This window comes from Dermacentor silvarum, chromosome 4 (genome assembly GCF_013339745.2).
Source record: "Dermacentor silvarum isolate Dsil-2018 chromosome 4, BIME_Dsil_1.4, whole genome shotgun sequence".
Taxonomy (NCBI): Eukaryota; Metazoa; Arthropoda; class Arachnida; order Ixodida; family Ixodidae; genus Dermacentor; species Dermacentor silvarum.
In genome coordinates, this window is record NC_051157.2 from 45910279 (window position 1) to 46054457 (window position 144179).

Sequence of the window (144179 nt, forward strand, 5' to 3'; positions counted from 1 at the left end):
AAGAAAAAGAAAACGTGGCTGTACTTGGAGAAGAATGCTTCGCGCTAAAGGGGTACAGTGCGTTCAGAAACATCCTTGGGTTATGTGTGCGTCATGATAACGGCGCCGTGGTTATCTTTTTCACACTCTGATAAAATGCAGCGTCACGCGGCGTCAATTTTTCGAGATGGCTAGCATGGTGGACATGTGCGGGCATACTGATCCGAGCCTATCCGTGGCCGACAGCAGTTTCTACCCTGCGCATTGTGCAAGGTTAGGTTTCGCTATACAAGTGATTGAGCATTCAGGCTGAAAACATAACTTTTGATTCCCTCTGGCTCCAGCAGGTACAAATGCGTCCAGTGTGTGAGGCGGCGTGGTCCTTCGAGAGCGAATCTTCAATCTGATATTGGTCATATTGGTCATTTCGACACAACCTGGGAGATTGTACGCCTTATCCGAGAGCTGCGTGCGCCGTCTGCCGTAACGTCTCGCTCGAGATTCTCAGCCTCATCCAGTCGGTGGCCTCGTGACAATGGACAGCTGGGTATACTCGGACAAAATGAAGTGCAAGAGATACCCGCGGAAAACGTCTCGCTTCATGCAGATGTGCGCGAACTGCGTCAATCTGTCTCAAGACAATCGGAATTTTTTTTTCCCACTCCGAGGTGCCGATCATCCGCCATAACCAGTGCAAGGATTCGCGTGTATTGCGGCAGTGGACACTCGTGGTTAGAGCGAGAGCACGCTACTACATTCTGCAGTTGGTCGTGTGCGCACATTTCCGCCTCGGTCCAGCAAGCCCGGTAAGCCAGCTACAAAAGCCGCCAGTGTGCTTTCCGTACCGCTAAGGTGTGTACACCTTTGCGACGTATTAATAATATCGCGCGAGCATCGACCGCGGCCTTGTATAGCTGCGAGAGGTGGCGGAATCGGCGACAGTATGCGAGGGCGTGCAAGCCGACTTCCACTTCGAATGTATTCTGCTGCTCTGTTCGCTTCAGAAGTGTCCCTATAGCCACATCAAGGCCGCTGGCACCGTGCGGTCTACGCTCGAGCAATATTATTTAAAAAATGCAAATGTGTAATTTCACACTCTCATCTTAAGCGCCGCACCACCCTCCTGAGTGGTCGAATGTGGAGGAACTACGTATTTGTGCTTCACTGGTGCGAACAGGGCGGTGACGTGTGCTAGGCACGAAACGGAGTACTAGACATATAGCTCTTTTCACTTTGTTCTAGAATTACGAAGTCATTGAAATTGTAAACAAGCCAGAAGTGTGGCCTGTCGGATGCGTTTCCCGCCCGTTTTATGGCACCTTGTCAATTTCCAGGCATTTGAAAACTGCAGCGGGCCACAAAGAAGTCTCAATCGCGTCAAAGAAAGTTAGTATGTATTATCAAAACGCGAGGTAACTCAAACCGAAAATGTTAAGCGTTCCCCGCAAGCGCCTGGGACAACGAGTTAACATATTTGCGTGACTGCCTTATACAGCTCGCACGAATAGTCACACTCGCACGAATAGTAGATGAATATTCCTTCTTCAGAGGAGATTGTGGTTATACACATAAAAAAAAAAGGTCGGTGTCCTTATAGCATGAAAATCCACACTTTACGCGTCCAGGATCGATGAACGATCTTGAGACTTGAATGCGTGTGGATTAAAATATCAAATCCCGTGCGTAAACCTTCTTGCTAAGCGCTTATACTTTCTACCAATGTCGGACACCTCAGGTTTTATAGAATATTTTGCTGATTTAGAGTGGGAAACTTGATGTTTGAAGCTACAAATTGGATATTTATATTGACAATTTAACCTGCCTAATTGAACCACTGGTCCTTATTCAAAGCTGCACCTTAGGTGCATGCGAAAAAACAGCGGGCCTGACTGAGTTGGTAAATCTTAACGGGATTTCACCAGTTAAACACAATCCAACATTACCCGCATAAGGCAATGTTTTAATATTCTTAACGCTCCAATTATATATATATATATATATATATATATATATATATATATATATGGGAACAGCATTTTCTGTGCGAGCAGCTTTTTTCTCGATCGCAGCTCGACAGGCCAGAAAGTAGTTGATCTGAATTCGCGAGAACTAAGAATAGATCCCATAAGTTGTCGGTGGACAAGCTCGGTATCGACTCGAGAAACGCACATCTATGATAGCATCACTAAGGCCGTCGTCGCCATAAGAAGGTAGCTATGCCTTGACACGTGTGCGAGCAATCACCTTACAGCAAAACCTGTTCAAAGCGTTCCTTCATTATCACTGTCATTCGCTAGAACACGTAGCCTAATGTGCAAGCGCGATCGCACTTCGTGTTTTATTTATGATAGCAGTTCTGATGCTATCGCTTTCACCGAGACTTGGCTACACCCTGCTATATCTGACAACAAAATGTATGCCTTAGCAAGTATTTACAATAAATACAGATACGATCGAACTTGCAAGAGGGATGACGGTGTCTTGCTGAGCATTAAAACAAGTCTGACGCTATTCGTCGTAAATACTGATCCCGATATTGAAATTGCTTGTGTTGCCTGCAAACTATCTTCCATGAAGATATTGATCGTCTAGTTTTACTGCCTACCAGATCTGAATAGCTCTTTTAATAATGAATTACGCATTAGCATAAACAAGGCATCTGAGCTTTTTCCGGCTTATATTACGAGGTGTGTTCAAAAAGAAACCGAACTTTTGCTATAACATCTATATTGCTTATTGAACAACAATTAAGGCACTGTCGCCCTAAAAGTAGTTACATCTACTGGCGATACACTGTTCCCCCTGTTTCTTCTATTTTTGGTACGCCTCCCAGAACGCACTTTCTAGGATGGCGCGCAGGACTCTTGTCGTATTGTCCTGAATCTCCTCCATAATTTGGAAACGACGTCCTTCAACGTGGTTTTAAGTTTGGGAAACAGGAAAAAGTCTGCTTGGGCGAGGTCCGGAGAATACGGCGGATGGGGCACAACGGGAGTGGGATGTTTCGCTATATAGCTGCGCACAAGAAACGAAGCGCGAGTCGGCGCATTGTTATGATGCAACATACAAGTCTGGTTTTCCCACAATTCAGGCTTCTTACTGCACACATCATGCTTAAAACAGGCTTGACTTCCTTGGTAGACTTTCTTGTTTACCATCTGACCACGTGGTACACATTCCTGATGAAAAATGTCTTTGCAGTAAAAAAAAAAAAAAAAAAAAAAAAAGTTAGAGCCCTACCACTACTGTGAAGCCCGCGAAGCTGTGACTATGGTGGGTCTGCTATAGTGAATATTGCTATAGTGAATTTATATATTATCATTATTGACTATATTGAGCATCTTCGGCGTGTTCGTCAAAGAGCAAGGGCACCGGCGTCTTGTTTTCGCCCGGCGCGATGGCCAAGTAGTGCGTTTGCTGCGCAAAGTCCGCGCCATCGTCATAGACTAGCGTATGAGCCACAGCGTTCATAGCCACGGCACACTGCACGGCATCGTCAGGATAGACGTCAGGATCCTGGAAGACGTGGTTAAACGAGCGTCCGTCCATAAGCGAGTCCAAAGGGCAACTGCTGATAATAGTGCTAGCGCGATCTCTACGACACGAGACAAAGGGGTACAACGATTGGTGGGACGTGCCGCCGCCAAGTATCGCGACACCTGTGAAAGAGGCATCGGCGGTGGCGAGGGGTATAACAATAGGCCATCCATCATCCGTTTTGACACCTGTGCTAAGGCACAACTGGCGGGAAACCGCCACGCACAGGAAGTAAAACCGCCACGCACATGGAGCCAAACCACCACGCCCACCAGAGCCGAAAATTGTTGTATCAAGGCTGTTTCACATGATGCGATTTTCATCGCACCGGAAGTGCGATTTCTGTCGCCTGCGAGGAAAATCGCAGTCGCAGTGCCATATCCCCGCAATTTTCGGCTGCGACCAACCGGTTGGTCGCAGAGTTGCAACGTCGCAGCGATCGCTGCGATTTTCCGAGAGCTATTTCGCGGCTTGTTTTGGGAAATGGCGTCGGTCGCTCAACACAACGTTTAATAGATACTTTTTTGTCTACAAATGTTGGCTCAACAAGCCTCGAACAGTGCAACTAATTGAGTGGAGCCGTGGATCGCGCAAGCGGTACGTACCATCAGCACCGACACGCGAACAAGGCAGATAAAAACTCGTAGGTATAGTAGCCCTGAGAATCCAATACGTTTAAACTAGTTCGCTCGGTCGTATACAGCTAAGGCGCCTATAAAATTTTGTCCGATGTTGACTCTGAGCTTCAGAAATTCAGATATATAATTGTATGCATCACCGACCACTGCCCCTTCCTTTATCCGCAGGGTTATATAGTTATGTCTTCGCATCTTGCCAACATTTCAATCACCTCATCCTCTTGAACGTCCAGGTTCCGACTGAGCGTCGATCATGATTTATCTACGCTTACTCTGCACAGCTGTTATTTATAAGCGGAGACGTTTATCACGCTCGGTAGGAGAAGGGCAGTGTTTACCAGAAGGCAACGAACAAATTGTGTGTTAAGATGATGGACGGTCGTAGAAGTACTAACACAGTAGCACGTTTCTTTCAAAGTTATAAGCGTCCTTACAAAGCTGAAATTCGTTGCAACCTCCGGTTGCCGGACAAGAGTCAAGTGCTCGCGACAAAACACTGCATTCCGCGCTTGACAAGCTTGACTCTAAATGACAAGTGTGACAGGTATGACTCGATATGTTTACTATCGGTTGTTGGTAGCGAGTCAGGATTTGGCATTTCAGGGCCAGCTAGACTCATGTTCAGCTAATCATCGAAGGCGCTGTGCATATTCTCACGAATTAGTTTCTTCCGCTTGATATCGTAAACTTCACGCAACATTTTTTGCGTGTATAAATAAAGTGCGTTGTTCTTATCGCTACTAAGCGGCACGAGCGACACGCAGTTCCTCGTTAGCCAAGACTTTTGTTGACGCGTGGCTCGAAACAATAGTCAGTAATGACACGGAAGCTTATGCTAGCGTGTTATTCCATCTTGACAAATGGCTGTTTGACATTCTTGACGGGGCAGGTTGCAGGATAAGGCGTAATTTCTTAGGCGCGGTGGAAGCAGCAACTCACATTTTCAGAATCGAAACGTGTAATTCCCAGCGAGTACTTTTTTTAATTACCTTTCGAATTTTCACTGCAGTATTGCGAGGCGCCGTGGAATAATTCTTACCGTACCGAGTGATTCTATAAGAATGTAGCATGTACTTTGGTTGAGACGTCATTGTATACTGTTTGACAATGTAGGCGCTGGGTTGCTAAGCAATGCTTTTCGTGTCGGCTGTTCACTCGATGTTAAATATAAATTAAATGACATTTTATTAACACTAATCGAAACTACAAGGAATACTCATAACCTTGTTTGACCTATCTACAACAAGGCCAGTACCGTGTCCAAGACCGATATGGACATTGAAAATATCAGCTTGTAGCAGCGTATCAATATAGTTCACTCAGTTGTTCAGTGTTTTCATAACTAGACACCAATACCTTAGTGTATATGTATAACAGCGTTTTTAAGCATCACACCTAGAAAATATCAAACAAAAACTTATTCGGAGACTGCAGAAAACTGTGTGACACTTTCATTGGTCAATGTTTTTTAAGCTTATGGCAGCTGCGCGCGTGTTCGGCTGTTGGGTGCCACTGTATTGACGGTCATCCATGGAGGAGGCGGTGCACCAGAAAGACTCTTACCGGTAGGGCAGCTTGCGCCTGATGTCTGCTGTGGCAACAGTCAACACACAACGACCATAATGCATCCATTTTTCATGCAGAACTGGAGAATATGGCATGCTACCAGTGCGACACGGAAAACAAGTGTGCAGATATCGAGAGAGATAGTAAAAGAAGAAAGCTCTTTTACGGAAAAACCACAGAGCTCGAGAGGAAAGTTATTTTGAGATCTTTAGTTGCTCGGTGAACTGTGTACTGTGATCGAGTAAATTCTATAAAGGCGTGCATTGTCACATTTTGCAGGTAACCGGCGCTCTTTATGTTGTATGATGGTAGCATGGAATTTCTCGTTTTTTGAACATTGTGGTCATTTTTAATGAATACTTAAGGTACTGTAGGTTTTATTAAAGTTTACAGGACCACTTTCCGCGCAACTCTAGCGTCAAACGTTCTGTTATGCACAGGCTGTGACACGAAAAGTTGGTGTCAAAGCTACCTGTGGTGCGCTTTTGTAAAATTTACGCTGTTATCAGTTTATAGGCAGGATCAACAGCATTCGAACTATTCAAAAAATTCATAATTGGGCAAGTAATATCATTATTGAAGTAAGGAACGCTGGATACCTCCAAATCTACCTTTATCTTAGCTTTAAATGTATGGAGGGTATGTACTGGGTGTCCCATCTATCATGCACCAAGATTTAAATATATGCAAATGCCACGAAGCACGACATAACCAAGGTAATGTCATTTGCCGTCGCTTGGAGATACTCAGATTATTTTTTTCATTCTGCCTAATTTCATATTTAGTCTTAATTAATTAACTTCTCAAATATTACGATTAGATGAAAAGCGCCAATGAGAAAATTGTAGAGCCACATGACAAACTCACGATACAGCTATCTGTTGCTCATACGTGCTACATAAGTGTTTTTCCGAGCGTGAAAGAAGCCCGCGAATTCACGCAAAATTACCGCGCGACTCGACGCTCAAAGTGCTTCGCAAAGTACTTTGCAATTTCTGGGGAAGCAAAGGCTCCTGTTGATATTGTGAATGAAAATTCACAATATTCACAGGAGTCTTTGTTTTAACGTGTCAAGTTGTCACACTCAAGTTTAACGAAGGGTAGCGTTCGTGACGACATTAATACCGACAAAACTTGGCTCCTTCCGTGTCGCTGCTATAAATATGCATAAAAATATTAAAAAAGAACCACACCGACAATGGGTCACGTTATCCATTCGCAAATATTGGCCAGCGTTGTAATAAATCCTATGTGACGGGACTTCCGGTACACGAGTCAAAAGAGACTCACTGTCACGCTTTCGTAAACGATCCCGTAACTTATTGCTTTCAATCCCGACATTCGCATGGTGTTTCTGTGGATAACGGCCTTAATAAACAAGGCTTAATCGCTCATTGATATAGGATACATGCTAGAAATAAAACGATTACCTGCTTGCTCAGGTCTAACAGGCTCAAGCTCTACGGAGTTACATAACCGCCCTTTGAGGAACATGTTCAACAAAGATGCAACTTCTACTTTGCTTCTCAATCTGTGATGAAACACTGCTATGCAACCTGTAGTATCATGTCCCTGTATGGCGCGGATGTTCAGAGAGGAAGAGAGAGAGAGACAGACAAAGTAAGGGTAGGAAAGGCAGGAACACTGTAAACCGATTCGCACCCTTTTTGCCTCTGAAGGGGGCTTTACTGTCCCACACCCTGAAAGAGTATAAGTTATAGACGGAAAAAACCCCTTAGGGGACAATTTGGTTTACAGTAAAAAAGAGGTCAACCAGTCAATTTTTCTGTTTGCTACCCTACGCTGGGGCAAAGGATAATAGAAAGAAAAGAGTGAGATAGTGAGGTTGCAAGATAGGACTATGAATGGTCACTCAGGCCGGTGAACTTCAAGAAGTGCGCTAGTGCGCGAATAGCTTTTTGTGCCAGCGACGGATGGGGCAGTGCAGTCATAGTACCCGACTGTTAGACTCAGAAGATGATTTGGAGTCAAGCCGGTCCCAAGTGGTGTGGAGAGAGAGGCGATGGACGAGGTGCTGAGGACAGGTGTACAGAAAATGTGCGTGGTTGGCTCCTGACATCTACAGGATTCGCACGACGGATAACCGGCCATTTAAATACGGAAGGAATGGGCGTTCGTAAACGCCACTCTCCGCCACAAGCGATACAGCGAAGTTGCTTCGCAGCGGCAGAGGCCAGTTCTCACTTGTAGCCGTAACAGTGGTTACATTTTCAATTTCATACTGTAAACTTAATTTTCACATTGTCATCTTTCAGTACAATGAACTAACGTGCACTGCACCGGTAAATAAAAGTTATATATTGTTACAGATGAACACACCTCGTTCACTAGGTGTACATACTGAAAATCACTCCCGACTGTAATGTAACGTAGACTAGTAGTTTGCCATCTTACCATCCGTAACGAGAAAGCGAGATGTCACGCAGCGTCACACTCACTCTCTTTATTCTGTTTCTCACAGCACATATGCTACTGTCATACCCATACATGTCGACTGATTGTGTGGCACTTCATTTCATCCGTATATACTTAGTTTCGCGCGCAACCTTCTACTACGTAATTTTTCTTTTTTGCTCGCTTACTCGTGATCGCGTAAATCTCGTTGAATCGCATTAGGCCGGCTCGTGAACGGAACGCCAGGAGCCGGTCGTGATGAGCAACTTGCTCTCGGAGCTGCGCGCGCAATATATGGATGCCCGCACAGGTCAGCGCCGGGATGCACTGACGGCTTCCGCGGAGCGCCGCGCCGAGACACGCCAGATAGCGGTGACGTTGACGCAAACTTACGGCCGCCCTCTCCGGCTCGTTAACCTGGCGGGAAGACGCTAATTGCCCAATGCCGGCCTTTGATCCCCGACTGTACAGTTAATGGACCTACGGCGCCTATATTTACGACGATACAGCCCCTATACCCCGCGCCCTTTGGTAAGACGCATTGCGCCCCCATATCCGGTGTTTGCGTATTCACACGCGGCCGACTCCAAACGGCGGTCGATCGTTTGAAGGGAACGCAGCCTCGTCGCACCGAAGACGTCGTAAAAGTTGTCACTGTTTATTACCCTTCGTCAACTTGTGCGGCGTCGCTCTGTCAGCTCTGCGTCAAATAGCGGCGGGCTGCCATTGGCATTTGCTCTTCCTTTATTTACTTCAACAAAGTGCTTCGAATGACCCCTTCTGACATTATACAGGAGTCGCACAACGGATTATCGGCCATTTGAATATGGAAGGAGTGGGATTTCGTAAACGCCACTCTCAGCCATAAGCGATACAGCGACGATACATACGAAAATGATGCATTTAGAGTGCTTTAGTCACCCCAGTTGAATATTATCAGATTTTCGGATCATAATTTACGGAAAAGAAGTGCTTAAGCACTGCACGGGCACAGCTGTACGATTCTGAAGGGGACCCCCGGGCAGCTTACGGTGACGAAAGCATCTGTTTTTCACTCTGTAGCTGTGCGAGTAGCTTTATAACGACGACGTCACCTGATGCCGCAGCACTCACAATGCCAAGCCAGTGCCATTTGGGCCGATTTCTTTCACTATGTGTTCTCTCTTCCTTATATACGTATGTATTTTTCACTGACATGCGGATATCCCGGATGCAGCTAAAAGAATACCTGGGGCAGAACGAGGAGCGCGCTTTAATTTCTCTTTAGTATGTTCGACATTCGCTGATCTTGTAAAGATAGTTGGCGGCTTTGTGTTGGCGGTTGCACCTTATTGCATGAAATGAAATCGCGCAAATTGGCACTGATAAACACTCGTGATAGTCTTAAAGTAAAGTACATTCTAAGTTCCGTACACTAGTAAAGCAATTAAGGCATTGAAGAGAAAGTGCAAGGACGCGCATGGAAATGCACAGTCCCATGGACAAATGAAAACGTTGAATAGTGTCCGAGGGCGAATAAGTTTGCGGTATTGCAGGCGAAATGAACAATGCAACTACGTGTACCAACATGAACCTGATAACACATGTTTTCACTGCAACAAACATGGGGAGATGTTTGGTTTCTCCACGTATACGAAGGTGCCGCCTATGGCATCTAAAAAAAAAGAGAAAAAAACATTATTTTCATGTTAGTAAGACACCAGTCGGTAAAAGCCGACCTGAAAACCGATTATTACCCTGCGCTCTTCTGGTCTTATGAGGATGACAAACTTAAACATGCATGACGCATATATTGCCTGCTCTATTAGACATTCGCGAGAGTGAGCTAAAACACGGAGATTTAATACAAATCTGAGATCCTTGTATTTGCCATAAAATATTTTGGGACTCTGCTGTTGGTCATGGGCCAGTGTTTCTTTTTATCGGCGAAAGTGGTTGACGGTATAACATCTTTGCAAACAGGACTCTTTGGTGGGCTAATGAACATTTATATGGCATTCTAGAATGTGTATGGTCATCAGCCCCTTGAAATGTTTGTTATCACCAGTGTTTTAGCTCCGCCGCTGTCTTGCTTGCTGAGCTAAACATGCTTGATTTACTTTCACTCATGTATAGTGTTGGTTACAAGTTTCAAGGCAGTCCTCGATTATCGAAACCTGTCACCTGGCCGAAGTTGCTGTGCGTCTGGCGCTGCAACGGTTATGAAAAATTACGGTGCTGCTTGCCATGTCCGAGAACTTGGTGCAAATGGATCGCGCAGGAGCTTCAGTATGCGTAGCACGACACCATTCCCGGTTGCACGCACAATGACGACAGAACTCTTGACAAATGCTGTACACGCCATATTGGCCGTCCAACCTATGCGCCCTTCCCCGGTAATTGACTTTTCCTTTAACGAGCTTTGAATCTCGTAGAAACAGCCTTGCCACACAATACCCAAGTCTCTCTGCGGGAGAATATTTACAAAAGAGCAGAATAGTCCCTATTCTGGGTGATCTTTATTGACAAAGTACCGCTTGGTGACAGCATCGCGTGCTCAAGTAGCCATCCGAGACCCAACAATATCTTCCATAATCACTTCGCCCGCATTGACGAACTCTGCGGGAGAAAAAGAAAAAAAAAAAACAGAACATATATTACGTGGAAAGGGTGAAAAACGCGGAAAATTACAAGGGCGGAGAAGCGTGGCGAGATGAGAAGTTCTAATTGAGGAAAGAATAAGTATATAGCCAAGTGAGCTTGGATGAATATGTGTTTAGGTGTGGGGATGAGTGTCAGAGAATAAATGAGGGTTTGGTAAGAAAAAGATAGGCTGACGAGGTCCGCTATATCCCTCAAACTGCTATGGGCTACTTTGATGGTAATGGTGCAGGATGTAGTTGTGAAATGAGTGTAGACTTCAACGAAAACTAGACATTACCAAATTGAATTACTGCCTTGAGATAGTTTTGTTTTACTGCGGATAAGACTTGCATTAAACCATAATGTGTGGTTGTGTATTATTAAATGTGTGCTTTATTATATGTGACCCAACAACAACAGCATGTCTCTAAATAACAAAAACAAGAACACTACTTCGAGATATGTTGTCGTTGGATCTGCTCTAGTTATATTCATGGCGAATGCTTATATCTGAAAGTCTCGCACAAAAGAACCATGATCTCTTGTACGATGTTGAACGAGCCTGAAAAATTGATATTTGTTGGAAACAGCAACCCTGTGGCCGTGACCAGAACGTTAACGGGGTCGCCTATTTCTAAACGCTTTCTTGAAGTTCGTAGATGGCATTGGGCTAAATTTGATCCTGCAAGTCGAGCTCTCGTGCTTCATGTACACAAGTTCAAACCATCGTGTTCACCTCAGCCAACATTACCTTTCTATCTTTAACTTATAATCTCATTCCTCTGTGCTGAGTAGCTGGCCAGAACATTTCAAGTCTTCTTTATTAATAAACTCTCTCCTTAAAAACAGCGCTAATAAGCACGATACAGTGGTACTGTCGCGCATACAACTTCTATAATGTGCTAGTGTAGGAGATAGTGCTGCGAGCAACTTACAATCTGAACACAGCTCTGCCTTCTCCGGGAACGCAGGCAGCTTCATAGCATCGTCCATCTTTCAGCGTCAGGTAGCCTTGCTTCAAGTCGCTGCCACGGAAATGACATTCACCTGCGTGCATTTGAGAAAATTCGCTGTCATGAAAGGCTGCTAAACACTGATCGTCTGAACGCTCGCGGCTTGTATTTCACCAGACTTGATCAGCAAGGCTTTTTAATGCCTATACTTGGTAAGTGCCGGAAGTGCTTGTAGACATTTGGTTGAATTTGGAGTTAACATGTGCAGTATGACTGACCGGGGTGTCTGTATCGGGGATTCGCCAGCTAAATTAACGGTGGTCATTACGAGAGAACACACACTACTGTCGTCTTTTTTTTGTTTGTGGACGGATTGACATTTCACGCGCTGTAAACATACTCGTTTGCGTCTTTTGGAGTTGTAATTCTTCTTGCACTTGTTGTACAGTAGCAGGTAACTTATCAGCCTTCGTTATAACATGCCATGGAGTGTTTAGTTGTAAGGTCCTCTGAACCGACAGAGCTAATAAGGTTTTTCTTACAGTTTGAGAAAAAGGGGGCGCGTTGACAGTGAGAAGATAATCACTGTGGTGCTTTGTAGGGTACTCTTAAGGTAACGTGACCATGATGCTTGAGCGTGCTTGTACTTCTCAGGCGTTTGCTGCTATTTCGCGTACTCGCTGTCAAGTGCAGTGCGCAGCTCATCATGAGAAAGTCACCGCAGCATCTTCATCGTTGCAAATCGCGGAGCCAAATAGCCACTATATTACAACAAAAAATACCGGAGAGCTCAAATGGAACTTGTTAGTTAAAAAAAACTAGAAAAGTTCGGAAATTGTCCAAAAGTGGTTGGTGTTTACTACAACTTCTTTTGACGGACATGAGCTGGGAAATGTGGCTGAGCGAGATTCTTCACTCCAAGAACAATCAGCCTAGCGCGCTTGCTTTTGCACAATTCCTGTTGTCCATGCATGCACGGCATGAAATGGGGTGACTCTGAGTTGGGTGTTTTGAAGAGGGTTCTGAACGTTGCTAAAACAGAATAATGAGTATTGATTTGATGGTGTGTGACTACGTTAACAGTCCTTGACTTTTAGCGAAGGCTTACGGACCCTTTAAGGTCTTGTACGTTCTGTGTGACGATTACTGGCATGAATGGCAGGCGCCAAAGTAGACATTCGTTTCTCGGTGTTCTATTCATTGAACTAGTAAGGTCGTGCAGATTTCCCACTGCAGTATTGTTAAATTGAGTCCTTTCAGATATTTCACTTACAAATATTAATGCTTTCAAATTTTATGTTTCAACGTAGGGCACTAGTGCACGGATAAAGCAATCTAAACACACATCAACATGCGTGCTTGGCGTTTCTTTTCTCTTTGCCCGTGGGTTTCTGATGCGCGAAATTAGAACACCCAGTAATGTCCTATTAACGAAGCGAGTTGGCTGCTTTTTGAAAAGTATGCCAAAAGCGATAACTTCATTTGAAAGGGTCATTTGCGTATGATGAGCACGTATAGCAGGACTTCTTCCTGGTTGCAACCGGTCTTAATAGAAAAAAAAAATCATTTTCCACATCTCGGAACATGGCGCCTAGGAATAAGCTCACAATTGTTTAATAAGGATGACAATTCCAGCCACTTAGCTCACGGGGTTGTCTGACATTTCTGCAGCTTCAGGAGGCAGCTTTATCAACAGAACCCTCCTCATCGATAACTAGAACATTTTGGGGCTTTTATGCTGTTCATAAAATTGGTTTCGTTGTTGCTTCTGCGGTGAATTCATGGTTTACAGCAACCGAATCGAGACCTTTGCTACAATTAATAAGTGAGAGGTGATGTTCTCTAATATGTAACTGAGAGTGATAGCCTAAAAAATGCTACTGACTTCACAATCCTAGTTCTTGAGGGGGCAACTAATTTGAGCTGGATGTTTTCGTGGACACTCTATGATGTTATCTCAGGTCAATGGAAGCGTGTGTTAAGTTTGGAAGTATCACTCACCATTTACTATGCGCACTTGGGAATGGAGCGACCGAATAGCTAGACCGAAATCAGCAAGCATGGTGAATACAAGGAAGGCTTCGACGACGCAGCGTCGATTGACCATGCTTGGACGCAAGGGCTTTCCTCTATTCCTCACGTGAAGAACAAAGAAGCTCTTTCCGTTGTTATATATGGAGAACGGTGCGTGCGCAACGTGTGCCAGGAGGTGAATTAAGCGCGGTGTTAGACTGTAGCTGTGATTGCAGCGTGCGCACGAGGTGAGGCAATCGAGTGTTTCTCGTGTGCCACATTCATCATCACACCGTCATGGCCAAGCGGTGGCTCGCACTGTTTCTCTATGGGCGTGGATGACATTTACATATTTCGTCATAAAATATGGCCGAACGTAGATGTAGCCCTTCAAATGTGCAAATGAGCTCGACGAGAACATGGGCAGTTCAGCGCGACGCTGAAATGGCGAGGGGTCAAGCGCGGTGTTCTAACGCGCGAAGGTTGTCACTCTCAAAAAGTGTTGAGCTTTAGGGGCTGCGTGGTGACGGGTCGTCGCACCTCGTTCGTTAGTTCACATCGACAGAGCTAAGCGATAGATGCTCACTGAGGTCTATTCATATCTAGCGGATTCGAAAACCGCCCCTTGTAACAACCATGCTTGGCTGTTATTGTGTGGCTTTCCCTTTCTCCTGACTATAAAATTAAACAACCATACTGACGAAACAAACAGATCCTGCAGCGGAAGGACCGATGCTGCCTGGGCAATGCTTCTTGTCCAATACTTCTTGGTCTTCTCTCGTTAAAAGCAAATACGTTGCACTTTCTATATGTTGACGTTCTTAAATCTGAGAGCATTGTGACAGTGCAGTTTAACCAAGGAATTTCGCAGCAGGTTAAGATAAATAAAGTACGGTGGTAAATTTTAGTACTTCTTTTGTCTTTTAAGCCTTTCATCAGAAAATTGTTCACCTAACAGAGGTATTTGCCATAAGAATGAAGCTCTTTTATCGAGTAATGCCGCTTTGTACAGGGAAGGTATAGTGCTTCTTGACGGGTAATCTAGCGGCTATAGGCATCGATATCGAGCCTCGACAATGTCTTTCTTAGAGGTGATGAATTACATGTTTGTAAAATAATGTCACAAAAAAGCCAGCCGCGACATTTCGGCATCCCCGTAGTTTCTCTGATCCAAAGCAACCACATTGTGTTACCTGCCTCTCGCTGTTGAATTCATCAACGGTTTCTCGTTGACCAAAATGGCGGAGAGCGTTGATTGCAGCGTGTGTGGTTACGATGAAACTCCAGTACAACCTACATATCTAGGCACCCACTTTTCGTACTGCCTGAAGTCGATTAGGCTGTTTTTCGAAAGGGCCGAAACGTCGTTGATGTTCACAGCTGCCCGAGTTAGCCTACACCCCTAGTCAACTGGCGTGAATGACTGCAGTTGAGTGATGGAGTATCGCACGCATGTATACATCTTGCAGCTATCTATCTTATTTATCCATTATTTCTCAAGCATTTGTTAACCTCGTTGCTTTTTGTTTGTCCTGTTGGTCCTGTCTTCGTGCAGTTTTAATTGATATTCTTTTGACCACGTGCTTAACAGTGATAGATTTGGAGAGACTCTCATGACTTTCCTGTGTAGTACCAAACTGCGTAAAAATGAAAAGAATATACACATTACCTCATGTCTGTGTCTTCTGTTCTCGCGGTTCTCTGCTCAGCCGTGTTTACTTGATTATTCAAGTAGGGCATGGCTATTAAGACTCATCTTGCTGCATTTGAAATGACTCTCGTCTTAGAAATAACATGCATAGCAGTAAATCAGATGCGTCTGCCATCCAATAACTACAAGCAGAAAGTAGTCAGCTGACATGCCTATTAAATTATGCATATGCAAGTAAGTGTGGTTCGGTCAGCATATCTGCCAAAAATGAACTATTGTCTTCATGCCATTGAGAAGGCATTGGTTCAGACGAGGATAGAAACGACTATTTTAGGTAACTCGGCGAAATTAGAAACGGCTGTCCAACGAATCGTTTATTTTTCTGTTTTGGTAAGTACGAAGCACAGACTACGAGGGCACAGGGCACCCATTATTTGGGGCTTGTAGCTAATAGCAGATTATGCTCGGCTTGCAGCACTGTTGTTCCAAGAGTCCGTCCTCGTAGAAACATCCCCTGCCAGCAGCTGGGAGCATACATTCCTTCATCCTAGAGGAAAATAAGTGACAAAAAATAAATAAAAGGTCACCATTGTGGCGGTTCTTCACGATATCATGAACATAATCCGAATAAATTTGGTAGTCACAACGTGAAACATTTTTCTTTTATCATTCATATTCAAAACAGGGAAAACGCAGATATGTTACTGCTGAATTGATGATAATAAATCAGGCTGGTTCTAAAGAAAAAAAATGTAATACTAGCAAAATTGAGGCTTTCTTGCAAAACTGACCACCCTTCGATTGCACGTCACGTTAGGTCACGCTCGTTTCTTAAACTCACGATCAAGACGCCTTGGCATGAAATAATCTATTTATAGGGCTTTCTATGGGAGCTTCGGATACTGTACCTACATATAACTCTGTTAATCTGCTACTCGCTCGCTACGGTAGAAAATCTTGTAGCACATTGTTTTATTTGCGAGATATGGGATCGACGGAAGGGGCAGCTTGATTGTGTTGGCTTTTATTAGCTAAACATTCACGAATTGAAAATTATTAGCTGATCTGCTGTTCTCAACGGCAGCAAAGCGCCAATTTGCCATTGTCATATTTATATGTATTGACAGATCCAGGTGCAATTGTTAGATTTGGTGTCATTTATGCTCACAGGGACGTGCGTAACTAATTGGTGCGTCGCATTTTGACCGCATTGGAACTGGGGTGTCTGGGTGGCGTTTGCGCTGCACATTATCATGGCAATTCAGCTACATATAATTAGACGTACAGTGAACGTCTGCATCAAGGGTTGAAATATTAGTGTGCCTGGTGTATAAGTACTCTGGAACACAGTTGTGGCAGCTGATAGTTAAGGTGCGTATCATGGCAGTCGTTGCTATGAAGCTTTCATTTTTTTTTACTGTCATACACAGAGCAGTATAGATGATGTGAATGTCCTACGAGTCGTTCCAAAGCAGAACTTAAAAAAAGGAGAGAAAAGCTTCTGACTTGAGAACTCAAACTGTATGCCGTAACTCTTCGTTTGCATTGTTATTTCTGGAATATATTTAGATAGCGTTTTTTTTTTTCAATATAACCCTCGCTCAGTGCATAATTTTTTTTTCTAAATCTGCCGTACATAATATGTTTTGTGGCTGGCTCCCGCAGTACGGAAAAAAAAAACTTATTCACAAACCAGCAGAGTGGCTTGTAATTCGCATTTCATTTGCAGCTCATATGTCGCAATTTTCTTACGGAATGAAGTGCAGCAGGCGTTCCTTGGGCTTGCATTTGGCTTTCACGCACTTCCCGTCTGCAAGGGTGATGTAAGCTTCCCATACTGATCTGCCACGGTAGACGCACCTTCCTGAATTGACAGATCGAGAGAAAAGGAAATAAGAAAAATAACACATGTCGGCTACTGAACTTTTATAGTTTATCTTGCCACATCACTCATCTCCTCTCGTCGCGTTCCAAGATGACACACGATTTCAAGGCGAGTGCTCCATAACAGGAAACATGCACCTTTTCTCTTTTAAGACCGTGATTGAATTGGTCATTAAGGCGCCAGTGTCAAACTACGCGAAAAGCGGACAGAGCTCTCCGATAACCTAGGGAAACTAAGAGCTTTATTTTTGGCTGTCTGCCTTTAATCATCGTTCACCTTTCATTTGTCAAATGTACTGCAATAGTGCGTCACTAGCAGTTCAGACCATCACCCATGGGGCGGATTGAGTGCAATCGAAATATTTCTGAGGTTCGACTGATGACGCTACATGTAATTGAGCGATGTTTCTAATTCTTTGTGTGAAGAACCAGTGGACTCGAGCTACCCGGCAACTTCCATCCCCACACCATGCTCCATACATGCCTACCGTGTTCAGTGGCCCTACCGTTTTTCGTGTGGAAACGAAAATTTCCATGCTTTGCAATTTTGCCTTGTGCAACTTCCGTTTTTTCGCCTCTATTTTTCTCCTCGCCATACGCTGCACCACAGAAATATGCTAACAGGAACATAAACAACATCGGGCCTGTTTTCGGGATGTTACATTCATCACCATAAAAAGAACTTACCGTTGCGAACGGGTACTTTTATGGGACCATTAGGCGGCGTAATTGCTCCAACCGACATGACTACCGCGTGCAAGAGAACAAGCAGCGCGGCCGCGACGTAGCCACAACGAATGAGCATGGCCGTGCTGCGCTTCTGGCGGACCTAGATTCACTGTGCTGGCTTAGCCGGCTTTGAATACGAGATGCTAGCGGCTATATTATATGCGCGTCAGGGCCGCGAAAGCTCCGACGTTGTCTGGCGAGAAGGAAGCAGCAGGAAGCAGCAGCAGCAGCGACGGCTCCTGCCTAGCGCTGTCCGAACTCTTCAAGATTCACGAACGGCCTCGTGTTTCTTGCGGTCGTGAATGAACTATATTTTCTTTTCTCAGCGTCTGTCTCTGAAGACGACTTCGCGTCAACTTCAAAAGAAGCGCCGTTAACAGGTGCCTTTCGCAAGTGTTTCTTTCTCTTGACTACTTGAGTTTCGACCCGGCCGTCTGGACTGCCGGGACGCCGAGGCCATGCTTTCGCCCTTTTCTTTTTTTTATTATATTCCGATGTGAGGTACGGAAGAGTCGGACCCCGTCTAGCATTCCGCTGTGCAAGACTTGAAGGATTCACTTTCCTGGCCACTCTGCATGGCCTGGGCGGTACCAGCGTTTCGGTAGGCATTTTTATTTTTGTGCATCGAAGGCGGGGGATAGCGTCATCATCTTCAACGTTTCTGTACACAGGTAAGAGTGCTCAGGCATTTTAATCTCTTAAGGGCCTGGGCCCGATTAACAAAAAAAAAAAAAAAAAAACCCTGCGCTAGAATAAATTCCACCTGATCCTGATGGTAAACTTACAATTAATAAAGGCAGCCAGCTTTGCGAATTCAGCCCCTGATGCCGCGGAGGAAAGAAATCAATGAAGAAGTGCTGGTATACAAACCGTAAGGCTATCACATATTTTTCAGCTTACACCAGGAGCAGGATTCGATGGCGAAGAAAAATGAAAAGGGTGAAGCATCGAAGAAACGTAAATCAATAAGTGCCGTTAAGCGCATGTAGAAAAATAAAATAAGGGGCGAGGCAGTTGCACGGCCTCATGTGCATCAGTGCGTTTCACCTCCAGCCGTAGGCAACCCATGGCTGAAACGGCCGAACCATGGAGCAAGGTGCCTCACCGGCATCCGTCTCCATTACTAGCAGTGCATTTGAACACTTTGCTGAAAACAGCTTCGGAATATCGTTAGACAATGTCCGACATTCGCTCAATCTCATCCTTGAACAGATTACGGTCAGGTACAGTGCCGTCCACTGCTGTGTAGAGCGCACGAGCGGCCGACTTTGCTCTGCAGGGCTACACCTGACGGCAGTTGCTGGGTCCGAGATACTGCGTCCAGGAGCATGCGCGGCGTAATAGACATGCCGAAATGCTTTTGACGAGTGGCAACGCTGAAAAGCACCTTTGTTTACCCTAATACGTACTCGGTCTGAGGGCGCTTGCGGCACCGCAAATGCTATAGAATGAAGCGTATGGGCTGATAACGGACGCCCGTCCTTTCGCAACAAATGAAGCGCGCTCACCCGACTGTTCGAGATAACAAAGGTGCTTACGAACGTCACCACTGGTTAAGTGCAGCACGCGCAAGTTTGCATGTTTATTAGGCCGCGCATGCTCCTGGGCACGCTATCTCAGACCCAGCAACCGCCGCCAGGTGCCGTCTCGCAGAGCAAGGCCGGCCATTCGCGCCCTCTACACATCAGTGGTTGGCACTGTACGCTGCAAGTAAGTCTGAATAGATCATCTAGAAGCGCTGAGGACATTTTGCAGTCTACCTCCTAGTGGTCTATTTCATTCACACTATCCTTGAAATCTTTACAGACTCTCGACTATGGTCGCGACAGCACGTAGTGCAAGGTTTGCTAGATATTGCTGTGGGCAAGGATGTGTAGGCGCCGGAGTTTGACTCTCATTTATAAATAAAAAAAATGTATTGACGTTATGCGTAATATCCAGAATGTCGACTAGGTATCGTATTTTGTACGATTTCTAAATAAGATCGACTGGGTCGAGTAGCTTGCACTGTGCTGCGTGGTGCACCACTTTCGATATCTGCTCATTTCACGTCTTCTATGCGTGGGGACATACGTTTTAGAAGGCTGCTAAGTAGGTGCACGTACACGCGTTGGTATGTTTCGTAAGAACCAGATTTTAGGCGCACGTTCTAATGCGTAAAAATTTTTTTTTCATTGTGGGCCATTTTATCACAGCCAGAACGCTTTCCTTGTCCTGTCTCGTTTAGAAACACAGCCAAGAGTTATAACAGACGACGTCAAAATGTATTCTGCTGTTTTCCTGGTGTCACTAGCATAGAAATGTGTCGCGCTATATCAAGCCACTGCAGACATCTGGCTATTTTATGAAACTAGGCATAGAAATTAAGAAAAAACACTTCTCAGGAATGAGTGCATGGTTATGCACGTAACGCTCACACAAATGCAGTGACACTCTAAAGGCCGACGTAATTTTATTCTGGCTTTTGCCCGTCTTCTTTTTTCGCTCCCACCATCATCTTTTCCTCTATTTCGTTCGGTCGCTTAAAATGTACACTTATAACAAATCTATCTGCCACGCGTTATAGCTATAATGTGACATAGCTAGGGCAAGTAGTTGATGAAAGTGGTGATTTCCCATGCCTGACTTTTTGATTGATTCCTAACGATGCTTTAGCGTATAGCTCCTGCAGTATTACACATATCAAGTAAAATCATGCAGGTCTAACGCACATCATGGAATCTATGAAGCGAAGCCTTCGTGAAGTGGTTAATCAAATCCTATAAATATGCCTATTTCATTCCTGCATCTTTGGTGTAAAGGTAACTGGCAGGCGCGCATGTGCTCTGCGCACCCATGCTATGCAATATAACGAACGTGGCGATCATCTCAAAGAGCCAGTTGCCGTTGGCACAATAGAAGTGTAGGTGCGATTGGAGCCTAATAGTTAGAACCTGGTTAGAGCCGTCGTTATGGTTAGTATCGACAGACAAAAGAGGACATCGGTTTGCTGTGGATATTGATGACCAACTACCCAAGTGTGGCTCAATTAAGGGGAGATTATTGAAAGTTTCGGCGTCCCAAAAGCGTTGTCAATAGCTCCTTAGTTTTTTTTACGAATGAAGGGCTTCAAAAGATGATAAAGACAGCGGAGGGTGCAGTGTCCTTTTCTACGCAATCAAATAACTAATATTTTCTTCACACAGCAGAAAATCGCTGTATGGATTATTCGTTTGGTTCCTGAACCGAAGATTAGTCGTGTACTCGGAAATATATGCGCACTCGATCGTTTATCAAACCCGCTTCTGAAGAGCTAGTCGCATAACATGTTTAACTTGTAACTGAACGGAACATGTAGGTATGACGTTCCGATAAGAACAACGAGATACACATTGTCTGCAGAGTGAATTTTTCTGTACTCGCGAACCCCCGCAAAAATTCCTTCGGACTCTTACCTTTGACTACGCCAACATTCCTTCTACTTGTGATCGCGTCTTTGCACCTCACTGCAACTATCATGCCTTTCCAATGTAATGTGTGCGACACAGCAGCGCACAGCCGATGTAATTTGAGGTGCTCACGCACAGCTCGTTATATAAAATATTTACGATTTACAGCGCTAAGCAAATTGGTTGCCATTGCCGAGAAAGGAGAGAGAGAAAGAGAGAACTGAGATGCGGTAGGTGGGGAGATAACCGCAAGCTAACTACACAATTTGCTACCCTGCACTGGGGAAGAGGTAAGGGGAGTATATATAGTCTAAGGCGCTCACTTCCTAACAGAGATGATTTTGATCACAGGGGCGCGGCAAGTTTTCTTCTTTTGTCGTTTACTTCACATCATTCACTTTAATAGCTATTCTGAAGTGGGCATAGAAGGAACACTGACGTGGTCAAGGGTAAGAGACCGGATGAATGCCTGCAGAGTTCGCGGTGTTGCTTGGACCGCACACCGCGTAAAAAGAATAGCTTATAATCAAATCAAACGCGGTACAAAGCGAACCACCGGAGACTCCTTACCGTTGAAAACGCGCACATGCTTTGCCCGCAGTGACCGCAGCATCGGAGCGACGTCGGTCAGCAGAGCGCACAGTAGCAGGGTGGCGTAGATGATGCTGCGTCGATTGAACATCTCGCGACGGAAATGCCGCCCTCTTGATCGCCGGCGAGAAACAAGACCTTGTGTCCGGCGGGTGTACACACGAATGCCAGGCAACGATTATGACCGGATATATATCACATATGCGGCAGGCGGCAATAGTATATCTGTCTTGGCTGCCGGCATCTACTGGGGCGAGGCAAGTGTCGGAATGCGCCGAGATCCATCCCACCGGCGCAGTCATGGCGCTGAACGCGCGGTTACCTAATCGCTACTGCGACGGAAGCGGTGACAAAGACATTTCCGCATTCAAAACAAAGAGCGATTCAGGAAAAATTGGGTGAACTTGATGCATAATCACAATGAACACATAGCCAGCGGAGTGTTCTCGGCGTTGACAGCGTGTAGGGGGATTCGAGCTTCGCGCGTACGGAGCATATGAAGGTACATACGAATCAACTCGACACTAATAAGGCCTAGAGACGCTCTTAAGAAGAACAGTGAGTCTCGTTCGCTCATTTTCATCTATTGAGGCGCCTGAAGGGGAATGACAGCTTAACTGTACTCTTTTTCTTTACTATTCGCATATTTAGCGCTATACGCGTGACGAGGAAGCCAAAATTATTAAACAAAAATTCATTACCCAGCCAAAAAGGGTTTTGGTTCTACAATCCATGCGTAAGTTTACACCGCATCCGGCAGACCTGCTTTAGGCTCACAACGGCGGCTCGCTGAGCCAAGTGAACACATAGCACTGAGGGGCAACGCAGAAACCGAAGTTGCAAGAGTTGCTTTAAATCTGTCATGAGTGCGAGTTGTTCTGTTGCATTTCTTTAGGTCTACTTTTTTTCCCTGCAGCTGTCGGTGTCACGAGCTTATCGAGTTCACTTGTTCTCTGAATTCTAGAGAACGCGTGCTAATTAGGGAAAACAATACAGGTAGCCCGGTGCGAATCAATCGCCGACTCAGGTATGCTTATAGATTTTGCTGCTCTTCAGCAAGCATGTTTCTGTTTTGAAGTAGTCGTTTGAAGGCAGCAAGCATGCCGAGGTGTTGAAAGAAACGACTGACGCGCGTGCTAGCTGATGATATACACGCATGTTTTATTCAGCACGTGTCTAAACGAAACTGTTTAGAGAGAATTGGGCACTGTGCTTAGGGTGCATGGATTAGTGGGTTGAGTAGCAGACATACGTTTAACTAGGAAACCGCTGCAAATGAACCCACTAATAATCAGTACGGCTTGCGTAAATTGTGAGCTTCAAGATAGCAGTGTTTCGAAAAAAAAAAAAAAGAAAAGCTGAGCTTAATTTACTTGTAAGGGCAGGTGTAGCAACATTTCAAATTTCGAATGCCACTTGTATGTAGTCTCCTCGCTTCGATTCGTAATCGATTGGAAAATTTACTGTTTGAAGTTCATCGGGAAAAACGCAATTCATCAATAGCACTGCCTGTATAAACTTGGATAGCCGGCAACGCGCATGTTGTTGCTTCGCTCAAAATCAGCGGAGCCTCCGTGCCGTTCGCGGCAGCAATATATGGTGATTGTAAAGGAGGAACGAGACGCCTGCAGCCCTTAAGTTTGTTCTACTAAAGAGCACTCGCACACAGCGTTCGGCTCTTTCAGCAGGAACCTCATAGTGTCCATCTATCTCGGAACTGAGCAGCAACTGGTGTCTATAAGCAGCAACCGCGGCTCCCTAGCAGCATAATCTCTCGGAAGAGCGTCCACTTGCATCTGCCTTCTCCATTTAGTCTTTCATAAGTGTTCTTATCCCTAATATTCTAACAGAAAGAAAGAGTCTTCCAAAGACTATTTGTTTCTGTTCGAATATTAGAGATAACACTTTAGGCTGTGGTGGAAATGAGAATATTGTTTGTTACATTGACGGAAACGAGCAGGTTTTATTCTGCAGACACAGCACTATATCTTTAATTTGACGAAATTTGTCGTTGCACCATTGACTGAAAAGGTAATATTGGGACCTTTGCCTGATCCTTGTCATCAGCCTGATTGTCTGAAGGCTCTCAACAAATTTTTGCATGACAGCGGACCGGACAAGAGACTTTGAAAAGTCTTGGACCGTGCAAGTTCATCACCACCATCTTCATCCTCATAATCGACGCCTTCTCTATTCTTTCTTTCTACACCCATTTACCTTCGCCCAATGCCGAGTAGCAGGTCAGAACATTGATTCCGGCCGACCTCTCCACTTTTCTCTCATAATAAATCTCTCTCTCTTTCTTAATTTGGTTCTCAATGTGGCGCGAGTTGACATGTGCCATAATTTGGTGTTGAAACCGTGTAAACCATACCGTGTACTGTCACGAGAGCTAAATTGAACACAGGGAGAGTTATTTTTCTTGTTATAATGATGTATTGCTTAAAACTGTATTTATGTGCTTCTGCTAATTTTTCTTTGCGCCATAGAGTAATTGTTTTGTTATTTCCGGTTAACGCGAGCTCAAAAGTGGCGATGCCTTCGTGCAGGTGAACGGAGTGGTGCATCAATGGGCCCTCAGATGTGTCCTCTGCACACGGTGACGCGCATCAGTGCGAGTTGCGTTGTGTTGTGGGGCTGGTGTGAAAATCGCTGTCGTATTCAGGATGTCGAAAGAGCGTTGAGTTTTTAAGGCCATATCGGCATCGTCCCAAAACCTGACTACGCATTCCTGACCACAATGTGCCCGCTCGACCGTCGCACAAAATGCTTGTATTTCGGCAGCAGTCCCAACAGAAAGAAACATATTACTGAGACTGCGCCTACAGTTGGTGACCAAGAAATAAAGCACGAAAAACAAACTAACAAACGAATGCTTATGTGGCCGATTACGTGCTTAGGACGGCTATTCGGCCCCAATTTCAATGTTTAACAAAAAGTATCCGTTCCTGCCGAAAGCCATGCGCTTCCAAACTCTCACATTTACAGGCATAGCATTGCCATCGCGTCCAGTAATCAACATTGCGGGCGTCCGTGCACAAGTTTAAGAAGAGGCCACGCAGTTGAAAAATATTCTGCCTTAAACATTTCTACTCGCTGTCCAAGGAAACCACTGTACGTTTATACATTTCAAATGGTAGGCTTTCTATTGCTCTACAAAATCATCTCCCTTTCTTTCTCTGTGTGTGCTTTTCTTCTTTATCTTTCTGTCTCCCCGTACTCCTTCGCCAGTGCAGGTTAGCAAACTGGAGATCTATCTTCCGGTTCACCTCCCTGCCTTTCGCATCTCATTTATCTCCCTCCCTCTCTCTCTCTCTGCAAAATAGGAGGTCCTTGGAAAACTCGTGATTTTTGAAAATAATGCAGAGAGGGTCGAATTCTAGGGTGGTATGTTCGGCAGGCAATGACACAAAAGCTAGCGGGGAGTGCCATTTCGCCGCTGCGAAACCACTACATTTTGGAACTCTGTAGCATCTCTGGCTGCTTTGCCCACGGCTGGGGGCGCTTTAGGAGGGCAACAATAGTTACAAACTCCTCGTGTAGTCCTGGTCTCGAGTGCCGAGGCATGACAGCAAACATTTCTCCGAACCGTACACAAAGAAGTTGCGTGGTTTTAAGAGATCTCAAGTTCGCGTAGATGCCTTAGAAAAGGGAGCTCCGCGCTTGTGAAATCTCGCAGAAACTTAAAATAGTGTTACCAAGCGCTGCTTGAGACGAAGCTGAGGACAGCACGGAAGACGACGACGCTCTCTGATATCGCGTCGATTGGTTTTCCATCTTGTATGTTTTGTATGCCAGTGGCCGCATTGTAAATATCCTGTAAATATATTTTAAGCCTCTTTCCCCGTAACATTTTGGTGGAAGGTGCGGGTTCTCCAAGACGCACAACGGATTTACGCAGCGGGCGCTCCTTTGCAGCATTGACAATGCCAGCTCAAGGCAAGAATGCTTCGGGCACGTTGCAAGCCACGCCCACCATCATCCTGGCACGACCACGCGACCCTGGCACCTTTTCCGGCACAGACAACACCGAAGTTGAGGACTGGCTTCAACTCTACGAACGGGTGAGCGCGAGCAATCAGTGGAACCAGACCGTCATGCTCGCTAACCTGCTATTTTACCTTGCGGGAACGGCACACGTCTCGTTCGAGACCCACGAAGAGGAACTCACCAGTTGACACCTGTGCAAGCAAAAGCTCACTGATTTGCTTGGCAAACCTATTGGCCGCCGGCGTGCCACGCAGAAAGGCCTTACGTACCGGGCTCAGTCCTGCACTGAGTCCTATGTGACATATATTCAGGACGTGCTTGCTCTTTATCGCAAGGTTGCCGAGAAGATGCCGGAAGTTGAAAAAGTCGCGCACATCCTCAAAGGAATCGCGGAACCTCGTTTTCAAGAACTCATTGACAGTGCAGGACATCATTGCTGAATGCCGTCGATTCGAAGAAGGCAAAAGCCGTCGTATTGATCACAACTTTTCTCGCCTTGCTAATACGGCTGCAACAACTGCCTGCTAGGACCTCCGTCTCCCACCTGTGCCGCCTGCATCCGACAGTATTGTGCGCATCGTCCACCGGGAGATTGAAGCTGCATCTCCTGTTCCTACCCAGGTTCGCGCCCCAGACGATTCCCACGCAACAATATCTCTCATCCAGACCATTGTACTGCAAGAGTTGGCCAACGTCGGACTCCGCTCACTTTGTCCAGTCAACAGACCCGATTACCGCTCACCGGCGTACCCGATCTACCACGAAGTTCGTGCGCTCGTCCTTGTTATCGAAACCCGGAGGAATGGCGTACTTCTGATGATAGGCCTACCTGCTTCTACTGCGGACGCGTTGGACACATTTCTCGCTATTGTCACACTTTTTGGAACACGCAGCCTTGGCAGAGCTGTCGCAATGGCCGACGCCGGCCTGGCTGTCCCAGCCCGCCGACACACATTGAAGAAGGCTCCACTCCAACATCTCTGCCCGCACGACCAAACCATTCCCCTTCGCCACGCCCACGTCTTTCCCGCTCGCCTCTGCCTCGTCGCTCACCGTCTCCTTCTTCCTCCCACCGCTCCTCGGAAACCTAGCGGGCGCAGCTCCAAGAGGTGAGCCTGCCATGACGACCCGACTCGAAATTCCTCTGTGTACACTGCCTGGCCATCACAACCTTATCAACGTAGATGTAGACGGTATAGCTGTGACAGCACTGATTGACACAGGAACACACCTATCGGTTATGAACTCGAACCTCCGTACGCTCCTAAAGAAAGTCCTCACTCCTGCCCCGCTCGCTGTCGTACGCGTAACCGATGGTGGAACTCCAGCTGTCAGTGGGATGTGTGCCACCCGTGTCACTGCAGCCGGACACCATACTTCTGTTTTGTTTTACGTCTTGGAGCAGTGCCCACACGAAATCATGTTAGGCCTTCATTTTCTGTCGGCACATTCTGCCGTTATTGACCGCTCTGCGGGTGTTGTCCAACTCGCCCTACCGTGTGCCGTTGACTCTCCTGATCCTACGCCATGTCGACTATGTTCCACCGATAACGTTCGTATACCACACTGAGCCGTGACCTATATTTCTGTTTCACGCGAACCACCTGTCGCCGACGGCGATTACTTCGTGTTGCCCAAAGCCACCGTCCTACTGTCGCAGAACGTCACATTCCCCCCCCCCCCCCCCCCCCCCCCAATGGCAGTCCGCGTAAAAGACAATGCGACCTGTCTTCCTGTGGTGAATTTCGGCCTCTGTCCTCCATTGCTACATCAGGGCATATCTCTTGCAGCCTTGATACCGGCTTCCGACTACCATATTTCTGCCTTGACTGGTGATACTGCGTCCTCTACCTCTGCTGGTTCGGGCCCTACAACCCGGGTATTAGAACCTTTCACGACATTGATCGCTCCTGACCTTCCGGCCCCCCATGCGGACGCCCATCATTGCCTGCTCGCCTGGTACAAGGACATTTTCGATCTCAATGACCGGCCACTGGGTCAAACGTCCGTTTTGAAACATCGGATACACACCGGCGACGCCAGCCCGATCCACCGACGGCCCTACCGCATCTCCCCTACTGAGCAACAAGTCATACAGAAGGAAGTCGACGAGATGCTTGCCCAAGATATCATTGAGCCTTCTTGTAGCCCTTGGGGTTCCCCGGTCGTGCTCGTGAGAAAGAAGGATGACAGCTGGCGCTTCTGTGTCGACTATCGGCATCTCAACAAAGTAACAAAAAAAAGACGTGTATCCCCTGCCGCGGATAGATGACGCCCTCGATTGTTTGTGCAAAATATTTTTATTCGATAGACGTTCGCTCCATGTACTGGCAGATTGCAGTTGACGACATGGACCCTGAAAAGACCGCATTTATTACACCTGATGGCCTCTCAGTTTAAATTGATGCCGTTCGGGTTATGTAATGCCCCGGCTACATTTGAACGTATGATGGGCGCTCTCCTTCACGGTTTTAAGTGGTCAATCTGCCTGCGCTACCTGGATGATGTTAGTCTTTTCACCAACTTTTGCCGCGCACGTCGAGCGTCTTTCGACAATTAATTCTTTCTGTTTTCCGCAAGGCTGGGCTTGAGCTCAATTCATCAAAATGCCACTTCAGCCGCCGGCAACTTACTGTGCTCGGACACCTCGTCGATTCTTCCGGCGTCCGCCCCGATCCTGAGAAAGCTCGCACTGTCAAGAATTTCCCCTTGTCGACCTGTGCCAATGACGTTCGAAGCTTTGTGGGGCTCGGCTCATACTTCCGCCGGTTCGTACGCAATTTTGCTAACGTTGCGCGTCCTCTCACAACTTCTCAAGAAAGACGTGGTTTTTGTCTGGGGTCCGGAACAAGCTACTGCGTTCGCTGAACTTACCGTGTGGCTCACTTCACCACCAGTTGTAGCCCATTTTGACGTGACCGCTCCAAGGGAAGTTCGATTCGATGCCAGCGGTCATGGAATCGGCCCTGTTTTTGGCTCAGCGCCAGCAAGGTTGCGACCGTGTTATTGCGTACATTAGCCGTTTTCTGTCCCAAGTGGAGCGTAATTACTCCATTACTGAACGCGAGTGCCTTGCGCTCGTTCGGGCAGTGGGAAATTTCGCCCTTACTTGTACAGCCGGCCATTCACAGTTATCACCGACCATCATGCTTTATGCTGGCTTTCATCCCTAAAGGATCCTACTGGACGTCTCGGTCGGTGGGCTCTACGACTCCAAGAGTACTCATACACCGTTGTGCATGAGAGCGGCCGATTGCACGAAGATGCTGATTGCTTGTCGCGCCATCCAGTTGACCCACCGGAGCTTCCCGACAGCTACTAGTATACCTGCGTGCTGTCGCTTACTGCGTTTCAGAACATCGGAGATGAGCAACGCCGTGACCCCTACTGGCGAGACGTCATTCTTCGACTGACTTCTGAGACACCTTCCCCTTCTCTGCGTATGTTTGTGCTGAAGGATGGCGTCTTGTACCGCTACAACATGCACCCTGATGGTAGTGAACTGCTCTTGGTTATTCCTACACATATGCGTCAAACTGTGCTCACACAGCTCCATGATGTGCCTACGGCGGGTCACCTCGGACACTCTGGGACGTATCACCGTGTTCGGCCTCGCGTTTTTTGGCCCGGTACTTACCGTTCCGTCTGCCGTTACGTCGCTTCCTGTGAAAAATGCCAGCGCCACAAGAAACCAGCATTACTACCAGCTGGCCGCCTTCAACCACTTGACGTGCCATCGGAGCCATTCCTTAGGGTTGGTCTTGACCTTCTTGGCCCTTTCCCGCTTTCTGCCTGCGGAATTAAGTGGATAGCAGTCGCTACCGACTAAACGACCCGGTACGCGATCACTCGGGCGCTTCCAACCAGCTGTGCAACCGACGTCGCCGACTTCCTGCTCGAACACGTATTACTTCACCACGGCGCTCCTCGACAGCTCGTCACAGACCGGGGCCGCTATTTCATATCGAAGGTTGTCCAGGACCTCTTGCACTCCTGCGCTACAAAGCACAAGTTGACGACGGCGTACCACCCTCAAACCAACTGCCTCACAGAGCGTCTTAATAGAACTATGAAAGACATCCTTGATATGTATGTTTCTGTCGACCATCATGAGTGGTACGCTGCTCTGCCCTTCGTAACATTTGCATATAATTCCTCCCGACATATCTCCCCTGGTTTTCCCCTGGTTTTTCTCCTTTTATCTCTTGTATGGAAGAATTTCCCACGCTGCCATTTGACACCCTCCTTCCCACCGTTCTAGACTCGTCGTCAGAATACGCCCGTGACGCCTACAAGCGTCACGGGCGTATTGAGAGCTGTAAAGGCACGCCAGATTGCACGCCTGCGCCTTACCGTTACGCAGGGCAAGCAATGACTCTTCTATGCTGTCCGCCACCGCGATTCCCAGTACAACCCTGGTGATATGGCCCTTTTTTGGACACCGTCACGGCGAGTTGGCCTTTGCGAAAACTTGATTTCGCCTCACTCTGGTCCGTACTGGGTCTTGCGCCAAGTGACCGACGTCACATATAAAATCACGCCCCTCGATTCCACCACGTCTCGACCTTCCACCGATGTCATTCACGTCACCCGCCTCAAGCGATACCACTCGGACGATCTAGCCAGCACCGGGACGGCGCCCTCGCCGGCCGCCGGGGGTCATGTTACCAAGCGCTGCTCGAGACGAAGCTGAGGACAATACGGAAGACGACGACGCTGTGTGATGTCGCGCGGATTAGTTTTACATCTTGTATGCTTTGCATGACAGTGGCCGCATTGTAAATATCCTGTAAATATATTTTCCCCGTAACAATACCATCAGAAGCCGAAGGAGCATTAGGCTGATAGCATCGAAAATGAATTTCTCAGCAAATGGAATATAACTGCACGATAACAGCTCACCCAGTATGTTTGACGAGAAAGAAACAAAAGTAATAATAAAGAAGCAGAGAAAAGAAAACAGGCCACGAGACATCACTTTCCAGGTTTTTGTTTTTTGACTATTCTATGCGGCCGCTTCACGTGCTTCGGGATCACAGACTTCACGTCGCGATTATGAGATCCTTTGATGCTGGGAGGCGTTGGGTGAATTTGGTCGTATGAATGCCCGTTGTGGTCGCATTCCGGATAGTCACAGCATTCGGGATAGCGTCCAAGCTTTCCCGAAGCGATGCGGCAGGCACCGTCGGTCAAGTCGACGACAAACTTTGGACACCTGCGTTAAAAGTTTTCGAAATTCACAAAAATAGTAAATGGCACAAAGGAACCCGCTCACAAATTTAGGTGAATGGAACGTCACGCTGCATGTAAACTATTCCCCTTAAATGTGTATGAACGATAAACGAGTTCGTATGGGACACAGTTATGGTTGCCTGCATCAAATATAGGTAATTTTATTACCACTTTGAGAAATCTGACCACGCTTCTCATTTGATTTTAGGCAACCCTCGCTTCCAAGGAAGGAATCGTGCTGAAGTATTACAACTTATGGAAATAACTCATGGAACAATGGTAATAATAGAACTTTTCCTTGCACCATTTCCTTTCACGCGGCAAACAAAAATTTACAATGTCGCTCACTTTCATGATTCCTTTAACGAGTATTTCACGAAAGACATCTTCGGAAAGAAAGACACAATTTATGGTTAGACATATCCTGTTCACTCTACTACGACAAAAGGCACTCAGAAGCTTATTTGAATGGTCGCTATTTACAGGTTCTTTAGGTGAACCTCTTTTGTGTAGCAAGCATGACCTCTTCACTGACGCTGACTTTTCTACAATATAGACGCTAATCATCATTGCGTCACAAGGTCGTGCAATCATGATTTGCGATTTTTGCGATCCTTTGAGAGAGGTATAAATGAACCTACCGGCTCTATTTTTATTTGCCACCAGGTGAAGCACACAGATAATGAAACGAAAGAAAGTCTGGCGAAAATGAACTGTTACTTGAATGTAAATGTAGAAGTGACAACGAAAAGAAAAGCTAAAGCATGCGAAACAATTAATTGGTGGTAGTGGAAGTCGATTTCACATATCCACATATAAAACAATATGCGTGTGGCGCGCTGCAAAATTGGCTACAGCGGTGATGGTTCCCATCGTCCATTGTTTCTTCACTATTTGTCAAGAAACAATGAACAATGCGGTACTATATATATCTCTACGAGTGTTGGCCAGCGCCACTCAAAGCCGTGGAACGGCAGATGACATCCTTTCAACCGCAGGCGTCAAGTACTACGGGAACTTAAGTGCAGTATACTGGCCAATAAACCGTCGTATTCTGCGTCACGCTACAAAAGCTGCCAAAGCAGAGATCCTCGGCAATGAGCGAGAAGGTTAAGGGGAAGCTATGTGTTCGATGCTATTTGGTCGGTTATATATAAACATATAGAGCAAAGAGTCGCTTTTATTTTTTTCTCTTCCTCCATTGATTCTAAATCCTTTTCCCCCATCCACGTGCAGCGTAACAAACAGGAAAAAAAAAGAACATTGTCTGGTTAACCTTTCTGTCTCTTTCGAGTTGATGGCGTTTGCACTAAAAACATGAGTGCCATCTCCATCCACACTCATTCGAAATTAAGGGCTCGTTAAGTAATGCAATGGAGCTAACAATCATCGAAGCTTTGTCTTAAGTGATCGGTGGCTTCTTAGGCGTGAAACCCGTAGAGATTTCCTTGGTAGCGTTGTGGCACAAGTCGGGTGGATGGTAAATTTCCCTTTCATGAACCTTTTTCCACGTTGCGAGCTTCCGCAAAACTGATTTTCGGCGTCTCTTGCTGCGAGTTGTCGATTAATTCGGCCTCATGCAGGGATCGGCCAGTCTACCGGTAAGTTCAGATGGTAGAGCGACCATTACGAAACGGTGCTGGTCCCGGGTTCGATCCTAGGACTAGGACAACTTTACTTAAACCGGAACGCTTGCTTTCTTGTGAAACCCGTACGCGTTTCCTTCACAGCTGCGTGCTACAACTCAGGTGAATGTAATTTTCCTTTTCATGAATCTTTCCCCATCTTGCGGGCTTCTGCAGAACTGATTTGGATTAAACATAAATATATTGACCCCTGGAGGAATGATTATCTGACGGACACGCATAATAACATTTTGGTAGTAGCGTTCCAGTTAAGCAGCGCCCTCGCGCCCGACCAGGTTGCTCACAAATTCTTGGCAAACCACGAAGATCAAGTCCCAGAGCCGCTCCTACACTACTTCAATGACTTTTGGACATCAAAAAAGGTACAGGAACAATGGAAAACAGCCGAAGTACGCTTTATCGCCAAACCGGGCTAGTACCCGCACGCTGACAATCTGCGGGTGATATCTCTCACATTGTGCGTAGGCAAGTTCATGGAAAGAGTAGTATTCAAAAGACATCCAACAACACCTGGATGAAACCTAGCAAATTCCAGACACCATCTTTGGCTTTACACGACAGCTCGGGACCCAAGACGTGCTAATTGAATTGAAGGAGGAAATCCTTATCCCTGCCACACGCGACTTTCCCCGGGCCATTTTTGCGCGCGACCTGAAGGGGGCATTTGACAACGCGACACACGAGGTGGTCCTTCGGAACTTCAACAGCACAGCCATGCTCGAGATCGGGGATATAGCTTCTGACCCCACCACTCTTGGATGCAGAGTCACTCTCCAAGGCATCGATACTCTCCTTACTCCTCTTTAACGGTGTAGTTGGGCAGTATACCCAACATACGCCATGCACCATATGCAGGCTATGGGACCCTCTGGGCGGGTATGGACTCGCTTGGGGGCCTTGGGGGTAAGACACTGTGCAGTTGGAAGCGGACACGGTAAACCAATATGCAAAGGAGAGCGGAATTTTCTGCTCGCCTCAGAAATCAGAGCTCCTTGTGGTTTGGCGGCGCCTCACCAAGAAGGATAAAGACAGCATGTAGGTTACCCTAGACGGACAGGTTATAAAACCCCGCAATACCCTTAGAATTCTTGGACTCTTAAGCAAGCTGATGGAAAATGCAACCTGATGCTCCAACGCCTCTCCAGGACGACGGGGCAGGTCTTGCACATGATGAGCCTGCGCCACAAACACACTGGGTATGTGCCATTTTTCAATGGAATGCCTGCAATGCAATGCAATTCAATGCAATGGAATGCATGTTTTCAATGCCTTTCTCGTCCACGATTCAGTGAGCTGCGCCATGAATGCACTAGGCATGTGCCTCTCTTCAACGAACTTCTCGCCAGCTTGCGTCCCCGAATATGTGCCACTGAGTGTGCGGCAAGTGAGGGAACAATTTTCAGCGTTCGCAGGCACCGGCGTGCCCCGCTTCTCATCTCGAAGGCCGCGTTCGGACTTCGCGGCAGCGCCACTAGACGGCGCAGAGTGTCCAGAAAGCAGAGCGAGCGAGGAGCCGGGTTGCTGCACGTCGCGTTTCTCAGCGTTCGCACGCACAGGCACGCCATGCGTTTCGGAGGTCACCGGTAGGCTTCGCGGCGGTGGCGCTAGATGACGCTAGTGTTTTTAGGGAATGTCCCTAATAACACGGCCGCATGACCCGATGGAATGCCAATTTAGCAAATCAAAAACCTCGATCCAAAGAGCAAGGCATTGCTGACTAATGCCATAGAGCAAGTGATTAAAACGAAGAAAATTTTGGTTGGATGGCATGGAAGAAAGATGAACCTCATCTACAAAGGCAAAGGTGATGAGGATAAGATGAACTAGTACAGGCGAGTTACAGTAACGTCGGTCATATACTGAGTGACAATGCCAGCTATAAAATTAAAACTGTGGGAGTGGGGGGAGGGGGGAGAACAATTATGTACTGGGGGAACTACAGAATGGGCTCAGATCAGGCCGACGCTTAAGGGATAATATATTTGTACTAAATCAGTGCATAGAAATTTCAGTAGCACAGAATATACTTTAATGGATAGCGTTTTTAAATATTAAGGGAGCCTACGACAACGTAGACAGGGAATTGTTATGAGATATTCTCAAGTACGAAAGCATACATGACGATTTCGTGGAGCTGCTGAGGGAGATATATAGAAACAACCGAGTACAAATTGTATCGGAAGGCCGAAAATGTAATGGATTGGTGGAAATTCACCAAGGACTGAAGCAAGGATGTGCCTTGCCTCCATTGTTGTTCACGCTTCATGTTAAGGGCATAGAAAGACGAATGGAAAAGAGTGAATTAGGGTGTGACTTAACCTACATGCGTAGAGATTCGCGAAGAGCGAAGAGATTCATACGACCGCATCCGTGACAGGCATAGGTAGCGGTACAAGATAAAGATGTTTTGAGGAAGAGAAAAAAAAAGTTAATGGTGGAATGAAAAGCATCTATAGCATACGTGATTAACTAAAGCAGGCTAGGTGACTATTTGTCACCGCACCGTTTCAAAGGGAATGCCCACAAATCACCATCATCATCAAGTGCGAAAGAGAAGGGCCGATGCACTACATGCCTCATACATATCTCGTTGCGACGGTGGCAATACGTTGTGTCGCTCCATTCATTCCGCGCTAAACGCATTATCGTCGAGAGTCATCGTAAGAAGGGTTCTACCGCAATTTCTTACTAATTCAAAAAAATGGAGCGTAACATCATTTGTTACGTTGTTAAACCCCCCCAAATTGTTTATTTTGTTGCACATCAGCGCAAGTAGTGAACAATCAAAGAGCAAACGTTTCAATTTACTCGGATTGGAGGAATCGAATGGACCAGCTCAGGCACTTCAGGAGTGAGAATGGGCCAACTCTCAACATTCCGGGGAGTTAAAAGGAGCAAAATTACGGGGATCTGCACTCTGCGGAATGGAGGGGAAATGGAATGGAGGGCTATACTCCGCAGCTCTGGTAGGGGTGTTGCAATAAACAAATTTTTGAATCGAATTCGAATATTCGAGAAAAAGATCATCGAGTATCGAATAAAATGTCGAATATTTTATTTTCAAACACAGTAAAATATAAAGCGCGTAGTCCTCCTCACAAAAAAAAAGAAGCTATATGACGTTATTTGTACATGGCTTGCTTAGAGCAGTTAATGCCGTTCGCAAATGGGCGTCTGGTCAACACAGGAGCTTGTAAATGATGCAGGCTTTACAGATATCTGGTGCATAATGACAATAATGACAAAGGAAACAGCCTTGTCACCAAATACACGTAGAGAGCTGAGTTCATTCGAGGAGAGAAGTGTTTTGCTGCAACGTAAGAAATTGTTTTAAAGGGTTGCAAACATGGTGCTAATGTCTAAATGGCAAAACTCTTTGCCTAAGTCGAGATAATTTCACATAGTAGGCTGCGGAAAGTGTTGTGTTCATAATGAGTGACACGAAATCATTGAGCAGTATAGTTATCTGCCCAATGAGTTCATTCAGGATTTCAGGTATCCCTTCGCAGCTCTGCTGCAGCAGCATCATTTGGAAGAGTTCTCACTTCCATCATTCCCTCTCCTTTGGGACTCCAATAAGTGTTACCACGTACATGCTTGAAAGAAATGCTCAACAATGCCCAGTAGTAAATTCGCGAATCGAATATGATTCGAATAAAATACTATTTGATTCGTATTCAATATTTAGAATTTCCACACAACCCTACCGTTAAGGCAATGCAGATCTGGTTTGAAACTCGTTTCTAAGTCGTGATGTTTGAAAGAATTAATTTGGACTCACTCGATGAACTTGATCGACCTAGCGCTGGCAGCACAAACGTAACGCACGCACGCAACATCGTCATAGAACGAATGTCCATCTGGGATCGCCCCAAGGTTTGTATTGCAGGTTCCTGGAACATAAAATATTGAAGAAGAGAAGCCATGTTAAATATTGACGATTCAGTACGATGTTTGCACAAAGTGCCAACAGTTACTGAGCAGTGCGGAGTGGCGTCCAAGCGAAGACCAGCCTTGAATGAAGGAATTCTGGGGTTTTACGTGCCAAAACCACGATTTCATTATGAGACACACCGTAGTGGGGGACTCCGGATTAAGTTTGACCACCGGGGTTTCTTTAACGTGCCCCCGTTGCGCGGGACACGGGAGTTTTTGCATTTCGTCCCCATCGAAATGCGGCCGCCGCGGCCGGGATTCGATCCCGGAACCTCGTGCTTAGCAGCGCCACATTATAGCCGCTAAGCCACCGCGGCGGGTCCACACTTGACCACTGCTCGTGTAAACATTTTTGTCGTATGCGACTGAGGGTTGGGAAATCATGCGAAAGGGTACGTTGCAGTGCAGCTGCTTCGCGCAGTCATTGGCTTGGGTTTTCTTAATGTGTATGGTTTACTTTTTGGGGCAGTCGTAAATGTGAGGCATGAAGAGCATGCGCATTTAAAGTAACTCCGTACGTAAAATTATCAATTTCTTTATACCTAATTTCATTATTTAGACGTGGAGCGCAGAGGCATTCACAAATATTGTTGTTGCTTAGAGCTGTTTGCCACCTGCCAGCGGCTTTCGCTAGCAATATGTCCACAATCATCATTAACTGATTGCTGCTCTTACAAACAGTTTTAGCTTAGCATAAGAACTATTGGTGAACACGGGCCAAGATTTGACTACACAGTAAATCTTACGGAAGAAATCAAAATATTTTGTTTGCTGCGTTTGGCAATCTGTCGCTAATAAAATTTGAAATGCAATTGCGAATGTTTACCAAATCTTAGAGACAGAAATAATTTGTTCCGGAAGGAATACTGGTGATTTCTAGCAACGAATAAGTTAGGAACCAATTGTGCCCAGCTCTATGTACACTCATGACTCCTTAAAGGGAGAGAGTGTGATGAAAACGATAATCAAAAAAATAAAAGCAAAAGAAGCATTGAGTCCTATTTTCGGAGAAACCAGAGGTGAGAGGTTTCTTCGATGTGTTTCTCTTCCTAGCTCAATAGTAGCAACTAACCTGAAATAGAAATATAGTTTTTGTCTCACGTGAGAAACTGCAATCGCAGGTTATCACTGGCACAAGGTAATTGTTCTGCTGTCGAGCAAAACTACGGTACGGTATCCATAAAAAAATGGCATTGGTGGGACAACGGATTCTTTACAATGCATTTTTTTTCTCAAGCAGAACAGGCCAAAGTAGGAAAAAAAAAAGAGTGATTACGGCACGAAAGTACCGAGTAGAAGCGGAGCTCACACCTTCTATACATGCTCACTGCCTTCCACATGCTTCATTGGAGCATAAGTTTGTATACAATGCAATGACGATGTAACACGTACACTAATCATCAATATGTACTGTTTATGCGATTACATTTTATAGTCCGTAGCTTTGTAACCTATCTTTTACCTGGCAGTTAATTATCAGAATGCGCACTGTACCGTTGGCGAAGTCCATTCTGTACAGTATCTCAGCTGATTGGGCTTCACTGACGACGATGAGCGCCGTTGCCGATACGGTCCAGAAGCTTGCGAGGTTCATGGCACACTTTCATGCGTCGCGTTCGCCCGAACGCTGGCCCCTTGCTATCTGTGCAGAAAAGGCTCCCGCAGGAGAAGATCTCGAATGAATGTTTCTTCTCGATCTCCCGCTGTACGCGTGCGTCTGATTACGTTAACAGAGAAGGAAAGAATGCGACGGGTAACGCAACGCGCGTTTTCTCGACACAGCTCGATTTCGGTTATACTGGCTACGCGATTATCTTGTGACAAGCCACGCACTTGACTTGTACGACACCTGGGCGACACGATCTGTGTTTGGGACCGGCATGACAGCCTCATTCTGAACACATGACGTGCTTGTTTGGTGCGTTGTGCTTAGCTAACTTTGGTCGACGTGCAGAACAACACCCAGCTGTCTGTAACCTGGCACGTGTCGCTGTAACGCTGGGGAACTGTTGCCGAACAAATACTGATTAGGAACCGATTGTGCGAGCGCTACCAAGGAGGCTACAGCTGGCCAAAAACGCAGGCACAGATATTGTATTGCCTACAGCTCTGAGGTGTGGTCTTTTGTTTGTCTGTGTAGGATTTTATAGGCAACATAATTTAGTTTCTGTTCATTCCACTTTCCTCTTGCTCAGTACCTAAATATGGCGCTTTCGTTTCTGCTCAGTGAAAACATTAGCTTCTACTAATATATGAAAGAGGCGACGCGCGTGGCATATCGAATTTGTGGGCAGTGGAGATTGCGTACAATGGAACAGGATGCGCCTCCAATGTCGTTTGCGCTGTGCGCTGATTTCGTGTATACAAGTGCATTTGGTGAGAACACAAACTACCTGCACGAAACTCGGTCTGCTCTTTCTTGACAACAGATGGGGGCACGACAATGGATCCAAAATAGAGCACTTACCGTGCCCGTTGTTTTAGGTTGCCCTACTCTTCATCGCCCCTGCAGCCTCGCCTGGCACGGCCCGATTGCGACGCTGTGCAACGCGATCACCAGAACCACCCACAAATAGAAAGCAGCCGCTATCCTTGGCCACCGAAGAGGACATCTACAGGCAACCACAACGATCGACGGGCGCTATCAGCACGAGAAGCGGCTGTTATAAGCTTCCGTTCGAGGAAGATTCCTTGGGGTTCGACACCGGATCCGAAATGGAGCGCTTATCGTGCCTGCTGCTTTAGGTCAGTTACATGGTTATTTATTATTGTCATAGACGCAGTAATCGTTGTTTGCTTGTGGTGTCGTTCCCAAAAGTATCGATGGAAGCGTTCCAGTGCTGTAAAAGTCGGTTCGAGTTTTGTACGAAGGGGCTATTGCTGTTGCTGCGAGGTGACGTTGACTCAAATCCTGGGCCTACCCATGAAAATGTTTTGGTGGTTGTTCTTGCTACAAGGAAAAAGTTCGCGCGAGCCGAAATTCAGGACAATTTGCACCGCCCTAAAACATTGCCATAGATCTGTATTTGTTGAACTACACCGACGCTCTCCACAGGAACGGGCGTCCAAGAGCTGCGCTCTAAAAAGCCAATGACCCGTCTCCCTTGCCAAACCGCGTCGCACTTCACGCCACCTGTACAATCATATCAGCTTCCAACGCATTTTCGGCCACACACGTGCTTTAAACTAATCAGCACTGCCTCGTGCCGTAATGCTTTGGAACACACTCTTAAAAAAGTTTGCACCCTTTGGGGCTTATCTTGTACCACAACAATAATCATCATCTGTTTTGTACGCCTTTCCTTTCTTTTCCGCGGCGCGCCCGCTACTTCCAGGTCATGAACCACATGCGCGTCATCAGCTGACATAGCATTGCTGACAGGAAATTAGAGAGCACATAATTTTCAAGAAAGGATACGCAAGCACGGCAGATTACGATTATCGTTGCGGGACAAGATAAGCCTCTAAGGGCGCAATTTTTTTAAAGACCGCGGTATTCCTGAAAACATTGTTAGCATTCGCGTTGTTATAGTCTTTATAAAAGAATTAAACTTTGAATTAACGCCCTAATATGTAATAAGATCATGTATTCTGCCGGTATTGTTTCTGTCAGTTCACGTTTTATTTATATACGTGATGCGTTTTTACCATCAATGCTATATAAAGTTATCAGTAGTTTTTATGGTTGATCATTTTTTTGTTACGCTATTGTTTTGTCATCAGTGATACTGTGGTAACTAATGTAAAACTAATGAATAGCTCACTGTGAATAATATTTCTACACCCCCCTTCCTGTCCCTCCCACAATGCCTAATTGCCCGGATTGTGAGGTGCATGTATGGGTCAGTAATCAATCAATCAATGAATCATAACGACTGCAGGTGCATCCTCTTTAACTATTTATACGTGGTTAAAAATTTTGTCTAGAAATATTCGTAACACTCAAGCAGGAAAGGAAAAACCAACAAAACTCTGCGAGGAAACATTCAGAGGTTCTGATTCCGTTATGCTAATGTAGATGGAGCCAGAAATAACATGGACGTCATTTCATTTCAATGATTCTTATCGACTGCGAACGTCCTGTACACAGTACGTGCCACCCATGGCCTATTTAGATTAGGATCGTAACTGCTCCTACCTTTTTCTTCTTTCGTTTTAGTAAAATAGAGCTAATGGCAGTGATTTATTGTGTTCAAGCTTCGCGCCCGTCTGTGGAAGAGCTAGTGTTCTTCTCAGAGTTCCCAGAGGGCGCTACATGTGCCATTTCGGTAGGGAGCCTACGTACGCGCGCGATTCTGAAAAGACGCAGTCGCGCGCGCGCCTAGACTCCAGAGTTGCCAGATGCCTCTGAGCGAACAAGCTAATAATCATCCCAAAAGAAGCCCGAAAAAAGCGGCGAGACTTCTGCGAAGAAGCCCAAAAGAAGCAGGAAGTTGAACAAATTTTCTGATTCTTGAAAATAGCTTAGTTATAGCATGAAAAAATCGCACGAATACGAAGGGAACGTAAATAAATAATTTTAATTATTTTGTACAAATAAATTATGCCCAAGAATGAACGAGAACACTCATTTACTTTTTAAAATAGTCTCCAGGGTTGTGTGCACCGTGTTCATTGCACGTTTGCCAGTACATGAATCTCACACTTGCAGTACTTGCATGCTGCTTTTTTATAGTCTCCAGTGACTGGGCGTAACCAGTCCTTGAGCTGCATTTCCTTTTTCTTTCCGGCAAGGCCTCACAACATTGATGAATGGATAGGGACAGTTTAGTACTTTGTGACTCCTGCTGCTATCGCGTATATTTAACTACAAACGCGCGTGACAGGCACTAAATAACAGCATTTGCAGGAAAAACGCGAATGAGCTCAAAAGAAAAACAAATGCGACAAATGACTGTAAAAATCTACAAACGTCTCGGGGAAAAAACAAGCCCAAATTCGCTTATTATAAGCGGAACTGGCAACCCTGCTAGGCTCCCTACATAGCGTAAAGGTTTTCATTCTTGTCTGTCATAGCAAATCGGATTTCGTCGGCTGCGTGGCTCGGTTAGGCAACAGCTCATCAAATGCATTCATTGCATTCTAGCGATTCAAAATTAACTATGAAATGGAGCGTGAGTTCGATATTCTAGGCGTATGCCCCTTCCACTTGACCGTCGCTGATCTTGCAATCCCGTCCTCTTGTTAGTAATTACCGTTAGGTCATGCTTAACTCTATTGAGGACGTTTGCCTGAATTTAGTCGCCTAACACATTCACCAACACTTCTGCGCTCTACAAACATTTAAAGACTCCTAGCAGAATGCCACGTTATATGATGCTCCTCGAGAGCGAGGGTATAATTCAAAAAGGACTTTGACTCACGGCGGACGCCGTAGAGGCCCTTGATTATTTTGCATGCAGCCGAGATGCTGCGCATAGTTTGAAGTTCGAAGAAGATTATTCCCCCTTTTTTTTTGCAAGTACAAAAGAAAGTGAGAGTTTGTGAATTCTGCCACCATCGGAATGCGGCCGCCATGGCCGGAAAGCAAACCTGCGACTTTGTGCTCAACTCCAGATCGAGGCAGTGGGGCCACCGTGAGCGTTGTATGCTACACCGTCGAATTTTCGATGATGTTGAACTGTACAGGGTGGGAGGGAGGAGCAGTACCAAACGGAGCAAAAAGAATTAACGTAGAGGTGGACAGGATAATAGCTGTCTTGTCCTATGCGTTCTTCTGTACCTGGTGCTTCCTTTAAGTTCGCTGCTCAACATCCTACCCTATTCGACGAACCAACCATTCTAGCAGACAACTGTAGTACTGCTGAATTGACAGCATGTCCTTCTTATTAGCATGCATAACGCCATCTTGGAGTGAGACGAGGTGAAAATTTGAGACTGAATAGTGGAAGATATCTTTATTTCTTCGTTAACACATTACTAGTGACAAAATACGGCAGTGAAAGTGTGATAGATTCCAATTAACTAATATCTAACAAAACTTTACTATTTCACTTTTATGCTAATTGCCCTAGGGCCCTTTCACAACTGCTGAGTTTGAATAAGTAGCGTGTTTGAGGCGAGCAATGGTTTCGGAGGTAAGAAAACTATTTCACGCCTACACTGCTTTATTCTTTGCCCGTGACAGTTTTTCCGCCGCATTATTACTTTTATAAATTTATAGCTCGGCGCAAGACGCACCTATTGTATTCGAAATGTCACGAATGTTGTCGATTCTGTAGCCAGAGTATTGTTCAATCCAATTGCGCGCATGGCGTGAATAATGTTGCACGCACATTCTAATATGTACAAAATAATCACTAATTTCTCAAATTTTTCTACATTTTAAGTCAACCAAAATAATTACTGTATGAAGCAACGAAGACTTAGCAGAGGCACATAAAATACAATTTTAGACAATTAATCAACGTATGTAAGCAAAATAAATCTCGCTGCGCGTGTTTTAGGTGACGTGGTGGTATACAGTTTGGTTTGTTTCACCGTCAGGTGACGCAACATGTCATTTTTGTGCCACTCTGAGTTAACTTAAGAATATAAATTCAATTTCGTTAGTGTGACATGATCTTCTGATTCCCACCACAATCCAAAGGTATATTGTTAGAGCCCCTTTAGGCATTCTTGTCTTTCCTTCTCTCTTCTTCACTTGTCGTCTTAGTGTGTCAATCAATCAATCAATCAATCAATCAATCAATCAATCAATCAATCAATCAATCTGAAGTACTGCATTTCTAACGGCGAACGGAAAATGCGAGGTATGTTTTTCTTGCGAAGGAAACTCAATCATGAACTCACCCTTCCTACGAAGGCGAGCAGGATCGATTGCGCGAGGATCCCAGCGAATATGTTAACGCTAAACTCACCTTTCTGTTTTCACTTATCGCATTACCTGGCGCGTCACTCGCGTTGGTCAACCCCGCTCTGACAAAAAAAAAAAAGGAAATAGAGAAAACACTGGCCGGAGGTGTTATGACGAGTACATTTATTATTATCTTTATATATCTTCTGGCAGTCCAGATCGTCCTTCGGCGTCACTGCGGCCAAGACCGACTGTGGGCAACGTTTCCATCATGTTGGTCGCTTCGGCCGCACGCGATTCTGCGCCACTGTTGCGGCCTCTCTCTAACACCTGCTTGATAAGTCTAGGACTCAAGCTTCGAGCGCTGCTGTGGCCACTTCTGGCCAGCGGCATTGGGGCCTCAGGCGCAGCACGCTTCATGGCAGGCACTTGGCTCGGACCCCTCACTGGTATCGGGTCGGACTCCAGCAATAGTTTCCTCGCTTGTAGCGTCAGTGAACCCATTTTGCTGGGAGCTAACCCTGAAAGAATGAAAAGAGATAAATATAAGAATTGAACGGGGTATACCGTTCTAACATCGGGTTTTATCCGTAAGGTCGCTGATATGTGCAGCGCAACGCGCAGCTTTATTAACAGTTGCGTGCATGCTAATGTGCTGGGCGCGTCACGCTTAGATTGAACAGACGACAAGTATATGGTCGCACTCACTACAGCACAAATTAGATATCAAAGGGAAGCTTCATTTGGAGCATGATGGAAAGTACGCCTTGCCAACTACATAATAAAAATTTCAACGAAACTTGAATATTTAAAGACAGAAGATGTAGCTAGAAAAACACATAAACAAAACTGAAACATCATAGGTAGCACGCGTCGAAGTACAGGACTTCATGTCATACGTACAACACCCTGGAACGGTAGGAGGAGGTGGAGTGCTGCATGCTGCCGGTGGACCTAGCCAAGCGCCACCTATCGAACGCTGTACGGTCTGGAGCCCGTCGTCTTCCTTGACACGGAGTGCAACATGTTATCCAAAGCCCGTCGACACACAGCTCGCCATTCATACTCCAGCAACCTTATCACAGACCAACTTTAGAAGGAGCCTATAAGCACCTCTCTCCTAAATATCCAATGTACTCGCGGCTACAAAATGTCCCTTGCACTTTAGCGTGTATGCATTGTGAAGCTCTTGGTCACATTGACCATTGCTTACTAGAGTGTCCCCCAGAACGGTATACATGCTTGAATATGTATGTTTCTTTGCAGAAATAGACTTAGTCATGAGGCGACTGGTAGAAGCAGTTATATTTGCTGCTTGGCGGCCCGTATTACGTGACGCATGTAGTGGAACGGAGGCTCCATACCCGCCGCTGTGGTCGTCAGTGGCGCTGGATAACACTCCCGGTGCTCCTATTGTACATAAACACTAATATATCCAAGGACGTTGACGGAAGAATGGTCGGAGTGACCTGGGTTCGGCCCCAACCTCCAGCGAGTTTTTTCGTCCACTTCCACTTCCTTATTATTTCTATATTTCAATTAAATACAACAGTTAATTTCCCGAACGCTTTCTCTGACTTCATTGTGAGTTTGCCTCGCGCGTGGGTGTAACTAACGAAAAGAAATCGAGCCCTTCGCCTAGAATATAGTTTTCGTCGTAAGTTGCGTCCGGTTCTCAAAGTTACAGCACCCGATATATCTTTACCCACACTACGGATCCAACAATACGTACGAGCCTGACATGGACGCCGCAGGCGAGCTACTAGCGGCGCGATTCGTCGCTGTTCAGCCATGTCACGCTCGTATGCGGACTGAACCAGTAATAAGGCCCGTTGAACGAATCTAACTATATAGTCCATCTAACAAGTAGTTTGCAGCCCTGCTAAAGGTACGAGTCATACACAGGTAATATCCTTGCGCAGCGGAATATAGTTACGGGCTTAAATGTCCGATTATTGGTGGAATTAACTTTATCTTTGTTGGTACGTGGTATACGCTACAGCGATACGTGACAAGTTAGGAACTTAACGCATGCACTGAAGTTTTCATGCAACGGTGCTTGTTCGGCGGCTTAAAACGTTTCCTAACAACAAAACCAAGATTAATTTCAATTCGGTTGGGTCACATTTGTTATGTATTGGCCTTTCCCAGGATGAGTAGTCGAGTATTCGTTGTGCGAGTAACTCCGGCGGGTTGCTCTTTGCGAGACAAGTCTCGTGAAGAGCGTTTGCATATACTGTTGGCTGTTGTACAAACTTACTCTAAAAGCGAGAGTTCACAACTTTAAAAGCTGAGCTTGTTGTACACCACAAAATCGGCAAAGACTTCATAGCACACTGCTGTGGCGATTTGCCATAAGTTCAAGGCTAATTTAGTTCCCGAAATTTGCAAAACTGTTCGAACAATATTTCAAACTGTTCGAACAAAACTGTTGGAACAATTCGTTCAATCCTGGAATAGCGGCGATAGTTGCTACCTAAATGGCTTTCTATTTGGGTTATTTCTCGAATTAAACACGCGTGACACCAGGAACAAACACAATAGTATAAGAATATTGATTCGGGATTATAATATTTTTTATTATTTAATACCTAAATGAGTTAACATAAGACGGGATAATGAACCACAATGTGTTTTAGCCTTGCTGTAGTTTGATGTCGCCCTCTTATCGAATTGGTAGAGACTCTCGCCTATTGGCGTTTGACTGACGAAGGCAGACGAAAAATGTGATGCGATGAAGTAGTTCGGTGTCCTTCGTCAGTGGGGTGCAAGAACTTTCGTTGGCGAAAGTTCTCATAATTCAAAACAGACAGTTCAAGTTTAAATGGAGTGTTATATGACAAGTTAAATGAAGAAGAAAATATGTGCACAATGAGTGACTATGATCCTACATTTATTTGCATTTTTTCGTTATTGTTCTTTATTTGTCGGCGGGAGCTGGCCTAACCTTAATGTGTACTTTCTGATGACGCAAAAAAGAGCAGCCGGCATCACCTTTCATGCCAAACTGTCCAGTAAACTCAAGTAATATTAATACTAATAAAAAAGAGCACCAATATAGGTGGTTCGCCTGAACTCAAGCTCTCTCTTCGATAAAATGAACATTTCTTGAACCCCACAATGTATAGGAGCATAGCGTCTGACTTTTTCTCGCCGCATTAGGCCAACATGAAGCAGCAATAATTTTAAAAGAATTTCGCGAACGCGTATGGCATTGTAAAAAGTGCCGACATTTCCTGACTCGAAATTCCAGGCTTCCTGTTTCCAAAGATATACACAGGGTCTCTTATTTTATCCCTAAGACGACTTGAAGACGACAACCTGAGTGCGGATGCACTAAAGACAAATGACGTACTTAGTTTCACAATCTCTTTTTTCACATTGTCTCATTCCTCTTAATTTGCTCACTCATCCTTTCAATTCGCTTACTGACAGGAGTATATATTGAGGAAATGCAGAGTCTTCCAGCCTGCTACTCTGCTCAGGGAGAAAGGGAAGACGGGACACGCAGTAGGATGCGATTATTTACGCGTTCGTGTTCGAAGGGCTCGTTCACAGCCTTGAATCCAGGCCTGAGTTGCCTAATTTTAAAAGAGAGCATTGATGGCTCGCTTCATTGATATGTTCGATCAAGGGGCCTCACTGAACGGCTGGTTGTTAAGTGGCGATAACAAAGAGATCAATGCCTCGCGTTCACAGCCATATTGTGGTGAAGCAACAAGTGTTTGTGCTGCACTGTCCCAGGTACTTTGCACGCATCGCAGTTCAACGAAATACCCCGAAAACGAAACTAACGGTGCTGTTATTTTTAAAATCAGTGGAAGATTGTGTGTAGAAATAGGTAGCATAGTTGAGCCACAAGTGCAGGCAATGCATGGATGAAAAGCTCCCGAAAAGCTGGCCAACCTGCACCAAAAACCATTATTAAGGCGAACGTCTTATATGTCTCATCAGTCAGTTGACCTTGTGCGAAAACGCGTCGGCGACACGAAAGGTACATAAAGGCTACGAACCCCCGACCTTTGGCGGGAGTCAAACCCACAACCTTTGGAGTTAATGAAGGCGAATTTAGTTAATTAAGATAAAGGTAATTAAGGCACTCGAACCCGCGACCTTGGGTGGGATTCGAGCGCTCGACTTTTGGAATTAGGAGGGATGACTAAGCAAAGTACAGTAAGCGAATTAAGGGGTATGAATAAGCGAATTAAGAGGGATGACTAAGCGAAGTAGTCTAAGCCAATTAAGGGGGATGTGTACGTCATGTGTCCGTCTTTAATGCATCGGCACTTGTGCTTTCGCCTTCAAGTGATCTTAAGGATAACATAAGAGACCCTGTGAATTATTAATTTTTTTGCCGTTTGGTATTGTTCCGTCGTGAAACAAATCGTAAAGTTCTGGTTCAGTACCGGTTAGAGCAAAAATAACGTTTTTTTCCGGTTGCGGTGTTGGGTTCAGTTGCGGCTCGATACCCTAGTTCTAACGACGCATACACGATGCGCCGTTCAGCGTGCATCTGTGTACGCGTCTGCGTGCCTGGCTATGAAAAAAAAATATGCTGGTTGCACTGCAACTGGCTCGCTGACGGCTCACCAACATCTGAACATCGGCCAGCAAGAAGGGTGCAATACAAAGAGAGCACAATAGGAGAAAGTATAGAGAGCCAGGGAAGAGAAGAGACCATTGTCAGTATCTACAACAGCGAATATTAGCGCAATTCACTCACATATATTGCCTCCCAAGCAGGAAACACTATGAGTGCATGTATAAAAAGGCACTTGAGCCGCCCATTGTAGATAGAATGAGATTTCAGAAATTTTCAGGTCATTTGCAGGCCCCGCCTTTGTTCACGGACTAGTGTCCAGGCAATTTTTAAAGTGGACACGCAACTTCCCTGTCTCCCCCCCCCCCCCCCCCCCCCCCTCCCCGGTGCATTCAGCGCTATTTGGCATGCATGGTGTACCTGCACGACCTTCGCGTGTCTCCCCTCGCGAGACGCCTATGACGGGCGCGTACCAATTACGGGAGTGGAGATACTCTTTCTTGAATGAAGTGGTTTTGTGCTTTTAAGCTCTCGGGCTAGGGCCTGCAAATCTGACCGTAAGCTAAAGCGGATGCGCAGCCAGTTCGTACGATATCCCCATGTTGTCATGAAAGTGCCGAAATGAGTTTATGAGCATAAGTTCTTCGTCAAAGTAGCAGTTGCATGTCACGTTACAATGGATGTGGCATTGCTGTGGTACATCGCAACGGGATAATTTGTGTAATGGCGCATCTGCACCATCAGCAGCACGAGTCGGTGCACAAGGGCATATCTTGCGCGTTGCTGCTGCATGCCGATTGACGAAAATATACTACGCATGCACGAGGAAGGCTGTTTTTCAGCGAAAAACAATATATCTACCACGCCCCCCGACTAGCAAAACAATTTATTGTTCGCATTCAATACCTGCTTCTACCACCACAAAACCCACGCACCTCCCCCTACTCGACGTAGGTACGGCGGGGCTAAATGGCATTGAATGGTAACAATACGCTTTTTGTGGCAAGCCAGAACATTTCAGAGAGAAACTACGTGCTTTCTTCCTGGGGGAGACGCACTTAGATCAGCAATGTAGTCAGTGGACAACAGTTCTTGCTTGAAAATAGCGTTGCAGAAGCCGATTTACAAAATTTCGTAAAGGGTCAATATATTGTCTTTTTCGATTCCTCATCAAAACGGACCACATTTTGGGGTTGTTTATATCCAGGGGGGAAATGCCAGCACAAAGACTGAAAATTTCATGTCGTTATAGTCCTCCCACCCACACGAGGTCACGAAGAAGAAATCTGTTATTGCCATTCAATAGTCTTTACCACCACCGAACCCCGCAGAGGAGGGCTTTGGCGGGGGTAAAGGCGAAGCTGTAAAATAGCAACAATACTTTGTTCTACTCTGGTCGAGAGTACTTGTGTTCTTAGTGTCATTCCGTGTTCGTGTCTTTCCGTAGCGCCATTTCGAAAAAAAAAAGACATGTTGGTATATTGGTTGGAAAATATCTTTCTTGCGCATGTGCAATGGTTCATTCAGACTCCTTTTTTTGCAATATTAATCAGTTATGCTGTTTTACGCTGTATCTTATTTTCTCCTGTGAATATACAAGTTTTTTTCAGCGAGCGCTATCAAAACTTTTTTAAATTGCTTGTGGCAGATAGCATAATTCTAGTCCATGGGCTGGCCTACCCGAAGAGGCGGTCATTACATGTACAAAAAGTTGAAATGCATAATGAACTAATTAAGAACAAATCACTAATTGCAATTTACAAATTCTAGTAGGTATGACTGCAAGGGATATCCACTTGAAAAGAATTGTCTGGATGACACCATTTACGAGATATGCGCCATCACACTTGCGATAAAAAAGCACTGTCGTTGCACTTACTTTCTTAACAAAACGTCGTTTTATGCATTCAAGGACAAAATAAAGTGGAATACCAATGCATTTCTTCGCAAAGTTGGGGAATTCATATCTCGAAACTCCATTGTCATCCTCAGAATTCTTTCCAAGTGGATCCACCTTGCGAACTCCCCGGTAGCTACGAGCAGACAATATATGTTTAGGTTTTACGCAGGAATTATTATTTTTTATTACGCAAGACATGTGTGCTTAATGGTACAACATCGCAGTTCAGCATACAGATCAACGCTAAATCCTGAGGTGCCCCCCCTGGTAAGTAAAAGTACAAACACTTCTGGGGTTCGACAATTCATTTTATCATGCTAAGCGAAGGTCAATTTTACTCTTTTTTTTCGCTGCCCCGACGGCAAACAAGTAGCAAGGACGTAGAAGTGGGCAGTTTGGGCGCTGTCTGATTCTTATGCAATTATGGTAAGCGGCGGAAGCCATCCCCGATAAAGCACTTTGATTGACGTGCCTGGTGCTTCCATCAAGGGTATTCATGTGTGGCTTTAATCCACCTGGTCGGCTGTGTATGTTATGGAGGGGCTCAAATGAATTCGCTGAACAGCAGAGGCAAAATAGAGAGAGCAGAGAGTCTAAGGTTGTCCATAAACGTGCTATTCTTTACGGAATATTAATTTACCGAAGCGGTTTACGGCTATAGTTGCACTGGTAGCGACATCATCTGACGTGTTGTTAAGCTACGCCTTTGAAACGTTTTTTTTTTTTTACGTGAGTGTTCTAAGGAAAATCAGGAGTAAGAGGAAAAGAAGGAAACTGCATGTTAGCTATGTGGTCATTACGGATAGCTTACAACAATTGTTTGCTGAATATCGTAGGCCATTATGATATTAGCAACAAAATGGTGCCACCAACTCGGCTGTTCATTCGGCTCGTACGTCTCCAGTAATCCGGTGTACTCTGAGCTGCAATACAATTATGGAAAATCTGGAACGGAAGTCTGATATTGCTTGTCCATAAACATTCGAATTTGAGCATGCCCGGTAATCCGGTAAACGCAATAGCGTTTGCGTAAAATACCGGGTGGTTAGTGGACGCTGGTCGCGACATCTTGTAACGCTTTGTCTAACCACAATGCCTTATAGCCACGTTTTCGTGCTCATTGACAGTTCTCGTAAAAAAAAAAAGACATTTAAGGAAGCCACGGGTTCACGATTGCACCACTGCTGAGGATTTACACCAGCAGCGGAGTGGAATACAATTGGTAACTACTCGTACAATAACGCATTGTAAAAACCAGCTGTCACTTAAAAAATAATAAAAAATCAGGAACATATACGTGGTCCTTCTTACCTGTCTGGATAAACACAACATTTTCAACAACTTACCTGTCTGGCAGAGCAGCTTTGTGCAGCACTCGGGGAAGCGTCCTTTGCCCGGAATCGGTCTGCAGTTCTTGCCCCTCGGCTGCGGCTTCCCGCAGCTGCAGTTTCATATGGTTTTGAACATCAGGCTCATCATTGGAAAATGTACGCGTGCTGATGGGTGACACCTATACAATATCTATCGAAAGCTTCCGAGCCACTCCACGAGCTGTATTGGTCCGTCAACAATCCCAATCGCTCAGCTCTCCTGGCCTGGGAAACTATCCAACGTTCAGATTCAAGAAACTTTCCTTTAGTTTAGGGACACTTCCTCATAGATCGGCTTTCAGCCCCCTGCCACTCATGGTAGTCATCAGCGTGATAGCAATGCCCTTATCGCGATCGTGGACAATCGTTACAACACTTGAAAAAGGGAAGTTTTGTGAATGCGCGCCCCAGAAGCAGACTTAGGGAAACTCTCTCCGCCCGCCGCGGTAGCTTAGTGGTCAAAATAATAAAGTCCCACACTATACGGCGTGCCTCATAATCAGATCGGGGTTTCCGGGACGTTCATAAGCTGGTCGAGGATCACCGCACTCTGCCTCTCCCTCCGAGGATCTTAGGATTTGGAGTAACAAAAACTGAACCGCGAATCCAGTACACGGCTATGACCCCACCGATACAGTAACATGAAGTGACTTGGAAACGTTTTACAAACACTGCTCAGTTTTTGAGGCAAATATTTGCACACGCTCTCGTAGAAGCGGCAAGCCGAGTGCTCCCACACTCTTAAGAAAGTTTGCATTCTTTGGGGCTTATCTTGTCACACAACAGTGATCTTCATCTGCCTTGTTTGCGTTTTCTTCCTTAACCGTGCGCTGACTACTTTCCTGTCGAGAATGCTATGTCACGCTGATTACGCACATGCCATTCGTGACCTGAAAGTACTGGGCGCTCTTTTCACACCGAAGGCACGTTCACACCGAAGGCGGAGCGGCCAAAATGGGCGAGCGGGCAACCGAGAAGCGGGGAAAACCTTCGGTGTCAACGTGCCCGTTCACACCGAGCTCGAGCGGGCGGAAAAGCTAGGGGCTACTTGAGAAATCGCGAAATGCTTGCTTTCAGTCTGCGGAAGGTACTTGCGCTGAGGGCCAATTTCAAATCGCTTAACCGTAGAGAACTACTTATTTACTTAACCAACCTTTACACAGTCGGTTAATCTCTTCGTCTGCGCTTGTGATATGATTGCTTTGCTTTTAAACAGTGTAATACACTGTCTGGTGTACCAGTGGGTAACTAATGTGTGCCTTCCTTTAGGAATGCCAGCTGTAACGAATGTGAAATAGATTACGCTTAGCAATGTTTAATTTATAATGACCTGCCACATTAAATATAGCAACGAACATAATTTTCTTCGGGCTGTTACTTGGCAGTCTTGCGTTCTCGATTCCAGACCACGCACAGTGGAGTGTAGATTCCCACTGTCCACTTTGGCCTTTTACTCCCACTGCAGATAACTGCCGACATAACCCATTGTACAAAAAAGGGCTATTTGCGCCCCTTTTGCTAAAGTGTTGACTCTGTGTCACCTACTTGATTAGCAGAATGAAAGCATTCACATTTATATTGATGGTTCAACAACTTCGTCAGGATCAACATTCGCACTTGCAAGTCCAAACCCTCGGATGTCGGAAAGATGGCACAGTTGTCTTTCACATGGGACATCATCAATGGTAGCCGAACTTGATGGAATACTATTGGCCGCTGAATTCATTTAAGCACAGGATAAACCTGTTATGTGGTCTGTTCTAACGGATTGAAAGTCGGCTCTTCAATGTTTGTGGTGATTTTGCCCACGTGACCCAAACGCAGTTGTCATTTATTGGGTTTCACTGCTAGCTGCATCGTCAGGCTATCAAACGAACCTACAATGGATTCCTGGAAATGTCAGTATAGCAGGAAACACTGAAGCTGACGAAATGGCTAGAGACGCGCATATTTCCACTCCTGTCATACTACTAACCAATTCACAGGGGCTGATGATAACATGAGAACGAAACAATTATGCAAGTTATAATAGCACAAGTTCACCAATTTTAGGCCAATTCTGTGAATAATGTTCTACCATATGTCCCACCTAACGTTAGCTAAGCTGCTCAACGCAAAAAAAAAAAGAAATTGAAAAGTACGGTTCAAGATACAATAATAAGATCTACGGTGTTCAGTCGTGCGACCTCGGATGACCGAACACCGCATGTCTTAAAATTGTATTTAGAGCCACGTTCTGAAATATTCTTTGTTCGTTGACCAGCTAGGCTAAAGTTAGCTGGGACCCCGTACACATAGAGTTGACGCCCATCTACAGTTTCTGATCTTTGCTTGTGATGGCCGTGATACAGACTCGTATGGTATCAGGTTGCAAGTGGCCTATACAGGTAGCTCTTTGTATCATATACATCGTTCAGCTATGCCTTGTTGCACGTGCGACTATTTACGGGAGAACGTAAAACACGTTACAAGAGACTGCCCTTAGTTTGAACCGCAGTGATGGGCTTTGAAAGCAACAAGAATCGTCCTTGATAATTGTCCTTTCAGCATATAGAAGTTGCTTGAACCATTGGATAACGCATCATTACTGCGATCAGCTCTGAAAGCTTTAATAAGCTTCTTTACTGAAAGTGAAATTGTTTTTCTTTAACACCTTGTATAGTGCTTGTGTGTTAGTGTTATTTCGCAGCATCCTGGCGTGAGATGTTTATTATTTGTGTTTAATTCTAGAAAGCGCAGGATGCACTGTTTTTTCTATATTGACTGTTTAGGGCATCATTACGAAAGGCGCTTTAATGCTGGAATTGTTTTTATATCACTTCATGTCATCATACTTTGCTCATTGGATAATATATTTTTGTGGAGAAGCCGGTGACCCAAAGTTACAGAGGCACTTAAGTCACCTTACATACATTGAATGCGAAAGCATTCTGACTCTTCCGCGCGGTACTTTTCACTTGGTCCTGTGTAAAGGTCACTTGGTCATTGGGCAAACTCAATTTTGAGGATGAGCCAACCAAATCATGGGGGTGGGACAAGTCAATTTCGCCGTTGGGCCAGGTTGGTTTTGAATGTGGGCCAACTCGATTTTTTAATTGGGCGGCCAATTTTGAGATGTGGGCCAAGCGAATTTTGGGAGTAGGCCAGGTTGATTTTGAACGTGGGTCAACTCAATTTTCGAATAGGGCAAAGTCAATTTTTTGGGTGTGGGCCAAATCAATTTTGCGATTGGGCCAGGCCGGTTTTGAACGTGGGTCAACTCAATTTTTGAATTGGGCAAAGTCAATTTCTGGGTGTGGGCCAAGTCACTTTTGGGAGTGTGCCAGGTCGGTTTTGAACATGGGTCAACTAAATTTTCGAATTGGGCAAAGTCAATTTTTTGGGTGTGGGCCAAGCCAAATTTGGAGTGGGCCAGGTCGGTTTTGAACGTGGGTGAACTCAATTTTCGAATTGGGCAAAACCAGTTTTTCCTGGCCTCCGTCCGACGCCAGGATTGTTCACCGTGGGATCTCGCAGTGCAAGCCGCAGCAGGTCCAGCGCCGGGAATGTGACGTCATCACTTGGTCACGTGGGTTTTGGTACCATCAGACGCTGGCCGGATGTTCCGCTTCATGGGGCATTAAAGGTTGCTAACATTTCAAATTTAATCAGAATAAATTACATCACATGCAAATTGTTGAAAAGATTTCGTCCATTCTACTATGCTTGAACTTTTCTTGTTGAGATGACCCCGTCCAGGATCATACCGATGAGCTTAACGAACGCCGCTTTTGGGCGCAAATAAAATAATTATGCTTCTGCGTGTGTGCTGCAGAATTTCTACGTGCCTGCGGCTCTACCTCAGGCGCAAATTATAAAACAGATTAGACGACACATGTATGCGGTGCACGAGCCACACTATCTTGTAAAAAAGTAGAATTTTAAACACAAGATGCATCAACCAGCCCAAATGAACACGTTGCAAAGCACAATATGATTGTGGTGATTGAGGTGCTGTTTTATCATCAGTAGATCTTTAGATATAAATCTTTGTGTTAATGGTAAGAGTTACAACGTCACATCTTCCAAACATTATATGCACTCTTCCGCACCGTATGGCTTCAGCCGAATGCACGCATGACAAGTTCGTAAGAATAGCATACGCAAATGAAGATGTTTAAACAAAAATAATGAATATGGGCAGGCCCGCGTGGGATGGTCTGCAGGAATTTGACGTGCTTCTTGCACACAGAATACTCATAAGCGAGATTTCTCAAAATTTTCCGTTACAAAGCGCATGACACAAAACAGCCTAATGAAGCTGTCGAACACTCCCAGTTTCTTACCTGGATGTAACGGGAAATCCCTGCATGCACGTCATCTTAATACAGCGTGCGTCGTCATACCAGACCTGGCCCTCTGATTTTGTGCCATCTGGCGTTGTGCAGCTTTCTACAAAAGAAAAAAAATGTCACAGTTTAGCCCTAAGGGCGAAGCAATGAATGCGATAGCAACACAGCAATGTCATACGAAGTAAGGTGAGCGGCTTTGGTAGCAATATGAATTGTAGTAAACATGAGCTGATTAAGTAAGCAGGTGCGCTGCGGCGTAAGTAGACCGACATGACGAGAGACTCGATGACAACGAGAAGGCGCGTGTGAAACGGTGGTGTTAATGAGAAGCGCTTCTCGTGGACTGCAGATCCGGGCAGCATTGCATGTGTAGCGTGCGTTGGAAAATGTGGCCCGACTATTACTAACTGAATGAACAAGCGTGGTGTGAGCGCGCACAAACAAACATGAATAGATCACACTGAATGACTGCAGACAACGACTGTCAAAACGCTGGCAGCGAGCGCATACGCCGCAGCGGGCGAAGGTATACGTGCGGTCTATCGCTTCAACGGAAACTGAGCGGCGAATGCACGGCGCATAAAGGTCAGAGCCGTGTGAAGATAAGAGACGGTGCGGGCGAGCGACGAGCGCGGTTGTTGGCAGAGTAGAAGTGCCCCCCCCCCCCCCCCCCCCCCCCGCTCCCTCCGGCGCTGGCTTCCCGCTTCCTTGCTTGCGCGTGGGAATTGAGTGCGTTTCGTCCCGAGCGGAAGCGCGCGTCCCCGCACGCTTCCGCTCGGGCATACGGCACGCTGCGAAGATTTTATCTATAGGGAACCTCACGGCGACGGCAGAAATCCGGTTGAAGTGTCCATATAATTGCTATCGCAATAAAAAAAGTAAGCGTTCTTCTCCTACTCTTCCTTTCGTAGCCAGTCTTAATCGTGAATCTGCGCAGCCTGTTCATAAACTTTGGAACATTGAATGCTCATGCCTGGTAACGTTATTGCATTAAGCCTGAGAATTTTGCGCAGCCCAGTTATGGCGGGGTGTCGATCGGTATAGTTCATCTTATAAATAAGTAGCTTTTTATCCGATAATTAATAGAATAATTAGTTATTTCATTCTGTCCTCGATTCCTTTCCCTATGCGGAATAGCATGTACTCGCTTACATATACGCTAACAGAATTCTCTGTGATTTCAATAAAGAGCTGTCTGTCTCTTTCGCCCACACAAACCAAAAAACAATGTGCATTTTGCATCATGCAGATATTGAAATCAGTGTTGAAATTGAGGCTGTGGATGATTACGTGGGTTAACAAGATAACGTTGTTCACAAGTTTATCTCTTGCCGGCTCCTTTCACTATTGTCTGAGTGCGCTGGCGGTGATCTCAGATAACACAAATCCTTTACAATCTTGGACGACAGTATATAATGGGAAAATAAGCTTAGATTTTTTATATCTTGTTTGCTTGATCATATATTTATTTGCTGTATAACGGTTTGATTAAGTCATTACAGTCGCTGTTTGTTAACATTGAAACAAATATTCCATTCTGTTTGGAAATGAACGATGTAATTTGATAGTACGTAACTTGGGAGATTCGAGAGTTGCTTTTGAAATATTGTGACTAAAAAGTGACCGCCAGTGAGCTATGTAGAAATTTTTGAGATTGAGATTGCTTATTTAGACAACAACACACAAAGAATCTATATCGTCAAGAAAATTGATAATTAGGCACGAATGTATGACAGTGTAGCAGAATCCTTTGCCATGCAACACTCACGTAGAATTCCTGGTAAACATATAGGCACCACGTTAACTTTATTCATGCCCTTTTAACAGTTACCTTATTATATTGTGACATCTTAATTTGTTAAACGATACATTTAAATAGCAAAGCTTAAATCAAAGCAATAAAATTGAAGCGGCTACCTAAATCGGGCTTGATTCAAAGGTAAAGTGTGCTTGTCTCGGCGTCAAAGCCAATATAGGAAAATGCTTTTATTGGCATAATGTAATTATGGACTAACATTTAAATGGTTACCCCAACTTTCCTTGAACGCAGTAGTTAATTTTATGACGTCAATTCTCAATATACGTATACGACACTAGATAAATTTTGTCGAGGTCAACACTCAATATATACACCAGTGGGAGAGTGCTGAACGCATTTCTTTTCAGACGGGAAACACCGACGGTCATTCACATGGTCACATCACATTCATAGCTGACCTGGACGCACGCTTGAGCATTTCGCCTTCGCTTGAAATGCAAACATTAACACCATAAAACGGACAAGGGGTTACACTGTGAGAAAGCGAATTTAGGGCTTCGCGGGAAGGTGTAGTATGTGATGTGATGCTGAAAAGAAGAAAAAAATCTTTTGTTTTAGTTATCAGTACTGCGATCTTTTTTTCCAAATAATAGCAAGAGTGGATGAACATTTTGTCACAAACAACAAACAGATATGCGCAAAAATACAAGGCTGGTCATAATTACAAAAGAAGACAAATAAAAATATACAAATAAATAACAGAAAAATCAAACTCAAGCTAGGTGGTTTTTAAATGATGACCGTGAGCCCTGTATTACGACGTCGTTGCTGAGATTGTTTCAATCTGTAATGGCCGTAGAGAATTAAGAATAGTTAAAGCATTTAATTCGAGCAGATAACGACTTTATGGTGAGAAAAAGATGCTGATGAATTTGCACAGCCAGAGGAATATGTAAAAGTGCTACATGCTTATATGTTATACTGCCCTCTCACTAACTGAAAGAAATATTGAATTTGAGTAGTGAACTTTTTCCAATTGCTCTTAGTAAACGAGTCCCATATTTTAACTGCACATTCTATGATTGGACAAATGATAGACTTATGGGCGAGAAGACAGAGAACACATGTGGAAAAGCTTCAAGGAGCGCCTGAAGTGAACAGAAAGGGTCAACTAAGTGTGGACGCTAAACAAGACAGGGTCGACGTACGTGGTGGCTCAAATGATTCGATGATTAAATATTGATTATACTTTTCTTCTGTCTCTGTCTTTTTTAATGTTGATTGTCCTATCATTTAATATCTTATTCATATCGTATTTCGCGCGCAATTAGTCGACCTTGTCTTATTTCGCGTCGACTGTCGACCTTTACCTTCTTTCTGGAAGCGGCCACAAGATAGCCACATCCCAGATACTCCAAGCCCGTGTGAAGTTATCAAAGAAAGACCTTGTCTTCAAATGCACGCAAACTTGACGTGCGTGGCCAAAGCATGTCGCGTGCGAGAACATCCGGGACACCCACGCACGCGTGTAAAGTTAGCGCATACTTGGCAGATGGCGCTGGTAGTAAGACATCGCGCACTCAATTAGCGTATTAGTGTATATGGCTAATTATACTTTTTTGTTTATATACTTAGCTACTGACTATTGCTACGTGTTATCGGCATGGAGAGGTATCGTTTAATACCATTTTCATGTTCATACGACATCTTCACCAACCGTTTGTTTTTCTGGAAATGGTTACAGGATAGCCAGATCCCAGACTCGTCAAACCCGCGTAATTTCTTAGGTAAACTTGACTGTGGCGCGAAATGCATTTTGGGAAAAGGGGGCAGAAGAGAGAGACAGTGAAGCGCCAATTCACTGCCGCCATTTCAATTCAGTGTTGGCGCTTCACTGTCTCCTCCCTTCTGTCCCCTTTTCCCAAAATGCATTTTGCGCCACAGTCAAGTTTACCTAGGAAATATCAGCCCCAACTTGCCCAAGAAGAAGTTCTTTTGGAAACCCGCGTAAGGTTAGCAAACAAGACCTCGTTTCCAAAAAGCTTATGTAGGCAGTTAGCCATCACAGCATAGATAATGCTTAGTTCAAGAAAAATAATTATTAATCCACAAACCGAGATATTTGTTGTTGGTAACTTCTTATAATACAAATATTACGAATGCCATAGCAGCACAGAACAGCCTTTTTTAGGGCTATTCTAATGCAGACATTTTTTTCATAATTAATTCTCACCTGCTATTCTTTACATCACTTGTACACTCTAAAAATATTATTGAACCTTATTTGATCCTCAATAAAAGTGGTTTTTATAAAAAGTACACAGTAATCGGCATAAAGCCTAATATCAACATATATGTATTTAAAATATAAGTAACAAGAACAAACTCGGACCAAGCACAGGTACTTGGGGTACGCCAAAGTAAACACAAGCTTTGCTTAAACAAGCCCCATTAAAAGCGATAAATTGATAATGTTACGACAGATAAGCTCTTATCCAACCTAAGAACTGATCGTTCCTTATTAAGCAACTTAATTTATGAAAAAAGCTTGTTGCGGGACACCCTAACAAAAACTTTCCTGAAATCCATAAAAATAGCGACTGTTTGTCTTCCTCCATTTACTGTGGTAGCAAAATCATGAATTGTTTCAATTAATTGTGTATCGGTTGAATAACCTCGCCGAAAGCCGTGCTGCCTGCTTGTTAACACACTCTGGTTTTCAAGAAATTAGACTACATGTGTAATGTGTTATATGTTCTAGAATTTTGCAGGGCATAGACGTTAATGAAGCTGGCCCATAATTTTTTATCAACGTTTTGTCTCCTGTTTTAGGCAAAGGCTTGACGCTCTCGGTCCTCCGGCCATACAGTGACGCACCTTGATCCAGGAACCAAGTGAACAACACGCACAAATATTTGGCACATCGCTCAGCATAGCATTTCCAAAAGCATTCGGGATGTCATCAGGTCCTGACAACTTCTTAACATGAAGGTTCCGCAGTAAGGTAAAGACATCTTCTCAAGAAATCATAAAATTAGGTATTTGATATATTACGTTTTACTGTGATAGCAATTATATGGACACGCCAAGCGGATTTCTGCCGTCGGCGCCGCCATCGTCGTCGCCATGAGGTTCCGTATAAAGTTCAAGGGCGATAAAATCGTCGCTGCGAGCCGTATGCTGTATGTGTGAGTGAAAGCACACTAGCGACGCGCTCTTTCACGGAGAGCGAACGCACGGCGGAGAGCAAAAGTGACATCTTCCGTCCTGCGAAAGGCCGTGGGGGGACGGGAGGGAAGAAGGGATGGAGGGAGGGAGGGGAGGCGACGTTTAGCTGCGGCACCAAATGCGTATCGTGTGACTGGGCGCAAGAGGAACTGCCAACTCAATCTCCCACGCGAAAGGAGGAAAGCGGGAAGGTAGCACGAGAGGGAGGGGGTGCGGCTTCTACTCTGCCAGCAACTGCGTACTTGTACTTTGTGCGACTGGGGGCTGTCGGGCGCACCGTATCTGGAAAGCGATCTCTTCACGGCTCTGACCTTTGTATGCGCTGGGCTTTCACCACTCAGTTTCCGTTGAAGTGATAGACAGAACGAACCTTCGCTCACTGCTGCAGCAGCGCTTGCTCACGCCAGCGTTTTGACAGTGGTCTGCGGTCATCGAGTGTGATCTGTTCATGTTTGCTTGTGCGCGCTGACACCATGCTTATTAATTCATTTAGTAAGTGAATGAGATGCCGGTAAAACTACTATACTTACTCCGTACAGCTCTCGACTAATTTGCTGTCGCAATTGATGCTTCGCCGTTCGGGCGAAACTGCAACTTTTTTATGCCACGATAAGAGCGAGTTGAACAGTGCACGTTTACGTCCCAGGCTGAGAGGAAAATTTGTGCGGATTGTGATCCACAGCCCTCAGTCCTTCCGGCTTCAATGGGAGAAAAATGCAATCATAACGCTTATGCACACTGTATTGGATGTACGTTAAATAACCCCAGGTGGCCAAGACTAATCCGGAGTCCACCACTATACGGCATGCTCATAATGAGATCGCTATTTAGGCTGGTAAAACCTTCCTGTCTGCATGTGTCTTCGCGAAAAAAAACAAGAAACAAAACAACAAGAGGACAACAACAACCCAGAAACACAAAGACAGAAACAACATAGAAAATATTTGTATGGTTACGTAACTGTGGTTTCTTAAATAAAATCGTATAATCTATAGCAATTGTAGAGTGATAATGTGACCTTATTTTGGTTGCGTTATTATTATAGATAACCTTGTGAATTGTGTCGTAAAGAAAATTTACATGCCAGAACTATATCTACGTCAATTCAGAAATGCGTCTGTTTTTACCTGTGGTCGTTAATTTCTTCAAAGTTAACCGACGGTTACGATACGTCTTAATGCGAAATTTGAGCAGAGCTCTATACGTGTTTTCATGTCGCGATATATTGGCTGGCGCGGGCAATATGTCTCGTGCGGCACGTTGCAAACGGAGCGAAGTGTGGCGCAACTGTCTCGCTAATCTGAAGATCGTGAGAGGCAGCGCGTGGATGACGCGGTGGCGTGTTTCACAGCAGCAGCCGCAGACCGATCTCCGAGACGACGCGCGCTACTCTGGCGCCACCTCGTAGCTATCATCGCCACACTACACTTTCTTCTCACGCTTTCGCCATACCCTCCTCCTCCGATTTCCGCCTCGCATCTGTCATCCCTCGCTGCGCTCCGCATTCGCTCTTTCATCCTTCGCTGCGCTCGTTCGCTCGGCTACGCTGATGCCGACGTTCGCCGCAGGAACGGGCGCCTAAGGGTTACGCTCTAAAAACTAAAAACGAAATACGAAAAAAAGGACACAAGTGAAATACATATAGCAGAGTGAGACGATATCTTTCTTTTGTTTGCAGCTGAGGGGTGGTGCGACTAAATGTGGCGAAATGTCTGCGAACTGTCGCCAAAAATTACATCCGTTGGAAATACCGCTGAAAATTCCCATCAAGAGCATTGAAGGTAGCGCAACAAAATTTCGTTGGTCGAGAGTTAACATACAGGAGGGGGGGGGGGGGGTATGAGGGTTGTATTTGAAGATGTGCCTTTTGGGTTCATAGAAATTGGAAATAAGTATTTGGTCGCAGAACACACTATCGTGCCTGAATGGAACTGGTGGACGAACTGAGCATGGGTACCGCATGACCCCATGGTTGTTCGAGTAGCACGGTCATGACCTGCATGGCAGCAAGGGCAGGCTCGGTGAAATTGGTGTTTGATTTTTGATTTTGCAATGTTGCGCAAGTCTCACGCCTAAATTTGCTTTTTGAGGTAAGCTCTCGGAACTTGACTTGATGTTTTTAGGATATCTAGTTTATTACAATTGCGATTAGATAGCTGATACATACGAGAAAACACTCCTGTGAGAGCTTTTGTTTAGTAGAAAATTTCTAACGCACCAGGCTTTGAAGTGTGAACATACGAGGTGGAGCGCTGTAGAGTGCTTTAGTTGATCTTTTGCACTGGCCTCGAAAATTTGCGAGCATCACTAGGGGTTAAGCTAACGTCCATGTCGTTTTGTTTACCTGCGTTGTACTCTCATGGCGGGGATCCACCTTATGTGAGAAAACTCACGACAACGTCTTGTCAAATGGTCCCTGAGACTTTCTAAACACCGACTTTTCTCTCTCTTCGATGCGAATCGAAGCCGCGTCGCTTTAACTCCCGGTCGTAAACCACAAAGATTTGATTGCCGTTCTTGCCCACCATTGCACCATTGTGTATAGTAGGTCCTTTTCTAACCCTGAGACATGCAAATCTGTAAGTCAATATTTTGCCTCTCGTCTTTTTTCTTTCGTAGATCTTTTTGTGGAACGTTTCTTTTTTCTCACTAAACGCATGACGGCCTTGCTGGATTTTCTCCAGAAATAGAGAGCTGTTGAAATCATAATGCGGGAGCCAGGTCCTTGTTCCTGGACTACACAGCGCTTCGTGGATGTATTTCTGTTGCCGTATTACCGCCATGCTGAGACACAGTGTGAAACCACATTGATGTTGACTGGTCTGCAGTCTGGTGACGCTTTCTTTCGTAAAGATGTGCAGTATATGTTCAGGAATCGTATAGCAGCCTCCAATTTCTATTCCACATTTATACAGCCGCTGACGCTTTGGCAGTAGCATAGCTATGGTAGCAACTTTGACATAATGATTAGCCCTACCCCTCTTACTTTTCTGGGGGAAATATAGGAAGTTTGCACAGGGCGGTGGCTTTTAAAAAAGTTTCGGTTTATCACAAGCTCACTTAGATTCCTCCTCTATTGCTGCTATTCTCGGGTACGTCTCCGCGTCACAATACGGTAACAATGCAGTTCAGATATATATCAACGCCGGGGGAATCAGAAATTCCGACTGCTGTCACATAGAATTGTAACCGAGCTGATCTTGAGCACTTTCAGTATAAAATAAAAAGCCCTTGTTCGTGACCGGTAATCTTTATATATGGTATTGTTAAGGGGGGATTAAACTGCAATTAACCTACGTCAAATTATTAAAACCTGCCTGGACTTTCAAAAATAAAAAAATAAAGCTACAGAAATAGTGGACGCAAGCGACTTGCGTACGCTAATGAGAAACCAGAGTACCTAATAAATAGCGTCAATGGCACTGAGCGCGCGCAGAGTCTTAACTACAATAACGCGGCGCCGCACCGGCCGCTATCAGACCTGGATCGCTTGTTCTAAGGCTCCCAACAAAATTAACCGCGACGTGCCAATTGTTCACTGCAGCGGCCGAGAAAAGGGCCGATGTCTGAGCAGACTTACTCTTAACAGAGTACGCCGTGGAGCGATGAATGAGGAGAGCCGACGCGAACGCGATCAGGTACAGCCACCGCAGGTCCCATTTGTGAGGCGACATGCTGAGGACGCGTGGCAAATCCATCCGTTGCTTAGCGATCCTTTGTGGGCGGGAGGTTGGAGGGAGTAGGAAAAGAAAAGAAGAGAGAGAAATGAAAAAAAAAGAAGTGAGGAAGGGGAAACGAGTGGTTCTGTGCTGTAGGCTTGCCTCCGGAGGCACAAAACACTTCTTATAAGCCGTGCTTCTGGGGCGAAATCGAGCTCTAAAAGAATGAATACGTAAGAGAAAAAGATGTGGCCGAGGAGGAATGTAAGCTTCCGAGAAGAGAGAGGGCAAAGGTAGAAGGGCGCCTCGCAGGTTTTGAGAGAGTGAGCTGCTCGCGCACGCAATCACGACCTGTCGCTTTGACACCTAGGTCCCTTGCAACCCTCGGTTTCTTTCTCGCCCACAACGAGTGCGCTCAGAAACGCTACAGCTGACACGCTATGCCAGACGTTCGTTTGCCTCTAGTCCTCCTCCCAGACGGCGTGCTTGGCAAAGGGAAATAGCAGAAGAAAAAAAAAGAGGACTCGTGTCTCGAGGGTCGGTGAGCGGAAATCATTTCGCGCTATTGTTATTCGATGACCGGCGATTGACGATGACCTGCGTTGGGTAACGGGCACGTCAATCATTGATGGGGGGAAAGGCTTGTCTAGAGCGACCCAGCAAGAAAACGAGCAAAAATATAAGAACGAATCCGCGTGCTTTATTTGGGGGTCTTGTTTCTAACCTTTCTGTCTAGTTCGAGGGTGCTCTGAGAGATCGTGTGTGTTGCGCGGGCGCGATCCAGGCGTTCAGTCCTGCCAAGACGATAGGCGGCGGCTCGCTCCTTTGTTGCCCTTATTGGGACGACGCGCCGCTTCCAGCTGCGGCTAATTGCTTCCGCTTATTTTAGGGGGACCAAGTTGCTCGCTTGTACCGTACGGCAAATGGGGACAGTGTTTTGTCACGTGAACGATGAATTACGTCTCTTACGGGAGGTCGCGATAGCAGAAGCGGCCAAGCTTTGTTGTTATCTGTCTCCGCAAATAGCGGGTTTCCATCATATAGGCGCGTGTTATATGACAGGAGTGGCAATCGCGTTTATCTGAAGTATAGCAGCCTTAACGATAGCACGCAGTCGAACAATAGCGTTCTCGCTCAAGGTTTTCTTCGGTATAACGCAGCTTGCGTACAGCTGATTACTCGCAATTTGTTCCAATTAGACTGTCCCATAAACATGTCGCGCGGTATGCTGAACATATATGTTATTTCATTTTCTGCAGAACAAGCTTATTCCATTTTCTCCAGAACACGGTTATATTATTTTCTGCAGCCGCGTAACTGATCTTCCGTGCTTTGTTCTTAGCTATCTGATCAATTTTTCAAGCTTTACGTAGTTCGCGGTCTTGTAACATGGTGAATTACTAAAGCTCACAGTGGTGGCGCGACAAGTCATTTTGCGCGACTGGGTCTGAAGAATTAAAAAAATATAAATCTTCATTTAATGAGGAAAACAGTGCCCCTTTTAATCAATACGAGACACGATCTTTGCATTAGCGGGGTTATCTCGATTCATGTTCTGAACGGTTGTTTGTCCTTTTAATAAATGTTCGATAAGATGTGAAGTCACCTCGACCATTTGGTTTTGACGCGAACTATTTGACACGGATTTACACCAGTTTCGCTACAATAGATTATTATTTTTATCAGGTTTGTTCAACATGCGTATATGGCATGCAAAAGAGTAGGTATCATAAACTGGCTGTGGCTGCTGAGCACGAGGTCGCGGGATCAAATCCCGGCCACGGCGGCCGCATTTCGATGGGGGCGAAATGCGAAAACACCCGTGAACTTAGATTTAGGTGCACGTTAAAGAACGCCAGGTGGTCCAAATTTCTGGAGTCTCCCACTACAGCGTGCCTCATAATCAGATCGTGGTTTTGGCACGTAAAACCCCATAATCTAATCTAATCTTTAAACTGGCTGCTTTTATTACAGCACACACCTGTTTTAGTTATGTGTATTATAATGCAAATTGGCGGTCAAAAATTCGGAGTTACCATTCGACAGTTTTTTGTGCTATTTCAGCACTCATAGATGCATTCAAAGGCTGTCGTATCCTAGGTGTTGCATGTTTTAACGTTATCGAACGTTTTAACATACAGTACATTAAACATACACCAGTTTCATTAGGTTTGGCGACAGAATGCTCCTCATATTCTTCCTGGCCTTCTCGTTCTCCTAGTTCCTTTGTCAATAACTAGCCTTCCTTACTAGTTCTCTTCTTCAGGCCTTATTTTCTCTGTCATAAAGAGAAGGTATTGTGTTTTTTTAGCGTTTACGTTATCAGACCACGAGACCACTCGGGTAGAAATTTCACCACGAAAGCCTATGAGCGAGCTGAGCTTTATGCGTACCAGTAGGTCGTGTTATCTTTGTATTTTGTGAACACTATTTTGCGAACCGGGACCTAATGCCGCAGAGAAACCCTCGACATGTTCACTGGAGAGATAAAGTAAGTTCTTTGGTGGGCCGACTACTGCATGCCAGAGGGAAAGCTTAGCCTTCTGGGGAAGAGGGAATGATAATTTCGTTTCGCTGGATGGGCACCGGAAAACGTTGAGCATGGGCGCGTATGAACAGTAGCAGCACGTGCAACTGTTGACGACGAGCCGAAAGATAATGCGACCTTCCTGCGATAACGTCCTTCACAGCGCTGCGGCAACTATAGTTATTAAAAAAAAACGTTATGAGTGAATTCAACTTTCACAACCTTCGAGATCTAAGTTTCACCTTTATTCCCTATGTGCACCGCATGTCTCACAACGTTATGAAAGTCGTGGCTTTGGCCGGAGCTAAGGTAATTTTTGGCGCCCCCAACAAACTTAATGGATTATGCAAGCGACGTAATCAAGAACAAAATGTAAAAAAAAGCTTTGTTCTAACATGCGCGCTGGTTTGTCGAGTAGCGCACGCAGGTTGTACATGAAATTCCGCTCAGATGCAATCGTTACATTGAACAGACGGGTGCGTGTATCAACGACCACCTGAATGAACGTGCGGCTTCACTTCAAGGTTCGCCGCACAATCATCACGCTACCCATTGCCAGAAGTGCGGCTGCTGCGCGATATTTGATAAATGCATAGTAGTTAAAAAATACCGCGAACAGCGCGCGCGAGAAATTTTTGAGGCTGTTATATATGTGCCAGCTCACCATCCCTCTCCCTTTCGACAAAAGCAATAAGCTATTGGTCCTGCCGATTTTTTTCTTCTTCTGTAACCTTCCTCATGCCTATATATGCCGTTTGAGAAAAGACAGCATTTGTTTATAAAGCCCGGCCCACATGGAGCGAACTTTCACGGCGAACTTCGTGCGGGCCGCTCCAGCGTGGCGGAACGCCAGCGTGCCACCGCGGTGCTGCACCCACATGCGGCGAAAAACAGGCGGCTGCCGTCGCCGCGATTTCAATGTTGCTAGAAACAGCGTGATTCCATCCCCAGTAAAATGCAGTGAAAAAATAGTTTCGTATCTGCAACTGAACCATTATTCTGCAACTGAACCATATTGGTCGCGCCTGGACGGCTGTGATCAGTCGATCATTGAGGCGCGCAGGTTTTAGGGGCGAAGCTCCTTATAGCGGCACCCGTTCCGTCCCCGTCGTCGTAGTAGTAGTGTGTAACCAGTAGTGTGTAACCAGTTTGAGAAAAATGAGAAAAAAAAATCCGAAGTTGTGTCCGTAGCGCGGAATCGAACCATGGGACCCCTCGCTTCCGAGCGCGCGGCGTTAGCCCACTACGCCACGAAGCGGACATGGACGCACGCACCACGATGGCAATAAATACCCAACATTAACGAAAGGCCACGTTTCTAGCGCGTTTCTAACGCGTTTGTGCTAGCGCGTTACGGCCCGTGTAAGAAGCTGGTGTAAGACGCTGTGGCCTCTCCGCCTTACCTTCAACGCGTTTCGAACGCGCTGCCCAAAGCGGTGGCAAGTCAAGTTCAAGTCGAGGAGCGTTTATGAATACGGGGGGTATACTCTCTCAGCAGTCATGTGATGGCGTCGGCAAACGCGGTGCACGTTCCGGCATGTGCAAATGGCTGCGTAAGACGCTGTGGCCGCTCCCCCTTACTAGAGAGTACTGCACGTTTCTAACGCGTTTGTGCTAGCGTCCCCTTAAGCGGGAGATCCGATGATTCCCTCCGGCGCTTCGCCCACTCATCATCATTCACCCCGTGGATATGCTGTGATTTTTTTTGTCGCCATGTTCGCACTAGGCTCTTTGGCTGGCTAGCCGAGTCAAATGCGGCAGCAGGAAATCGGACGCGCACACGCTCTGATTGGTCCGCGCTGACAGCCTTCATTCGCCGCTTCCGGCAAGCGGTTGAGCGCCTGCGAACATATCTAGCCCGCCTTGATCGACGGCGAATAGCCGCCGGCCGCCGGGCGGCCGCCAGTTTTTCGCAAGAAAATCGCTCCATGTGGGTCGGGCTTTAATAAGTCAGCGCTCTGTCCTGTGCCTCTTTCCTTCGTCCTGTGTGGCGCTGTTGAAAGATTCAGTGGTGATTTGGCGGTATATGCGATATATCGTATATACCGGGTGTTGAAAATTAAGCTTTACGGAATTTTTGAAAATCGCCTGTGGCAGCTAGAATAGTTATCGTTGAACTGGGTTATTCGAAGAGGCGGACATTACTAGCACGAGAAATTGAAACACATATTCAACTAATTAGCAAAAATTGACTAATGAACTTTTTAGTTAATTAGTTTACGTTACTTAAGATAATTTACTAATTGCAGCCTGTGAGTTTTCAGGCATATCCAATTGAAATGAATTTCTAGGATGACACCAGTTTCTAAATATTCCCAAAATGTGGGGCGAAATGCATGGGCGCTCCAGTTACTTTTGTGCTTCAATGTATAAAACAGCATTTTGGTAAAAAAGTAAGCAGAACAGTGCATTTTTACGGCGAGTTTGATGGCGCATATCTCCAAACTGGTGTCATTCTGGAAATTTATTCCAAGTGGATACGCCAGACAAGCTCACCGGCTGCAATTCGTAAATTGCAATATGTGTCGTAAAGTGATTAACTAAGAAGTTAATTATTGAATTTTTGTTAATCAGCTGAATATGTATTTCGATTTCTCGTGCTACTAATGTCCGTCTCATCGAATAACCCAGCTCAATGATAAAAATTATGCTACTTGCCACAGGTGATTTCTAAAAATTCTGTAAATGTTAAAAATGAACACCCTGTATATTACACATACTGGCTCTTCTCAGCTCTCACATTCCCACTCTACCTCTACCACGTGACCGGCTTCCTACACTTGACACACATACACGTTTTTCCACTTTGACACTGGAATTGTGCCCCATTGATATGGGGCACAATTGTGTGGAATTGTGCCCCATGGATATCAACAAATTATGAACAAATTCTCTGTCCCTCACTTTCCTGCTTGCGAGGCACAAAGCTTCAGTCTTAATGAATGTACTTCCTTTGCTTTGTGTACAAATTACATGCTAAAGGTATAAACAGAGCCTCCCTGTGTTACCTTCTACTTCCTCAGGTGAACCTAATGTTGGTCAATTTTTTTTTCTGATATTTCCTGTACATGATCTCGGCGCACATTGTCATGACCATATTGTTGGTGTGTGTGTGTGTGTGTGTGGTGTTTTTTAAATTTGTATTCGCCTTTTAAGGATAGCTGGCTCATACTTTTTTGAGTGGGTGCTGCAGATGTCCCAATATCAGTCTTCTTGTCGTGGCTGGTCGAGCGAGCGTAACTCACGGTAACGAGTTAACAGCGAGAGCGAAATAAGAAGAAACACATAATTACGGGGCGAGCGCCGCAAAATAATTGTTCGTCACGTTCGAAGGAAATGGAAAAGACGAGAGAAGACGCGTGGTTGGTGCACTGAAATCCCGGAGGCAACATCCCTCATTTGCTAAGTGCTTCCTAAATGGCGCCACAATTCCGCACCGTAATGTGACAGCTAGGTATTGGCCCTAGAGAACTGCCACAAACGTCTTAATAGGCTCGATTTCCATATAAAATTATATAATGCCATGCCGCTTCCAACGTATCCTTACGAGCCTCCTGCACTGACAAGGTGTTCGCTTTATATTCGCGCCAAAAATCCCGGAGGCAACAGCCCTCATTTACTAAGTGCTTCCTAAATGGCGCCACAATTCCGCACCGTAAAGTGACAGCTAGGTATTGGCCCTAGAGAACTGCCACAAACGTCTTAATAGGCTCGATTTCCATATAAAATTATATAATGCCATGCCGCTTCCAACGTATCCTTACGAGCCTCCTGCACTGACAAGGTGTTCGCTTTATATTCGCGCCAATTTGCATGACATCCAGCTCGTGGACTCGTAAAACTGTGATATGTACCAAAGTGCGTGACACAGTGGATCCCACACTTATTGCTTCGCGTTATTGTGCGAATTTTTCTTTCTTAAATTTTTATTTGTTTCTTCTATCACAATTTATTCCCTTTACCGCTTTCCCCAGCACAGGGTATCCAGCCGGTATTTACGCTGGCTAACCTCCTTGTCTTTCTTTCCTTTTCTTTCTCTCTCTCTCTCTCTACTTATTGCTTGTCGCAATAAGACTGCGAACGGCAGGCATTGGCCTTTTCATTAGGGCCAATTGATAACGGGGCATTCAGTGAAAATGTGTTACTGTGCCCTTGGCCGTACGTATCAACGAAGTCAGCTAATAAGGAACTCTACATTTCTTTAACGCAGGCGTAGAAAGAAGGCTGTGAACGGGCCCTTCGGACACGAACACGTATAGTGTCGCATCTTCGTGCCTATCCTCTTGATCTATCTTCATACCCCTCTTTTTCTCCTCCTCCCCTCCCTTCCAGCAGAGTAACAGGCTAGAGAACTGTTAGCTGAGGCCAACCTAGCTGCGTTTTCTCTTATAAATTCATCTCTCTACATGGTCGAGTAAACTGTAGGCGACAGACCGGCCTGAATTTATCGTCGAGCTGAGAGAGAGAAAGGAAATTTAATATAGGTTAGTGAATGATCTAGATTCCAAGTCCAGAGTTGGTTGAGCTCTGTTTGGAGGGGAATGCTGGCCATTTATGGCTGCATTCCCATAGAATATGTATTCTGTTAGGTTACGTCTTGTATCGGTGTGCCCACTACAGTATTCTTGTATACCTCATGGAAGAGTATGAGGAGTGTGTGGCGGGTCCGCCATATTCCCCATATTAAGTGGTGTCTGACGGTGTCAATAAAGCATTCGCTTGCGCTTCCCTCATATATCTGCATCAAGGTCTGCTTAATTGTCAGGTTATAGATGGGAAAGTCTTCTCTTCAGATACCATCTAAGGATGAGTGATCCTGACTGAATCCTGAATTCGCTGGCTGATTCCTCGTGCAGTCAGAAACTTTAACAGTCAGTAACAGGTTAGAGAACTGTTAGCTGAGGCCAACCTAGCTGCGTTTTCTCTTATAAATTCATCTCTCTACATGGTCGAGTAAACTGTAGGCGACAGACAGGCCTGAATTTATCGTCGAGCTGAGAGAGAGAAAGGAAATTTAATATAGGTTAGTGAATGATCTACCATCTAAGATACCATCTAAGGATGAGTGATCCTGACTGAATCCTGAATTCGCTGGCTGATTCCTCGTGCAGTCAGAAACTTTAACAGTCAGTAACAGGCTAGAGAACTGGTAGCTGAGGCCAACAGCTGAGGCCAATCAGAATGGCGCCTGCGCGCCATTCTGATTTGTCTAGGCCTTTAGGACTAATCAAGCCACCGTTTCTGGCGACATTCACTTTAACACCATAGAATCACGTATACACTGTTTTGAACAATACATTTCTTCCTTTCCTATGTGTATGGGTTTTGTGACGTGATTTATTGTTTGATTACGGAAATCAGAGTTAAGCTCACTGGCACTACATTAGCTAAAGACTCTCTACATAAACGTGCCACTGTAGGTACTGGGGGCTCAAGGTGCCGCCGACCTACGTATTCTTGGTTGGTCATCGATCGCTGCTTCAGGTGCACGTTTCAGGAACTTGCGCTAGAAGGTGCAGGTACTACGCACCTATGTAGCTTGATGATGCCTGTGTTTGCTGCGGTGCGGAATTGTGGCGCCATTTAGGAAGCACTTAGCAAATGAGGGCTGTTGCCTCCGGGATTTCAGTGCACCAACCACGCGTCTTCTCTCGTCTTTCCATTTCCTTCGAACGTGACGAACAATTATTTTGCTGCGCTCGCCCCGTAATTATGTGTTTCTTCTTATTTCGCTCTCGCTGTTAACTCGTTACCGTGAGTTACGCTCGCTCGACCAGGTCTGGATAATAGATCAGGTGTGGATGTCGCCAATACCTGTCTCAAAAGCAGCTCAATCGATATATCGGATTCTACAACGGATTGTCCACCTCAGTAACGTGAACTGCAAGGTCCTTTAGGACAGCGCTATATTTCTCTGGCGTAGACAGCACCCTTAAGAGTTAGTGGACGTGGTTAGCTGGAAAGCGAAGGCTGATTTTACGCAATTACTGCGCCAACTGCAACGAATGTTTGGACCGCATTCGAAACCCAAGCCTACGTACAAAATTTTACGTTTGAAATGCGAGTGGATGCGTCGCAATAAACTCGAAAACGTTGTCGTTTCTGATACACAAACTTAAATAAAAAAATGTGGTTGATCCCTCTTATATAGGAATCGGTATAGAACACGAAAGTGAAACGTGTCTTCACAGAAGTAGTGTAATGTTTATTGCACATTGATATATAATGTCTATTGGTGTTTTGTGGCTAAAGCGCCCTTAGGCGTTGATGCACCCACGCTGACGCCTGGTGGCACGTCTCCTCCATCACGACTACCAACGTCGATGACCATGAGCAACCGTCGTGCATATGGAAGCTGCACTACGCTGCACACGCTAGCACAACGCGAAAGACGAAGCACGTAACTGACACACTAATACAACGCGCAAGACAAAGCACGTAACTGAATCGTCACCGAGTCAAATCAGCGCGTACAGCGCGTCGTAATTGCAGCCTCCGCGATCAACTTCAGAAACATTTTCAGAGCTAATTGCGGAGGCCACGCTCCGCTGTGCTGAGTACGGTGAACGCCACCTAGCTGGCGTTGGTAGTGCTTCTTGATGCCAGCGTCCCTTCGAATGCTGGCATCGAGGCGTCGTAGTGCTGAGACCACCGAAGCGTTCACTGTCGGTGCGCGTTAGTGTCATAATGCAGTACTTCTCTTTTCTGCTCGTAGGCGGCGGCACCGCCCCGAGCAAGAGCGCGGGTACACGGTGGAGTGTTAGATATATAAGGCGCGTCTGTGTAGCTCTCTGCAAATGCGTTTGTGGCGCAATGGGTTAAACGCTCGGCGATCTATCGTCGCGGACCGAGAGGTCGTGGGTTCGATTTCCAAATTTTGCATGTTTGTGGAACTTTTTCTTCTGGTTTCTTTCTTTGTATTATGTTCTATGACGTATTTCTGTGACGGAAATACGTCAGTGAAGTCTTGGTGGACCCCGGCATAAAACACTTTCGTGTTAATAAATAAAAAATAACACCGCCACCTTTATCACTTACCTGAAATGACGCAAACCGGGAACGTTGAGTAGTGCGACGCATCGCAAGACCTCTGCGATTGGGCGGTGTCCGTGGCGTGTCGAAAATATCAGAGGCCATAGTTATTTAGCTGATACTTGAAGCTTGTTAATAAGAAAATTAGACTATTACTAGCCCTGCATCTTTGACAAAATTGTTTCAGTAGTATATGTTGCTGACGATCGATTTAACTAAAGCGAAATATCGTTGCAATTGGCCTTCAATGTTGCCTGAAGCATCCTGTGCGCGATCCGCTTGTATTGCACTGCTTACTCCTGTTTTTTTTTCGCCTTGTGACTAGTCTCACGAGCATCGGGGTGATGCCTCTTCATATGCCATGCGCTTGCAGTTAAAGTTTCTGACTGCACGAGGAATCAGCCAGCGAATTCAGGATTCAGTCAGGATCACTCATCCTTAGATGGTATCCGAAGAGAAGACTTTCCCATCTATAACCTGACAATTAAGCAGACCTTGATGCAGATATATGAGGGAAGCGCAAGCGAATGCTTTATTGACACCGTCAGACACCACTTAATATGGGGAATATGGCGGACCCGCCACACACTCCTCATACTCTTCCATGAGGTATACAAGAATACTGTAGTGGGCCCACCGATACAAGACGTAACCTAACAGAATACATATTCTATGGGAATGCAGCCATAAATGGCCAGCATTCCCCTCCAAACAGAGCTCAACCAACTTCCATTTGCTCAGTGGCTCAACCAGGCTACATTCACCGAGGATCAACTGTACCGGGCCACTACCATCACATCGACATGATGCGCATGGCCAGCAGAACTCTGGACTTGGAATCTAGATCATTCACTAACCTATATTAAATTTCCTTTCTCTCTCTCAGCTCGACGATAAATTCAGGCCGGTCTGTCGCCTACAGTTTACTCGACCATGTAGAGAGATGAATTTATAAGAGAAAACGCAGCTAGGTTGGCCTCAGCTAACAGTTCTCTAGCCTGTTACTCTGCTGGAAGGGAGGGGAGGAGGAGAAAAAGAGGGGTATGAAGATAGATCAAGAGGATAGGCACGAAGATGCGACACTATACGTGTTCGTGTCCGAAGGGCCCGTTCACAGCCTTCTTTCTACGCCTGCGTTAAAGAAATGTAGAGTTCCTTATTAGCTGACTTCGTTGATACGTACGGCCAAGGGCACAGTAACACATTTTCACTGAATGCCCCGTTATCAATTGGCCCTAATGAAAAGGCCAATGCCTGCCGTTCGCAGTCTTATTGCGACAAGCAATAAGTAGAGAGAGAGAGAGAGAAAGAAAAGGAAAGAAAGACAAGGAGGTTAGCCAGCGTAAATACCGGCTGGCTACCCTGTGCTGGGGAAAGCGGTAAAGGGAATAAAATGTGATAGAAGAAACAAATAAAAATTTAAGAAAGAAAAATTCGCACAATAACGCGAAGCAATAAGTGTGGGATCCACTGTGTCACGCACTTTGGTACATATCACAGTTTTACGAGTCCACGAGCTGGATGTCATGCAAATTGGCGCGAATATAAAGCGAACACCTTGTCAGTGCAGGAGGCTCGTAAGGATACGTTGGAAGCGGCATGGCATTATATAATTTTATATGGAAATCGAGCCTATTAAGACGTTTGTGGCAGTTCTCTAGGGCCAATACCTAGCTGTCACTTTCCGCGTAGCCTCAGTAAAGCATCATTGCCGTCTGGCCTAGAGAATGGGATGTTGACAAGTATGCCGTCATATAGGGCCATTTATCTGTCGTATCAGCCAGATAATTATACCGTGTAGTCCGCAGTGTCCACGGATTCACTCGTATAGAATACGGTGCCCATTTTCTTTCAGTAACATTTATAGCAAGAAAAAAAATTTTTCCTCATGACACATTGAAGCACTTGAGAAGCTGGCCTTGAGCCACTATCGTATACTTGCTTCTATGGAGCTCTTGAGAAATGTGCCTGACAGCTTTCACAATTGCCACTTCTCTAACCTTGAAATCTTCTTGAATCGGCATAATTGCAGTTGAAATTGTCTTGGATTCCAGTCGGTATCTTCGAACAGCGCAATGAGCCGGTATGACAACGGCTGCAGTTGATGCAGATGATTCGGAAGGGAGTTGCCTGTGGAATGGTGTCTGAGATAGTCAATTTTTTACCAATTCCTGGCATGAACAGCCACACACAGAGGTTTGGTCATAACCCGGGAGGTTGCACGTGCTGGTAATTGGGCGGAGGCATAACCTAATGAATCGATGGGCTCATGAGAAATATCTCTTGAAAGGGCGAAGTTAGAGTGTAAACTGCAGATCAGTGTAAGAGAGTGGTGTACATCTTCATTGAGTAGACGCAAGAATACTCGAGAAGTTTGTGTGAGAGACACACGGACATCAAAGTAGCATGGACTTTCTCAAGTGTGCCAATGATTGCCGTGCAACGAGGTATATGTGCCTAAACGTATGCACAGAACTTGCGCTTGCAGGCCTTCCAATGTGCTAAAGCATATACAGCTCAAGGTTGATAGAACAGGCAGGCAGCTGTAAAGAAGCGGCTTGCAAAAAGAGCCACGTACAGCCACGTACAGGTATTTGGAGCGTTTGTGCGGGCCTCATGACATGTGTGCAACGTAACATATTACATGTGTGAATCTAGTCAATCGTGATGCAACGTGTTCAGTCCAGGACATATACGCCAGTAATGACAACACTGGAACCCATATGCCATGTGGTTCATGTAAGGAATCACCTCTTCATCGACAATAATTGGGTAGTGGTAGATGACTTTCTGCGTCAAAGCAATTGCGGCACACGTCGCTGTTTCTGATTGTATACCCTGATGGCGTAGATATTTAAATGTGCAAGTTATCGCTCGTTACAGTCTTGCACGCATATGCCAACACCTTTGCCGCAGCAGCCCAGATGAAGATATCGACCACGTACACGCTGATATGCATTGTAGCCGGGCGCTAACCACTAATACCTGTCATAGCAGTGTTGAACAATGTAGTTTTTCTTGCTGGAATCCACGGCTAACATAGTGACGGCCAGTATGACCAGCTGCTTTACCAGGAAGATTCTTCGGCCAATAGGGTAGCCTACTATCCACCTGTAAAGGCAACCACCGACGCTACATTGTCCAGCGCATCAAGCGGGTAGGTTGAGTAATTATCGAAAGGTATGTCATATATCAAACATACGTAGAAGCCGTTAAAAACAAACCTCTCAACAGGAAGGCGAGGTATTTTTAATTGTCTCCCGTATTTCGCCGCCTTTTTTGTGCAAAGGTACGCATTCGTTGGCAAATTCTCTCTTTGATGTGTTTCCGTATTAGAGATATTGCTAGAGCAGACACATATCGATAAAGTGCACCTTACACAGGCGCTGACCTCAAAAGGCGCCGTTGTCGGTTTGCGCCACGCTTGCCACTCGTGACGTTTGTGGACTATTAATGCTCGCGCAGGAACCATTGCGGCTGTCATTTGGAGCACGAGGGATGTATTGCTCGGCGAGGAACGAACAACGACGGCTGAATATGGACAACCGTGTGCGTATTCACACGATCCGGTAGATTAAGCCATCAGGTGCCCGTTACACAGCCGTACGCAGCCACACGGCTCTCAGTCAGTCAGTCAGGTTCGTTAGAGGGCGTACGTCTTCCTCTCGCTGGCATTTTTAGTGGCACATTTTTTTCCGTCTCAGAGCTCCTTTTCCCGCACCATAACGCCGCCTATACTCCGTCAGTAGCCTCCCCCCCCCCCCCCCCCCCTTCCTCTTCTCCCACTACTCCCTTCCTTCCCCTGCTTCGGGACGGTATGCATGCGTGTTTCACAGCTACCTGCAGCTGGACATCGCCGTTACCGAGGCAAGCAAAAGGCTCGGTAATCGCTTCGTCATTGTTTGTGCGTTTTCTGCCCTAACGCCGCGTTGCGTCTTGCACTGAAACAAGTTGTGAGCTTTGTTGGTGCGAATGCTTGCTTGTTCGAGCGCGATGCGCGTCGTAAATAATAATAATAACAATAAATAAGCAAGCAAATCTTCATCACGGAAACTTGCTGCCCTGAGCATCTTGAGAAACGAAAGCGAGAAATCTAGGTAAATCAATCATTGAGTAAACTTTAACTGCTGCAGGCCTTTCGTGGAAGCGGCTCCCGTTGCCCGAAACAATAATGTCGCAATGATATCAGCTGCACTTGATCGAGAACTTATAGCAGACAAACCTAACATCAGGACTTATAATCTACGCGAACCTATTGTTTCGTTAACACGTGTTTTCCTCTACCTTACTGCCTGCTCCACCACCGCATTCAACATCTTGCTGAGCTAGAGGTCGCGGATTTGATACCAACTGTGGCGTAAATCTCACAATAAAAAAAAAGGAAAAAAAAAAGAGAATACAGGTTCGGGGCTGAAGGTCAGAAGATAGAAAAACGGCGCTACCACAGGACGGGGAGCATATACAGGGAGACTTTCTTTCTTTATTTATTTATTTACATATACTGGAGCCCAATATAGGGCTATAGCAGGAGTGGGAACATTATACATTACTAGACATTACACATTAAAAACATATACATACACAAACAAAGGGAAAAAAAGAAGCGCTTTACGTATTAGCGAGGTGCTCACCAGTGGTAGCTATAATATCTTTTAGTGAACGAATGTTACCGAGTAGAGAATTCCATAGCTCTATGGCACGTGGAAAAAGAAAAGACTGTATTTGAACGTGTTAGTATGAACGAAGATAGGTGTTTTGTTCAAGGCGTGGGAGCTACGGGTACAACTTGCGTTCGTAAATTTGACGTAGTTACATTCAGAAAGACCAGAGCTGGAGTTATTAATTGCGTATAAAAGTTTTAGGGCTTCTATACGATAACCTTAAAGTAATGGTTCGATGTTTAGAGATTGCTGAGCCTGTGTTGGTGAGAAACTGCCGCTGTAATTTTGGCAAATGAAACGGATATATTTTCGTTCAACATTGTTGAGCGAAATTATTTCACAGTGTTTATAGGGAAACCAGACAACAGATGCATATTCTAGGATAGGGTGAATTAACATTTTATATAATGTCAGTTTAGTATCGCGAGCCGCGTTGAGTTTTTGCGTTGGGTGTTGGTTGAGAGTAACACATGCGTACGATGTCTGTTTTTGGCACGTCGTAACTTGGTCGGTGTGGTTGGTCGAGGCATATAGTACATGGGGATTGATAGGGCGAGCCTTGGAGATAATAAAAATGCATCGACAGTCTCAAGACGGTCCCTTTGATTTGCAAAGTAATGCACTGGCCTCTCTAACGACCTTCATATGGCCTTCGACGGGACCATACGTTAACCTTGATAAAATGCTTTCAAATGACAAGACCTCAGACTCTTTTTATTCTATATTAAGATTCTTTAGTAGCGTGACTTGCAGTGACCGACCATACTGTGCGTCACCTGTACTGGGTGTTTTTGCTCTTTCTTTCATCTCTCCTCGCTTTCTTCCTATTTTCAATTTCTATGTTTCTGTCTCCTCCTTTCTGAAGAGAAGGCAAGCGTTGTGCCCCTTCCGCTGGCAGTTGCCAGCCTGCTCCTCGCTTTCCCCTTCCTGTCAAGTGTACATATGTGTTCAAATGAAATATAATAATAATCAATAAGTAATAACACAGGTAGGCATTAGTATCAGCGATGTTTATCGCCTGAACAAAGCTTTGCTTGACCTACAGATTCCAACGAATGCGTTGGATTTGCATAATGCTTTAAATTATTGTATTACTTCGAGTTTTGGGGCTAGTTAATGAAACATAGTTCAGTGCCGTTTGTTGTACTGTTAATAAATAATTACGTTTTAATTGTGCACATTCAGTAAAATATGACATTGGAAGTATTGTTGGTATATATACACCGTTTTATTACGTTCGGTCATGCATGTTGAATTAATGGTGTACAACAATCAAACTTCGAGACTTAAAAAACATCGAAACACATTTTTTTTTGCTGTAGTTCTCACTCTAGCTGTTATGACACCGCGTTTAATGTTCACCCGGCATTCGTATTTTTCGCAGCTTGTAAATATACTTTTTTTTTGGTAGACGCATGCCTCTGCGATCACAATGAAAATGAGAAGAAACATAAATAAATATTGTTGCATAACCTTGGCCAGTGTAAACAAGCCAAAGTTGTGTCGAAGTGGTTGCTGTATTGCAGACAGCAGGGAAGAGAGAAAGGGAAAGGCAGGAACGTTAACCAGGTTGCGCTCCATTAGGAACCTGGCTGGATTTTCTGGCTAACCAGATAATCTGAACAACTGCTGAAACGCATCTGTCGGTCCGTAATCAAACTTTAAACGACTGTTCCCAAACTTCATGGCTGCTGCCGAAGCTAAAGTGATATAAAATTACGCAATTGTGTAAGCAAACTCTTTGAAGACCAGTTGAACGCCATAAAACGAGGCCCCTAACATTCAGCGTAAGTTGATGGTCAAGCAAGGTTAATTGTTTAGCATGGCTTTAACGAAAGAAAGTGTAAGTTGATTCATTGCATGAAACGAAGGAATATACAATAACCAGCTTCACAAGTCTTTTCACGTACAGGTCCACTTCATGACCTGCTTGTCTGGTCTTATAATTAGCCCGCAAAAGGGCCGAGCTTTCGAGCACTCTTGCGTGATCACTGGTTTGTAAATTCACGCTGATCTTTCCCAAGTGAAAGTGGCAAACACAGTTTCCTGCAAATAAGCTTTTTGTCTCTTGACTGTACGGTGGTGCGCTGAGTGCATAGCCGCGCCCTTCGCAATTTGTGCTTTCACCTAAAAGAAGAATAAGAAAAAAGAAAAAGGAGCACACGAAAAATACAGCAGTTGCCTCCAGAAACGCCGACCTTAACTTCCTTTCTGAAGGACCCGCTGAACGAAATGACGCAGAGGGACACAAAAACAAATCGAGAAAGGCGCACCACAACGCCGTCATTGTGACACTGCTAGCGATGGTATTCGCGAAATTATGGTTTGCTTTGCGGAGGACGGCCAGTCGTTTCTCGTCAGAGGGTTCTACTAAAGAAACACTGGTCCTTCTTATCGACATTTTTACAGAGAAGCTGTTAAGGGCTAGTTCCGCCAGGATTGGGTCCGCATTTAGAAAAAAAAAACCTATCATAATCAGCATTTCGGGTGTGCGTGGCGGTTTCCCGCCAGTTGCTGTGAATGTTGCTGAAGCAATGAATCCGGGTCCTTCTAACATTCGGCCTAACGAGACTGCTCCTGTGTATTACGCAGAACAAGAAGCAGATTGGAGCTCAGATTGTGGCTCGCAAGAAACACAGATGGAGCTTGACTCCCGTGCTCTTAAACGACGGGCATCTCCTGAAGCACAGGGATCTACAATTTTACACAAGTTAGGCAAAAAAAGTGCAGAAAGAGAACATTTCTAAAAAAAAAAAGATTTCTTGAAGGATAGTATCCTAGACAAGGCATGTTACTGCTGCCGATCTTAGCTTAACATATGTACGCTAAATATATTACAGTTGAATTGCACTTCCATTTATTCCTCTGCTATTGATTTACATCACCTCTGTACCCAACACTCCCCTGATATCATTGCATTGCAAGAAACCTGGTTATCAGCAGAAAATACATTTCATTTTAATAACTGCCGTACATTTCGTTTATGACCATCCCTCTCGTGGTGGCAGTTTAGCTATCCTTATCTCTTCACAAATTGCTAACCGGGCTAAAACGGCTTACCAGCTTATGACTTCAGAAAGTGAAATTCTAGCTATAAATATTTAGATTTGAGGCCGCATCCCACTGACATTAGTTAATCTTTATTTCCCTAAAGGCATTCTGAATAGTAGTGCTCTAGACTCAGTAATTACGTCCTGTGGAAAATAAATAATTTTTGCCGGGAACTTTAACTCCCTTTATACTTCGTGGGGTTCCAAGACCGATTAGAGTGGAAAACGTTTGTGGAATTTGGCTGCTAAAAATAATTTATCATGTATTAACGCAAGAACACCCACATTTGTTTGAAGTCAGTCAGTTTCCGCGATAGATCTCACCTTCGCTATCTCTAACTTGTCTATCTCCACATGGTCTGATATAAACTCGGGCACAAGCAGTGACCATCTTCCTAAATGTTTTGAGCTTATATGCCCGTTGACTGAAATTACTATGCATTCAAATACATTTGTTAATTTCAGCACAGTAAAAAAGGTGTTATACATGGCTTTATCTAATCAGCGATGGGATAATGAAAAAGAAAAGGCCATACATTCATTTTCTGTTCTACAAGATTCCGTAAAGAAGTCTAAATTCATTGTACACTCCACTAAAAGGGGTTCTTCAAACCGTTGGTGGAACGCAGAGTGCATGCGCGATTACAGGATGAGAAAAGCAGCCTTGGGAAAAATACTTCTTAATCAGTGTCCTAGCAATTGGAAAGACTATAAGTTCGAGGCAGCAACATTTAAAAGAACAGTTGCAATTGCAAAAGACAGCTTCGATTGTAAGCACTTTGACTTTCTTTCAAAGACCACCAACAGGAAAGCACTCTTTCGATTTCTGACAATTAAAAATGTCATTGCGGCACAAATAAATGTCGGTTCTATGGTTCCAACATCCTGCGAATTGGTCAAATTACTGTAGGATATTGCGAAACATCTTGAATGTCGCGTTAGGTCGATTTTGCCCTATCACGCTACGCCGCCTACGCACGGCGAAGACTTCGAAGACGACACAGCTTCGGAGCTAAAAAATATACTAAGCCAGCTGCCTAATTCAGTGCCAGGTCCCGATGGCATTACTACGACAATAATAAAAACTTTATTTAAGATGTCGCCTCACGCATTACTTACTATGGTAAACCATTGTATCGAAGATTCGCGGATTCCCCCGGAATGTAGACTTGCAAAAGTGATCCCATTATTAAAAAAGCAAGGTGCTGGTTACTTCTTAGATAACATTAAGCCAATATATCTTACATCTAACTTAGTAAAACTTATCGAAAGAATCTTACACGACCGCATAGATAATTGACTGATAGAAAACATGATTTTAAGCCCATGCCAAATTGGCTTTAGACGTGGGTGCTCAATTTGGTGTGCCCATGTCGACCTAGAAAGTCGTTTTCAACTAGCTCGATGTCATAAAAAATATTCTGCCTTAATCACCTTAGATATCAGTAAAGCGTATGACACTGTAGAGCATGTAAGCTTAATAAACGCGCTTCAGAATGCAGGTTTACCAAATTCTTTTGTCTCGTGGGTTCATGAACTTTTAAACAGCAGGAAATTCTCCTGCTCTCAACGCGGATTGTCTTCATTAACTCATACACAGTCAGGAGGTCTCCCCCAAGGATCAGTTCTCTCACCATTGCTGTGTAATGTTTTATTAAGTGCCGTTCTTTTGTGACAGGATGTGCATGTGTACGTATATACGCCAACGAGATCGCATTTTTTGCTGCATCGGCAGCATTACACGACTGGTACCAAATTATACAGTCGTAAATGAGTAGCCTAGAATTGTGGCTTGATCACACTAATCTCTCTCTCAATATCAGAGACAGTGCCATCCTAATTTTCCCTCAAAGCATTCTTGTGCATATTTCGATTCTTTATCGACAAGAAAGAATCCCGCAGGTAAATTCACCTAAATATTTGGGTGTAATTTACACCGGAAAGCTTTATTAGAGTCTGCATATATAGAGCACATTACATCAAAAGGAGCACGCGCAGCAGGAATGCTGCGTAGACTTAGCCGCTATCGATCAGGAATGCGTCGGCATGCCCTCCTTATGATCTATTGCATGTATGTTTGCCCGATAATAGAGTTCGGCAGCGTTTTGCTTTCTGGCGGACCTGCATACAAAGTTCTGCCCCTGGTTCTATTAGAACGAGAGACATTACGATGATGTCGTGGGCTACCTAAATTTATCGCTAATGATATCTCATATCAGGAAGCACGCCTGCCTTCCCTTCTCATGCGATTTCACATCCTAACGGTACAAACCTTTCTAAAGCTATATGCATCTCCACAGAGGAAGCCACAATACGTTTTCATTACTGAATCGGTCTCATTTTTTAACCATCAATGGTCTCGCTCATGTTGCCCTCAAGTTGTTTTCGTACAAAAGCTATTCGATCCATTAAATGTACACCTATGCGAGGGGGTCCTACTAAATCCCTCTGTTCCAGTCGCTAAAATTGAATTTCATTATATTTTCTCAAACAATGCTAAACATATGCCCTATCAATATCTGAATAGTATTTTGAAGACCACCGTACTCTCCTGGATACAAAGAACGTGGTAGCAACTGATGTTTCCGTCTGTGAAGAGAAGGCAGGTGTGGGCATTTTATCACCATATCAAAGTTGGCCTTTTTCCATTCGACTACCTGACTTCATGCCTATCTTTCAGGGGGAATTGCTGGCAATTGTCATAGCTTTTTGCAAATTACCTTAATCTGTCATCAGCCATAGTTTTAACTGATTGTCTGCATGTCTGTTCTTCACTAACTACGTCGAAATTGTCAGATTTATTAGAAACAGTCTATTCTCTCCTCCCAAGACATTTACGGCTCGTTCGTTTTGGGGGGGTGCCAGGCCACAAAGTTCGCGCCTTAAATGAATATGCAGATGCTTTCGCAGTACCATACCACAATGGTCCCATAATCCCCATTTTACCTAAGTCAGCTTGCATCCCTGAGGCGCGATTCAGGAAATATACTACTGCAACTAATTTCGCGAAAACATCGTTGTCAACATTTGATTTCACGCACCTCAATTTTCCTTGGAACAACTAATGGTGTTCCAGTAGCAAAATTGAAGTAACGAACTAACGATTACGAGAACACGGTGCCGAGTCCCCCCACTGAACTTTTGCCTCCACAGGTCTGGTCTGGCTAAATCTCCTTTGTGTCCCTTATGCAATGATAGTGAATCGCTGCAACACTTCTTTTTGACATACCGCAGATACATAGAAAAAATTTTTTAGAAGAACCCTTAGAAAACCTTGGCTTGAATTTAACTCTTCCAGTAACTCTTTCCTTTGAGCCTACCGTACTGGGCTACAGTCACAGGAATTTTTGTGAAGCCCTCTGCATCTTTCTGCGGGAGACAAAAAGAATATCATGCTAAAATTCTTCTTAATTATTATTACGATCGCAGGAATTTTTTTCTGAAATAATTAGATAGTTGCTCATTTATATCTGTAACAGTAACACGTTAAGCCCAATTTACAAGATACTTATTACAGTTCAACTTACTTCCTCTAGTTATAACACTTTTTTCACCGTCCGATTCATGGCCGATCCCCCAGAGTGGGTTGCCTTCATTGGGGAACAAGGATATGTGGGTATGAGCCGCCGAGCGCAGGAGCGGGAGAGGTCACACAGGATCCTGATGCTGCCGTGCAGTGTGCCGTGGCTATGAACGCTGTGGCTCATACGCTAGTGTTTGACGATGGGGCGGACTTGGTGCAGCAAACACACTACTTAGCCATTGCGCCGGACGAAAACAAAACGCCGGTGACCTTGTTCTTTGACGAACATGCCGAAGACGCTCAATATAATCAGTAATGATAATATATAAATTCACTATAGCAATATTTACTACAGCAGACCCACCATATACAGGGTGTTTCAGCGAACACTTTCAAAATTTATTTAAGGTTGCCTGTGGCAGATAGCCCAATTCTAGTTCATGAGCTGTTCTACTCAAAGAGGCGGACATTACTTGCACAAGAAATTGAAATGCATAATCAACTAATTAACAAGAATTCAATAATTACTTTATGGCTCATATTGCAATTTACAAATTGTAGCCGTGGAGTTCGCAAGGCCGATCCACTTGGAACCAATTCTCGGGATGACACCAGTTTCAAGATATTAATTCCCGAACTTTGCGGAGAAATGCATTGGCGTTCCAGTTAATTTTGTGCTTCAATGCATAAAGCGACGTTTTGTTAAGAAACTAACTGGAACGCCAATGCATTTCTCCGCAAAGTTCGAGAATTAATATCTCGAAGCTGGTGTCATCCCGAGAATAGATTCCAAGTGGATCCGTCTTGTGAACTCCACGGCAACAATTTGTAAATTGCAATATTGGCCATCAGGTAATTAGTTAAGAACTTAATTAGTGAATTTCTGTTAATTATTCGATTATACATTTTAATTTCTTGTGCAAGTAATGTCCACCTCTTCGGGTAGGCCAGTTCATGAACTAGAATTGTGCTATCTGCCACAGGCAACCTTTAAGAATTTTTGAAAGTGTTCGCTGAAACACCCTGCATAGTCACAGCTTCGCTGGCTTCCATCTTCACAGTTGCGGAAGGGTCCTGCATTTTTTTTACCTCCATTTGGGTATCACGCTTTCATGCCTGGATTCCCCGAAAAATTCCACGATAACGTCCCGCTCAAGCTGAAACGTTCTTTTACGGGCAACATTTTAAGTTCTACGGTTGACTTGATAGATGACGGGAGAAACAGACGGCGTCGTGCGCGGCTCGTTTGATTACTTCAAGCGAGTCTGTCGTTAATTTTTCAAGTCATCCTGGCCAGACGTTGTTCTCCAGAACAACAACAAAATCAATAAATACCATAGTATGCGTTGAAATGGAGCCGGTTAATTATACGTCCGCTTCAAAGCTTCTTTTTCAGTGTCCTAAACAAGTGAAAAAGAAAATCACTTGCTACCAGTGTAGAAAGTACGGAGACCATTTTTTCACAAGACCAAGACTGTCTTCAGATCATGATGTGGCATACTGATACCAAAGCCAGTTTCCAACTGAACAGCAGGAAATTTTGTTATCGGCCGTATGCTCGGAATGCTTAGCTCAATCTGTGCAAGACCTCCAACGTGGTAATGTCACCGATTATCCGTCTGCCTGTTTAGCAACGGCAAGAAAAAAGTCAAGCAGGACGCGCATCGACAATTGCAAATGCTGAAAATACCACAAATACCGTCAAGTAGCGTGCATTATTACTATGTGAGGCAGGCGCATTGAAATATTTATTTAACGTATTCGAATTTTCGCAGTACAGGCAACTGAAGATTCATGTTTCCTTTTATTCAAGACATTAACTAACAGCCATTTTTATGTCAATGAGTTACGAAAGCAATTTATTTACGATATGAATTACTGACTTCAATAGTGAGCCGTAACTTGAACTGCGCACTCGAAGCTTTCTTTGCCTAATCTCCCTGGCTTTTCTGACCACGTCTGCTGGGTCATCCCGATGCTCTAACCATTAGGCCACAATCGCACCTCATTACCATCTACGATGGCAACGCCACGTCCCTCTCTGAGATAATCGCCGCGTGTGCCACATTGCGCAGCGTGGGATGCGCGAGATCACATGCGCGCGCATCAGCTTTCATTGCGCCATAGACGCAGGAATGAAATGGGTAAATTTATGGCATTTGATTAAGCGCTTAACGAAAACTTCGATTCACACAGATTCCTAGATGTGCGCTGTATCTGCATAACAGTTTTGTTTTTTAGAACTGCCTGTTCAATAATTGATTCGTATAATGCAGAAGTGACGCTGCAGTAAGAATACATAATTATGTTTGTCCAAACGAATAATTAGACTAACGCGCCTTGCAGAAAACGAGAGCATGCACTAGTTATATGGCTATATACACCGATTCTTTTCTCTTTCTTTACTTTCTGACTCAATAGTGTATTCTTTCTTTTCCTTCCTTTGTTTCTTTCTGTTTTTTTTTCCTTTCTTGCTCTGTATTTCCTTCTTTTTCTTTCTTGTCTTTCCTTGTTACTCTTTCTTCCTATCGTTCTTTTTTTATGTAGTGGAACTGTTGCGATTTCTTACTCCGGCTTTCTTTAGGGAAACGTCACTTAGTAACAAGCTAATAGCAGAGTGATTAGATTGTGCACCGATGTTAGCGGGCGTGAATATACGCTTGCATCAGAAAACGTGACCGTAGACGTACTCGTTTTCTCCTCCGCCGCCTACATGGCCAATCATATTTCGATCAAAGCAAGGCACCGACGGTGCTTTCACGAAAGACGCATTTGTTCGCTTCCGCCATTCCGACAAATGCGCGAACACTGTGCCACAACTTGAGGCGCCGTTTTGTTCTTGATGCCGCGCGTCTATGTGTCATATTTCGGTATCGATGTCCGACTCCGTTTAGAAGGATTTGTGATGGCCGTAATATTTACGATGGAGCAGCGCGCGTGCTTAGGTTAACCGCATTCGCAAGCGTGTTTGCTACGACACGCTTCTTTCTCCTTGCCAACATGGCATTATTACGACCTACCGGCGGTAGCCCAATTGCTATAACGTTGCGCTGCTAATGCCAAGGTCGCGGTGGGTTTGATCTCAGCCGCGGAGACCGCATTTCAATGAGGATGAAATGCAAGAAACACTCGTGTACTTAGATTTAGGTGCACATTTAAGAACTCCAGGAGGTCAACACTAATCTTAAGCCCAATCTACAGTGTGCTAGTCTACAGTCTACAGTTTTTCACATGGCGTTATCAGAGTAATTTATTGGATTAGTGTTCGGATGGTGGTGTTTTCGAATCAAATAGAAGACAGAAAAAAAAAAAACGTTCCTCAGAATAAGAAACCGAATGCTGCACATCTTTCTTCTGAAAGAGAAGATGAAGGGGAAACGTGGTAGAAGAAGGGCCCTTTTTCTTTTCCTTAAGTACGCGCCATTAGATTTACAACTTATTTGTGAAGTACTCCCCCCGACGAAGTAGCCTAGAAGGGCACTGGGGTATTGGATGCTGCAGCTGGGCTGTGCTCTCTCTATTTTCTTTCTCCCTCTTTTCATCCCTATACCCCCTTTCCCCAGTGCAGGGTAGCAACCGGACGTGCGTCTGGTTAACCTCCCTGCCTTTCCTCTTTTCTATTTCTCTCTCTCTCTCTCTCTCGCAGCTGGGTTATAAGCATAAACCTTTGATCACGCCCAGTCAGAGTCCAGTATGCGTAATCGCTCGTATATTCGTCTATATGCAAATATTCAATGAAACTGAATATCAAATTCTCGAATAAAATACTGAGAATTGAAAAACAAATGTTCTGTATTCGCATTGAAAATTTCGAATACACGCACCCCCTAACATGTTGCTTTTTGCTAAAATTGAAAGAAAAAAGAAAGAAAGAGAAGAATCGCAGAGCAATATGCTGCAATACAAGTGGGAGGTGGGGGGGGGGGGGGGGGGTGAACAGGAACATTGGGCGTAAAGTGAAAGAAAAGGGGTACAAGGAAATATATTGTTCAATCTGCGACGGCTAGCAATGACTTGATCTTTCTTTCAAGGAAGACGTCTTTCGAGAATTGCATTTGATTTGACTTAATCATTTCTTTCGAGGAGCCATTGAGCTTCCACTTTAGAAATTATAGTTTGAAATATTGTTGCACACTCTGTTCTATATACTATCCTTCGCTTTTTCCTTCGAACAGTCGGCCCAACACGTGACCTCTGAGACTCAACTTATTTGTCGAGAATGTTCGGCTCCCTGCAGTTTTTAGTCGATGCGCATTTGTTGGGCTCCTCTTCCGGGACTCTTCCTGCAGAGCAGGTGCACTAAAATGTGGTGCCTGCACAGCACAAACATTAGCGCGAGCTCTGACGTAACGATCACGTGTTAGACCTACTCCTTATATATAGCCTTAAATGGCGTAGCGCAATGCTGCCTCATCGTTCTTTCCTTCATCTATGGCGGTAGACGTGGCACGCGATCATTTGGCAAAATACGCCAAAGGTTGCTTGATCGAACACGTGTTTGGGTTGACATATCCTGATGGCATCGAACTCATTGTATTTATTGTCACTACCAGCGAAGTCCTTGCTCTTGACCTACCTTGTACCTTCACTTGACAGACTCCTGCCCCACATATCTCACTTGGCTGTTCGTTGTTGGGAACGCTTGGAACGATACTCCTGACGCGATACGGAGACTGACTGTTCCTTGGTAGCTGCGGTGGGACTTTGCAGAAGCGATATCCTTCGATATACTGTGCAAGCACGTTGACTCAGCTCACTGCCGTGTTAGATTAAAATTGGCTTTATGTAGCAACCGCGATTTACTCGTCAACACAACTCTCGCATACCGTGTACTCGTTGTGGTCGCACCTTTTTTGCGAGTGTGTTGAAGCCGAACTTCGTGAGAGAAAGGGAAAAAAAAGTGCGTTTAGGGTTCTTGCGAACGTAATTGATGAGTGTCTGCGAGAAACGTTTTGCATTTTTGAATTGTTCCTGTTTAACTGCTTATCCTCCTGACTCATTTGCGTTAAAGTAAGTGCACGCGTATTTGACTATTTGTCGCATTCAATCCATTGTGAATTTCTTGTGCTGAGTTTTTTAAGCTGTACACAATATACTGTACACGCTATGTAATATTGCGTAAAATATTGTTGGCTCAAAAAAAAAAAGGCACAATATTTACTATAGTAACTTTTGTAACTATCACACAAAAGTTACTATAGTAACTTTTGTGTGATACTGTGCACAATACTGAGTGCCAATTTTACACTTCTTATAGGACCTGTTCTCGAACCTTGACTTTCTCAAGGCATTGGCAATGGGGCATTATGTGCAGTGCAGAATTTGCGTTACGGGCCACCAATCCTACTGATGCCACCTATGTGTTTGAACAAGATCTTTTTTTTTTTGCCCTCGCGCTTAAGTGTAACACGTGCACGAACTTCGCAGAGTTGATGTTTATTACGTGTAGTATTACATGCAGCTCATCACAGTTATCTGCCTCAGAAATCACAAGTAAAACGACGTTATCTTACAGATAATAGTTCTTAACTAACACAGAGACAAGACAACAGACAGAAAAACACGACAAAAGCTGTCACAGAGCGTCCACAACTGTTTTGCTTTGTTTTGGCACTGATTGGCACATAGGGCGTCCAGCCCCTGCAGACTTTCTTTGCCGTTGTGAAAGACCGCAGGAGGAGTTGGCGGACGCTGTTGCGTTGTACTTGGTTTCTCTGATCTCGGCGAGAGATATGATGCTCACGAGCAGACGATGTGCGTTTTGCAAGCATTTGGGGTAGATTCCTTTGCCTTTCTTCAACGTGCAGTTCTTCGGATAGCCTTGCAGTGAGACGCGTCCACACCTGCGGAGACAAAGTCGGACCATGCACATTAGAAACCTAGCATATTGGGCCAATCGCGAATGCTGAATCAAACGCCAGTTTAGTGCACTAAATCCACGCGTGATACATTGTCGTGCTTATATTGCTACACGCGTGTTGTATTTGGTCGTTTGAACGAAGTGCGCGGGCGCCATCACTCGAGCAAAGAGGAGGAAGAACGAACTGCGCTCGCGCTGTGAATCCAACCTGTTAGCGCTGCAACCGTATCTGTACATAGTTTCTCGGTTAGTTCACTCGTCCTTCGCGTAACAATATAAATGATGTTGTGTTGCACATTCTTCCCTGTATACTTAAGTAAGTTCATTAAAATTGCTGCAAATAGTGAACTTTCGTGGATAACGAATTCCAGATGCTAGAGGACGCTCTGGTGCCGTTTGCAGGAGTATACCTATCCGACTGGACAAGTTAACAAAAATGCAGAATAACTGCTTCTTGTTACTGCGCCAGTCGACCAGTCGACATTGGTCCATGGCAATGTAGAGGGGGAGGAACACTCGGTGGGTGCTTCATCTCAACTGGGACGAAAACAGACAAAAAAAGTGGCACGGAAACACGGATAAAGGTCGTGCCTATTTTTATGCAAAACATGGCCTACATTCATCATTGTACGAAGGATCCGTCTTCAGAGAAAAAAGAAAAGGAGACGGAAATGGCTAATTTTGATGTCGGAAAAAAAAGGAGAGGACGGAGTATTGTATGGCAGTATTGCAGGCAAATTGAGTTGCTGGCATTAGAATAGTCGTCCACACTTTTCAACAATTTTTCGTGTGAAGTCTGTGTAGGTTGATTATGCGCATTTCCTGAAATGTTCCCCGTAACGCATCGAAATTACACTTTTTTTGTGCTCTTCAAGCTCTCGTTGCCGTATTTCTTGATCGGGATTGCCTATGCTAATATCAAGCGAACATTGTAGGAGGAAACCTAATTTGAGTGTACGTGGGCGCATTACAAAGAAACATCTACATTGCGTATGGCTCTTGCCAGCTCTGTCTCGACTCACGAAATCTCAATTTGCTCAAAATCGAAGTTTCTACATTGGTCTCAGCAGACGGCCCAATGACAGCTAGAGTCACGCGCGCAGTGGCTTAAAATTTTTTTTGAGAAACACTGCACACACACAAATTATCCGAGCTGTCCTCTTTGTCGTCCAACTGCTACTACGTTTATTTCCTGACTACCGATAACGTGGAAATAAAATTGTACGACCACGAAGAGGTACACCGTAGCTCAATGGTTTGGAGCTACGAGGGCTCACGACTACTGAAACATTTCCTCCTAATCTTGTGCTCGCTTCGCACACCATATAGTGTCACGGTTTCAGCGCTTCTTCAATGCGGCAACGAAGACTATACGCTGGGAAACTTACGAGGCGCCTCTTAGGTACTTGAGCCGTGAGTCACAGGTAAGGCTCATGCAGGGGTTAGCGAGGTTGATGTGTGCTCCGTCTGGAATGGCATACTTCTTCCAGATGCATTGTTCTGCAAAAATAAAAAGAGCAAGGTATATTTATTTTCTTCTTTATTAGCTGTAAAATATGGGAAGTTTGGCCACAGAAAGGGCCAGCTATGCCAAAATACCCAAAGTGTCCAAAATATCAGACATAAAAAACCACATAACAAATTATAAGTCAATTACAAAACACCGCCAAACGCCAATAAACAAATAACAACACACTAACAAAGCAAATAAATGAATCTCGGAAGTAATAGAAGGAAATAAAGTTGTACTTCATGTAAACACATATAAACTCCACAATGAAAGAAAGAGAAGCGGGTAAGAATACAAGAGAAACACCAGCATTAACAGGTCATGGGAACATCGAGAACATCAATAATGGCCATAAGCTACTGTTCACGAAGAACATATCAATTAAGTCATTGTCCACAAACAAATTCCGTAGAGTCCTAACAGCTAATCTTTATTTGCTGAAGCATGACCAGTGCTCCTGCAGGATGCTCCGTAGTCCGTGTACAGGGCCGCAGCCCAAAGAAGATGGCACGTAAATTTAGATCAGATTTTCAATTTTTTAAAGGCCGCGTAACGCGTGCAGACGCGTGGTAGAGTGTGCCGCTGCTTATGCTGATTTACGTCGATTGCGAAGATCCCAATATAACTGTAAAGTCGGGAAGTATCGTGTTGCTCGGTGAATTAACATCTTTAAACAAATTGAATCTTCAGTTTGTCTTCGGTATTATCAATTTCCGTCTAAGTGTAAATGACTCCAAAGGAAACAGACGCAGCTTCAGGTTTGCTAGGATAACATCGTTCCCTGCGACAATAGCTACTAAAGCGCGACAGAAGTTTCTCACATTGAGTTCGCTGCTGCCGACGTGCTGGCTGTACTTCTGTACTGCCATCTCTTACAGCCGTGCAGTGGTCTGGATATTTCTGCAACGCCACTGTTCATAAGTAACCAATTTATTTCCCGCATGTCCGTCTATTGTAATCATGTATGACATGCAGAATAAAACAAGAGCTAAAACGAATGAGGCTTTCCATGGTAACGTCTTGCTGGTTATCCTGCTCTGGGGCAAGGGTTTAACTGATCAAAATGTTGGAGACGGGGAGACGAGATAAGAAAGTAGGCACGAGGAAACGCACAAGAACTTCTACATCGTGGCAGGCAGTTCGCATGTTCTTTTGCAAAGTGGTAAAGGGCTTCCGTGCTTCGATCACTCTGGACCAGTGTCGCAAAATTTTTGTGGGACACTGGGCACTAGTTCAGTCGGTCTACAGCTATCACGGACTATTTGCACACTTTCAGCGAGGGTAGCTATACAGTAGCCAATATTTCAACCAATTCCAACGCCTCTTCTGAGCGAAAATGCTCTGAAACTGTGTCTCTGATTGCTTGGCGCCGTGCGCATGCTTTGCGCAAAGCTGCGTGTAATAATGGAGACAGATACGTTACCTGTAATTTCCTTCGTCTTTTTTTATGTCTGTCTCATTTTTCTCACTAAAGCAAGACTGAAGTCTGGTAGGTAGCTGCTGTCATGCAGGTCTCGCCCTTGGCCTAAAATATTTCGTGCGCCAGCTTTTTTGAAAATAAGTCGTGGGCTCCGCAGGCGGGTGCATTAGCTTTCTGCTTCGTTCATCCTTTTTTAGCTGCTGCTATCCAAAGTAGCGAGTATGCGTGCTCATCCCGCGTTGCTGCGCGTGCACGGCCCTGTTAACTCTGTACATTTACTTCAAACTGCGTGTAAATATATTTTAGGCGAGTAAGCTGTGCCCCGGATCTGCGAACGTATGCGTGTACGCCGACGTGCTGGCATAACCTCTGACCTGACGTGTTTCTCGCAGCAGTGTACGCGTCCTCTACACGGAAACCGCGGGGGGCCTCTGCTGACATATGCGACCTTGCGAGACGTTGAAACAGATGGCTAGGCGCTGTCTGGGCTGTCATTGCGCGAAGCAGCCCTCTTTTTTTACGACACATTGGCCTTCGAGAACCATATACAGACGCTCAGAAAAACACATACGCGTATCATGGGTGGCCGATGATTATACCAGCAGCCAATTCTTTTACCCTCTAGCCATGGGAACTGTGGTGCTGACAAAGTTTGCTTTGAAGGGTTGAACTTGGAAGTTTCTTGTGCTAACCAGTCGGTTAGGGGGCAACAAGTAACTGATCGATGCCGAGAGATGCCTAATGTGAAGAGATACGTGCCTTATCTCGGCCCTCTCGAGCGGCAAATGCATTTTGTTCTGATGGCTGCGGAAGTTGCGTGGTATCCAGTATCTGTAATATCTGTATGTGAGTTCTTGAATATTATTTCTTACAAAGGTGAAGTGTCATTGTATCCGAATTTTTTAATACTCCATGTCAGTGGCTCAGGCGCTGTGGCATTCTACTGCTGAGCACGAGGTCGCGGGTTCGAATCCAGACTGTGGCAAACACTTTTCAATGTGGTTGGATTGCAAAGACGCCCATGTACGGTGCATTGGATGCAGGGCAAATGAACTGCGGATGGTCAGAGTTACTCCTAAGGCGTCGGCCCTCATAACAGCACTCTGTGGTTTCGTGGTATTTAACTCGTAAATATTGAAATAAACATTCTTACGACGTGCGGTTTGGCATGAAGCCACTTCAACCACAATGAAAGTAAAATTAGACGCCTGTCGTAGAGTCACCTGCAAAAATTACTACAGGCAACTCTGGCGCCGCGATAGTTAAGCTATCATGGGATTGATGGTTAATGTTTGGATTTATCTAAGCGTCGCATTTGTGGCGTCAAACGTTCCTGTGACGTTATTTACTGCGCTTTACCTTTCTGAATTCCCCTAGTGCTCATACTTTTCTAAACACAGTTAGACAGTTAGTTTCGGCGTGCATCAGTAATTTTAAATTGTGGTATATATAACGCAATATTTTGTTGAAAATGATCAATTTTAATAGTCCCAATGCCGTGTAAAACCAAAAGGACGAACTCCAGGCGAATACACATACGAATTATTATTTTCATGATGGCTTAACCACCATACTAGCGTAGATCCCAACTTTTAAGAGATCTGTACCTCCTTCCTCTTCTCATTGTATAGAAGCAGCATCAACCATACATTCATAATCACGTCCTAGCTCGCTGAAAAGTAGTACTTCGCCGTGATTGCACTATTAGTTCTCTATTTACATAAATTATTTTCTGAAGTTCGCGTATTCGCTGTCTTTTGCGGACAAGACAGAAGTTTCGAAACGTGGTCGAAACTTTGGCTCCAGCGACATTTCTTGTTCTACCACTATTCATCACTGTCATATACGAGGTGGTCAACGTCATGATGCACTCAATTTAACAGGGCGAAAAGCAGACAAAACTCAGAGAACACGACACACAAACACAAGCGTGTTCTTCGTGATGTGTCTGTTTTTTGCGCCATTAAAGATAATGCATATGTAAAGCGCACCAACTTGCCCAGAAACAAACCCTTTGGACATCAGGATGCTTTCATAGACTTGAACGTCATTCATTTGTTCATTACTGCGTCAGAAGAAAAAAAAAAACGCGGACCAAGCTAATAAAGCGGCATGGAGGCGCCCACACACACACATAGCAGCTATTAGTATGCTTCGGCGCTTCTATGCGTCATGAACAGCGCATATTTCATGAGGCACCTAGGCGAGGCCACGGTGCGGCGCGCGTGAGATGCATCCCAATCAACTAACTTGCGCTGTCTCTTTGGCAGCTTTGTTTTGGGTGACATTGTCATTTTGCCTTGCGTAAACGCGCAGCAACAAGATTATACTAGTTTAACGCTGAATGCTCGACAATGAGCACACATGCGACCATTAGGTGAAACAGTTGTAGCGCCTGCACGATGCAGAGTTATACCTTGTATTTGATGTTCTTTTATGTCCCGCACGCTTTGCGCAAAAAAAAAAAAACCACCACACACACACAAAAAACAAACAAAAACACAATGTCTGTATTTCTGGCAAACAACTGTATTTGCCGAGCACTGACCGTGTCCACGTGACGCTAAAGCTGCGTGGCGAAAAATATCATAATCATGCGATGACAATTCAGATGTAATATAAATAGTTAAAGCGAGAACCACAGGAACTCTCCTTTTTGAATATTGACAGCCATGTGCGCCGCGACGACGTCGACGAAACGCAAGCGCTACTGCTCCAGGGCACATCTCTTGCAGTTTGGGCGACGGTGCAAAACACATTCTTCAAACATAAACATGATGATTAATCAGCTCTCGCCACCAACGAGGGGCGTGTCGACGCTAACAAATAACAGAGTGTAAGTACTTGAACCTACGAACTCAATTCCAAAATTACCCGCCGTGATGGAATATAGTGGCTTTGGCGTCGCGCTGCTATATATAAGCACAAGGTCGCGGAATTAAATCCCAGCCACGGCGGCCGCCATTCGGTGGGGGCGAAATGCAAAAAAAAAGACGAAAAAAAAAAAGAACCTCCCGTGTACTATGCATTGTGGGCATTGTGGGCATATTGTGGGCAAGTTAAAAAACGCCAGCTGGTCGAAATGATTCTGGAGTCCCCCACAACGGCATGCCTCATAATCATATCGTGGTTTTGGCGCCTAATACCCCAGAAGATAATTTAATTTTAAACATCCAAAATTGAAATAAAGTAACTAAAATAATTTCACAGAAGCCAGCCCGCAACGCGTGACTCTGTACGCGGTCGCCGCATATCGTTTGCTAGTCGTTTTCTCGCCGTTTTTTGGCAGCTCCGGCGGCAGCGCAGGGGGCTGTACAGAATGTTCCACGCGTTGATTTTCACCCCGACTTTTAAAGCTGGTAGCTTTACTCGGCTCCTTTGACCATTTTCGGGATCGGCGGCCGTACTTTGTCCGCCGATGTTAAGGTCACGTGATATCGCGCAGTCGAGATAGAGGGCGCTCTCACATCCGAAGTCCGCTGCGTGGCTATTATCGAGGTGCACCATTTCGTCTTACGGTCTCATCACTGCTTCACTTAAACCGACTCCCACAGTGCGTGTGGTCAACATAATGTTAAAGCGAATGGTCAGTAGAATTTGGCCTCCGTGAAGCAAACCAGCAGAGAAGGAAGCACCAGAGGCACAACTATTGCCATGCCATCGTCGTCATCCCTGTTGTCGTTCCGTAGTCATGTCACCTTGCTCATGCTGCCGTCGTAGTTGTCGTCACCACGCTGCCATGCCGTCTACCAAAACATGTCGATGACGTCGTCGATAATTTGTGCCGCCATCATGGAACACCATTATCACCGTTATCAGCAGCATACGTCGGAAGTAATACTGTAGTGTCTATTTGATTTGTGCGGTCCGCAAAGGTTATTCGTTTACTTTCACATTGATCTTCAATGGTTTCTGCAACAACTTTTGACATATCTACCAAAACGAAATGAAATAAATGGACGTGGCTTACTCGCAGTGCCTTTACACGGCATCTCTTTGTTGTCTTAGGTGTCAGTTAAAGAGGAGTCAATAATATCGGCACAGCATTTCCTTGTTCTGCTGCTGTGGCGAGCCTACAAATCCTTCTACAGCAATCAATTTCTTTGGCCTGCATTGCTCAGAACTTGCGACAAACATTCATTTCCAAATTTCGTTTAATGCTAGTAAACGAAGTTGATGCAGCGATAGATGGGGGACGTATATAGTTAAAAAGAAACCGCGGTAACGTTAAACTGTGTGTATAGTACAATGTTATCACAACGTTTTCTTACACCTAGTCACGTGGACATATCATGAGGATCAAAGACCTCTAGCACCACTTTGGTAAAGTGGTCCCCCAACGTACAGTATGTTACCTTACGAGGCCTTTATTTCAAGGCAAATATTGGTAAGACATACAAGAGTTACGTGTACAACGGCCGTCAAGAGCAGGCGCTACTTATGTTGTCGAACTGCGCTCTGTATACGATGGAGAGCCTTCGCCTTCCATGTACTTCATCTATGTTTATATATTACGCGCACCTATCATTCATTGTGGCTGTGTACACAGAAGGCGTAACCGTCGATTACACACCCTTCACTGCCTCTGACCGAGGTTCGCAAAGGGGCTTTCACTGGAACGTTTGCCCACGCGAGCAGTCGTGCTTGCTGACATCCACGTGGAAGTCACTGAGGGAGCCGATCGCGGCCCCGATTGTCATCGTGTTCGCTGACCTCCTCACGACATGGCGTTTCGGCTGGGCGTATTTTGATGACTCTAGCTAGTGGGAGGTCGACGTGAAAGCGCTGACCGTGGTAGACGAGGTCGTTCGAATTTTCGCTTCGAGAAGGGCAAGCTCCTTGTGAAACTACTCTATGCACTAGAGCTAGCAACCCCCCCCCCCCCCCTTTTTTTTTTCTTGTCTTTCAAGCTCGAACTCAGTTGCCCATGACGTGCTTTTCTCTGAGGGGCTGAGGCAGTGACCTCGACGGAAATTGCCCGTTGCCTTGTTTTGAAATCCTTGAATACAATAGATACTTTAGGTGCGGCCTTCTATATTTTTCTTTTCTTAGCGGAAGGAACGGAAGGAAATGGCTTGAAGCGCTCGGCCTTCAATGCTGAGTAGTGCTTTTACTCTAAATTGATGAGCGAATATCCATGGGAAACCTTTTTGTTCTGTGTTTGTGTATAATGTGGTGCTACACTGACAGGCTCCCGACCTCTGCACGTAATAGTGTTCAGAGTTTAGGAGTTTTCTTGCAGACACGCTGTCAACAGCTCCTCTTTCTTCAGCTTTATCAACTGCAGTTTCACAAGTCATTCTAAGTAGCTTTGACGAAACGTTACTAGGTGTGAAATATACGTGGTCGTGCCACGCGCCAGCGTTCCTGTTGCAATCGTCGCTGACTGCACTTTTCTCAAAATGTGCGTGAGCAGCTTAAAAGGCAAGGAGTGGCAGGGCTTACTAAGGAATACAGATAAAAACCTTCCTTTAGTTGTGCCTAGCAAGCACGTTTTGCATCCAATGTAAGCGGCTGTTGTCGGAACTTAGGCTTTGGCCAGCGATGATGGCGATGCTATTTGCGGATGGTTTCAAGGATTGTGTTTTTTTCTACTTTTTATCGAAGGCACGCTCTTTTATTGAAGACAATGTCTTTCTTGGCGAACTACCACCACTTTTCCGTATCGAGTATGTATCTAGCCTGTTACCGTGGGCCGATCTCAGATATAGGGCAGCCTAAATATGCGGACTACTATGTGCTACGGGGCATGTGCCCCTGGTACACCTGGTTGTCGTGATGTTCCGCATATAGTTAGTTATATATGTGTATAATTATATAATATATTTAATAAATAAACATAAATAAAATTGTCCGACGGCAGGATTCGAATGGAGGACCCCTAGCACAGTATCCCGATGCTCTAACCATTAGAACACGGGCACATTTTTGTTTTCTTTATTACCTCAGCAGGCGGAACAGAACATCCTTTAGCATTTCCTGCCGTCAAGCCAGCGCGTTCAGACACTTGGCGCGTTTTCGTGCAATATCAATTATTTGAACACTCCATGCGATCTTTCGCGTCGTCGATAATCACACGTAAAAATACAGGTTTCTCTTGTTTTACTACGTTTTCTGGAGAATATTACTCACATTAAACGCATGCTTTCCCTTTGCGTTAGAACTTGAACGCCACAGTGGCGAAATATGTCTAGGCGTGTTCGTGTTCCAAAATATAGGCTGATACCGAAGATAGGAGCGACGTGAGATAACGTGCGGTGCGCAGTGACTTCACCCCTATTTATAAGCCGCAATTAGCTCAGGAAGGATTTGTCTTCATCGACATCAACTGGAGGTTTAATCGCCTTCTGACGTTTCCTGTTTGACTCTTGTGCTCCAACGATGTTAAGAAAGAGTGGCAGTGTTACAAGCATTCTGATCATGTTGGTTTCTTTAAAAATGCGATTTTGGGGCAAGATTCGCGCGAATGCCTGCCAAGAAAACACCGTACCGAACCGCTCGTCGTATACGCGTGGTACGCCTTCCCGTAAAATATAACACGTTTCCTTCGCGTGGGAAGTTCTCGCTCTTCGCATGCAAGGAATATGACGTTATAGCACCGGCATAAAATGTGCTCGCTCGTTCTTCGTTTTTTTTTCCCCTCTTCTACCGCAACCCTCTTAAAGGAGTTCGTCTTCAAGTCGCAAATAACTATACTACGCAGTTGGAGGGCCTCTTTCACGTTTACAAGGCACGTACACCTTTGATGGTTTTCTTTTACTTTTCTCTGTCCCACACAGGCTCGTCCACCGGTCTGACGATTTAAGACTCAGCCGGCAAAAGCAGCGAGATTTGACGATTACATTTCTGGTTTTCACGGGAAGAATTTGCATGCGACGTTTCCTTTTGTCTAGGGTATGAGGCCAACCATGTTGCAGGCGACAACTTTCTCAACCCCCCGTCACGCATTCTCCCATTGTGTTTGCGGAAAGCTTCCAGTTTACTTATTATTCTGGCGATCACTTTCACTCGTTCAAGCGCCGAGGATATAAGGGGAGGTAGCGGAGGAGGAAGAATGCGAGAAACGTACACGCGATGCTCCTTGAGGATAAAGAATGAAATGAGAAAAAAAAAAACACGCCAAAGGAAGAAGGTTGCGTGAACAGGTTGGTCATTTCAAAGGCAAAACAAGGTATAAAAGAGCTTGCACTTCTTACTAAAACGACTGAAAGAATATTCCCAGCTGGAGCCAAGAGCACGTCGAACTGAATTCATTAGCGCTCCTTGCGTTCATATATACTTTGGCGGCGCAGTGCGTCACAAACGTCTGGAATAGACTGCAACCTGCACACAACATTTTCATTCTATGGGACGCATTAGAAGGATATGATACGTTGTGACAGAGCTAGTATTTGTGCCCAAATGCCCGAACGACTCGGCAAGACGAATGGAGAACTTGGACGGATGACGTATAGAATTAGTTGAAATCCTGTGCAAAAAAAAAAAAAAAAGAAAGTTTGAGGGAACTTGCGGGTGCTCTTGTAAATGACTCGCTCTTGGGGAAGCCATTTGAGTCACCATATTAAATGAAGCATCCTTTCGAGTTCCATCATGGCAAAATATCGAAGGAAACGGTGCAAGCCCTTCTTTCACCCTTTCTCTTTATCGTAACGCAATGTTTACTCGATGTGTGTGTTGTAGCGAAACTCAAGGTCTTTTCTGCTAGCTGTGTTTCTCTCTGGCTCTGACGACATCCGTGCACCAACGTTTCTATAACAAATATCGTTTTTTTCGCGTTTTTTTTTCCCGCTTGCATGCTACTTTTATAATCATGTAACTGTGACGTGCCACGTTACCCTTAGTGCCTTCAGGCCTTATTATTCGGGGTGTGACTTGAAGAATAAAAATTAATAATAAGAAAAGCCTCGACGCATTCAAACGCGTTATTCTTTCGCGCCAACTCCAACTCGAGCGCATGACGAGACCTCTAGTTCTGTGTGCGTGCGCCGTTGCGTGTGTTTATGGAGTAAGTGTGTACTTAGAATGGGGGGGGGGGGGGTGATTAAGTGAACTCGGGCAGTGTGGGTGTAGAGTGGGATGACACTGGGTTCTCGCAGGAGGATTTAGCCTTGCGAACTGCCAACATCTGGTCCAGTGCCGCAACTGTAGTGTGAATCATGGCGCGCTGCTGCAGGTCAGTCGAGCCCGTGTCTTCTAATAGGAGCAGGTCTCGCGATTGTTCAACGTAGAGGCTGAGTACAAACGGAAACTCGGAGGAACAAACAATCAAACAGAACGACATGGCTCAGCACACAATTAACGCTATTCCTGGAGATATCAAGCCCACCAGAGCGAACAATTCTTTTCAGGTTAAGCACTACAGACTGGATGGGGGGCCTCGCAAGTAAATAATAACCCATGCACCGGATTCATATGAAACGACGACATGACTATCTGCGGATGCATTGACAGAAAATTACCCCGGTGAGGGCCTTTGCAGTGACCAGTAAGCATTTGCGGTAACCTAACGTGCTATAAACACTTCAAACAATCTAGCGTCTTTGCGAAGGAGCTTGCGAATAACACGAAATAAACCAACTCGATATTTTTAGCAGCAGGAGTTGCCCTTCGGTGCGTAAAAGATAAGAAAAAAAAAAAAGAAAGGTAACACAACGTCGTACACCAAAGTTGGCTTCTCTGAGAGAAAACAATGTTTTTGCATTAATTGAAATGTTTTCTATTTGAAAATGCAGTTTCGTTTTTCTTGTCAAACCATCTGCTTTGTTGGCAGACACTCTAGGCATGACGTTATGAAATCGTTGGCTGGCTGTTTGAGACATTTCTTTGAAAGGATCAGGCGTTTACCGTAATCGTACACCCTGTGTTTCTTATTAAAATTACTTATTTTGACACGCGCTGACGCGCCTTGAAAGGTGCGATTGGTGGTTGACTTAACAGAGCGCTCGCTTTTAAAGACTGCAGTTACTCAAGCCTCGTTCCTCTGCTTTCATCCTACTGCAACAGCTCTCATCATGCAACAGCAGTGATCGCAGGAATGCACTCACTGTTTTTCACGTCAACAGGTTGCACAAACACGGCCGCCTTGGCGAGAGATGCGAAGACGCACAGGAGAAGGAGCACCGTCCCGAATCCCTGCCTCTGGCCGAACCGCATACTGGTGCCAGCTGTGTTTGCGTGCACTTCGAGAACGAGCCGCGCTGGGAGGCTTCTCTTTTTTTGAGTGAGGCGCCGCTGTGGGACTGGAAACTCTTTTATATAAACGTCTCTCCGCCGACTCTCGCGTGTGCGTGCATGTGCGTGCGTGTGCGCGTGGACCGCCCTGAGCGAAAACCGGATTGTCTGGCGCAGCGGACTTGGGTATTCCCCTGCGGGGCGAGGAGGAGGACTGCTGTGAGTGTCTGTGCCGGTCGGCCGAAGCGGTTGCGTTTACTTCGTTCCCGGCGCTCCGTGGGAAGACTCTTCGCACCAAAAAGGAGCAAAAAATTGCAGTGTTTTAGCCTGATGTACGTGCATCTACGCTACCTGGATACCGCGACACTAACACGCAGTGCGCTGGTGCCTATCTATCGTGCCACTCTGTTTTAACAGAACGGATGAAAAACCCGATTGTGTCGCGTGACAAAGAATGTTTGCTTTGAAGAACTTTCTGTGGGCCTTGTTGGTGCATACTTGCTAAACTTTTTGGAGCGCAAACAAGAGACAAGGCACAAAAGGGAGGTGAAACGCAGGTTCTGTGTTTCACCTTTCTTTTGTTTCGCTCCCTATTTTTCTCTTTCTATTTCCCCTTTCCCTTACCCCTAGTGGAGGGTAGCAAACCGGATGCTCTTCAGGTTTACCTCCCTGCCTTTCCTCTCCTTGCTCTCTCTCTCTCTCTTGTGCCTTGTCTCTTGTTTGCGCTCTAAAAAGTTTATCAAATGTTTGCTTTCGTTGTCGTTTGTGGGAACAGTAAACTGCCTACGCAGGGGGTTTCGTCAACGACGTATGTTCATAAATTGTTGGTTTTGCCTCATTTTTTAACTCGCAGCTTTCTTTGCCTCTTTGCCCCATTTTGCGGCTTCTGCCTTGCATGATGGGCCTGTCCTGGAGGTAGCGCAAACCGAAATGGCCCAGGGCAACCAGCAGCACTATACATCGAACGCAGACGCCAGCTTCAACGCAATTAAAGGGGACCGAAGCGTGTAATGAGTGCGGAAGAGACAGATGCTCGCAAGAAGCATCGAGCGAAGAAGGAATGTCTTCGATCCGCTGCGAAGCGTGGTTTAAAATGCGAGCGCATGCAGCTCGCAAACGCGAAGCGCAGCAGAGTCGATACGCAGCAAAGGATGGTTTGGAACTCGGGTGCACATTTACTCGTAAACGCGAGTGCAGGCGGCGGCGATGCGCAGTAATGAGACAGCACCGGGATACGCTGAGCAACTAGTCTACATTGAGAGGCACTTGAAACAGGGAGAGCTGGGTTCGGCGTGTAGTGTGTGCGACAGACTCTGGTTTCTGCAGGATATGTGTCTGCTGTATCGGAGCGCCGCAAGTGTACGTTGAGCGAGGCGTTTCCCGGTGAAAACGTGTATAACTACGTCCTGCTGTCTATGCTTGCAAATTGTCGCTAAGCAAGGACAGCGTTCCTTGCAAACACTAAACAAAGCTTCGGTTGGATCGATTCCCACAGCGCGTAATATCCGCGTTGTACTATTTGTGAGGTTTAACCTCCTAAAGCCGACCTCGGGCTATTATTAGAGACGCCATTGTGGAGGGGTCTGGAATAATTTTGAACATTTTTCGCGTGCACCTTCTGTAACGTTCACCTGAAGCCCGGTACACAAGCGTTTTTGCATTCAGTTCAGATCGGAATGCACCAGCCACAACCTGGAATCGAACCCTCGACATCAAGCTCTGCAGCATAATGCCATAGCCACTGAGCCACTGCGGAGGGTGTAAAAGAACGAACCAGACAGATCTTTGCTGTAGGGCAATTTTTTGTTAAAGGAAAAAAAAAAGAAACGCTTAACCTTGCACTCGGCCGCGCAACGCTTGAAACAGCGAAGCTGGGCCATCGTAGCTCAGCATTTTCCGGAAGTGCGCGCGAACTTTTCATCTTATTACTCATGATGATGCTAATTTATTTTCGCGCGTCTCGGACTTACGGTCGTCACTGCAAGTTGCACAGCGCATCTTGCAACACCGACACCGCGTTGCAATGCCGACAACGCGTTCCAGCAGACCCGCTCCGTGAATGCGCATCTCTCTCTCTCGCTCTCATAGCACGCAAAACCTCTTCACCTCGCAGAGCACGAGCGTGCGAGTGCGCCAGCTGTGGACGAAGCCGGCGACGCTCGAACGCAATCATATGGTTCGCATAAATGCATGCTCTGCAAGCATGGCTGTATAGCCTAGTGGTTACGACGCTCGCCTTGGGACCGGGGGTACGCGGGCTCGAATTCCGCCTCTGCAAGAAAGTTAATTTTCTTATATTCCTTCATAGTTTCTTCATACGAACCACAAATTACGGCTGGCCTAAACAGCTTCGCTGTTAGAACTAAATGATCCCGGTAAATGTATTGTCAATATTTGCTGACAATATTGTATCAGTAGTAATGGCGGTGTACAAAAATTCACAGGGTCTCTTAGGTTATCCCTAAGAGGACTTGAAGTCGGAAGCCCAAGTGCCGATACATTAAAGACGGACACATGAAGTACACATCCCCTTTAATTCGCTTAGTCATCCCTCATAATTCGTTTACTCATCCTCTTCATTCGATTAGTCAAATAACTCTCCTCTTAAATAGCGTAGTCATCAACATTAATTCTATTGCTTTTAACTTGCCTGAGTCTCCACCTAATTTGCTTTTTCATCGATCTTAATTTGCTTACAGGGTATGAGCCATTGATGATGATAGTGTTTGTACCCTTTCGTGTAGCCGACACGTTTTCACTCAAGGACATTGAAGGTCGACTGAATGATGAGAGAGAGAGAGAAAGACAAAACTTCATTTTGACGGGGCACGGAGAGGGGAGGATCCCTCTCCGTATGGGTATGATGGTTCCCCATGCACTTGTACGTACAAGGGCTCACGGTACAGCCGACCTTGTCGCAACCATTGGGAACACACAGGATTTCGCAAACCCTCAAGCCATTCCTGGACGGGCTGAAGCCACCAAAAAGACTTTCGCCTTAATAAACGTAGGGTGTTCGAGGCAGAGATATTTAACTTGGGATATGCGCGATGTGAGATAGCATGCTTGCTGATATGAAATACAACACACTGGGAGCCCGAGAAGTGGCTTCCAGTCCTCTCTACTACCAGCGGTGGGGAAATCTAACAAAGAAGCTGTGTTATATGGCTTGGCTGTTGGCAAGCTTTTGCTAACAAATTGCGTAATGACAATGTTTGAGATCGGGCTAGTGGGTGTTCCATGTTACTGTGAATTACAGCGCACACCGGGACAAGAATAGAAAATAACGAGGACAAGCGCTGACTGCGAACTTTGGTACCAATGCTAGAGTTTTTCTAACAAAATCGGGTAAAGACCCATCGCCGTCAGTATGGGCCGCTCCGAAGTTGCCCTTTATTGTGGTGGATGTGTTCCACTGAAGTTGTAGAAATGCCGGTTGCCAAAAGTGTTCCACCGTGTGGTCGATATTGTTACGTGGAAGCACAGTAGGGAAACTATTTACAAGGTGTATTTACAAGAGGTAGCAAGCAATGGACAACACGGAAGCCAGCCGACATCAAACAAGGCACGTCGTTGTCCTAAGATCAGCCAGAGCCCGTCTATGGATACGTCCCACTACATCAAGTGTCAGCATCACCTTCTTCAAATATTACGTAGCAATATAAGTGCGGTGAATTTCTGCCATCTTTTCATCTTGCAACTGACGCTTGATGGCTCCCCATGCACTTGTACGTACAAGGACTCACGGTACAGCCTACCTTGTCTCAAGCATTCGGTACACGGAATTTCGCAAACCCTCAAGCTATTCCTGGACGGGCTGAAGCCACCGAAAAGAATTTTGACTTCTGGAGGCAGTTGTGTCAGACGGACGCAGTACGAGAGCTCACGAGCACGTCATATAGCAACGGCTATCAGGATGTCGAGAAATGATGAGTGCAAAAGCATGAAGTTGTGAGGGCCCGATGAACTAGAGACGAACTGCAACAAGACTTGAGACCGGGCGAGTCGGTGTTCCATGTTACTGTGAATTACAGCGCACACCCGGACAAGGACAGAAATTGACGAGGACAAGGACTTGGCCTCGTCCTTTCCTGTCCTTGTCCAGGTGTGGGCTGTCCTCGTTATTTCCTGTCCTTCTCCCACTGTGCGCTGTAATTTACAGTAACATGCATAACGACGTTGACGTAGATGTGTGGATGAGAGATGTATGGGGCCACATTTGAAGAATTATGCAGCTGATTTTCAGACAAAGCTACAGAACGTATTGTTTGAGTGTGTACCTTTGCTTGAGGATGGTTGAGGATGGAAAGAGCGATCGCCATTCAAAGCCATAATGATTAGCGAGCGACCCTTGTCGCCTTAAGCACATAACCCTCTCGTAATAATATCACTCACACAATTCCTTTCTTCATGACGGTTTATGCAGAGCATGATACTTGAAAATGTATATTATAGTTCCAGCTTTTAGAAACCTCAGTTTAATAACTTATGAAAGTACGTGCACACAGGCTGGCAGTTTACAGTGTGTCAAGGCCGACATTGAGATGAGAGAGAGAAAGATACAAGCTTTAATGATATGCTGGAGATGTTTGCCTGGCTGTACACTTGACATGCTACTCCAGGTGCTGGGTGATGATTATGATATATAGAGTGATAAACACTTAACAGCACATGCAGTCACACGAACATACATACGTATATATATATATATATATATATATATATATATATATATATATATATATATATATATATTGACACTGGAAGCCCGACGTGGCACCTGTTTCTCGTGCCAATAACAGTGTGTTCTTCTAGGTTATAATCCTCTCAATGACAAGAAAAGAAGAAAAACATTGACTGTAATAGAACGATAAAAGTCGCTGAAGCCAGCAACAGTTGCTGCCCTGACGAAGACAAGACTCCTTGTCGATACGCTAGCTTGATCGACATTCCTTTTTCTACCGCAATTATTCACTTCAAGCATGTGCATTTCTTTGAACCTGTCTCTAGTTTAAGAAAGGAAGAGAAGCCTTGTGAATGAACGCTTTCTCCAGCGTTATGCAATATCCGCATTGAGGCTAACGTTACGCAAACGGGATTTACTCGTCCACGCTATACAAGGAGTCGGTACACACGTCTGCCACCCGCTACTTCTTGTTCTCTGACCTCACGTTTACGCTGACGAGGCTGGCGCCGTAGTGGCTGGCGCTCCACCGCGGGGGGTGCGCCGGCTGCGATGACGCAGAATCCCGAAGCACGTCGAGTACGCGTGCACGGCAGAGGACGCAGCCCACGCGGGTATACGTGGATAGGGTTGCATCGTATCCTTTTCCCATACCCCAGCAGCTACGAGCACGCCGCCGCCAAATATGCGTGGCGGTGCACGTGTCCATTAGCGGGCCGAGCGACTTGCTTTTGGCACCGGCGTCTGCGTCGGAGAGAGAGCGTGGGGGTCACTGTGACGTCGCGCACTGCCGCTCTTGCGTGTATATGTTTTGCTTCCGTGGCGGTGACGCGCTGTGGCACTCCTCGTGCGCGAGTTGTGTTGTTGTGAAACGTGACCCCAACTTCTTTGCGTAACGACATCGATGTGGAATATCCCTCCTCGTGCCCGTTCGCAGTTTGGAGAGTTTTCCTTTTCGAGTCGTCTCAAGTTGGTCCTTCGCGTTACCGGATCCATGCGGCGTTGTGAAAGCCAGAGCTGACATTATGCAACCAAGGAGGTCGAATTTTGCGTAATCGAGAAAGTAACGAAGGAAGATTCAGTGAGTACGAGATCGTCGGTTCAATTAGATGATGAATGCGGCCGTCGCATCGCAAAGGGTTTCGAAGCGAAACACTTCCCGATAGAATGTGTTTTGATTGTTACCTGTTACTCGACCTCTGGTGTTCAAATTAACCACTGAAGTGCTACTGCAATACGCTGCAGTAGCATCGAATGGCCGTCTGCTGTACCTAGTGCAGAAGGTGCACGAGCGTCTTGCACATCTGCGTGCACAGTGTTCGAGGGTCAACGGGCGTCGTCTACGTCATCCTCTAAACACCATCATCGCAGTCACCTGCGCCCTATTTGGCCTCTTGCCCTTCGGTCCAGTGCTGAGTAACAGGATAATTGTGCTGGCTCTGGCCTACGTCTCAGCCTTCGTACCTCCAAAAACATTATCCGTCTCTCCCTCCCCTGCCTCTTCCACGGTAACCTTCAAGCCTGTTCTCACCTCTCATCAGGCCAGAAAGCCATACCAGCACGCTCCTGCAGTACTTGATGGCAGAGGATTCGTGTGCCTGATCATGGACACACTGTGCCTTGTGTAGAGTGCGTAATCTGCCTGAATTCCTGCCCCTTCCTGCTTTTTACTTCGATCCTCCATTTCCCCTCAGCAGGTAGTATATGCAACCTAAGTTTTGTTGACCTTCAATTATTTTGCAGCCTCTCGCTCCTTATAAGCTACCTTCGTCTTTTGGATGCGAGTTTACTCTAACGTATACTTAAATAGTATATGCCTGAAGACTTGTTTATTGTATACTTAATTGCGATCGCTATGTTAAGTGAACAAAAGTAACATCTTGAGGTTGTTTTTTAATTAGAAGGTAGAACCAATCCGGAAAAGCAATCTTGAAATCTGTGCTTGTTGGACGTAACTGCGACAGAAACAGCAACAATAAGCGAAGCTGTTTTGCGGTCGTGGAAACGTGTTGTGTTGTAATTTAGCCGAGTGGACATACCTAAGGAAACAAACACAGCGAGCAACCAGATCAGCGGAATCAATGGCAACACCCGCGTGGCTGTTGTAACACTTCATGCACAAAAATCTTTCTTGCTTGTACAATGTCCTTAAATTGCCTCATCCACCCTCGACCGCTCTTTTACATTGGTGATTCTCTATGGCTTTGCATTATAACTTTTGTGTGATGTATGTCTCACATGCACAGGGGTTACTATAGTATTGCAAACACTTACCTCCACGCACTTCCGTCTTGACGTGGAACACTGCCGCATGCCCTGCGTAAAAGAGAGTCGACGGAAACACAAGCGCGGCAAAGCAGCCGAGTACGGTCGAGGATATCCACTTCATGCTGTTTCCTGAGAAGATTGCCGGCAAAGTACGGCTTTAAATGAGCTCGCTTGTTACGAAGTGACTTCTGTGAACACAGCTTGGCCAGCAGCTGCTATCGCACTGACTGAGGTCCGGAAGGGGCCCTCGCAAAAGCCCCCCCCCCCCCCCCCCCCCTTTTTTTTTTTTTTTTCGTTGACAAGTGTTTTATGTTCCAAGAACGATTTCAACTTTAACGAGAGGAGGTGTTCAGGTGGCGCCTTACGGCAGGAGCAGACGCCGTCTGGCGGAAGCTCGTTCTCTTAGCGTCCATCACTTTGTGCTTGCGTTGAAAGTGCGTTAGAGCCCGAGCCCTTCCAGTGGCCTGACTCATGCGGTCCGGGCTCCAGAACAGCTGCGCGCGGAATTCTCGCCAGCCATCACCCGACTGAAAACGATATCTTGCATTAGAGCGCATAGCCTTTCTTAACCGTTAGTGGTGCGTTCGTCCCTTCGTAAGGGTTCTAATTTTGTAACTTTTTCGGGAGCCAAGTGTTTTATTGCACAATTTTTTGAGCGCACTTGTTGTTTGCTCAGTTTGGTGTCGCAGAGAGGCAGAACAAACTTCTCTTTAGTTAAGGACTCATACGTCGGCATTTAAAAGACTATAATACTGGGCCGAATTCACAAAGATTTCCGTTCGTAAGGGCTTTTTCGCAATTGGCTAGCCGCCGCCTTTAATAATATGTCCAGCGTCATGATTGGGTGGAATTCTCTCCTACAAACAATTTTACAGTAAGTGCTTTTTGTGAATACGGGCTCTGTTGTGCACAAATTGAGTTATAATAATAACGCCTCAACTTAACAACTGAACTGGTAAGTTGAATCACTCACGAGTTAAGTAATTAATTCCCAAGTTTTTTTGTAACGTGAAAACGAAATGGGACCACTGCCATATTTTAACGTCATCCCTGTTTTGGGGTAAAAACAACAATTTTCGACCTGGTATTAATTTAATGAATCACCTAAAGGTACAGGGAACCACTCCTATATATTGCCATTATATATTACGAAAAGGCTTTACGAATAGAAGAAAGGGGGAAAAGGGATATACCAGCAGTGATAGAGGCATATGGTAGTCAAAGCCTAAATGAAGCAAATATAAATATCTACACGAGTAACTTGAAGTATTCCACAGCTGCTGCAGTCCTGACAAAAAAAAAAATGCAGAAAATACCGATCAGTAAGGTTGCCAGGAACCGAGGCACAATCTCTCCAATGACATTCACTGCAAGAAACTCGCAAGGAATATCCAAGATGTTAGGTTGACCAATATTTAAGTGGAAGTATCCACAGGGTCAGAGAGAGAGAGAATATTCCTGGATGCAAGACAAGCACCGCAATCGACCATGTCTATGTGCATGTTGGAGGAATAACATACCACAAAGGAAAGTACTTAAAGGGAAAATGAGACATCCACCAAAATGTAGCAATTGCTACAAAGGAAAACCATACGGGTTCCTCGAAAGAAAATAATTTCTTTGGGTGGATGTCTCATGAGACATCCAAAATGAGACATCCACCCAATATTTGGGTGGATGTCTCATTTTTCCTTTAAAAACTTCTCTCCACCTAGCGGGTTTCCGCTGAACTATTACGTCAAGGAAAGTACTGTTGAACAGCTTGGCTTGTGATTCGTAGTCGTCCCTCTTGAAACTGCGAAGGAGCGCGTTTATCTTTGTCAAGTTGTCATAGGGAATCCTGATCACGCGAAACGAATATTCGCAGAAATAATAATAGGTTGGCGCGTATAGTGAAAGTAATGTTAAGTCATGAACGATGGATTTCCGTTATCTAAACAATACAGGAATTCACAGGAAAATCGAGAGTTGAAGTGAATGACGGTTGTCGAACAAGGAGTGTCGCTGGAGCCAACGTTCCGAGAAGGAGAACCTGTCTTCGTCAGAACAACGTCGGAAGTGACTTACCGCCGTATTCAGAAAGGCATTTTAACTTGAAGCCCATGATAGGCTTGATTTAAATGACGCCTGTCGTCAACGCACCACAGGAAACGCAACGAGCGTCTTGGGCACGTTCACGTCAGGCGTCATTGAGATCAAGTCAAGCGTGGGCTTCAAGTTAGGATGCATTTATGAATACGGGGGCTAGAACTGATGACTGCATGAGGAGCGGAATCGGCGATACCTAAGGGTATGCTTGAGAAATATCCTACAACTACCCTTGCCGAAACGTTGGTTTCAGCGACGTTACAACTAACCGTTATGCTTGAGAAGAAAAGTATAAATAATCTTAGTCTAGCAGCAGTAACCTATGGAGCAGGAACTTGGAGGATAACAAAGGAACTCGAGAAGATACTGAGAAGCGCGCTATGAGAGACGGGAGGATTAGGTGTAACATCAAAAGACGAAGCGAGCAGTGTGGATCAGAGAGCAATCGGCTGATATTCTGATAGAGATGAAGAGGGAAAAGCGGAGTTAGGCAGACAATGTTATGCGTGGGACGCAATCCGATTAGGATTGTCCGTCTTCATCACGGGCCACCGCGTGCCTCACTCGCACTATTTATTCAGACCTCTTGCGCGAACGCGTGAATGCTACGGCCACCTGGCGGTACATAAGTGAACGAAAAATGCGTGTGAGGAAGACGGCTCTCCCCCCGTGGCAGCACCGACGGCTGGAACCGAAACGCGCGCCAGGAAACTTGTTGGCTACAAAAAATGCGTCCTAGTCATGCTGCAACATAGCTGTTTCTAGAGTGACGTCGCGCTTCTCGGCGAGTGGCTAGAACGACAAAAGCTCGAAACTGGGCTCAAGAGCAGTGACTTCTGGTTCTGCTTTATACTGAAGGGGTTGCGTATTGTTCAGCTCAAATGAATGTTTTCACTAATTCCCAGAACTAGTGTTGCTGAGACGTCTAAATGTGGTAACTGCTACGCCAAAAAAAAAAAAAAAAGCCGAGTACAACTATCTTATGAGTGAATTCAATCGAAAGGTCAAGGCAGTGCGAAGCTGAAGAAAGGTGGTCCTGTTCGACACGATATAAAGTCTTACAGTGATCGACTGATTCGAAGATTCCACTTCGGAATTTCAGGATAGCTTCCGCTATCCTGAAATGTCTAGAGTAAAAATTGTTCGACGAAGTAAGCAGCTGCTTGGCAAGAGATATATCGAGCCCTCGAGAAAACAAACTTAAAGGTCTAATGACAACAGTACCTGCAAGTTTATAGTCCGTATGTACCAGTGTTCAGAAGTAATTATGTTGCGCGCAAAGTGGACACCACAGAGAGAAAACGAACACAACAGTATGGTGTCCTCTGTGTGGTGCCCATTTTGCGGGCAACATGTTTTTTGCTGATGATCACCCACTAGCCCAACGCCACGTCGTTTTCTATGAGTGTTATTGGACGCCGCGAATTCTGGTGACCGTTTGGGAAATTAAGTTTTGAAGAAGATCGATGCAGCCTTCATTAAACGATGATAGTGTTACACCTTGAAAAAATAACAACTTAACGAGATCTGTTAGATACCCCCGAGTATTTCAAATAAAGTGTAAAATCCTGCCCTTAAACCATCAGGTCCGGTCATAGGTCTGCTGTTCATCACTGACAATGTTGCGCGTACTTCTTCTATGGTCCCCGGTCAAAAAAGTACATTCTCTGGTAGATGCGGTGTTACAATAGATGCACCACAAAAGGCCTGGTTACAATGGCGATGGTATTTGACAGTATCACTAAGCTCAGAGTCAGATGTAAAATACGACGAATAAACTGTTACAGATGAAAAGTAGGCTACTGTTAACTGAATGTACTGAATGTAGTGTTGGCGACGAAAAATACTGTTAGACAAATGCTTGTTTAATACCGGTACTGGCGAGTGGAGCCAAGAGAGGAGTCGCCTAGCCAGTAGCGGAGTGCGAAAGGGCGCGTGGGAGAGCGCCCGCATGCGCGTGAAGCTAGGAGTGGCCGAACCAATAGCGGCCAGTGAGCTGAGTGCGCGCATCGGCGACAAATTCTCGGACATTGGATGGCCTCGCGTTTGACTTTGACTGTGACTGTGGACAAAGGAATGCTTCGTATGTATAACTTCAGGAGTCGGAACAACCCCCTCTTAATGTCTCGTGAGCACGAAGAAACACCATGTCGTTCACATTAGCATGCGGAACGTCTAGATGCGGCAGTAGGTGCAACAAAACTTTCCGCACTGTAACAAGTGCAGGGCACTCCAACTAATGGTGCCGAACATCACCTTAAGTTTTACAAGTCACACATAGACACAGCGAGTCCAATGTTGTATAGCCATGCCGAAGTACGCGCTGACCCCGTCAAGGAGGCCTCTGGCCTGCTCAGCCCCTTTGTCACACAGGGCTTATGAGGTGGCGACCGTTAAGAGTGAAAATGACTGGCCACGGCTTATCTTAGAATGCGTTGGGGATCTCCCGGAGCTATTTTTTTGTTGGCTTGAGTTCTAAGTCCTGTCGAGCAAGTCTATCAGCAGCCTCATTTCTTGCTACGCCTACACGCGATGAAAGCCGTTGAAACTCACACAGCTTTAAAGTTATTAACCCTGAGCAGGTCTTCTAAACATCAATGTGTAGATCTGAGACGTTAAGGCGGATCAAGCCTAACAGAACAACTCTGCCCCTGGTGAACTCACTTCAAATTGTATGGAAGTGCTACTTCGACGCCTCGTGCACGGTTCAAGATCAACGTTTTCCTCGTTCGCGCATCAGTTAAGTAGTATCTTGACGATATGAAGGAAGCATCGCTGTCGTTTGGGATCAGGAATTATGCTGCTTTTGCTCGTAGCCTGCGCTTCATGTGAAACTTCGTAGGAAGTAACATCCGGCAATGGCACTGAGCCCTTCGCTAAGAGTCGCGTCATTGGTAAGGTTACCGTACTTGATGACCCTCTTCTCACTCTGTATTGCGCTAACACTATCTTTATATAGCTGGGCTTGGTTCCAGCCTTCAAAATCAAGAGATATCCTTTTATTTACTCTCAACGCACAATCTCAAAAGGCGTACTCGGGTGATATGCTGGATAGCGACGTCCTCTTTCAGATTATGCAGGCAAAGCTCACTTCAATTTGCATGGAAGTGCTACTGCCACACCACGAGTGATTCAAGGGTTCAAGATCGCTGTTTTCCTTTGTCAGCCCCTTTCGTTAGTAACTTTCCTATATGAAGGGAAACTCTTTATTGTTTGGGATCAACAGCCCCGTCTGTAGCTTTTACTCGTGGTCTGCGTTTTATGTGACACTCTAAAGGAAGCTATCTCTGGTAATGTGACTTTCGGTAATCGCCTTTATAGTACTCGAGTGCACACGGTTTCTTTCTGATAGGTTCCTGTCGTTTGGAGGATGAAAAAGGACTTGATATGCTCTAGCAAAATTGCCCTGCCTTCTGGATTACAGGAACCTTTGTTTCTTGACTGTTCGCATTCTTTTAACTTTGCAACTGTCGTTTGTCACTTTCCTTAACAACCGTGACAGTGGGTCTGGATGGCTCGAAAGTTCGAGCACACTCACAGCTCATCGTATATACATCAGTCTTCACTTTGCTTGGGCCATCCCAGTTTTTTTACCCTCGCAGCAGAGCAGACATTCGCGCTGACACTGATCTCCGAACCATTGAGAGGGATCGGGTTTAATATGCATTTTATATTATAGTAACCTGAAAGATGAAACACGCGTGTGCTTACGTGCTTTCTTTCGCTTCATTTTCTTTTGTATGATCAAAATTCGTGTTGGTATCCGCAATGCGATGTTCGTAGAAAAATATGAGCAGTCCAGCACTGTTCTGGCGAGCGAGCAAGAGCAGGAGCTCTTGGTGAATGTTCCGCCGTCACCTCCCTGGCGAGTTCGTTCCGCGTAAATCGACATGCCCATGGGAGCCATTATCATCTGCTCTGTGGAAGCAGTCGTGATCTCCAAGTCGGCGGCATTTACATGCGTACTTACTTCTATTGCTGCAGTTACATGCGTTAGATGATCCATGAGATGTGCATGAGCTTCCGTGCCCCCAAAGGAGTGACCCTGCAACGTTTCCTGCCCAAGCAGTCCCATCTTTATCGTTTGCCGCGTTCTCTTCGTGCCTTTCATGGCAACGGCGTTATTTCACACTGAAGTGATACGCGTAAAGTGGACTCGTGAAGTGCAGGTGTGACTGTATTCTTTTATTATTATTCGCTCGGGTTGCCGCGCGGCGTAATATAGGAATGAAAATGCGTGTTAAAACCCCGCAATAAAAACTTGTTGTTAGCGCCAAACAGTTAGCGCCAAACATGTGTGTTGTCTGTGTTCTTCTTCTTGTGTCCTGTTTCTGATGCGCTACGCCTTTTGCCTCCGTCATGTTATACCAATAAGTCGTACGTGCAACTTTAGTCGACTACATTTTAGCATCGAGGTCCATTTATTGAAGAGGCTGCAACAAAGACTTACAAAATGTATTGTCCAGTAGTCATCTTTCATAGTCTTCAGGTAGACCACTTCTTAACTTCACTTCCCCAAGTACCTTTTCGAGGATGGTCTTTGTCACAGGGCACCTCACTAACATGCTGTACTCACTAACATGCTCATCAATGCGCACATACTTCCCATTTTTTTATTTTACTGTGATACTATTGTGTCGTCGATGGGCGCTTACCAAATGAACCGAAGGAAAATGGGCAAGAGCATTGAGGTAGGATTGAGGAATACTTTTAGGAGGCACTAATTGCGTAATTTACTTCATGAGAGCGCAGGCTGCTAATTCTACAGTGGTTTGAACATTATACAATTCATTAATTACTTGTAACAATAATTGGAATGCCTTCACTGCATGTTACGCCACTAAGTTCAAGGAACCTTGTTTTGTAGTACTGTAGATGTTAACGAATAATTAAACTGGAGGCATGCAGGTGTCGTTGGGAATTGCACTAGAGGAAAGTTGCGCTGCGCGAATAATCCACATATTAGATATAAATCAAACACTTCGAACTTGAACTGAAAAAAAAATTCCAGGAAGCGATACCTCATTTCTTCGAATATTCAATTATGGCCGAAAATTCGGAATTACCGCGAATTGTTGCAGCCTGTCTGCCACGGAGAAGCGCCCAAGCTTATTGGCCTACGTGACGCATCAAGCTCCCGTTGTAAGCCAACTAGCAATCATGATTACATTTAACTTCTCGTTCATTTACTAGCTTCCTATTTGAATGGATTTCCAATAGCAGGGAGTGTAATAAAGGAAAATAGGTCAAAGTTGTATGCCTGCTCTCCTGTGTAAGCGTTTCTTTTTATATCTTACAAAAAATGAAGTTAACTGAGTATTCGAAGTCTGTACTTTTCTATCATTCGCGTTCGATGTAAAAATGTTTGTCAGGCTGATCATACCAAGTGAAAATTGTCTAGTGCTATTTTTTTCCAGCATCAAGCAGTATAGATCATGTACAAAATAAAACTATAATCTGCCACCTAAGCCAATCATTTACGAGAACTTCTATACATCCCGGCCGTTTTTGCGGAATGCGTCTATATTTTCTATTCGCCACGTTAGTGTCACGCGCATGGTCTCGTTTCCGGATAGCTTGACGATCTTGCGGACTTAAGAATACTAAAGCCGCTGAAAGGCTTCAAGTTCAGGCTTTTCTGCCATTTGTTGGGCATCAATCTTTCCCGCACGAGCGGCACGTACCAGCGGCACCCACCGAACATAAAAGTCGTTTTGGAACTAATGATACCTGAATGTCAAAGCGACCTGGCGAATCCCGTGTAAGATTAGGAGATTGAAAGCGATGGGCGGGCTTCCGCTGAATACGACAGTATAGCCATCATCACACTTCGTACGTCATTCCATCTTGGGTCTAGGAAAAGAGTTAAGAAATAGTTTAGGCAAATGAGCCGTCCATTTTAGTTTGCAGAACCAGCTCCGTGCTGCATGAGAAGGGTGAACACTGTAAAACTTGCGGTTAAGTGAAATCAAGTGGTGTGGATAGGTTTGGATAGGGTTGGATAGGAAGTGGTGTGGATAGGATGGATAGGACCGCGTTGATGTTGCTGGTATGATGAAGTGTGTAAACTTCATTTTGTACAATTTACTTCAATGTATTTTTGGCGTTCATTCAAAGTTTTACATTTCCCAACTTATACCCGTGAAAGCAAGGCCCCTTGCTGGTTTCAACTTGCGCGCTGACGTTGGATAATATTAGGTATATACTATACAGGCACAAAGAGGTACATTGTCAACTACAACCGTAACTACGGTACGTCAGTTCACCTACAATGCACATAACAGCTTCACCTGCTAGATTTCATTTCAGTTCGAACGTGTAAGATTATTTAATGTGCACCTACTTTTGATTTCTTTCTGCTCCCTATGGAATGTCACCCCCGCAAGCGGGAAATGAAGCCTCAACCTTGCGCTCAGCCGCACAAGTCTTAGCCAATGTACTACTGCTGCAGCTTTTCACGTGATGGTCGCCAAATGTACAATGACGACGACGAGAATAAATCTTATCTATGTGTCGTTCAAGGAAGTCGGGTACGGCAGCGCTTATAAATAGCGCCAAAACGGTGATAATTTGTTCTCACTAGGGCTTTCCCGCATCACTGCCAGAACGCGTGCTATTGCAGCTGCTTTCTGGCGACCAACAACGGGCTTGCGAAGTATCCGCACTTGGAACGGCCTTACTTTGGGCTGGCTAAATTACCATGACAAGAGCCGGTGGCTCGTTGCCGTGAAAACGATCTAGGAAACAGATGGTCTTGCCACTGCTTCTTTATTTCACCCTCACTGAGACACTGCCTGTCTTGCAGCTAGCTGCTTTCGCCAGAGCCGCGCAGAAAAAGTCCGCCGAGCATCGTTAGTGGACACACAACATGATCAAGGCACGAATGCTGTTGCGGACAGGAGTATAAGAACTCGGGCATATGGGCGGTCAATTCTCACAGTACCTTCGATCGCTGCCTTAATATGTACGTACATAGGTTTTGTTTCACTTGCTGCAGCTGTTGGCGCGTATGCGAATAGCTCGTTTCACCTAAGACCATGAATGGCCCAATGTGCAGAATGAAATTCCGTTACTCAACTGATTTCGACGTTATCTCCAGGGGGCGCTGTTCTCGGGTGATCACTTTGAGATACTTTCTCGAGATGGCGCTAAGCAAAGTTGGCACTGCGCCAGAACGCTATGTTCTGTGTTCTGGATGCATTCTGGCATTGTGCCAGAATGCGTCCGGCGTTATACTAGCCTGTAAATTGCTGTGGAATTGAAGGGAAAGATACAGGACTCGAGCTTCTGCATGTTACTGTGCCAATTATTCTGGAAGTGGTTAAATCTTTAACGCACTTTTGGTTTCTTGAAATAGATACTGCGTAGCTTCTGCGTGCGACAGTTTCGCAGTTGCCCAATTGCGATAGCAAAAAGCAGAAAAATAGGTCATATTCAACGCTCAGAGGGGTATTTTGCTGTTGTAAATGTTTTCTCGTCCGCAGCATCAACACGGATGAGCATATCAGACTTTTTTTTTTTTCAAGGAATGCGCTTACTTGTGCGTGCGTTACCTCCGCAGCTTTCCCTTCATTGCCACAGAAAGTTGTCTGCGAGTTATAGTCACGTGAAATCTCGCGAAAGACAAAGTGTACCCGAAAGTCATCGTCCCAGAATACTGCCCCAGCTTCAAACCACTGAAATTTTAACGTCACTTTTTAGCAAAGTATAATTTATTCATGGCTTCCCACTGGCGTTCTTATATGCCCAGGTACTATGCGGGAAGGTGAGACAAGCAGTCGGCTCTGGCTCGTATGTGGCACGAATCTCAAACCTGCAATTGTGAAAAATTGATTGTGGTGTATAAATAAGTAAAACTGAGTATTGATGAGCGTGCAGGTAAATATATCGTTATGTCCCAGTTGGCAAACAGTCTCTGTAATCTCGCTCGGGCTCTGGCTGATGGCTACGTGACTTCAATTGGCTCGACGTTTTCTGGGCAAATTATTTTGCCCTGGTAACTGGTTGGCAGGTATATTAGAGTATGAACACTCCAAATATTAGGGCCTATACCCTCTATGTGGTAGCTGTTGTAAGGATGGAAATATATAGTATAATATTGCCTAGAAAATTGCCACATTTACCACTCGTGCGGAACACGTCTTCATGCCTTGTTTCATACTATGATGTTGATGCGTGTGCCTGAGTCTGATAGGCTGCTTCTCACTGCATACGGAGAATGGGTGCTGTGCTCGAATTAAGACGAAAGCGCACTAGTTACCAGATACAAGGAGCAGATGAGAAATATGCTTTCATGTCGGTATCGTACACTTGCAATCAGCCATGCGCAAAGCGATGGTTCAGAAACAGTTTTCTTTCGCAGGTTCATACACGTAACTGTACGGGGCTTCAACGACCTGCAACCTATATGGTATCTAAATAACTGTTGATTTTGGCGTACCACCATGAATGCCTGTGAAGCCGGTGGTGATAGAAAGGAGTGATGTCGTGGGACAAACTCCCAGGTAGTCTGTTAAGTTAACACTAACATTTAATTAAATTGACGGAACCTTATGTTCCACTTAAAATCAATATTGAAATAGAATATTAATGTCTTATCAGACCAGTTGCCCGAATCATGACTTATTTTTGTTTTTACTCACAACGCAGACGTGACTTCGCAAAAGCATTAGGCCTGCATTGTTTAACCCTCACCAGTCAGCTCTCAGCCAATAATACGGCAGCGGGTCGACAACCCGCTGTCGTTTGTGGGCGGCAGGCTGCCGGCTGTTCCAAGCCCAAGTTTTGCCGACACTTTGCCAAGGCTCCCGAGGTTGACCCTATACAGGGCCATGATCGTGAACCACTGAAAACATCGCGCCTTCTTTCCACATTGTCTGCCCCGTCTGAAGGAACTAATCCCTTTGCTGAGCAAGCAGTCTACTCTTCCCTCTAGTCTACGCGGACAGCACGTTGACGCAGAAGGTCAAACGAACTTCGACCCAGCGGCGTGCTTTGATACCAACGCTGACACACGCACTCGCGGAGTGATTTCGTTACTCGTAGAGAAAGTTTTCGGAAGAGCTCGATGAACTCTTGACGGAAGAAAAAAATTTGCGACATTCGCGCACCATTTTTCACCACAACAATTGCACCGTTGGGGCATCTCCGATATTACGGCCGAGTGCTTTCTCTTGTCGCTGCAGAACATCCGGTCAGTGCCCCACGCTGATAAAGTTTGGGGACACGGAGCTCCTGAAGAGCCTCATTCAAAACACAATTTGGTGCTCAGCTTTATGTGAGCACAGCCGGTGGCAGTTTACACGAATCGTAGAGTGCAAAGGCGTATGCGGCTCAGAGCGTAGTATTTTCGCTTACGTATGCATTCATGCATCAACAGATTACTGACAAAGCATCTATCGAGGCTGTCTTGGGTCAACCGCTGTATGAACGTTGCCGTATTCAGTGCACAGAAAAGTGGGGTCACTGAGACGGGGAATTGAACTCGCAACCGAAAGCACTCTGTCGGAAATGCAAATGTTTCAACCTTGAATAGAATCAAGCACATAACGTCGGGCCCATACTACTGAGCTGTATGCAAACTGGTAAGCGGCACTTAACTTCCTTGTCTGCTGTCATGGGTTTGCTTGAGCAGTAGCTCGACACCCCAAACCACTAATTAAAAAACGACATCGGAAGTAATGTTTGGAATGCAGCTCTCGCACAATCTCGATGCACTACACCCAAGGCAAGACGTCGAACGTGACAGGGAAGACAGCAGGACTGATGTACGCACCAGGGGACAAGGCCCAGATCAAGAACTTCCTCAATAACCATGAGCGCCAGCCCGCAGTAACATTTGAATTAAGAGTGCGCGACAGGAGGTCGTTTTAAACGACGATGGCGGACAGCAGAGACATCACGTGCATTGCACCAAAAGAAGACATAATGACTTACGGAGTGCACTTCAACAAGAACCACCACATTATTAGTTTGCCGGAAACGAGACCTTCCAAAGCACCAGTGTCACTAGCCCACGGCTAGCCCAAAGTACGAACGTCGAGTTCCCAGTAAAAGATTGACATACACTTTTTGACACTTAGCCGTCTCGTGATGCCGAGAAATAATCAGGGACGTCCGACATACCACAGCGAAATGAAGACTCCCAAGACCTGCAAGAATCCTTGCCGCGCAGATATGGTCGTTCACTGAAGGCGCCTGCGCGATTAGGCGCTCCATAGCACTGCAACGGTGAACAGATTGCTGGAGTTCACAATGGGGGCAAGTTCCGATGTGGGTCGCCTGTCGGGCAAGCGAAAACAAGGTTGACGGAGCTGCGCCACCCGTGGCTCCTCACTCAGATCTCCACTGGCGTTGCCCTGCAGCCGATCGGCAAGTTTTCGCACGTACAAGCAGTGCGATAAAGTCGAACAAAACAGAACGTTACGCTTATGTGGGAATCCGGCAAGGTGCTTACGTCGCGATGTTCAAATCTCACCATTACCCTTGCACACCAAAGCGCGTCGTCATGCTGTAGCAGCAGCGAATTCTTCACAGCACAGATTCCACAAGTTCTGCACCCCGTGGACAAGAAAAGCCTGCACCAAGCTGACCTAGTTAAGCCTCGCTTTAGAACGGACGCGGAGCCCTAGGAAGCCTGTAATGACCCGCATCCCCGTGGAGAGCAGTCGCTGGCGCGTTTTAGCCGGCTATAGCGCAATGTAAAATAACCAAACTAACCTAAGTAACGTATTAACGCCGTTCTAGTTTAAGTACCAGTTTGGAAAGGCATCGTTTCTCGCATTGCAGAAAATACGAAGCAAATTTTCGGTGGCCGTTCTTTAAAGTGTTTTTATCTTCGCGTACAGCGCTCTCGACTTAAGGCGTTGACACGCAAAGCTTTGGTGGGATTTCTGTAAATGACGTCGTAAAAGGCCCACTTTCCCACAAGATTGCTGTACGCGAAGGCAATGGCGCACTTATCGACAGTTCGAATGCTTGCTTTTCAAGGGTGTGTCGGCTGTTTACAGCCATCAAGTTTCCACCGTCGTCTAAGGAACGTCTGGTAATGGGACACGTAACGTTCAGTTCAGCCCATTGCCCAGGAAAAGCTATATATGGCAGCTCTGCTGCCAAACCTTAATGCGCTGTTTGATAGTCTTTCCGATTTGGTCTAGAAAAAAATATAATAAAACTGCCGAGAAGGTTAGCGCCATTCTGTCAAGATAAACGTAGTGTTTTCTCTGCTATAAGTAATGCGGGGGACTTGCCCCCGTTTTATGCATCAGATAGCATGACTTCTTACTCCTTCATCCTCCATTAGACTGCGAAGTAAGAGCAAGCGCTGCAATCAGTGCACGAACAGTTGGCGCTTCGAAGGGCGTGGTCCTGCAGCCTGTGAAAAACGGTTTTAACTTTTGCGCTGTCATGCTCACGTAACACTTACCTGCACGTATGTAACTGGTTGAGAGCAGAGTTATTATAAACTCCGATCAATATACGTGCTTTCCAGGATGGTGTTAGAGCGGATTAGTCGCGAGCGTCTTATTCCCCTGAATTCGTTTGCGGACGTAATAGTTTCTTTTAAGTTCCAGGCGGGGAACTTAAACGCTCCGCGCGGAGGGAACAACGTGCGCACAACGTCCGTCGCCGGAGTCTCGACTCCGAAAAAAAATTGGAGGACACTTATGCTTCGCCTTTAAGAGTGGAACGCGATAGCGTTATAGGGGCTCGTTCGTATTGCATTTTGTAGCGTTAGCTACACTGGCCTAGCCAAGCCCGTTTCGCGCGGCACATCAAGAGCCGTGCTGCGCATGCGCAAGGATCAGTGATGTCACATGGCTTGCGCACCGGAGCCACCGGAGCCGGCACCTCTCGCGCACTCCGCCGCCGCCGCGCGCGACTCACCGCCGCCGGTCTGCGCATTCCAGAGGAGTGACGTCGTAGCCGTGGTAGACGCACTGGCGCCGGCGCGCGCTCGCTGGGCAGTCGCCGTCTGACACTGCGCTGGAGCCTCTGCGCTTCTGACTGGCGTTTGCCAGTGTGGTATATCCATGGAGAAGGAGAGCGCAAATGCTGCTCAACAGCGCAGAAGAACGGAGAAGCTTGACTCATCGGATCCCGAAGTAGTTGCCTGGCAATTAGCGGTTGAGCGTACGAGGAATGAACAGAAGAAGGCTATATACATGTGCCACATAATACGTATACCGCGTGTGTGTCATTGGAGCAGCAGTAAGCATGACAATCAAGCTAATCCTTGACAATCTAGACAACCAGGAAAGCTAAGAATAATCAGCTGAACCTTTGCTAACGCTACGTATATCCTGGCATAGCCGAGCTAAGCCACTGCAACTTTTTCTTTATACAGGATGTTTTTTTTTTTTAGCTGCGCCAAATTTTTAAAATGAGAGAAATACATACCTTGGTCACGTTATGTTTACCATTCGAGTGCACCGATTGGCGGCCTCTAGATACAGAGCAATTTCCACACTTACGTGTGTAATTAGCGAAGTTACGCTAATTAACTTTCTAATTATCAACAATAGGTGACTACAGCAAATGAGTACTTTGGGGCCTATCCCAACATTGGGATAGGCCCCAAAGTACTCATCGTGGTCACCTTATGCTTACCTTACCATTCGAGTGTACGGATCAGGAGGCCTCTAGATACAGAGCAATTTCCTCACCTACGTGCGTAATTAGCGAAGTTACGCTAAGTAACTTTCTAATTATCAACAATAGGTGGCTACAGCAAATGAGTACTTTGGGGCCCGTGCTCGACACTACCTATCCCAACGATCAAATTCTGAGTAGCGGAGTTCGTGTGTAAGCTACGCGACCAATTAGTTCGCCTTGGCAGGCTCCTTGAAACCGAAACTGGCCGCAAAAAGAGCGTCTGTTTCGTCGATGTCGCCGCCCCCCTGCCTTTCGTCACGTCTCCGAGGTAAGCGCCTGTACGGCCCGCGAGCAGCTTGCGTTATCTCCTCGCTATCTGCGGCGTTGCGCAGTCGACGCTACAAACTGATATGACGCCGTGCCTGTAGTATCTAAAAGCCCAAGGAGCGGTGTTGCCGCTACAGCGCAACGTGGCGCCCGACGGAATGACGAAGTAAATTTGGCGGCCCGCCGGCATTGAAGCGTTAGGTCAATGCCGCAGACAGCAAGGAGATAACGCAAGCTGCTCGTTGGGCCGGACTTGCGGTGACGTCGGAGACGTGACGAAAGGCAGGGGGGCGGTGACATCGACGACAGAGACGCTCTTTTTGCGGCCAGTTTCAGTTTCAAGCTGCCTGCCAAGGGAACTAATTGTTCGCGTAGCTCCCACATGAGCTCCGCTATTCAAAATTTGATTGTTGGGCTAGGTAGTGTCGAGCACGGGCCCCAAAGTACTCATTTGCTGTAGCCACCTATTGTTGATAATTAGAAAGTTAATTAGCGTAACTTCGCTAATTACGCACGTAGGTGAGGAAATTGCTCTGTATCTAGAGGCCTCCGATCCGTACACTCGAATGGTAGCATAAGGTGACCAAGATGTACATTTTTCTAATTTAAAAAAATTGGTGCAGCTAAAAAAAAAAAAAGCACCCTGTATGTCGGCGTCACTGCAACACAGAACGTGGGAAAGCCAGCTTACAAAAACCAAGCTTACACCGAGCCCTAAAGCTGGCTTCACTTGTAAACACTAATGCATTGATGGAAGAGGGTTCTACAGGGGCAATATAAGCCGTCATATCAAAATAAGAAGAGCCTAGGACCTTTTTTATTACTTTATTAATTGTATGCTGTTGCCTCGAGGCGCGCGCGTGTCCAAAGCGGATTTAAATCTCAGTTTAACTAGCGGAGGAGGCGAGCGCCATCTGGGTGGTGTGCTTGCAAGAAATATACCCGGGCGCGCCGCTGTTTTATGGTAGAAATGCTGGAAAAGGGGTGTGTGTTTATGTTTTCTCGCACATTCAAATTTCAATCCGACGCTATCATGTCTGTAGGTTCTGGTTAAGTCGCACTTTACAATTTTTCTACGGATTTTACTTTGACAAATTCAATTAGTCCACTAAACTCAGCGCCACGCGGAAGGCCTGCGTGGTCGGGGTGGTTCGGGATGATTTTCTCAGCCGTGGACGCCGCACGCCGACGCGGACACCAGATTTTATGTGACATGGGGCCCTCAACGCTGTCGCGTTAATACAGTGAAAGCTCGCGCTCAGAGCAATGAGTTGTATATAGCGGCAAACTGCTGCAAGTGACGTTCGACTTCCGCGAGACACGAGTTCACCCACCTCGCATTCGTGATTCTTCACAGGTTATAATAAGCTAACCATTCACGCTTTTGTCTGTGAACCAAAATGGATTTTGCGATAGACGACGCGGACAAAGAAAGTGGGTATACAGGACACACGAAAACCATTTCGCAATGTATGACCAAGTCGCACAAATCACCACTTTGTCTGTAATTCAGCGCGTGTGTCGGCGGCTTGTGTTTGTATAGAGAATTCTTATCCATAGAGAAATCACATCCGTAATTATTCCGACTAAATAGCTGACTTCTGTTAAATTTTCTAGATGGGATGTACACAAATTTAGCGCACATTTTAATTTGGGCTGGCAGCTTAAAGTACGCGTTCAGTTAAAATGCGACGTTTCGACGCGTATGCATTCTTAGGTTACTGGTGGTGCGACATTTATGTGGCATGTGAATCAGTGATAAGACGTGCATAGCTCATTGCATAGGTCAGGTGAAATCGAGCGCTTGTACTGGTAGAACCAAGTAAGTCCTTTTTTAAATCACTACAGCCTTAGAAGGCTGCTCACATTAGACGTCCACGTGAAGCGTAGAACAACTCGGAGACGAGAAGCAAAAAGGCGTGGTCGCTTCATGGGGCATTAATGGGTCGGATGTCGACCACCGCAGGATTGAGCACACGCATTGATCCAATAGATCCCTGTCAGCTGTGGCTGGTAGGCCTTATATGTCTCATCGCGGGATCGGATCCCGGCCACGGCGGCCGCTTCGATGGGGCGACATCCAGAAAAAACCCGTGTACTTAGATTTAGGCGCACGTTAAAGAACCCCAGGTGGTCCAAATTAATCTGGAGCCCAACACTATGGCGTGCCTCATAAATCGATGTGGTTCCAGCACGTAAAACCCCATAATTCATTTTTATTGCGATAGCAATTATATGGACACTCCAAAGCAGATTTCTGCCGTCGCCGTCGACGTCGCCGTTGCCGTCGCCGTCGCCGTCGCCGTGAGGTTCCGTATGACGTCAAAGGCGATGAAACTGTCGCCGCGCGCCGAACGCTGTATGTGCGAGTGAAAGGGTGCGAGGGACGCGCCCTTTCACGGGGAGTGAACGCACGGCGGAGAACAAACGCGCGTGCTGCAGAATTAAGCGTCCCTTTCGTCCTTTACAATCACCATATATGTAGAGCAAACGCGCCTTCTTCAGACACGCGAAAGGCCTTGGGGGGAGGGGGGTGGGGAGGGAAGGGAGGCGACGTTTAGCTGCGGCACAAAATGCCTATTTATACAAAAACGTTGTGAGGCGAGAATGTGGTAAAGACTTCCGACGCTGCTCGACGAGTGTCCCGTTCTGATCTCGTCGAAAACCTCCGAGCCGCCCCCAGAGGCTCCGGCAACAGTCACCAACGCCGCGCGCGTTTTGTGCGAACGTGGGCAAAACGCCGACGGCGTCGACAACAGTTCTGTGTGTTGCCGGTGCTGCTGCATGTCCAAGTTTGTACAGCTGATAAAACTACTATCCTTACTCCGTATAGCTGCTCCACAAATTTGCTATCGAAATTGATGCTTCGCCTTTCGGGTGAGACTGCGACAACTTTTTTTATACGTCTCATCGTTCACTCGACCTTAATAATCGTTGAGCGAAAACGCGTCGACGACACGAAATGTACAAAAACTATCATCATCAATGGCTCATAGCCTGTATGTCTTACCTATATATAAGCAAACGCTCACTCTTCAATTTCGATGGTGTGCGGGTCACCGTCGTCATTGTCTTTTTTGAGTAAGCGAATTAGGAAGATGAGTAAGAGGGATGACTAAGCAAATTAGACTAGGTGTTTTAACCAGTCTTTAATGCATCGGCACTTGGGCTTACGCCTTCAAGTCGTCTTAGGGATAACACAAGGGACCCTGTGAATTGTGGCGCACCGCTGTGAGACCACGCTCAGGTTGTGAAGTGAGTGTGTAGTAGAGGGTACACAAGACAGACATGATAGATAAGCCCACGAATGTGACATTTAATTTAGAGTCAGCCTCCGGGAGTATGCAGACCTAATGTGGGCTGCGTGGCAGCCTCGCTGTATTGGTATTAGCTACAGGGACCGCGGTCAGGCATGGTCATGCGAAATAGGTATTTGCGCAGCAAGCTGCCAATTTTAATGCGTCAGCATTAAGGTTGTCAAAGTGAAAAAAAAATAAGGTATAGGGATACCGCGCACTGCGGGAATCAATGTAAGCGAATCTTTGTATGCTGTTTGCTTTGATTGACGATAATTAGTGGTGATGTTGGTGGCGAATGTGTAATTTGTTCAGCATTTAGTGCAATACGAGAGTGGTGGGTTAGTGTTAAACGTTACCTTGCGTGCACCACTGCTGTTTGTCTGTGTAGTCCACAGAACACACAGGAAGACATGATGCTTGAGGTGGTGTTGTACGTCAATTTTCATAATCTCTGTGAGGGCTCAGCATTATCATTGCCTCGCATGGCACATCGCATCGTGGCACAAGTGTACAGAAGAACATTTCCTCAACAACGGTGTTGAATTTCCCGCGTTCTTCTTACAAGAAAGAAGAGGACGAGCATCGGGCCAGGGAGCGCGTGAGCGCGTTCGAAGGGACTAGCTGCCATCTTGGACGTTCTGGGCAGAGGTGGACGCTAATAAACGCTTGTCTGAGTCTCGAGATTTTGTCGGCTGTTCCGTGTGCCACGTACTCTAATAACGGCTATTCATCAAGGGGACTGCTCTTGTGCCTTCGGCTGCTGGAGAGGAGTGTTCGGACGTTTAACGTACAGACGAGGCAGCGCAGCGTGCTTCACCACCACGGCTGCCGGCCGAAACACCAGCTCCAAGCGCTCTTTTCAGGCTATGCACGATTGTAATGTTTACACTAACACAGCCCAGCACGCGACCTCCACAGCCCATCACACGTATTTTTGCCGCATAGGAACGCACGCACAGCATGTTCCATACGCACAAACACTGAAACACCGCCACAGCGGCGCCAGCCGGGAAGGCTTTAGGAAAGTGCGGAGGATGAGCGCCGTCTGGGGGTGTTGCAATAAACTCAGCGGCGGGTGCGAGCAAGACCATAGCAGCGCCCGGAAAGTCGGGATAAGAGGCACAGAAAGCTTCGCTTTAAAAAGTGTACAAGGGCTGTTAGAAAAGTATCCGACCTTTCGCCGAAAAAAAAAAAAAAACTGGCATAGCTGGAGCGTTAGAAACCTAATCACCCTCAAAGTAGTTTCCTTAGGAATCCACACACTTCTCCCAGCGGTGCTGCCAGGATCCGAGAAGGCCTCTTTCGGAATGGAGTTTAGCTCAGTGGTCGTTGCAGCCATAATGTCCTCTCTTCTCTGAAATCCCGCTCCTTTCAACGGCCTCTTGATGTTGGGAAACAGCCAGAAGTAGCAGGGGGCCATATCAGGAGAGTAAGGAGCCTGTTGAACTACAGGAGTCTGGTTTTTCGCCAAAAAAGTATGAATCAAGCGCGAGGAATGTGCAGGAGCATTGTCGTGATGGATGCGCCAATTTCCTGTTGACCACAGCTCCGGTCTCTTGCGCCGCAGAGCATCACGTATAGGCGACGGAGGACATCCCTGTAGTACTCTTTGGTGATTGTTTTGAGGTGCGTACTGGTGGTGTACCACACCGCGGGAGTCAAAGAAAGCAGTCAGCGTCACTTTGACGATGCTGCGCACTTGGCGGGCCTTCTTTGGTCTTGGTGACTTGGAATGCTTCCACTGTGACGACTGGGATTTGGTTTCTGGGTCGTACCCGTATACACCCAAGATTCGTCACCAGTGATTATGGTGTTCATGAAGTCGGGGTCAATGTTTGTGGAATCCAGCATGTCATGTCAGACTTCAACAAGAAGTTGCTTTTGCTCCACCGCGAGCAGCTTCGGCACAAATTTCGCCGCAACTATCTTCATGGTCAAGTCTTAGGTCATAAAGGAATGCGCAGAAAAAGTGCTGATGCCCACCTCTTCCGCAATTTCTCGGATGGTCACACGACGGTCCCGCATCACCACAGCGTTCACTTTGTCGCACGTGGTTGGGTGTCGCATTTACCAACGCCTATTCGTCCCTAATAGGGATGACCAACAGTGCGGCGTGCAATTTGTGCGGGTGCGACGAGACTCTCGAGCACCCTCTGTGTCACTGTCCATCTTTTGACACTAAACGACGTATTCTCCAAGCTAAACTCAACCTGTTAGATAACAGAACGCTCTCGGAAGAAAATATTCTTGGGCCATGGCCGATGCATTCTTGCATGCAAAAGGCCACAAAAGCCCTTCTGCAGTTCGTGAAGAGTACTAGATTGTACGAACGCTTGTGACAACGGAGATGCTTCTGTGACTGTCTCTGCGAATAACTGATTCTATTTTTTTTTCTTTTCTCTCCTTATCTATTCTTCCCCTTTCCCCCTCCCCAAGTGTTGGGTAGCCAACCGGGCATGTCCTTGGTTAACCTCACCGCCTTTCCCTCTTCGTTTCTCTCTCTCTCGGCAATGGCCTGGTCATTTTGGCATGTTGACGGCCGACCGGAGCATGGCTCGCTCTCCATCGTTGTGCGGCCGTCTTTAAACCGGTTGTACCACTCCTTAATCTGTGTGCTGCTCATAACATCGTCACCGAAAGCCCTCTGAATCTTCCGAATGGTTTCCACTTGGCTGTCGCCCAGTTTCTGGTAAAAAATTGATGGAGTAGCGCTGCTCCAGTCGCTCCATCATTTCCTAGCAATAATAATATTAAAAAAAAAAAAAACGACGAGAGCACTGCGCACTACCTCACTCAAACGCTGCGTCCCAGCGACTGATGCTATCGGCAGGCGGGAAAAAATTCGCGCATGTTCACGAAGGTTCAAGGTCGGCTGATGTAATGCGCGCTTGTTTCATATCCATCAGGTTTTCGCAAAAAATAATAATAAGGTCGGATACTTTTCTAACAGACCTCGTATGTGTGTGAAGTATGGCCGGTCAGGAGGTAGAGGTAGAAAGGGGATGGGAGAGCGTGGAAAAGCATGTATGTGTCATCATACACGCTCTTCAACAAATGTCATTGTATCCATTTCAATCAACAGTCAACCTGTGTGCTATATTAAGACGCATGCTTTCTGAGTGTCATTATTGACTACAACCTCATCGTGGAGTCCCCACTGCGCGTATCTGAAGAAGTTATTTGCCATTGCTCAGGGGCTCAATTTCTCCGCAGGAAATCTTAGGGTACACCAGTGCATTATACGCTGCAGCTGTACAGATTACTGGTCCTGGGAGTCCTACGACACCGTCTACCAGTATTGTCAAATATACGCAAGATCTGCATTTGCGCTCTGGAGTGCATAGAAGGTCAAGCCGTACGCTCGTGTTTAGGACTGCCTCGGTGGACCTAAACATCAATAACAGTTGCCATCGCGAGAGACGACAATATGATCCAGACACAGGTAGATGTCGACTCTCTCAGAGCGCACATTCGCCATTTGTCAAGGATCCCCGATCATCACTTAGCTTCCCTACCGGCCGAGAGACCTCCAGCGACCTTCGCCTGAGTGATTAGCGCTCATCAGTAGTGTATACCGTCAGCTTATACACCTGCGGCAAAGCCTTCATGATAGCCTGCGACAGCCTGTGGTGCCTGTGACAGCCTCCGGAGTTACAAAAAAGGGAAATCACCATGCCTGGCTTTCAAGAAACTGCCGCTGCTGTTACTGCACCAGACATATCATGCCCACGTGCTATATACCGACGGTTTGACCTCGCCTGTCAGCACAGCTGTTGCTTTCGTCGTTCCAGCGAAGCAGATCCCAGTTGAATTTAAAGTGTCACACATGACTATATCTACTGCGGCAGAACCTGCAGCTTTCCGTGCCCCTAAGAACTACGTCAGCAATGAGCCGGCACAGTAATGGGTCGTATTTTGTGACTCTAAAGCAGCTCTTCACAGCCTCAAATCTACCTTACATGAAGGAACATACGAGTAGATGATATCCGACATTAGGGAAATACACCATCATGTTCTGCAAAAAGGGCACAACATAATCCTTCAATGGATTCCTGCTCATTGTGGCATCGTCGGCAACGACTTTGCTGACACGGCTGCTCAGTCTGTCCACAAGGACATTCAGATGCGTCTAATACCTTTGGCGAGGATGGACGCTGCCAGCGAACTTTTTCTGCTTGCACGAAAAAAGACACAAGTATTCTGGAGTCCTCCAAGCGTCTTCAATTGCCGACTGCGTCAGCTGGAAGCCTTGCTGCTGCGCTGCTGCGCTGCTGTGCTGTTTGTGGCTGGTAGTGGCATTTACGAACGCTCACTTCTATCGTATGGGAATAGCCGATAGCCTGACGTGCGACTACTGCAGGTTCGAGGAAATCATCGAGTACCTATTGTGTATCTGTCCTCGCTGCTAAATCCACCGCTTTTCCCTCCGCAACTCTTTAAACCGAATGGACTCGACACTGTTCTCTAAGTCAAAGACATTCCGACCGTGGCCACATCTGTCACTGGCACAAAATTCGATTTGTCCACTAGTGCAGTATTTGAAGTGCTCCGGTCTGAGAAACCACTTATAGTGTTCCTTTGCATCCTCCCACGTGCATTCAGTGTTCACTCTCGTCCTCTTTTTCTCTCTCTATTCCCTCTTACCCTCACCCCAGTGTAGCGTGTCAAACGAAACGCTCGTCTGATTGACGTCCCTGCTTTTCCTCTCATTGCTTTCTCTCTCTCTCTCTCTCCAATATCAAGAAAGCCCTTCCTATCGTAAGAAGAGACTTGGAGGCTTGCAAGGCGGAAAGGACGCAAAAATGAAAGACGGGAGGCGATGTTGTGTTGAAGTTTCCCGCACCAGCTAGCCGTGACGTCATAAATGTCGACGGCGCCTGCTCGAGTCTAGCTAATTTTTTACACGGCAAAGATACTCCAAAAGAGCGAAAGACAGAACTTAGCAAGCTTTAAAAACGTTTATTGATCCACAACAACAAAAATACGAAAAAAAAAACTTCGAAATTCGTGACTACCCACTGACGTACCAACGGTGGGGTTCCGGGACAATATATATATATATATATATATATATATATATATATATATATATATATATATATTTGATCTTGATTTTGATTTTATTGTATATTTCTTTCAAACGAAAGGGGAAGCCAAGGCAAAAGGCAGTAGGCCTGACGGGGGCCTTGGCTCCCTGTTACAGCCAGCAGTACACACATCCAGTCATTTGCGGCAACAAAATACATGTGTAGATCAGTTACATGACTTGATATAAAATAACAGAAATGCTATGGTTTGTGCATATAAAACACCTATGATGATGCATCAATACAATAGATTAATATTTATACATATAAATGATCACAAATCAAAAACGTGTCCTACAGATAATCCCACAGCGAGTACAACTATATTGGATATTCACTCAAATATTGTTTTATATTCTTTTATCAACGTTTGCTGATTTTGAGAATTTCACATCTAGTGAGGTTTTATTGATAACAAATGGCGCCTGAAAGGTTAATTTCTGTTTCCCGTAATTAGTTCGAGTAATAGGCACTAATTTTCTACCTGTTCTGAAATGGTACGTTACGGCAGGCCTGTCTGAAAGAGTGGCATAAAGTTTTTTTTTTGTTTTTTGGTGAACCTATTGCAGTACACGATAGTAATACATTTGGGATGCGCGGGTAGAATAGTATATTTCCTGAATAAGGGTTCTGTAGACCAATCCCGTGGTCTGCCATAATAACCTTCAATGGCTCTAAGGGACGGCTTTGTTTCTTTTTTTTTTTTTTTGAAGAACAAGCAATCTATTTAAATTTCCAGATGAAGTGGTTCCCCACACAAGAATACAATATGATATTTTGGAATAAAAAAAGAGCATAGTACATAGAAATGTTGAGCCATTTGGGTATTAGCAACTTTATACAGACGTCCTATAATTTTATTCAAATCTTTTACTAAATTAATAACGTGTACATTCCATGAGAGGTTTTCATTAAAACAAACACCTAGAAACTTGATTGGTAACTCGTTTTATGACATTATTTTATATTTAATAATTACGCTACATTGTTCAGTGGTATTGATCGGCCTGAATATTATGTAGTTTTAGTAATATTGATGTTTAGCTTATTTACCATCAACCTATTCCCCAACTTCTGTAAATAATCATTCACCCTTACTTTTAATTTAGTTAGATAACAGTCACTGAAAAATGCATTGGTGTCATCAGGGTACATGACCAGATCGGGTGAGTCAGGAATATTTGTTATATCAATATTATACACTATGAATAATAATGGTCTCAAAATTGATCCCTGGTGAACACCTTGTTCGATAACCATGACCGCTCGAGGCACTTTGCGTGTATTCGCGGGCTTCTTTGACGCTCGAAAACGCTTTTATGTAGCTCGTATTGAGCAACAGAAAGTTGTATCAGGAGTTTTTCATGTTGCTCTACAACTTTCTCATTCACACTTTGATAATTAGGACAGTACTTCTCGAGTTAGATAATTAATTACAATAACCTAATTAAGTCTCAGTAACGAAAAAATTACTGGCGTCTACTCCACTGTACTGGAAACAATACGCACTAGGTTTGCTTCGCGTAACACCGTTCCTCTTTTCTTAATCGTACTGCGTGATAGCTGGGACACCCTGTATATATATGAATCTGTGAAAGGCTTTTGTTACTCTCAATCAAAGACTTATTATCGTCTCTCAAGGATTTGTTTTCTTGGAGAAGGCTGTCATTTCGTGCTTTCACAGATTCGTACAATTCATTAAACACACTAAGACTTTGACGCATTTCTGCGACTTCAGAACGTAGAAGCTCAAGTTCTTTCGCCAACTCGAAATTAGTGGGCATCTTGTAGAATTACGCAGATCAATTCATGAATTACTCTAATGCATTTCTCCGCAAGGTTCGGGAATTAATATCTCGAAACTGGTGTCATCCTGAGAATTAATTCTGAGTGGATCCGCCTTGCGAACTCGACGGCTACAATTTGTAAATTGCAATATGAGCCATCAGGTAATTAGTTAAAAACGTAATTAGTGAATTTGAGCTAATTAGTCGATTATGCATTTCAATTTGTTTGTGCAAGTAATGTCCGCCTCTTCGAGTAGACCACCTCATTAACTTGAATTGGGCTATCTGCCACAGGCAACCTTAAATAAATTTTGAAAGTGTTCGCTGAAACACACACACACTCTCTCTCTCTCTCTCTCTCTCTCTCTATATATATATATATATATATATATATATATATATAGACAGGCAACCTTAAATAAATCTTGAAAGTGTTCGATCAAACACCCTGTCTATTTTTCTTTGAGTGTGACACCGCGAAATTAATGAAATATTACTCGGAAAGATTGTTCTAGTAGTCTATACTGATTTAGTATTTGTTTTTAGGCTACCGTGAGGCTTAAGACATGAACAAGCCCAGCAGCGCGTATTTGCATAATTTCAGAGTGTGAGAATACACTCAAGATGCCCAAACGCCTTAAATCTTTGCTTTTCTAACATTTTTCACTTTCTTTGTTTATCTCTTTCAAGTATGCTTTCAAACATTGCTTTCTCTTTATAGATTGATTGATATCTGCTTCGAACCGCGCGATGACTTGTTGATGCCACTCGCTTCCGCCTTGGTGACTCACAGCCACGTGACCTTAGACGCGCGCCTCTACACAAACAAGCGTTTGCTGACATCGGCCTTCGCAGCGGCCTCCTTCCCTGGCGTGGGCGACTTTCGGCCGGATTCGTCACCGCGGGGGTCGACGTTGGGCCAGTATGATTTATATTTTGCTCCGCACGTGCCGTTACCGAGGCAGCTTCTCCCCAAGGTCAGCGCTGAGAGAGAACAACCCAGTGCTTTCTTTTTCGAGGCCGGTCTATGGGTGCTAAATGACGCACAATAACTGACGGCAAAAGTGAAGAGGAGAGATTTGCGCGAAACTGGCAGCGGTCTGCCAATTCATGCAGGTTTGCTTTAGTGTTCCTCTCTTAAAATGATGTGTGTTGGTCCTTGTAACGATCGTGCCACTGTGCGAACAACGCATTAACCCACCGCTTCTGGCGATACGTTCTTTTGATGGCTGCTCTGGACCTTATTGTTTTAGGGTTTATTGCTGTGGGCCGCACCCATTAGGTTATGCATAACGCTTTGCGCAAACGCCGCTTTCTTTCAGCGCTAGCGCAGCGTATTTCTGTCGTACTGTATATATACGAGTATATACCTACAGGGTGTCCCAACTATTATGCACCAAGATTTAAATATATATGCGAATGTCACGTAGCTGGACACAACCAAGGTAATGTTGTTTGCCGTCGCTTGGAGATACTCAAATCATTTTTTTTTTGCATTCCGTCTAATTGCATAACTAGTTTTAATTATTTATCAACTTCTCAAATATTATAATTAGGTGAAAAGTGTCAATGAGAAAAGTCTAGAGCAACATAAGAAACTCCCCATACAGCTTTCTGTTGCTCAATACGTGCGACATGAAATTGAATTTCGGAGCGTGACAGACGCCCGCGAATACACGCAAAATGCCTCGATCGAGCGGCCAGTCGCGCGGCAATTTTGCTTGTATTCGCGGGCTTCTTTCACGCTCGGAAAAAACACTTGTAGGTCGCACGTATTGAGCAACAGAAAGCTGTATCGGGAGTTTTTCGTGCTGCTGTACACCTTTCTAATTGACACTTTTCATCTAATTATAGTATTTGAAAAGGTAATTAATTAGAAGTAATTATGTAATTTGGCGGAATGCAAAAAAAAAAAAATCAGAGCCCTTCCACTATTGTTAAGATGGGAGCCAGCGAAGCTGTGACTATGGTGGCTCTTCTGTGGTGAATATTGCTATAGTGAATTTATATATTATAATTATTGATTATAAAGAGCTTCTGCAGCATGTTCTTCAAAGAGCCAGCACACCGGCGTCTTGTTTTCACCTGGTGCGATGGCCAAGTGGTGCGTTTGCTGCGCATTCGAGTAAATTTTCTCCAAACAAAAATAGAAATATTCGGTTTCTTTCTTTTCTCACCATTGTTTTACAGTTTGCGAGCATTTGCACTGGAAGCTGTATAGCGCCGAAACCTAACGTGAGTCCTAATCATGCTGGGGAGGTTTTTTCAGAATAAATGAAACATACGGGAATGAACGAAGCACACGGAATATGCCGTTGCTATCTCACAGAAAATGGCTCACACGGGAACTCCATCAAGTGCACTCACACTGTTTGAACAACTAAAGCGGGTACATCAAACAATCCCCAGTATCCGTGAACTATGACGAAACAAGGAGCTCCCTACCGATAGCGACGTGTTCTCGCGCTGTTTGCTCTTAAGCGAAAGTCGCATTAACAGGACCTCCCAGAAGGTGTGGGAGGCTAACACGAGTCTGCGAAGATCCTGTGAATATACGCTGCTTCAAATACGATTTGAATAGCCTTTGCTACTGGATTCGTATTATATTCGAAAATTTTCTATTAATGCGATTAGCATTCCTTCCTTACTAACTCCACTTTGATGTGCTGATAATTAACCACCATCGCATGACTTGTCTGAAATTATTAACCTCATGTTTAAAACAGGCACTTTTCCTCGCGAGCTTAAACGTGGTAGGGTTACTCCGGTTTTTAACAAAGGTGATCGATCATTACCATCTAACTATAGGCCTATCTGTGTTTTACCATGCTTTAGCAAGGTCACCGAGAAAATAATCGAAAGGCGATTGATAAAATACTTAAACAAATTTAATATTCTTTCACCTGACCAATTTGGATTTCAATCCGGTTACTCTACTGACCTAGCGCTTGTATCTCTTATTGACCAACTAAAGAAAACCATTGAGGACGGTAAATTTGCAGGATCTGTATTTGTAGACTTTTCAAAGGCATTTGATAGCATTGACCACGAGATTCTGAATGTTAAACTAGATTCAATAGGTATAACAGGTCCTCCATTACTACTATTTCGCAACTACTCACGAGACAGATATCAGGTTGTTAGTATTGCCGATGCTTATTCTAAACCAAAAATGACTAATTTAGGTTACAGTCCATAATACCACCTAAGTATGTGCATTCTCTACTTGCTGATAACAAATGGTTACCAATGGAAATGGGCGGAATGCATAGTGGTGTACCACAAGGATCCATTTTGGGCGCGTTACTCTTTTTACAGTATATTAATGATCTACCTAACTGCCTCACATCTTCTAAGTGTATACTATATGCCGATGACACAATAATGATTAATTCTGATAAGTGTTTGTCAACGGTAGTAACCAGGCTTAATACTGATCTTATTAATTTGTTAGGATGGTGCAAAATGAATAGACTTACCATAAATCCCACTAAAACTAAATTTCTTCTCTTCTCATCCGAAAATAAATCGCCACTATGCATTCCGCCCATTTCCATTGGTAACCATTTATTATCAGCAAGTAAAGAATGCACATACTTAGGTATTATTATGGACTGTAACCTAAAATTTCAGCGCCATATAACTCATATAAAAAAGGTTATCATATGGAATACGAATTCTCATTAGGTCACATCTGTTCTTTACGACCTGTGTTGCTCGCACTCTATTTCGCGTTTGTACACTCTCACATTAATTACTGCATAACCTCCTGGGGTAACACGTACACTACTCACCTAAAACCGTTACAAATTATCCAGAACCAGGCTATTAGAGTAATCACGTCGAGTCCACACACCACCAATGCTAAACAGTTGCTACAAGAAAATAACATTCTTGACGCTGTCGCCCTTGTCAAGTTCAACCTTGCCACTTTTCTTTCCAAACAAATAAATGACAAGATCACATTGTCGCTATTTCCTATGTCATCTCTAACGAACAATAACCCAACACGTTTCGCGCTGCATAATGACTTCATTCTGCCCAAAGTACGTACTAATTATAGCAAAAAGACCGTTCACTTTGCAGCCATATCATCATGAAATACATTACCATTGGTCATAAAACTCCAGAAAGCCCGTAGATTTTGCCATGAAATAAAAAAAAATTGTTATGTGATCTGTATGTGACATAGTGTAGTGTATAACCCGATTTCGTTTTAGACCTGCCGTTCTTATGTACGTCAACATGTTGCTTAAGTTGTTTCTTTAATTTTTCTTTTTTCTCCTTTTCTTCTTCCTCCACTTCTATGTTAGTTTTACCTAGTTTCACTATATTACTTCCTGCCGATACACTGTTGTCTATTAATATCGTTATTTACTTATATCTGTATCATTATTTATCATTTTTGCAATTGTACTCACTCAGCTACCGTTCTTGCCATTGTAACTTTTATGTTAACCATGAACAGGACGTCCCAATTCAGTTTTCACTATGGGACCTCCTTCTGTATACCTCTATCTGTAAGAGATTTTTGTGAAATAATAAAAATTTGATTGATTTGATTGATTGACTGTCTTAAAGATAAATATGCAGACCATGTACTAGTGCCTAGAAGTCCCGAATCACAGTGGCGGTCAAGTGGTCAGAGAATCGTCACCCAGATGTGCCATCATCTATATACAGGGTGTCCCAACAATCATGCACCAAGATTTATGCAAATACAACGTAGCTGGACAGAACCACGGTAATGTTGTTTGCCGTCGCTTGGAGATAATCAGGTTATTTTACAGCGAAGCTGTTAAGGGTTAGGTTACACAGTATCGTGTCCGCATGTAGAAAAACTATCATCATCAGCGTTTCGGCTCCATGTGCTTGGTGGTGTGGCCTCATGTGCATGGCGGTTTCCCGCCAGTTGTGCCTTAGCACAGGTGTCAAAAGGGATGACTAACACGACTGATAGGTCATTACATCAATAACATCACGTGCTCGTCAGTTATGTCATGATTAACGATAATAATCACGTGTGGCGCATGCTTGCGTTGGATATGCCCGTATGATCCAGATATATGCGCGTATGAGCCAGGGAAAAAGAAGGAAGGAAGGAAGAAAGAAAGAAAGAAAGGAAGTAAGAATTAATAAATAAATAAATAAATAAATAAATAAATAAATAAAGAAAGAAAGAAAGAGAGAAAGAAAGAAAGAAAGAAAGAAAGAAAGAAAGAAAGGAAAGTAATCTGATTATCTCCAAGCGACGGCAAACAACATTGCCTTGGTTCTGTCCAGCTACGTGAAATTTGCATAAATCTCGGTGCATGATAGTTGGGAAACACTGTATAGAGATGAAGGCACATCTGGGTGACGACTCTCCGACGACTTGACCGCCGCTGTGAAGCGTTGGGTTTGGCTGGGTGCGACCCGTCGTTCATTCTGGACACGATGCCCTCGACGCGACGCAGTTTCCTTTCTTCGACCTCTAGAGGCGTTAAGGCTTTCGTAAGTAGGGCTATGACAGTACTGGCACTGTAAGCAGTTTTATACATAATCGTGAGCGAGATAATTTAGAGGGCAACGTGCTGTACTGTGACTGGGTTATAGCGCGCGTGCGCGTGTAGAATTGTTCTTACATATCTGACTTGGAATGAAGTACGGCATGATGGCACAGACTTTTTTTTCCAGGCCTAAAACATTAATTTTCTTTGTCAGCGAGAAGAGCGCGCGTTCTCACCTTTATGCGCACCGTCCAGCAGCATTCGCTGCGCGTCATGCGTAGAGTCTGGCAGATGCACCACCAAGCCAAGAACAAGTGTACACTGACGCAGCTTTCGACCCACGCACCAGTGAGGGAGCAGTCGCCTACCACGTAGTCGGTTCTTGTGCGACACGTTCTACGTTCATAACTGCTGATGTGGACGACCCAACGGAACTTGAACTCCGGGTGATAGGCTGGGCAATAGACCAGGTCTCAAGCAACACGCATGCAAAACACATCGATATATACACAGACTCCCAATATGCGCTGCATGCTTGCAAGTGTCGCCATACAGCCTCATCAGAATTTCTTCTAGTCAAGCAGGCCTTCAGGCGTGCGGAGGTCCGCGGGGTTACTGCAACACTTCATTGGATCCCTGGTCACCAGGGCATCGAGGGAAATGAGAGAGCCCATGAGGCGGCGCGGCCCTTCTTCCCAACCGCGTCATCTCCCGGGATCCTTCAGAGACCCTCAGCACCAGCACAACTAGCACGACAAAAGGACCACCGTATGACCCAGACAGAGCTCTGAGAGTAGCAACCAGCCGACGCCAGAGGGAACTCCGTGCGAGTGTCCCGCCAGACCCAAACCCACTTCCCGTGGGTCTTCCCAGGTCGGGGCAGGTGCTGCTGCATAGGCTCCGTTCCGGCTTCGTCCTCACACCGGACGTACTGGAGCGGTGGCGACAGTACCGGCCACGCCGGGAGAGACGACCTCCTTTCCCTTCACCTGACTCTCTTCCGTCGCAGGAACCTGGCCCCTCGACAGCCGCTGAGGACGAAGAAGCACCCTAGGAGCCGCACAGGTGCCCTGACTGCGGCGCGGCCACATGACCATCCGCAGCCCATTTATTTTGGGAGTGCCAGCGCTACGCTAAGCAGCGGGACCACCATCTGAGAGCGGTGCAAGTGTCGTCCGACGAGGAGAGGATTAGGCCGGCAACTGGATTGGCGGATTCCGACAGGGCCATTCTGGACTCGCTCTTGGGTTTCGCCAAGGACGCGCAGCTTCTAGGACGGCTCTAATTTCTCCTTCCCTCTCCCCTTCCTATTCCACATAATAGGCCTTAGAGCCATCCTACAATAAATGCATTTTATCATCATCATCATCATCATCAATAAATGTTTGCCATGCGATGTGACTCACATGTCATGCGTCTCAAAGCGTTGGCTTCCTCGACTGAAATAGGTAAGGGTGTTATACGGGATTTCTAGGCCAGAGTAGATGGTCTGCATACTTATCTTTAAGACAGTCATGCGATGACGGTTAAATATCAGCACACCAAGGTGGGGTTAGTAAGCAAGGAATGCTAATCGGATTAATGGCAAGTTCTCGAATATAATACGAATCCAATAGCAAAGGCTATTCAAATTGCATTTGGAGCACGACCTTCGCAGACTCGCGTTAGCCACCCACACCTCCTGGGAGGTTCTATTAATGCGGCTTTCGCTTAAGATCAAACATTGAGAGAACACGTCGCTATCGATAGGGAGCTCCTTGTTTCGTCATAGTTCACGGATAGTGCGTATTGTTTGATGTACCCCCTTTAGTTGTTTAAACAGTGTGAGTGCACTTGATGGAGTTCCCATGTGAACAAATTTCTGTGAGATAGCAACGGTATATTCTGTGTGCTTCGTCCATTCCCGCATGTTTCATTTATTCCGAAAAAATGTCACCAGCATGATTAGGACTGACATTCTACGTCAGTCCTAGGACTGACGTTCTGACCAAGTTCTACGTTATACAGCTTCCAGTGCACATGCTCGAAAACTGTAAAACAACGGTGAGAAAAAAAAAGAAACCAAATATTTCTATTTTTCTTTGGAGAAAATTTATTTCAGTGCAAACTAGAGAGATTATTTTATTGTCAAAAATTTGTGTTTCTGTTTACGCCGAAAGACAGTTCTTTTTTTATTTCAACAGACACGTTATCTCCTGGGAAAAATGAAAATTCTTTCGCGAATACTGTCAGTGAAATGACTTTCGTTCGGTTATTGACTATCCTCATTTAACATTTGTGTTATCAAATTTTCGCACGCTAGGGCCTTGCACGCCTCTTCTCTTGCTCGCGTTCTGTGCACAGCTTGATTCTCGCGCTAATTTTACGTACGTAATTTGGAGACTTCCCTGTTCACAGGTGCTCCGACTGCAAGCACAGCGCAATAACATGAGCCAAACTCACTAGCGTGCCGCTAGACACACTATTGTGGTCTCTCGATACCAGAGCCGAAAACGAAAGGAAAAAAAATACAAGGTGATTAAGTGCCAAAGGAAAATATGGAAGACGAACGCATGTGGTATTCAAGAGCCTGCTGCGTGGTGAAGCAGAGATAGCTTGAGAAAACAGCGCGTGGGCCTCGTCTATGTCTCTGCCATTAATGCGATGCTGTGAAGATGGGCAGCAAAATTGTGAACCGACGTCGTAACCTCTGGGTACATGCGACATTGCATGTGTTGCTCTTCGATGACCCTTAATGATGCAAAGTTGGGTCTCACTGGGCATGCGCCAAGGTTTATTTTCCGCTCTTAAGCGAACCAGACTGTGAGGCCAACTTGGGTCACAGGGCATTCGCCACTTAGTATGGGCCGGCCCTTCAATAAACATCTTTGATGCAAACTTGGGTCACTGCGTAAATGTCACGGGGTGTGTGCCACCTTTTCTTATAATCTTTATATAAAAGATATCATCAACAATTACCCACGAACCACAAGAGTTGCTAATAGCAGTGAAGTCGCCAATGATCTCTATAGAGGATGGCTGCGCTGCCAATTGTTTGCTTAGAGATCGTTCGGAGTAGGACTCACCAAAATTACTCAGCCGGGCTCATTTGGACTCAGACTCCCGAAAATTCTAGTCAGCTGGCGTCGCTCCGACACAGACTCACGGGTGCATCTGAGAGTGCACAATGAGTCCACAAAGTGAGTCTGCCCACATGTGCTTCGATGACATTGACCCAGACGGTGGCAAAGAAGAGCGTCGTCGACAGCACGGCTACGAAGGAAAGAAGGGTGTCTTCAGGCCAGCCCGTTTATTCGAAGACTCACTCAACGAATCTGACCTTTTCCCGAAAAGGGGCGTTGCCAAGGAGCCCTTCAGCGCGAGTGATCAAGACTGAATAAATGTATCTCCCTGTAGCGACTGCACACAA

General features: G+C 45.4%; 5 protein-coding genes across 6 annotated transcripts; all 5 read right to left on the reverse strand.

Moving 5' to 3' along the window:
- Positions 1–10613: 10613 nt before the first annotated feature.
- Positions 10614–13916, reverse strand: LOC125945178 (uncharacterized). The gene is made up of 3 exons (XM_049666796.1): positions 13712–13916; positions 11693–11804; positions 10614–10733 (listed from the first exon to the last, which is right to left on the reverse strand). Exons 1-3 carry the CDS (start codon positions 13815–13817, stop codon positions 10634–10636), a joined length of 318 nt encoding a protein of 105 aa, XP_049522753.1. The 5' UTR covers positions 13818–13916; the 3' UTR covers positions 10614–10633.
- A 1819-nt stretch (positions 13917–15735) lies between these two features.
- Positions 15736–22388, reverse strand: LOC119448087 (uncharacterized). Of its 2 annotated transcripts, none has more exons than XM_049666797.1 (3): positions 21986–22388; positions 17127–17238; positions 15736–15921 (listed from the first exon to the last, which is right to left on the reverse strand). In XM_049666797.1, exons 1-3 carry the CDS (start codon positions 22095–22097, stop codon positions 15822–15824), a joined length of 324 nt encoding a protein of 107 aa, XP_049522754.1. In that variant the 5' UTR covers positions 22098–22388; the 3' UTR covers positions 15736–15821. The 2 variants fall into 2 exon arrangements, with proteins under 2 accessions (XP_049522754.1, XP_037567496.1); XM_037711568.2 differs by lacking the exon at positions 21986–22388 and adding an exon at positions 17946–18461.
- An 8552-nt stretch (positions 22389–30940) lies between these two features.
- On the reverse strand, positions 30941–38506 carry LOC119448088 (uncharacterized). Its single transcript, XM_037711569.2, has 3 exons — positions 38305–38506; positions 36656–36767; positions 30941–31211 (listed from the first exon to the last, which is right to left on the reverse strand). The coding sequence occupies exons 1-3, from the start codon at positions 38402–38404 to the stop codon at positions 30971–30973; spliced, it is 453 nt and encodes a 150-aa protein (XP_037567497.1). The 5' UTR covers positions 38405–38506; the 3' UTR covers positions 30941–30970.
- A 5268-nt stretch (positions 38507–43774) lies between these two features.
- Positions 43775–64881, reverse strand: LOC119449949 (uncharacterized). The gene is made up of 4 exons (XM_037713254.2): positions 64315–64881; positions 55742–55847; positions 51393–51487; positions 43775–44127 (listed from the first exon to the last, which is right to left on the reverse strand). Exons 1-4 carry the CDS (start codon positions 64430–64432, stop codon positions 43802–43804), a joined length of 645 nt encoding a protein of 214 aa, XP_037569182.1. The 5' UTR covers positions 64433–64881; the 3' UTR covers positions 43775–43801.
- A 24235-nt stretch (positions 64882–89116) lies between these two features.
- Positions 89117–103210, reverse strand: LOC119449950 (uncharacterized). Its single transcript, XM_049665538.1, has 3 exons — positions 103021–103210; positions 92435–92546; positions 89117–91029 (listed from the first exon to the last, which is right to left on the reverse strand). The coding sequence occupies exons 1-3, from the start codon at positions 103127–103129 to the stop codon at positions 90762–90764; spliced, it is 489 nt and encodes a 162-aa protein (XP_049521495.1). The 5' UTR covers positions 103130–103210; the 3' UTR covers positions 89117–90761.
- Between the last annotated feature and the right edge of the window lie 40969 nt (positions 103211–144179).

What these genes read in the sequence shown, in the direction of transcription:
- LOC125945178 (XM_049666796.1), bottom strand. Translation starts at nt 13,817, where the DNA reads ATGGTCAATCGACGCTGCGTCGTCGAAGCCTTCCTTGTATTCACCATG. An exon ending in CCAAGTGCGCATAGTAAATG is followed by an intron (nt 11,805 to 13,711) that starts GTGAGTGATACT and finishes AAATGCACGCAG; the next exon opens with GTGAATGTCATTTCCGTGGC. An exon ending in GGCAGAGCTGTGTTCAGATT is followed by an intron (nt 10,734 to 11,692) that starts GTAAGTTGCTCG and finishes TTTCTCCCGCAG; the next exon opens with AGTTCGTCAATGCGGGCGAA.
- LOC119449950 (XM_049665538.1), bottom strand. Translation starts at nt 103,129, where the DNA reads ATGCGGTTCGGCCAGAGGCAGGGATTCGGGACGGTGCTCCTTCTCCTG. An exon ending in ACCTGTTGACGTGAAAAACA is followed by an intron (nt 92,547 to 103,020) that starts GTGAGTGCATTC and finishes TTATTTTTGCAG; the next exon opens with AACAATGCATCTGGAAGAAG. An exon ending in AAGTACCTAAGAGGCGCCTC is followed by an intron (nt 91,030 to 92,434) that starts GTAAGTTTCCCA and finishes TTGTCTCCGCAG; the next exon opens with GTGTGGACGCGTCTCACTGC.
- LOC119448088 (XM_037711569.2), bottom strand. Translation starts at nt 38,404, where the DNA reads ATGAACCTCGCAAGCTTCTGGACCGTATCGGCAACGGCGCTCATCGTC. An exon ending in CAGAATGGACTTCGCCAACG is followed by an intron (nt 36,768 to 38,304) that starts GTACAGTGCGCA and finishes TTTATGTTCCAG; the next exon opens with GAACCTGCAATACAAACCTT. An exon ending in AGGTCGATCAAGTTCATCGA is followed by an intron (nt 31,212 to 36,655) that starts GTGAGTCCAAAT and finishes CTTTTAACGCAG; the next exon opens with GTGTCCAAAGTTTGTCGTCG.
- LOC119448087 (XM_037711568.2), bottom strand. Translation starts at nt 18,063, where the DNA reads ATGCTCATTCGTTGTGGCTACGTCGCGGCCGCGCTGCTTGTTCTCTTG. An exon ending in AAAAGTACCCGTTCGCAACG is followed by an intron (nt 17,239 to 17,945) that starts GTAAGTTCTTTT and finishes CTGTCAATTCAG; the next exon opens with GAAGGTGCGTCTACCGTGGC. An exon ending in CGCCTGCTGCACTTCATTCC is followed by an intron (nt 15,922 to 17,126) that starts GTAAGAAAATTG and finishes ATTTTCCTCTAG; the next exon opens with GATGAAGGAATGTATGCTCC.
- LOC119449949 (XM_037713254.2), bottom strand. Translation starts at nt 64,432, where the DNA reads ATGGATTTGCCACGCGTCCTCAGCATGTCGCCTCACAAATGGGACCTG. An exon ending in CACGGCGTACTCTGTTAAGA is followed by an intron (nt 55,848 to 64,314) that starts GTAAGTCTGCTC and finishes TTTCTTTTGTAG; the next exon opens with AAAGCTGCACAACGCCAGAT. An exon ending in GGATTTCCCGTTACATCCAG is followed by an intron (nt 51,488 to 55,741) that starts GTAAGAAACTGG and finishes ATGAAACTGCAG; the next exon opens with CTGCGGGAAGCCGCAGCCGA.